The sequence below is a fragment of the Calonectris borealis genome, chromosome 6, assembly GCF_964195595.1.
Source record: "Calonectris borealis chromosome 6, bCalBor7.hap1.2, whole genome shotgun sequence".
In the NCBI taxonomy this organism is placed as follows: domain Eukaryota; kingdom Metazoa; phylum Chordata; class Aves; order Procellariiformes; family Procellariidae; genus Calonectris; species Calonectris borealis.
Window position 1 is genome coordinate 1434932 of NC_134317.1, and position 121896 is coordinate 1556827.

Here is a 121896-nt window from a genome sequence, read left to right on the forward strand (position 1 = left end):
CTGAGGTCCTCAGAAATTCAGCCATAAAACGCGGCACTGCGGTAGGTGCAGTTTGACATTAGCAGGTAACTCCTAGCAAAGCTTGCTTTCCCCCTGCATTGATTTATTTTTCGAGGTGAAGCGCGTAGCCATCCCGTCTGTGCCCCCGCCTCCCTGGGACCTTGCAATGCAACGCCCCGAGCATCGCAGGCAGAGGGAGAAGCACCTGGAAACGTGTCTGCGTAACGAGGTCCTCGTGCCTCCCTTCACCGAATGGAAGGGAACGGGCAGTGAGGAAGCGACAGGGTGTCACTGCAGCCTTTTTATTTCTTAAGATAAATAAGTTTTGGGGGAAAATAAAAAAACAAACAACCATGGCTCTGCCTGTCGCATTGGAAACGGCATGCTGGGGCTGCCTGCACTGGGAGGCGAGGGCGTGGGGGGGCTGGTGCCCCCTGCCCCCCCGAGCCGAGCCGCGGGGCTGTGCCCCGTCCCCACCGAGGTGATGTCCCAGCACGGTGAGTCAAACTGGTGGGCAAAGCCAACCGTGCTCAGACTGTAGGAAACGCATAGCGACAGATCCCAAAGCTGTGTTACACTTCCATGTAGAGAGTAAACACAATTTCATCTTTATTCACATTTTTTCCTCTTTTTATTCCTCTTTCCACAGACAATATGCAGAAGTATTTTAATAAAAATCTCAGTGGGGAGATGTGAGGGTTTGGTGGCTGCATTCAGACCTTGGGGTATTCTGCACTTTCTGTGGCTGCTCCTAGGCTCCAGACCAGTAGGAAAGAGAGTGATATTTCCAATACCCTTGGAAACTGTACTGGTTTGGCACAGGCTGAACGCGGGGGTCCCTTGCAGCCCCCAGGAGCTCTGTGCTGGAGGGGGCAGGACAGTAAGTCAAATGAGCAATAGAGTATTTCTTTGTTCTTTCTTTTCCCAATAGGTAAATTGATGGTGTGTCTATATTTTAAGTGTTATTCTGACACCCTTTCCCCTTATCCAGGGTCTAAAAGACTGTAGGAGTGATAATTGCTGTCATTTTTCTCTAATTTGTTAGACTATGGAGTGATTTCTACAGGGAAAAGTAAGTAGACTATGCTTCTTCAGTTGAGAAAATGACAGAAAAGGCACCTGAAATGAATGAGCAGGATATACAAAATGGTCAGTGTCACCAAGAAGGCAATAATATGAGAAATAGGAGACATAAAATTCATATAAAGCCCAAGGGAAGATGCAGAGGAAGAATAAGTTCTTTCATCCTCTATAATGGAGTTGCAAAACTCATTGCCCCAGCAGATTTGTCTGAAAGCCAAATTTTATAAATGATTTAAAATAAATAAGTAAAAAGCGGACAAACTGAGGTTGCTCAGCCTCAGTATTCAAACTCCTGGTGAAGCTCTTGGGGCAGCGGTAGGAAAGCGGGAGGGTGAATATTTGGGGAGGGCCAATGGAAAGTAAACCTTTGGTTGGCTTTATGTACAGAGGAGAACAAAAGCTGTGGCATTTGACTTGATTCTAGTTTTTCATTTACTTTCTCAAAGGCCAAACTTGGGTTGGAAATATGCTCCAGGGTTGGAACGGCTTTCAGCAAAAGCACATAACTAACCTGTAAATAGAGCGTGGATGAGCTCCCTGGGACGACACGGTGTGGTTGGTGCCACTTGAAGTGATGCTGGAGACCTAGAGGAGCCCTTGGGGAGCCCTCTGCAATGGTGGGGGACGGCTCGGAAGGGAAGAAAGGGGCAAGTGTTGAGATGTCCTTGCAGGACAGATGCAGGGAGCTCACTTCATGGTTTATACGTGTCCCAGGTATTCCTTTCCTCGTGGGACCTTCCTCTTGGGAAGGCCCTGCTGATGTTACATGGTGGTCATAATTAAAAAGAAAAAAGGTAATCACATTTTTGGGAAAAACGTGCATGTCAGTTGAGGCTGTAATTGAGAGCAGTATTGACTACTACTTTAACTCTTACTTTCACTGGTGCTAATAGACTAATATAATTTTTCTTCTTTATTTCCCGGGCTTACGATTATTCATTAAACAAATTTTAACTGTTGACAAAAAAAGATCAGAATGTTTCATTGCTACATACGTGGCCCAGCAGAAAATGCAAAACGTGAACATTGAAGGAGTCCGAGGAGATATACTGAGCTATGTGTGAAAGACCTCTGGCATACAGAACTATACATGGATCTCTTACATTTTACTTTACTAGCAAGCCTGAGTAACTTCAATACATGGCCTGTATCTCGAATAAGAGGTATTACTGCTGATAACTCCCATATTTTTGGAGCTGTTCTTTCTTTCTCCTGTCCCAGTGCTGTGTGTTTTCATGCACGTGGCCTCTTCCCGCCTGTCGGCCCGAAGGTGGGTGGGGGGGTGGTGGTCCCCAGACCCTCTGGCTGCCCCAAGGGCTGCCCACTGCGATGACCTGGGAGCTGCTGCATGGCTGCAGAAGGCTGAGGAGCGCTTTGCTTTTGCTAAATATTTTGACTATGCAAACTCGGCCATTTATTTTCATACCAGTGTCCCAGTTGTGCCTTGTTTTAATCCATAGCACTCAGGTCTGGTGCAATGATGGGCCAGAGGGAGCAGAAATCCCTGCCATAGAAATGTCATTGCAGGCAGGCTCCTTAGCTGGCATTTGGGCTAGGTAGTATGATGAATAGCTTTCCAAACGATAATCTGGAATCTGATGAAGTGCACAAATACAGGAATTACATCACATGCAAAATATGCCCCTTTATAAATGAGCACAATTCACTGCAGTACTTCACATTAATGGAACATTAAACACTGTCCTTTTTAAGCAAGGTTGTTTCTATGGCAACTGGACACGATTGCTGGGACCTGGTGTGTCTCTGCTCCGTGCACCGATGGTGGGAATTCTGTTCTGTTCGTTTTCCCATTTAGATAGGCAGCCAGTTGTGGTGTGTGCAAGGGATGGTGATAACCCTGGAGCTCCAGACCTTTTCTCTTTCGTGCAGTCTTACACAGGTGCTCACGTTCTGCCCATTTGCTCCTGAGAGAATGGTGCAATTTTTGGAGGGGACCGAGATGTAAAAACTTGCAGTCCCATCATGGGCCGATGGTTAGTCGTGTGTTTGAGGTGTCCATTGCACCTTGCCGTGATCGACCCGTTCCTCCAGTGCCGGAAAGCCCCAGTCCCTCCAGCTGCAGACCTCAGCCCCTCTGGCCATCACTGCCCATGTTAGCCTTCAAAATGCCCTAAGCTCATTTAAACAAAGCAAGGCCAAAATGTTTGCAGTATCCTAGTGTGTTCCCCGCTGTTTGCCGTGTGGTTTTGCTTTTGTTTTCAAGACTGATCCAAAATAGCTTGAAAATGTCTGTAGACTGCTGGTGACAGCGCTGGACTTGGAGCTGCTGGTCATCATTCAAAAGGGAAAAATAGAAATGCTTATTAAATGGCATAAAAGGTCCTGATGATTGGACTGAACTAATTAGTGAGTGCGGTATCCATGATAGGCAGTAAGTGCAAAACTGTATCATTTTATTGTCTATTACAGAAAGAGTAATTAATGAGGTGTTGGGGTGTAACACTGCCACAATGGCACCAACTGCTGTTCCAAGTGCATTGTGCCTCTTCATCACTTTTTTCACAATAATGATATAAAATACATATACCACAACTCTTCCTTCTAAAAACCTTGCAACAGAAAAAAATCCTTCCCTACTTTCTGTAGCTTTTGAAATATACTTTAATCAGGATTGCTGAAGTACTGCATATAAAATACAGCACATCCGTAACAAGAAATTATAGATTTGAGAAATCACTGCTCCCCTTTCTCAAAGGGCTGAAGAATATGCACGGTGTGTAACTATAACCGGTTTTCCCTGTGGTGGATACTTTATGGTCTTGAAATGGATTGTGAATTACCTGCAACTATCTAATGAGCCTCAGCCCGTGATCTGAAAAAAACAGGGCAAATAAATCTTTCCCAAATAGCGTGATTTAAGTGCCTCCTGGAGCAGGGAGCTTTCACACCACTGGCAGAGTTCAAAGTGTGTTTGTATATACCTCAGCTTCTGTGCCAGCTTTTAGCTCAAACTATTCGTGCTAACTGCAGTGTGGCTTGGGTGCCAAGGGTGGAGCTTGTCTTTGGGTGGTTTTTTTCTCTTAAATGCCAGATGTAAAGGTTTTTTGGGTGGTTTGGGTACTTTGATTCTTTTGGGTAAATGCGTTTCCGTTAGCAGTGACAGTCAGCGCTACTCTCCAGTTAAATTAAAGCTACTCCACCCCTTGGCTGCAGTACTGGTGAAGCCGGTCCCCGATCGCCTCGCGGGACGAGGAGCAGCGGGAGGGTGTACGTGGGACGCGGCACCCTGCTCCGCCCGGAGAAGCGGGAGTCCAGTGGCAAAGCCATTATTAGGTTATGCAATCTCTTTACATTTAGTCACTAATTAGACTCATCTGTAAGCCCCAAATCTCAGTGGATTACCATTATCCAGCATATTTAATGTTGCCCGTTGTCCTGATGCTTTGTCCTTCTTTCTTCTCTTTTTACAAACCTCTTACTGAATCAAGACAGACCTGTCTCTATAGAAACAGATTCGGGGGTTTTCTGCAGTAATTTCTTAAGTGTTTCATTTATTAAATGTTCTGAAATTTAAAGGTGGGGGAAGATATAATGAGGAATAGGGAATGATAGGTTATGAAGATCTCAAATCAATGAATTAAGGGAATGTTTTACCCTAATGGAGGGGGGAAGGGGAAGAAAAATTATGGTGGGTTTTATATATTTCATCAACATTTTAATATACATGAAAGAATGGAAATATTTAAACGACTTTTCAACCAACAGTGGCCACCTCAAATAACCGAAATTTAGTGGAAAATAAATAAAAATTTAGAGGAGTTCCAGTCACTGACAGATTTATCTCCCTGCTGTCAGTGATTTCCCCTCTCTGAAGACAATAGTTCAATGTTTCTGTGGTTAAATCCTCTCCTCTGTTTATTATACCTCGTATTCTTTGGAGTACTACCAGTTGCAGATTTCCTGCTCAATTGCCAGTCTATTCCCATATAGACTTCACTTCGTGCGGGGGGAGCGCATACCAAACACTTGTTTTCCTTGGGAAACTGAGTTAAACCAACCTGGCTGTTGGGTCAGCCCTGGAGCATCCCCCCTCTCTGCAAAGGGAGGCTGGAGGGGAAGACCCACGAGGGCTGGGGACCAGAGGGGCTGTCCCTGCCGGTCTCACCGTCCCCAGCGCGCAGCAGCCGTGATTCCACACAGCGGTTGTATCGCCTTGGAAAATACTTGACTAGTACCTCATTTATTCTTCCTCTGTGAGCAGATGCCATATAAATATACATTTCTTTGGTGTAAGTTCCTAGGAAATTATTCAAAAGGGTGAGTTGAATACATCTTGGTTTAGATTTATCTGGTTTTTTAAGGCATACTTTTAGCAAGTAATAGAAATTCTAATAAATGCTTGTACAGTCTACACTTTCAAAATACCCTGGAAAAATAAATGAATGCACTATTCTAGCTATGACATTAGCAGGTGCTGCGTGGGCAGTTGTTTTACAGAAACAGTAGCGATCTCTTTAATGGCACGATGAAAAGTGAAATAAAAAACATGATGTTTTTACTGCTGCAAATGGCTAATTTTAAAAAGTCTTTATATGCTACATTGTCTTCTGCAGAAAGCAAGGTCTTCTTGTCAGAAGAGTTTACGTTATTGACAATAATGTCTAAAATAAACCAGGTGGTAAATATTTAAAGCATTCATACCAAGTTCACTCTAGAAAGTAATTTCACCCTGAAGTTATGCTGTGTGGTCTGTTTTGTTTGGAGCAATGCAAGTGCCTTGTTCTCGCTGGGTTCTTCAGTTAGAAACAGGTCCCATCCAAAATACCTCATGGGAGCAGAAAGACTTCATCTCTCCTGGGGTGAGAGATAGAAACTGTCATTTGCTTTGAGTTTTGGCTCTACCAGACTGTGAGGAGCCGGTGCCGCCTTCCACCCTCGAGTGACCGCGCCAGCCTGTGTGCCTGCCCACCGCCTTGTCCTGATGTCTCCCTTTCCCAAAACGCTTCTGGGGAGGTGAAATGAAAAAAAAAAGGATCCTTGTATTTATTGATGAGTGTAAACTGGGAAAATAAATATTCCAGTTAGAAATGGGAAAAAAACCCACCCATCATATTGCTTCTGAGTGGTTTTTTTAGAAATTTCTAGAAAAGTCTAGAAACAATTCAGAAAATAGCAAACCAAGGAACTCCAAAGCCTTCCCGACCTTGTAGGGCTCTGAACGGCCCGTACGCAGCAGTCTGAAAGTACTTGGTCTGAGCCATTTCTCAAATTACCGTTATTATTCCAGGGATGGGAGCTGATGACGTGCCCATCGGAGCCTGCTCTGCGGGGGCTGAAGGGCCCCCCTGGCACCGACCCCCCTCGATCTGCCTGCCCGCAGGCTGCGCCATCCAGCCAGCACCTCTGCCCGGCTTTGGCCGCCTCGCTCGTTCCCTCCTGAAAGCCGTAAATTCTCTCTGAGTAAGTGAGCTCATAGAGAATATACTTTTTTGACATGAAATTTCTTCTCTTGTATGCATCTATCAGAATAATTTACCAAGGGAAAACTACCTTTGCTATCAAACTTGCATCTGTATTTTAGTCCTGAAATTATCTAGCTCGTAGCCATTGCATCGCCTTGTTCTTGTCTACAGAACTGAAGAGCCTTTCTCCCTCCCCTGAGCATTCTGCCTTCCCTTGGATGAAATCTGGGAGGCTTTCACAACAAAGCCGTTTTTCCTAAGCTTAGAAATCATTCTGGTAGCTTCCTTCTGGCACCCCTTTAGATACATCGTGTTTTGCTATAAGCCACAAAACCCGCAAACTATTTCATTTCAAAAATCTCATCTTATTCTCTATTAATGAGCGCTATAATCCTGTTTTTCTTTGTAACCTCTTTGAGACTTGCTTAGACTTTGTGGTGCAAACCTGCTGAGGCATAGCCAGTAATTGCTTCTGTCTGGTGTTGAACATTCCAGGGTTTTTTAACTTTATATACTTTGGGTTTATATTTTAATGTAAAAGTAGTTGCTAATGGTTAATACTCCCAGTTTCTCTTCCTGATTCGCTGGCAAGCTCCAGTGGATTAGTGCTCACCACTAGCACCACACCGATTTCTGCAGTGCCATGGTTGAGCTGGTCTAATTTCCACGACAGCTTTAGCTCAGCAGCTCAGTAACAAGCCCTCGGTATAAAAGCCTCTTCCTTCTCAAATGGCTGAACATTCATGTAACAGGAGGAGGTTTTATTCATAGACAATGGTGCCATCAGTGTGCTAGCTCGTCACTGCACGTGGTGGGATTGCATCAAATAACAGCCCTTCCCGAGAACACGCCTGGTGTCCAGAGGCTCTCACGTCCCGTTTGTCACCCCCAGGCTGGGAAGCCTCCGCCTCTGAAATAGATGTTGAAAGTTGCCCAGATGTCCTCTCCTTCTCTGTCTGGTATTTGTGGAAATCTCCAGGGTTGGCTCCTACGCTGATTAGCTAATGGTTAGACAGAAATCAATGTTTAAGTGAACACAGTGCTAACCATGGTGGTTATTATGGAACCCCGATGCTCTCAGCAGCCTTTGCATGCACAGTCAGTGCAGTTAAGGCATCGCTTCAGAAGGACTAATGCATCTGGCAGCACTGCAGTAACATGTTTACATTCTTGATTTCACTCTTTGCTATCTGAAATTTAATTCCTAATTTATTTATATTTTACTACATGGTACTGAATGGGGGTTTTCCATTAAAAAAACCCCAGACATTTCCATAATAAACTGGTTTTTTATTGGCCAATTGTTTTCTTGGCTGTCACAGGAAACATTAACACCTCTTTAGATTTTTTTTGTTCTCTGGAGGATACCTTGTTCCTCACGCTTTCGTAATGGGCTTTGTGCACTTTGTTACATGTGCTGGGATTTTGTTCGCAGACCCTATAAAATTTCTCCAGGGGTGATGGTGATGATAATGTAATTCAAAGATAACATAATGTAGGTTGTTAAACTGTCTTCAGTTTGTTATAAAATGAAGAGACTGAGTTTTTCAAAATCATTTCTGAAATACCGGTCTTTGGACTACAGTCCTGCTTTGGACTTCCACCACGTGGCATCTCCTTCAAATTTTGGCAGTTCCAGCCTGAAATGACTCTGGGTGAGTGCTTCTGGCTTTGTAAGCTGAGACAGTAGGACTTGGGTATTTTGCTTCCTCTTAAATACTTCAGTGCATTGCCGTCTTCAGGGAATTAAAGATTCGCTTTTTCTGACATACCAGTCTGTTTTGGGGGAGATGCTGCTCTTCAGTTCCCACCTCCTTTATATGCTCAGATTTTTTAAAAAACGCTTGGAGTTACCCCCATAAAGACTATACAAACGGGAGGCCTCTTCCTTGTATTTATAATGCATTTAAACACAGGTTAGTATATGCAAAATGGCATGAACTCTACCTTAGAGCAGATTCCTAAATAGCCTTAACCTCAAGCTGGGCTCTTAATTGCAAGCGTGTAATTCTGGTGGCCCAGAGGTCGCACACCAGCTGTCAGCCGGGGCTGTCTGACTGCAAGGGTAATCAAGGGAAACACTGGGAGAGTTGCAGGCAGTTAGTTTTATACTCTAATTACTGTCCTCTCTGCTGGTTTTCCCCATAATCCTTACGACGGCTGTGGTTTCCTTTGACTGTGCATCCTGCAGATTTCTCTGTATCCTCTGCATCCTCTGTTTCAAGCAGAACTTCAACAGAAACTTCCCAGACTGCCGAAGCCGGAGCTACGCTAGTCTCTCCTCTTCTGGCATGATAGCCTAACAATAAAAATGCGGTCAACTCATTGTAGTCAAAGCAAGATTTTCTTCTTTTTAAAAATAAAGCTTTTTCTAAAACAAAACAAAAAAATATATATATATAAAACAAGGATGTTCATGGGATTTCTTTTGCATCCGTCTCAATGGCGGAGAGACTCTCCTGTGCAAGTAATTTGCGCCTGTTTCTCTCATCTAGAATTTAATGGCAACTTCAGACATGAATGAAGCTCTCTCTACATCTCTCATGGAGGTCAGAGCTTTCCTTTCTAAATTAAATTTTCAAATATGTATTTTAAAAGGAAGCACTCAATTTTTGTTTGACACTTGCAGGCTCTGTTTGAATTTGCAGACGAACACTGCCTTCCCTGAAGGAAACAAATTTTGTTTGTATGCTTCTAGTAGAGCTTGAAATGACAAGTAAATAGGTTTTGGCCTCATATACATTAGCACCTTTTAATATTCCAGACATTACCATATAATAGCTTCATAAAATTCTTTCAATTAGACAGAATTGGTGCAACTGGAGCAGGCAGAGTAGATGCAAATGACCAATAAACCAGAAGATTTAAGATCGTCCTTCGAAGTGATGGTTCTCGTGGAGTCGAGTTCTTCAATGACCCATTACTGGTAGAAGGAAAAAGACGAGTGGTTAATGTCAGCTTTACTCCTCATAGCTCCTTAGAGAAAAGGAAATAGGTAAAGGAAAAAGATAAAGTTAAACAAGTCTTCTAATAGGCTGGTTTAGTAATTATTATTTCTACCAAAACGTATAGACCCTCCCCAAAAATTTGGATTCTGTTGTATACAGCAAATAAAAATAGGGGATAATATATATTAATGTGCCCTGTAAATGAGGGGAAATAAAATTCACAACAGAGGCCTCTGCAGCTGGTAGTGAGAACTCCAAATGTACATCACAGTTTGAGTATTTATCGCAGATGTGAGCCAGGGCACCGGCCATGACAGATATCCCACCAAGCTCACCTGGGTTCCCCAAGGAGGCTGCAACGGGCCACAGGCAGGAAACTCCAGCTCATAAAGTATCTATGACAAAATCTTAAGTCTTGACCTTTCTGGGTAACAGACCTACTTTTAGCAATGAAAATCCTATAAATTTGTTTTTACTGAGGAATTGTGCTCAAGTTCCCTTGTGACACTCGGCCGCGCCGGGGTCAGCGACGAGCCCGGTGCCTGTTCTGCCCTGAGAACTAAAGTAATTCAGATGTCCTGGGGAAAGGGTGGAGAGAAACCCCTTCGCTAGGAAAAGTATATGTATTGTTAACAAATATGTTCTATTCCAGCCAACAGGATCAATTCCCAGTTATACCTCCACACTCCAAATATGACTCACAGAAAACCCACAATTAACTCCTTCCCCTGCTCAAACCGTGCGTTCCTACCCCGGGTCAAAAGCTGTTAAATAGAGAAGGAAACCTCTCATGGAAACCCTGACGGAAGCGCACGGGAAAGCGGTGAAGGCGAGCGAGCGCCTGCCAGGTTTGTAAGGGCTCCCTCGAGGTCAAGCCTATGTTTCTGGTGGGTAGGAAACAAACCCTTGAGAAGCTTCGTTAAACTAAAATTTTGGAGAATAAGCTCTTTGGCTCTCTGTCTGCCGTAGTTCTGTTCTGCTCTGCTGTGATCCAGGTCTGGCTGCTCAAAGCGGGGGCGGAGGGAGGGAAGGGGCTCAGGAGGTAGTGCGGAAATCGGGGATGCTGGGCACCTGAGAGCACAGGCGCGAGGTCGCCCAGGAGCCTTCCTCAACGCCTCCCATCATGATTAAACCAACAGTTATTGAGGTACCCCTGGGACGACTGCACAACCATCATCGGGCAAGTCCACGCGGGGCTGCTCCTGTCCCATCACCCAAATCGTCGGCTGCGGCTGAGCTTGCTCTGATGGCTTGCTGGCAGTACCGGCAATATTTTGCTTTCCCTGAGAAATTCCATGGCTGTGTTTGCAGCCTTATTGAAAACTAATGAGCACATCGACGGGGAGCTGCTGTTCTGTCAGTTGGATGTACCGTTCTCTTGCAAAGCCCAGAGCTGGTCTGGCAAGCTGGAGTGACAAAACGTAAAATACCAATTTAGGCTTATTTCAGGCGTGTTTCTGCCATACCTTTATTTGCCAAAACAGTTTGGATGGGTTTGCAGGGGGCTGGTGCTGGAGGTCTGTCAAGGACTATGTGCAGCTGCAACCATCCGGCTCGGCGCTGCCGCCTTGTAAGCACGGACATAGATCATGGAGCGGAGGAACAGCAGCTCCAGAGACGGGAGACAGAAAGCTACGGGGGGTGCTTTCGCAGGCACAAAATGTCATTAAAGCAATGCTGCAGTGACGCTTCCAAAAGTTTACCCCAGGGTGAGGTTCCCCCCAGCAGCACCAGCGGTGCAGCCCGGGGCTCCATCTCCCGCTGGTACCCGCCCAGGGAACATTTTTAGGGTTTATTGAGGAGGTTTCTTTCCCCTAATTCACAAATACCAGCTTTCTAGACTCCTCTGAAGCTTACACTCAAATTTCAGTATGAAACTTGCTCCAAGGAATATCATCTTGTACCTGTACGGGTTTGCACGTGGGAACCTTACATTAATTTTTCCTCCCTTACAATAAGAGCACAATGAACAACTGCTTTTAAGCTATGAGAAGAATAAAAGGAACTTAAAGACCCAAGTATTTTAATCTCCAACCCTAAGTGGTTATATTTCAGAAGACCTATCAGTGTTGCATGGTTGTATTTTGATATAGCGGAGTGGAATTTTATACTTTTAAAGGCACCACCACTGGTTAACTCACTATGTTTTTTCTTCAGTTACAATTTTTAAAGGGCACCTTATTTTCACTGAAGTAACTCATACTTTAAGCATAATGAAAGTTTTTATGTGACACTAATGGTGAAATACTTTCATTGCTCACAAATGCACTCGTTATATTGAAAGTGTATTAAAACATGTACCAAAAGGGCAAAAGAGGAATGTCCCAGAGAGGTCTCCTCCTGCCCGAGAGCACCTAATCCCCTTGCATTTGGTATTAGGGTAAAACCAATGCCCGTGCAAAGTTAAAATTTGCGTCCGCATGTGAATTTCCACTTCCCCGGGTTGGCAACTGTGTGTGGCTTTGGGATTTATGGCTCGGCTCTGTCTGGATATCCACAGCCACGCCTGAACCTCTCCAGGGGAAGATGCAGAGGGGTCAAACTGCAAAGGGAGCTCTTCAGGAGTTTTCAGAGAGTGAAAGGCGGTAAAGGCAGCCAGGTCATTTCTTATGCTGAATGGATTTGCAAAAGCAGACGTCTGAACTGCATTATGTAATGGTAATGGAAAGAAAAAGTCTTTTCAGCAGAAATATGGCTTCTTCCTTCCTGTGCTCAGCGTTGGGTGCAATTAGTGCCTATTCTGATCAATACTGGATATGCCTTGGTATATTCAGACATTTAGGTTAAATTGCTTCTATTACAGCTGGACCACATATTCCACTTAATTAGGAAACGGAACCTTTACCAGGAAATACTTTGTCCCGATGTGTTCATACATACAGCTATATACATGTTTCCCTGTAACACAGGACTGCAAGCCAGCCCGGCTGCTGGGGAACAGACTTTATGTCCTTCTGAGCCCCGCAGAGTAAATAAAAAGCAAAACCAGATTTTCACTATTTAGTTGATGTACAAAATGAAGTCACAATCTCGTTATAGCCGGTGGCCAGCGTGTTCCCTGGCAACAAGCCTTAACCTTTTCCCTAATGATATTTCTTGCAGTTGGTTTTGAGGCGCAGGGTGCGTGCGGGCGCATGATGGGCTGCTGGGGAAGGTGCCCTGTGCCGCAGCCGGCTCTGCTGCTTCCCGGCCATCGTATCGTGTTCCACAGCTTCAGACCCGTCTGCATGTGTTTAGCACAAGATATAATCCAATTAAGCGATACGAGGCATTTATCACTCAGCTCAATTAAGACGTGAATCTGCAAAGAATCCAATTAAAATCTGGGGATGAATCAAGCAGACCTTGTCTGTTGTCTGGTCTGGTATCTGCCTCCCCTTGCAGAAGCAGCGCCCATCAGCTCAGGCTGAGCTCGCTGCCCTGAGCACCGCGGTGTCCGGCTGTGCCACCACACCGGGCGGTCTCCGGGGCAATGCCACCTTCCCAGCAGGACCAAAGGGATGGTGCTTGGGGGGAAGGGGATGGACAATGGTGAAAAAGCGGTTCAGAGCTAAGAACAATCCCAGTTACTGCCCTCTGTGCTCTCAGCTCTTTTCCCAGCTGCATCTGTGCCCCTCGAGGACGTGTGCCCGCGTGGTTCTGCACGCCAGGCATATCCAGCCATAGTCTCCGTGTCAGACCGTCTATTCATGCTCCTCTGAACCATCCATCCTCACCATACAACCTCCTCGGGAGAAGCCTGAGCTAACCTCTCCGCTTCTTCCACCTCTTTCAATTCCTAATTGACTGGCATGAGTTGTTAGAGAGCATTTTTTTCTGTCTTCTGCTGCCCGAGCAGCATCTGCACTGGCACGGACGGTCCCACTCGGCTCCTCGGCCCCATTTGGGTCCTTTCAAGTCATGGCAAAATTTCTAAGGAGTTTATGGTAACAAACTTCGTAAAGAATTTTGGGAGGTCAGAGGGGGGAGGGTAATTGAGGAGAGGGGCTGCACAGGTTTTGCCTCCCGCCCCGCTGCCCATGCCCCACCGTGGTTCCCCTTCCCAGCTCGCCTGCTCCTGCCCGCTGCCATCTCCCTCTCCTGCGCTGCCTTGGGGGACAGGGAAAGAAACTTTCTAACTTCAGCATTTTGCTTGTATGCTTCCAGAATTCGAGTCCTCATTAAAACAGAGCTTATATACTTAGAGGGAAAGCAAGCATCAAAATTTCATTTAATATGGTAAGAATGATTATAAATGAATAACAGTAAGTCAGCTGTTTGGGGGGGATTTGGGGATGGTTTTTGACTTTTATTGTAAAGTTTAAAAAAAAAAAAAGTGTCACAACAAACACAAATGAAAGGTTTTCTATACAGAACAGCATTTTTACCTTTCCTTAAAACAGTCTGCGTGTTGGCCTTCTTCAATGCCCCCAGCAACAGGGGCAATGGACGCACTGCTCCAGCAGTTCTGGCCCCGCTGGTTGGGAACTGGCTGCGGTTGGGGTGGTTTCCCCGAGCCGCGCAGCACTGCTGCTCCGCCGCTGCGAGAGCTCTCGTGCTTGACACCCTCGTGTTTCTTGGTGGTATATTTCATAGTAGAATTAATTCCTTTAAATTTAAATTAAAAAAAAAATCAGCAGTGTCTATGTAGTCCTTAACTGTCCGCATGAAGAATACTTCTTTACAGGGAGAAGCTCGACGTGGAGTTGGTGCGGACTGAGCAAAGTCTGGCTGTGGGCTGGTGGGGGCTTGCACGTCCCCCCGCACTCAGGTGAGGTTTAGCTCTGGGGACAGCGAGAGTGTCTGCGGCAGGAGTCCGGGCTTGCGCTGAAGGACCAGGGGATAACTTTGCTGGCCTGAGCACAATCAGCAGGCAGGGCTCAGGGATTTCTGGAACATCCATTCTTTGGATCAAAAAGGAGCACTGGGACAGCGTTAACTCCCCGGGGTGGCTGAGGTCTGGCACACTGGAGGTCTGGGCAGCACCGGAGCCTGGGGCGAGTGCTGGCAGGGGCTGCGTTCAGCCCTGGCTCGGGGCTGCGGGGTCCCTGCTCGGCCCCCCAGCCCTCCTAGTGAGCCCCGCCAGCCGCTCCCATCCCCTACCTCTGGCTCGAGATTTTATTGTGAGTAAATGTAAATTCTGCCAGTGCAACGTTAGCCCTGAGCCATGCTTGTAAAACGGTTTTAGTCTCTTTCTTCTTTTCTTTCTTAAATCCCTATGAAATAACGATAGAAAAGTGTTCTGTAAAAACTGCTTCAGACTTTTCAAAAAGTCAAATCTGACTGGTGCAGTAAATGGACCGTAGTTTTATGTGGCCTCTAGTTTGTTTTCTTCTCCTGGCAGTAACCAGAAAGCGGTGACTCTTAGTGCTCTGGTTTGCTAATGACTTGCTGAGAGGACAGCCACCGCGGGCTGGTCAGTCCATCTCCCTGTATCCCACCCTGTCCTAATGCAGTCTGCTAAAGCAGCTTTAAAAGAAGCCTTTTGTGCAAGAGAGAGAGACTGAACCCAAAAGGAGAAATCTCCTATGGAAATTTTATACTTCAGGACTGGCTTCGTTATTTTTGACCTTTATATCAGTAAATCTGGGAGGAGGAAAACAAAAAATAAAATCCTATGTGTTTTGGATTCTTGATTATGCTACTTCAGGAGGAAGGACTCTGTAGGAGCCGGCTGTTGGAAATGGCACAATCAAAAAAAAAGAACGTATGAGCGAGAAAGCTATTGTTACTGTAACTTAGAGTCAGAGGCAGGAGATAAGGGCTGCGGTGTGCTCTGGGGAAATTTGAAGGCATGTGTTGAATGGAAATCACAAGATTCATTGAAAATTAGAGTTCTTTGCTGTTGCTTATTTGGAGAATATGAATAATGCAATCTTCGGAGCGCTTTTTATAAATGACAAAATATGGTTTTTTGGCTGAAGGAAAGGGAGAGCCCATGTATGTACCCGTGCACAAGCACCTGCAAACAGGCACGAACAGCTTGCAGAGCAAACGTGAGGCGGTGGTCCCTGCTTGCGGCGGAGCGGCCTGCCCGAGCACCCTTCTGGTGCCATGAGCCTGCTCGGATCAGCAGCACGGGGTGTCTTATGGCTTTCTTACAGGGAAAAAAAGCATTTTCTATATACATGCAACTACTTGAATTGCAAATACGTTTCCACTCCCGCCTTCCTGCAGGTCCCCGTAGGGTGATAACCTTCCCTCACCTGCTCACCGCTCCTTTTCCCGGGTGGTGGCTCATGTTAGCTCATGCCATGGGGTTTCTTTGCCCCTTGGAAGTCCCAAAGGTATTTTTTTGGGACAGTATTTTGGAGTAAGCAGCCCTGGGACCTGATCTCCCGCTCTGGCGCTGAGTCCCAAGTGGCGTTTGGGGTGCAGCCAGCACCCCCTTTATTCATCATCCTATCTTTAGTCTCGAAGTGACACAACCCACCCCTGGTGCGATCACACAACCGTCCTTTTTTTCCCTTCTCTCCTTCAGTTCGTCAGCTGAATCCTTTCCCCATTTATTTTGCCTCCTCACTCATGCAGCTCGTCATCCTGAACACGGCACTGCAATAGCAATAGTCCACGCTCCCGGGATCTGCTATGAGATCACATGGAGACCAGTCTCTCACTTTAATCTTAAACACTTTGATCTGGGTTAGATACGCTGCTACAATTTAATGAGTTTCAGTACATGCCGTGTCCCTTTTTGTTTCAGTAAATAATGTATTTCAGAGTGTATGTAACCAGAATTCTTACCCGCAGATGTATGACCCAGTCAGTGGCCTTCACTCACACAAGTTTCTTTAAGCTAACGCGAATTTTTGTCCATTTGAGGACTTCAGATTTCATCTACAAAACATCAGGCTCCAACTTTTGTTCATTTTCCAAATAATGACATTCTTTGGCAAGAACAGGAGCCATCTGTGCCGTGTGAGGATCGCAGTGCGATAAGCTAACAAAGCAATGTGTGGCTTTAAAAATGTTATTAATTTTTCTTGTTACCTGGTGGCATCGCCTGTGCTGTGCGCGACGAGGAAACCGGCAGTAACTCCCTTGCAGCCCTGTCCCTCCCAGTGCCAGATAAGCCTGGCTTGCTCGCGACACTCTCCAAGGAAGTAGATGATATATGTTTTTATCTGTAAAGGCAGTTTAGGATGCTGAGGGTCAGGGCAACAATACTATTCGGGAGAAAAAGGAAAGAAAAGAAAGAAAACCCAACCCCAGAGCTGATCAGCTCCGGGCAGCGCAGGGGAGGGCTCCCGCGGTGATGTGGGAATATAATTTTTAAAGGAAAGATCGTCTGTGTTCCTGCGTTTTTACATGACTAGGTGCTTGCAGATGCTGGATGGTATGGCTGCCTTCAACACAACGTTTATACGTTGAGCAAATGCAATAAAGGTTTATTTAAAATACCGCAATGCCGCTTCTGTCCAAACAGATCAATTTAATGGTTATTTAGTAGAAATAGATTCAATCTGGCACAACGGAAACAGCAGCAGGAGAATCTAAATATAGCGGCAGCGGCAGCAGGCCCTGGTGTATCATTTTTTTCCAACTGCCATATTGGTTTTTAATAGGGCAAAAGATGCTGTCAGTGCCTGAGGAAGCTGGATGGCTCCCGCAGCCTCCCCAGCAGCGCAGCGGCCGTGCTGGGCTTGGCGTGCTCAGAGAGCTGAAGGTGAACAGGCCTGGTGAGAAAATGCTAAATAATGGCTGCGTTAGAGAGACGATATGTCCCGGAGGAACTGATCAACCTAAATGTATATAGGGGGTGTAGGAAGCAACCTCGATGTATATAGGGGATAAAGGAAACCTGCATAAAATGAAATGATCAATTAGTTGAATAAAAGATAGAAAGATTTTCTTAAATGGTAGATTTCTTTTTTTTTTCAGTATTTATGGTTTACTTCCTATAAACACATTAAGAACTTAAGGATAGTTTAGGTAAGCAAAGCAAATTACCCAATTAAGCAGGAGAGGGCTATGTGAGGAGCACGTGCCTGTGTCTGGTGGATGCAGGTACCTGATGTCAGTGGAGCTGCACATGCCTGGACTTTCCCAGCCCCTCTGCCCTCTCACAGGCGCGTGGCAGCCACCCCAGTTCCACTCACACCTCCCCGGTGATGGGTGGCTGTCGTGGTTTAACCCAGCAGGCAGCCAAACACCACGCAACTGCTCGCTCATCCCACCCCCCACCCCCCACCCCAGGTGGAACAGGGAGAGAATTGGAAGGATAAGAGAAAAAACTCATGGGCTGAGATAAAGACAGTTTAATAGAACAGAAAGGGAAGGGAAAATAATAATAATAATAATAATGATGATGATGATGATGATGATGATGATAGAATGTACAAAATGAGTGATGCACAATGCAATTGCTCACCACCCGCAGACCGATAACCAAGTAGCAATTGCTACTTCCTGGACCACGCCTACTATTCCTATACTGAGCATGACGTCACATGGTATGGAATACCCCGTTGGCCAGCTGGGCCAGCTATGCTCCCTCCCAGCCTCTTCCAGAGCATGGAAGCTGCATGTCCTTGACTAGCAGGGTACTTAGCAACAACTGAAAACATCAGTGTGTTATCAGCATTCTTCTCATACTAAATCCAAAACACAGCACTAGGAAGAAATTTAACTCTATCCCAGCCAAAACAGGACAGCTTTTCATGTAGGACACATCTGCAGCCATGGAACAGATGTGTTCCTGCTTTTCTCGTTTGCAAGGGATATTCTGCCAGCTCAGAACCAGGCAGCAGGATGGTGCCGGAGGGGACTGTGCCATCCCCTGTGTTGGGTCCTCAGTTTCTGCACTCAAAGTGCTTTCTGTAAAATGCTTAAACTGTCTCTAATGCTCCAACCTGCTGCACGATGCAGCCAGGAGCAAACCGCCCGCTGCGCCGCCTCCGGGCTCCCTGGCTCGAGGGACAAGCAGTGCCAGCACTTTTCTCAGCAGTTCTGGCAATCGTGTTGATCAGATTTGTTCCCGTCTGAGAGCAAACTCCTCCTTGCTCCTGCCTCTGCCCCGGGCCTGCTGGGAGCCCGAGTCGGTAAGGGAAAGACAGCCTCAAGAACAAAAAAAGCACAATTTCTTTCCCTCTGAGCACCCCCAGCCTGCACACGGACGGACCCGTCCTGCGCCAGAAGCACGTGGTCTGCAGGTCCAGCAGAGCCCCTAAAAGGCGGCAGATCCAGACCATTAAGCTAAATTAATTTTGTATTATCATTACTAAGTTACCTGTTGGAAGAAGAATTCTCCCTTCCTTGCGAAGGACAGATTTTATTTCTGCCAAAACATTTGCAGCTCAATGAACAGAATGAATCTATAGTTTGGCAGTTAATGTGTCCGCAAGCTCTCATGAAAGAAAAAAAACTTATTAAACTTAATCGTGTTTTAGGTTTTCATTATTTCTGCTCTAATAAACGCAGGAAACCATACTGCAGGAATGCAAAGGCTGGGCGTGCTTTCGAGGGGAGGGCTGCGAGGGCTCCGCCACCCCCGAATGAGGGGTAATCCCTGCCCGCTGGGACGGCTTCCCCTCAGTAACCTCTGGGTGCTGAATTACTGTGCAGCTCGGTACAACCCCTTCACCCCTTCTGCTATGTGCATATACACACATGCACACAAACACATACATACGGGTTTTTATATATATAAAAAAATATGCTTGACATCATTATGTTAGTAAACAGGATATATTTTATATATATTCTATATAATGTTAATAATATATTAAAAATATATATATATATATATAACTGCTGATGCTGTTTACTAGCATTGCTCCTTTCCCAAGTAGCTGTTGCTCTTCAGGACCTTGCTAATTAGTTTCACAGTCAGAGCTGAAATTAATGACACAGACTCAGATATTTTAAATTCTCTCTCTTTCTCCGTTGTTTTTTCCCCCCCAGGGATCTGATGTGTTGCTCTAAGGTGAGGTGTTTGGGACCGTGCCGGGGCTCTGCCGGGGTGGCGGGCAGTCCCGAGAGCAGCAGGGTGCGCAGGGGCACTGCTGCAGCAGGGAGTCCTTGGTGCCGGGGGGATGCGCTGGCCCGGTGCGGATGGAGAGGAGCCCGTCCTGACAAGAGTGGAAAAACTACCGCGCTTTCTTTTTTAAGGTCATTTGCAACCAATGAATGATTTTAAAAGCGATCCTCTCCATCGCATCTCTCCTGGATGGATTCGGTGCTGGGTGCCGGTCCCCCGGCAGCGCTCAGCATCGGGTCCTGCCTGAGGTACCCGAGGAGCCGCTGTGCCTGGTCCCACCCGTGGCCGTGATGCACGGCTCCCGTGCCAGCCCAGGAGCCCACACTCTGTCTTTCGCATTTTAAAGGATGATTTTTTTCCTTCTCTACTCCCTGTAGCATAAAATCTTACTGTGCCAATAGATCCATTTAGAGTCACTTCTCAAACGGACCTCTTTGGAGGGTAGGCTGAGCCTTGTTATCTTAGCGACAGCCGTGATTTATAGGTCTCGGGCGCCTACACAGAGTCACAGGGTGGGAATGATCAGGGTCTCGAGCTCTGCAGATCTTTTCTCTCCTCCAGTGCTGATGTGCTTTCGCACCTGGGCTCTAGCTGAGTAAATTGTTAGCCAACATCTTGCTCCAGATTGTTTCTCTTTTCTTGCAGCTCGTGTCCCTTTGAAAAAGATGAAACAACAACAGCAACAAAAGGCCGCTGTTGTGTCATGCCTGAAATCATTACTTAAATGCCAGAAAGGATCCTTAAAGAATTTGGCTCATACATGTGAATTATTGGTGGAAATTACGTTGTAATTAAACAAAGCTACCAGGATGCCGAGGAAAACCAAAGATAATGGGAACATGTGAACGTATTTAATTATAGTGAAAAGTTACAATTACATTTAAAAATGACTTTTGCTACTTGAATGTTTTTGGGAGAGCTTTGGTTTCTTTAAATGCAGAACACCAGGCTGGGTGCTTGAATTGCGTGGTTAGTCTGCTCTTACCATTGACGGCTTTCCAAGCATCTTGCGCAACATCAGCCCTAGGCATTGTGGATATCTGCTCCATATATTAACAACGATGGTCTCAAATTCTTACTAGTACAGGTGTGAGGTGGGCTGTGCTGTATCACCAAAACAGAGGGTGTTTTGAGGAAGTAGGGTAATTTGCTGGCTGTTGGTATCTGGTGTTACTCAGCCAGGAATATCTTTAAGAGTAGTGGGTGAATCTGGCTCGGAAAAAGATAATAGAAATATGTTCTGGAGTTTATTATGACAAAATAATCAAGATTAATATTTCCATATAATTCTTTAGAGTAATCTGTTGGCAGCATGATACTAAGGTGTAGGACTATTGGGCACGAGGAAGAGCGGTAGCGTGAGCGCACAAGCAGCGGTCGCGGGCAGACGCTTTCAGGGCACCGACCCAGCGGGGCGGCTCAGGCTCTCTGCTGAGCCGGGAAGCGGGACGTGCTGCCAGCGGCTGACCTGCACCTCGCCTTAGCCGCCTTTCTCTGGGAGAGTTACCAACAGCGTGCGAAATGCTGTGGGAGGACTTAGTTGCAGGATAACCGTAACGGAGCCACAAGTAAATACTTTCTCCCTTTCCTGCTGTATTTGAGCTGGCAGCTGTGCCACTGGGAGCGGTTTCCATCTCAATATTGGGCCAGGAGACCTGTGGATCCGCTACTTGTCGTGTGGCTGCGATCTAGTGAGGAAAACCCTACCGGGTGTGCGTCACGGCCGGGCTGTGCTCCCTGGACGGCTGTTGCTGCATTGCTGGAGATGTTTCTAGAGGAAACCTTTCCGATGTTCTCATGTAAAGAAAGGTTTGGAGTCATTCATGTACAGATAAAAATGAAAAAAAAAAAAAAAAAAGCAGTGATTAGTCCTTGAATCACTGTTGAACGATGCTGGCTTCCCAGGCTGTGGATCAGGGTGTCCAAGGGGAGGTGGGGCTGGGGGTGCGTGTGCCCGGGGCTGGAGCGAGAGCATCCTTTGGAGGGGAGGGGACACTCTGTCAGTCGGTATCCTCGTGGGCGTTGCTCCTCCCGTGGACCTCCGGCGGGGAAAATGCGGTCTTAGGTTCAAGAAACCATACTCAGGCACTGAATGTCATAAAGTGGTCATAAAATAGCTACGCATAATGCCACATTGAATCTACGGAATTATGTACATGTGGTATATGTAGATACAAATACCATCATATATGTATGTATACATAGGCACATGCACACAGTTATTAAAAGCCATACATTGGCTTTTAATAAATTTTTACATTGATCTTCTTCCCTTATAGGGAAATCAGAACAAGTATGAGATTTTATAGGTAACTTTAGATAATAAAAAGATACTGTCTGGGTAATCTACTGCTCAAAGAGGAATATATTACTTAGCATTAAAATGAGGAGGGACGTGGATTTTGGGAGGAGTGGTGCTGGCAGAGTCTGGGACGCGGTCCAAGTGCTCATCCCCTGCCCGCAGCTACTGCAAAACAGGGTTTTCACAAGACTGAGTATTTCTATTTTCCTGCAAAAAATATGCAGCTTCGTTTAGCTCTGTGCTGCAGAGCTCGCTCCCATGGGTGGCTGTCCTGCCGGAGCGCTGCTGGCCAGGCACGGCCCCGGAGCTGCCGTGGTGGCACCCATGGGTGTAAAGGCTGTTAGGAGCCATCAGATACCGCCTTCTGGTTTGTGTCTTGCAGCCCTGCTCAGTGTGATTGTACATGAGAAAAGGTGGCCGCAGCTTTCCTGCTATTAACCCTTGGAGTTAAGAGTTTTATAATCAGTTGCCTTTACGTTTCATTGCAAATCCGGTGGGTGAGCAGGAACCTGGCAAGTCGCGGAGGCAGCTGCTGGCGTGGGGATCCCAGTAGGACAGACGACAAACACAGATTGGTCCTGCTGGCCGCAGGCTGGTTTCTAGCCTGGCATTGCGTTTGGAGTCATATTAAATGAATATATGTCTGTCGTGCTTTGCCTCAACGTAACTCCTACGCACCGCTCCTCCTTCAGCATCGCGTTACGGCCCATCCGTGGTCGGGCTTGGGTACCAAATCTAACAGCGTATTTACCAGCTGTTTTAATTTCTACACTTGTGCCAAACATTTCCTCATTGAATCACTTTCCTGCTGACAAAAGGCACAGGGAATAAGTGTTAGTCCCATGCTTTTTGGAGGTAATTTACTGAGGGATGTTAGGCAGCTGCCAATGGCTGACAGAGATATAAAATTGTTCACGTGCAGTGATAGCAAAGAATTGCAGGAATTGTAATGGGTTTGCGACACTCCTGCAATTTTCCTGAAACATTTTCAGACACTGCTCTGAAATTACTGTGCAGTTGAAAAAAAAGATTAGCAAACATCTTTTTTTGTTCAGTCATGCATTAACAGCTAAAATATACCTTTCAGATGAAGGGTAAGAAATCAGCCTTGCAGGACTTGAAATGCCCTCGCGGAGTGACCTTTGCTGGTATGTTCCAGCAGCAACTGGGAAAAGTTAATTTTGTTTCTCCAGGTAGTCACCCTATGGGAAAAGTGGGCAAACCTGGGGAATGCGAAGCTTAAAAACACCCTGAGGGGGTGCAGAGTATGCTCGTCCCTCCCCTGCCACCCCCCCTCTTTCCCGCAAGTGCCTCTCTGGTCATCCTGGGGTGCTGAATGCTGGGGTGCTCCCAACGCCCTCCTGCACGCAGTGGGGTGCATCACGTACCGGGGGAAGGTACCAGTGCCTGCACGAGCCTGCGAGTGTGTCTGTGCATGGACCTGTCATCCTGAGTGTCCCTGTGGATATGCCCAAACTGCCCTACGCATCCTCAACAGAAGCCATGCTCAGCAGTATTATTTAAGAAATAATCAAGGAATACCACAAGATTTCTCTAAGTTGGAAAATAGAAAGAGATTTTTTTATTATGGTTTGCAAAGACCTCTGTTCTGCACACTGTTCCTGTATCACAGAGATTCTGCTTCGTCCTCCGTTGTTGCCTGTTTCGCTAGGAATTTTGTATATGCGAGGAAAGTCAATTCAGCCACTAGATGCTGCTTTATTGAAAATGTATTTTGGTGAATATTTCTAACTAAAAAGAAAAGAAATAGGTTGAATTAAGATTTTTTTTTTTTTTTTTTTTAGAAAGAGCCTTTACAATACAAGTACTAAGCCTGAGATCTTTGCAGATCCCAACACTAAAAATGGTTTGTTCTCCCAGGATTTTTAATCAGGTAAAACATATACTGAAATGGTGAAATATGGTTCTGAGGAAAAGCTTTTTGTGCAGAGAAATGTTTGATAACTGCCCTTCACATCGCGTGCCTGAAGCTTGTGAGCCGTCCTCTGAGCTCCTCTCTAGACAGGCAGCAGAACTGTCTTCCCATGGGAGCCACCATGTTCACAATTAAATCCTTCAGAAATAAAGACTTGAAAACCGCTCCAAAAAGCACAACATTTGAAGCGATGCACGTTCTCCATATTCTCTGTGTACAGACACATTTCAGACAGTTATACAGCTTTGCCATTACCCTGACAGGGTATAAAATCGCTCTGCACTTAGTGCCAGCTCTAGCCAAGCGCTGCAGCACGCGTCAGGGACCGTGTTCTGCGGTGCAACGTGTCCCCCAGAGTCCCCCGCAAAGCCGGGGATGCTGCAGCTCGTGTTTGCCTGCCTCCCTGCAGTTCAGACATCTTCCACAACCATCTTAATTTTTTTTTTGTATTGTTTTCTCATGATATTTATGATATTTGCATATCAGATTTACCCAGAAAAATTATCATCCATGTCAGCTCAAGGGTTATGTTTATATATTTGTAACGTAGCTTTGTTGCATATTACATGGGAATTTTATCTACTGGTTCGCTGCAGGTATACTAGGGTTCTTTTTTTTCTTCTTCTGAGACCAGGAATACTAATGGAAGTCAGCAAGTAGCTAATTGCAGCCGGCAATCCGGTACCACCGTCAGCCCTGTGTGCGCTGGCCGGTGGCTGGTCCCGCCGGTGTCCGGGCACGGGCAAAGCCTCGGGAGCTGCCTCGTGGCTCCGTCACAGTTTCCCACGGACAGATGGGATCAACACAGTTTGGAACAGCGCATCTTCGAGACACGGACGGTTTTCCGCCTTCTGCCCTGGCCGGTGCAGCGTGGCGATCGCTCGGTGCCCCGGCCAGCGCCGTGCCTCTCCTCTGTTCTTTTAGTTTATTCTCTCTGCCGGATGTGACAAACTGGTCATGTTGCACAAACTCAAATGAGAACTTCTAGAAGTGAAATGTATTCAGGAACACCACCATACTTTTTGTTTGTTTCGTATTTAGTTTGACTTCGAATTTTCAGAAAATTCTTTTTTAAAATACATACTGGTAAGTAACTAAAAAATTAAGAAAGGCAGGCACCAGCTAGGGGAAGAAGCCAGAACTGAGCATGTCCTGGCCAACACTTACGGGAGTGGCTGGGAATGCAGAGTGCTGACGTGCTGGGAGCATCTTCAGGCCTCTTAAAGCTGGAGGCAGGGGAAGAAAAAAATCACCAGTGGGCAAAAGCCCACGTGGGCAGCGATGGCTTCTCTCCCACCTAAACGAGGCATGAAGTTTTCTGCTATTTATAACCCAAATTAATGCCAGGCAGTGGGGATTTTTGTTTCTGCCTCTTCCCTCTCCCTCCGCCCATCACCTCCTGCAGTCCACATCCCTCCCCGTGATGGAGTTAATTATGGGGGGCTGGAGGGACGAAGCATTGCCAGGGGACTGCTGAGAAATCAGCCTGTCCACCTCGTCCCTGCGACACTTTGCTCTCCCAGCTAATTAAAAAAAGATGGTTTTGTTTTGGCGGTGGCACATGGGTGATAGTGGCACATAGACCTTCATAACTCATCTATTTCTTCTTTTTTTTTCTGAGCAACTGTACTGTGATCTTTCAGAAAAGCAAAGATTTTCCCCTAAAAGTCAATGATCAAAGAGATTTCATTTTCCTCTCTCTGGTAAGTTATTTAAAGCAATCAGTATCTTCCCTTGGATGATCTACGTCTGCCTCGGTGGGGCTTTCCCTCCTCTGGGACCGGACCGGGCTTGAATCCCTGGTGCTGTTTGAAGGTCTCACATCCCCAGCCGGACTGCAGAGCACCTTCTCGCCCACCTCCCATTTCTCCTTTCCTTAAATTATCTTGATTTTCCCCCGGTTGCTCTGCTGCTTGGCTGCTCAGCTCCGTGCGAACCCCCCGGCCCCGCAGCCGGGCTCGGGGAAGGGGTCCGCGGCAGGGCGAGCACTTTGTGTTTTCCATAGCTTGGGAGCCGTTCCCATTACATTGGCCCCCAAATAGCGTCCAGACGTGCAGAAATCTGAGGGCGACGGGGAAGGACACGGAAATGGGGTAGTGCTTGCAAAAAAAAAAAAAGGAGCAATTTAGTATTAGGTTATTTAGTTATTTAGTACTGTGATATTCAGAGTCACAAAGACATTGTTTTAATCCTGCTCCCAGACCACAATTTTAAGAGGAAGTCGGAAGCTGAAGACAGTTTAGAACAGGCTGAATTTGGCTTAGAAGTGTGTGGGTTTTACGAGAAAATTGCATCCAAAATGACTAACGCTTGTATTTCCATTTCTATATCTTGCCCCGTGATATACGGAATTCACTAACACTATTTTAGCAGGGACTAATGAAAAGATCCTTAAGTGTAAGGTTATTGCCCTTAGAAGTTACAGGGATCCAGCTGCCTTCAGCGCTGTGGTGATAGTTCAAGTCATGAACAAATCCCTTTACGTAGGCTTATTATTAATTAATATTATTAATTAATATTATTTTGCAGAGGAGTTTGTTTCCAAGAAATAAAAATGTGATTAAAAATACTATGTTGGGAGGGTGTAGCGAGGTGGTTTAATGCAGAATTCATTTCTTCAGGTGGCCCGTTCTTGACCCAAAGCCGTGGGCTCGCTGAACGTGTCTGCCTGCCCAAGGGCTGGACTCGGCAAAGGGGGCTCAGCCTCCCCCGGGGTCCGGCGAGCCCTCGGTGCAGCTCGGCACCACCTCTGCGGCGTTACCCAATGCCACTGGGACCTGGTGGGTGACTCTAAGCCCTCTCGAGTTTTGTTTTCTGATGTGGGGTCAGCTATGCGATTCAGACGGTGGCGAGAAGTGAGTGCTCGAGGTATGGATCGCACTGAGAAAAGGAGCCCTGCGAGCCCCCTCTTGCGGGGACGTCCTTTTTGGTCTTGGCCTTGTGCTTGTGACATGGGACGGGCCTCCGATGTCACTCCGGTGAATAAAACGAGATGGCTGGGAGTTGTGGGGGGGGGGTTAGGTAGAGCTGTGATGTGAACACAGAGCCCCCATAACTGTGCTGTTGGACAGTGACAGCAGAGCAATAACGCTCTGGGTGTGCTTGCAATGTGCAGGTAGAAAGGTATTAATGACTCATTAATTAAGTCTGGAAAGATTATTCCATTTAGTCCAAGTTTCTCTCAAATGGCACAAGTTCTGGTTGTTATTGCAATGTAGAAAATAAAAGCTTTCTTCTACTTAAGCTTATTTGAAAGGTACAAATAATTGCAATCAAGGCTAAGAGGCTGCCTAGAAAACAGCCAATCCTTGATGATAAGTACCTGGTGCAACGAAACCTCCTTCGGGCAGGGGAGATAAGGTGCACATTCACAGTCTTCGGATGCTTGGACTGAAAGCTGCTCCTTCTTGACACTGTGTTCGGTTATTCCTGTGAGTTCATCGCATAAAGTCAAAGCCTGAGACATTTTAATTTGAAATCTTTTCGCTATTAACTCCTGAAATGAGTAGGATTTCTGTGGCTAACCACCTGTGAAATTTGGACTCATGGTGCCTGCATCTCCCGGGGAGATGGTCCCCTGGGGCTGTACCATGCTATAGGAAAGCCACAGGAGCGTGCACTGACGGAGAGCGAGTTATTCCAGCTACTCTCCAGGCGAGAAGGACGCGTTCCTTCGTGTCCCCGGAGCAGAGGCTTGGACACGCCGTGCTCAGCCCAGCCGCAGCCAGCTCAGCCGCCGGCGCTGCGCGGGGGGCCCTGGCTCAGCGGGGCTCTGCCTGCGAGTGCTGGGTACGAGCTGCTGCTCGGAGAACTGGGCGAAATCCATGCGTGTGGCAGCCTGCAGGCTCTGCCACCCGACGGGATGTGCCACGGCCACGCCGGCAGCGGGAGCTGGGCTGGGAACGGTGCGGCTGCAGCACGGAGGGGTTTAACCACCGGTACCCTCCCGGCAATGAGACCAACACAACACCCAATGGCATAGGTATTTCAGAATGAAAATGGAAAAGCGATGAAGGGAGATGGGGCACGTAACACGATGTCCTGGTTTCGGCTGGGATAGAGTTAAATTTCTTCCTAGTACTGTGTTTTGGATTTAGTATGAGAAGAATGTTGATAACACACTGATGTTTTTAGTTGTTGCTAAGTACCCTGCTAGTCAAGGACATGCAGCTTCCATGCTCTGCCAAGCCCATGAGAGGTTGGGAGGGAGCATAGTCGGGACAGCTGGCCCAGCTGGCCAACGGGGTATTCCATACCATGTGACGTCATGCTCAGTATAGGAATGGCAGGCGTGTTCCAGGAAGTAGCGATCGCTACTTGGTTATCGGTCAGCGTGGGTAGGGAGCAATTGCATTGTGCATCACACATTTTGTATATTCTATTATTATTATTATTATTATTATTATTATTATTATTATTATTATTATTATTATTATTATTTTGCCTTTTCTGTTCTATTAAACTGTCTTTATCTCAACCCACAAGTTTTTCTCACTCTTACATTTCTGATTCTCTCCCGTCCCACTGTGGGGGGGGGGAGTGAGCGAGCGGCTGCGTGGGGTTTGGCTGCCTGCTGGGTTAAACCATACACAAATAGTAACTAGAAATCCCATTTTAGTTTATTGCCTTTCTCAGCCTGCATTGATAGCGACGTACCTGCAGCAGATACGTAGCTCTTGATGCAATTTAAGAAGATAAAACTGGAGATGCTGCTTCTTCATAAAATCTCACAGGAATTATTGTGATGCCTAAAAAAACATTTTGTTTGTTGTCCTTGATGACATAATAGCATTTGCCTGTTATAAATAGACTCATTTCTAAGCTGGTGGCAAAAAGAGAACTTCAGAGATTATGGTCTGGATCTCACCCCGGTGAGCTTCAGACAGAATTCTTTTTTCCTCTTGTTTTTTATTGTTCAGTGTCTGAATATTCCTATGGCTGAAGTGAACTGAATAGCACCCAAAGCACATGAATGCATGTAGCACGTCCCCCGCTGCTGAAGCTTGATTCAACAGAAAGCTGGATCAATCTAGCACCAAAACCTTGGCTTCTGCAGTCGACTGAAGTCTATTGATCAATTTTATTACAGTTTTTCACCTCTTCCATTATTAACCCCGAGTCCTCAAAGCCAGGCCAGCAGACTGTCCTGGGCTGCACCGGGTCGGGGGGTCCTGTCCACGCTCTGATGTCACCGCGTGCGCATCTGTAGGACGGAGCAGAAGCTGGTGAGGGCAGTGGCACGACGCTCAAATCCAGTCCAGTCCCAATGAAACCAGGGATGACGCTCTTCCAATTAACGTTTTAAATTTAGAATAATGAATAAAGCTTTAGAAACTGTTTTTTCAGTGCTCCTACCTCCATCCTTATTTTACACAGCAAAGTGTAACAGTCAGAATGATTATTCTGAACCCGGGAAGATAATTAATGATTTTTTTCCCTTTACGCCATAGGAAAGAAAAATTCCTGTACCGTGCGTAGGACTGCTCTTTGGCTGAGTCAGTGTGAATGCAGTCTCAGAGAGGCGATGTATAATTCATTCCTATGCTAGCTTCTTACTCTAAAGGACAGGAACGGCATTCAAAAGGGAGCAATCACAGCGGCTGCTGCCTTGTGGGGCATTAACCCAGCCCCTCCAGCCCTCCTCAGCCCTGCGCCTTGAGCGGGGCTTCGACAGCCGCCGTGTGCCAGCCGCCTCCCGGCATCCCTCTGCGAGGCTGGGGGCTACTCTTTTCTAAAGGGCTCCTTTTGTTGGTTCTCTAGGGTCAGTTGGAATGCAAAATCTACCAGAAGCGGGTTTTTTCTTAAATATAATGGCAGCTGTATGGAATATATGTTTTTTAAAGTAGGCGTGTTAATGGGGTTTTGCTCTCTTTCTATGCATATAAACATAATTTATATTGATATGCGCAATATAATGTTGCCCACTTAGTATGTGCAGCTAAAATATAAACACACGTGAATATATTTCAAAGCTTCTGTGGTTCTTCCTAAGGAAGTGTAACCCACCTTTAAGATGTAGGGCTTTGTGGTCTTTAAATTTGTATAGTTGCTTTTTGTCTTTTTTAATTAATAGATGAGAAAGTAAGGTGATTAATAATGCCAAAGTAAAATGGTCTTAGATGAACACAAGGTATTTTAAGTGCTCTATTTTTAAATCCTTAAAAAATGCATCTCACAAAACAATTAACATTGTTTTCATGTATGCATTACAATGACGCAAGCTTTCCCTAATTGTGTAGTGCACGTTTCTTGATAGGATTCACAGCCAGGGTTTGTAAGAGTATGGTTCCCTAAAACGTTCAGTTTACCAACAAACAAGAACATCCTTGCTCCTAGGGCGAGTTTGCACGATGGTAAATTAGATTAATCTCCGTCCAACCAATCTTTGGATTTTTTTTTTCTTTTGATTCAGCCAAGTTTTGTTCTGGTCCGATATGCAATAAGGTGCAATGATATGCATTGGGCCTGGCATTAACTGTCTGCACGCCCAGGCTGACCGTGAGCTGGCTGTTAGAGGACAACACGCGTGGTGGGACAGTCAGAGCAACTGGTGGGTTCCCACCGGGTGCTGTCCCGGCCCTGGGCCATTCGGGGTGCGGCGGGACGGGGGTCCTTGGCCTCTGTGGTCTGCCAGGAGCAGGCTTGGTCCTGCTGGACGTTCTCTGGGAGGGTGGGGACTGGAGAGCTGCAGAAAGTGGTGCTGATGCATCCCTGCACCGGTCCCCTCACCACTTCAGGGGAAAAGCAGAGGTCTTGGGGCAGCACGGCAGCTTTACCTGTTGTGTTTAAGAGTAGGCGAGAAGTTCTAGGCCACAAAGAGAGCCTCAAAACCAGCTCCCTTACACTAGCTAAGAGCAAAGATTTCAATTTAGTCAGTTCCGCTTTACGCAACTAATGATAAAACTAAACTACAAAATAACTAGCACATTATTCCCCCATGGAAAGCCAAACTCCTCTTGGCTTAAGTGTTTGCCCAATGCCGTCAGGATATTTTCCTTTTGCTCCACTTCCCCACGGTGTTTTCCCCAGCAGCGCATCGATTGCCGGGTCCCTCCCAAGAGCTGCTCACGGGGCTGAAGTCTAAAAAGAGAAAATCCCAGGGGTAGTTCATTGTCTAGTGGTAAAAGAACTGGGGTGTGACCTTTTTTTCATTAAATACCCCAAGGGCTCAGCAGCGTTGCTTCTGGGGGCTGGGGGAGTGAGGGATGGGGGAGGGTGGTGTCCCCCGAGGGGCTCCCAGGGCTTCCTCCCCAGCCCAGCAAGCTCAGTTTACTCTATTTTAATTTTACATCCAAAAGGTTTGCTAAAGCAGCCATTACTTAAAAATGATACATTTAGCCAAAAAGAATGCTTTTAAGTAAAACATTTATCAGCAATATTTTCAAACGCTTATCAGATCCGTTCTGAACATATCAGTGGACTGAGAAAATGTCAAGATTTTGCTAAAAGAAGAATATTGGTTAAAAGATGGTTCGTGGTTCCGGTAATAGTTTTGACAGACACGTCAGTAGAAACACAAAATGAATACTGAAAAAAATGAGTCAAGTTCCAAACATACAACACAGCAACACGGCTGAAGTATTCCAGTCATTTAAAAAATAAAATTTAAAAAATCAATGGAGGACTCTGTCGGCTGCTGAGCCGCTGGACCAGAGCCCACATGGCCCTCCCAGGGGACGGGGCTCTCTGGCCGCCGCCGTCTCTTCAGCCTGCGCCGCGGTTGGGCACTGTCCCCCGCGGCCACCGGCCCTGGCCCCTCGCTGCCAGCCGCGCGTCGGCACCGCCGTGGAAGCCTGGGCTGGCCGCCAAATTGGATGAGCCGCAGCGGGGGTTATTGTGATTTCTGTTTCTTTCAGTCCTCCGCAGTAAGTCTAGGGAGGACTGCATACACTTTTATAAAGCCCACGTTTTATACCATTTCCTCTTTTGGTAACTCTCAAAAGATACAGCACATAGTATATAGTGTATACGCTGTATACACCATATATGGTGTACCTTGTATGGTCCAAACTGTTTCAGTAAATAAATTTGAGGTGGCTTTCATGTTGCCATCCCCTAAAACATTTTTAAAAAGGCTGACCTGCCGTTTTCAAGGAGTGGAAAAACAAAAGAATACAGAAAAGCCGGCAAACCTCCTCACCCCGAGCCTCCCACCAAACCAATGCTTGGTGCTGTCTGCACAGCCAAAAGCCAAGCCGGCGCTCTGCCAGCCTGGCAGGCTCAGCAGCCGTAGGGAGGATTTCTAATGACGACGATGCAGGAGAACAAAATCTCCGGCGAGACGGTGAGGTGCGGGTCAGAGCGGTCGCGCTGCAGCCACGCTGCTCTTGCGGCAGCAGGATCGCTACCGGCACCCCGGGGACCTGGGAGTGCGATCCCCAGAGGAACCTGGCCACGCTTCGGAGATGCTTGGGTGTGCCGAGGAGACAAATACAGTTCGATGATTTTTTACAGCTGTAGCAAATCCTTAATAAAATGTGTGTCGTTATAAAAATCTCTCGATTGACAGGGAAATGGGGGTGATCAGCTTGCTCAGAGCGCACCCCAGCCGCTGTTTCAGAAGAATGGTTACAGAAAATTAATCCCTAATCCTAGTCTCTCCTGGAAACCCTGGGAAGTTCTTCCTTCCCGGATACCTGGGGGATTGGGGCAGATAATCTCCTTTTTGTTCCTGCTCTATGCTGAATAATTAATTTCAAAACGCAAAATGGAAAACACCAGGGGGGAAAAAAGGGGAGCTGTTACCATGGCACCGCAGGGGGGGCTGGCTCCATCCCTTCCCACGCACGCCGCGGCAGCGACTCGAGGCCAGGAGGCAGCTCCGGGGTGCAGGTGGCAAAGGACGGGCCCTGCCCGCCCGTTGCGGGGGGTCCCGAGCCCCGCCTGCCCGCCGAGCGCTGCGGGATGCTGGGCTGGGGGCTGCGCACCCTGCGGCTGGGCCATGTCCCCAAACCCGGCGGGGTACCCGGGAGCGGCTGGGTGGGTGCTGGGGGGATGCAGCTCTGGCCGGTGCCTTGCAGCAAGCATGAGCAGCAACACAGTCGGCAGCCCCCTCCCGGTCACACAGCTCAAAAAAAGTCTGAAATTAAGCCTTAAAAGCCGCTGCGAGGTCTGACATTTGAATTTCTCTTCTCTCCCTTCAGCTTTGCACCAGTCGAAGGCTCGTGCCTAATTGCTGCGCTTCATGCTGCAGCGTGTGATATGTCAAGGGCAGGGTGCCAGTGCTGCGCGAGGATAAATTCGCATCCATAAATAAGGGATGTGTGCTAAAATTCCGTACTATTAATACAGTACATTATACCAGTCTCTTAAATGCTGTAGTGCGTAGGTCGTACATACGTAGCTAACAAATCGTACTCCTACTTTTCCATAAGCACATGTACTGTGCTTATTGCTCCTCCACTTTGCCTTTTAAAAAATCCATCTGGTATATTAGCATTTCTTCTAATTCATGTCAACTCTAATCACAACCACCTACATAAAAACACAGTTCCACACAAAATACTGGGAAAAGCTCTTTTACAAATAGCGACAACATTTCAGATTGGCCTGGCTGCGCATAACAATGCACCCGGCAGAAGTTTTTATTGAGAGCAGAAAAAACTGGAAAGTACACGTAATGTTTCATCAAATCTGAAACACTCGCTACTGCTTTCCCCTGCATACAGGTGAGGATGAAAATAAGAACACTGGAAAAGGGTTTTAGGAAGTCTAATAAGGGTTCGTTAGTGCTTATTACATAGTGATCACTTTTACCAGACATGTCCTATGTTCCTGCCCTGAATACTTAATTTATACATGATAAAGTTAACTTAAAAGACCTTAGCGAAACATTTATGAGAAATATCTACATAGGAGAGGAAAATGTGCACCTATAGATTTGAAGCCTGGGAAGGATCCTGGCAGCCAGCTGCCTCCTGCTGAGCCCTGCCAAAAATGCTGCCAGCATCCCTGCACTGAGCCTAGACCTGCTGCTCTTAAGAAGCCTTAATTTAAATATCTTTGGTCAAATTCTTGTGCCAATGGCTAATTGTTTCCTCTAAACACCACTGGGAATGGTTTGCGCTTTTCCAGACAGCTGATATTATACCTAGCAATGCTTGTTGCCTCCTGCCCCCCTGAAATCTGCCCCTGGGCACTGGGGAAGCCCAGCTGCCCTCCCTTGGCCCCGCAGCCGCCCCGCAGAGCAGCGATTCCCAGAGCTGCGGCAGGACCTGGGACGACCGCTCCCCTACGGGGTTTCTCACCTTTGCTTTACCCGGGAAGGCAACTCCCGTGCTGCCTGGCCCGCAGAGCCCTGCAGAGCTGCCTGCCGGCTCCACCGCACCCTCTGGCCGGGCAAATACAGAGCTGAAGGATTTCTGCTTTACTGCATGTCCTGTATGTATGTTTTTGGCTGGGACAGGGTTAAATTGCTTCCCAGTGCTGTGTTTTGGATTTAGTATGAGAAGAATGTTGATAACACACCGATATTTTAGTTGTTGCTACGTTCCCTGCTAGTCAAGGACATGCAGCTTCCATGCTCTGGAAGAGGCTGGGAGGGAGCATAGCCAGGACAGCTGGCCCAGCTGGCCAATAGGGTATTCCATACCATATGACGTCATGCTCAGTATATAAATAGGAGGCATGGTCCAGGAAGTAGTGATCACTGCTTGGTTATCAGTTGGCAGGTGGTGAGCAATTGTATTGTGCATCATTCATTTTGTATAGTCTACCGTTGCTTTATTATTATTATTATTATTATTATTATTATTATTATTATTATTATTATTATTATTATTATTATTATTATATTTTCCCTTCCTTTTCTGTCCTATTAAACTGTCTTTATCTCAATCCACGAATTTTACTTTTTTTTTTTGATTCTCTCCCCCATCCCATGGCGGGGGAGGGGAGTGAGCGAGCGGCTGGGTGGTGTTTGGCTGCCTGCTGGGTTAAACCACGACACTGTACCAGCATCTTCAGTAAGCCACAGGAGTGAGCTCTGTACGGCTGTTGCAAGGAGGGTTACAAACAGGGAAGCAGCGGTGTTAACACCCCTCCTCTGCTCCGGCCGCAGTGCTGTTCCCAGCAGCATCCCGTGCACCGCCGCGGGTGCGCCTTCACCCCAGCGCTCGGCAGGTCAGGGTTACTTGTGCTGTTCCACCCAAACAGGAAGACACAAGCAAGACAGAAATAGGCCATAAAAAAAGGTGAGGCTGATCAAGGACTGATCAAAACAAATAAGGTTGTTACTTGGTCAGAAAAAACATTTTTTCCATCTGCAAGTCTAAGTTATATAGGCATGTGCACATATATGCATGCGTGTCTATATTCTACTGCCATAAATGATGATGTTGTTATACACATATATGAATAGATATAGGACATTTCTCATTACAGCAGCTTGTTGCTTATTTACAATTGTTATTAACGTCAAAACTTTCCAAAGCAAAGTGCTGCACTGAAACAGTTAAACATTAAATTTTACCTTTTAAAGACTGGCTAGATGTTACACATCCCAAGGAACCCATACCTCGCATCTGCTGTACATGGGATCTTTGGCGAGTGTAACTTCGATGAGAAAAACCCTATCTGAAGTGGAGATACTCCTCCAGCACGCTGGCTTTGTCTGCTGCTTTGTTTTGGCTTTTGGCTTTAGTTGCTAGAGTTCACCTCTGTCCCTAACTCCAGGTAAGCACGGACACTTCTCACCGGAATAGTGAACTCTCCTGCTCCATAAAAGCCTAGTCTTCCAGCCTCTCTGTGACTTCAGTACTTCGGGAATGGAGTAATCATGCGATTCACTTTTCTATTATTTATTTCTTATTTCTACAAGTGAGGCGAGCGGTAAGCTAGCATTTGGAAGTGTAGCACATTTAAATATTTCAATTCTACCTCACTCCAAAGGGCAATCCTCCCGAGCGCTACGCTGAGGTTTCTCCTATGAGGAGAGAGGTATCTAAATATGCATTTGAAATATTAAAGATTTAGCAGAGGCATGATGATACCCACTGTGGCTGCCAGTTGTGATGTGAATCATAAGAGGATAGGAGGATAATCGTTCAGTTTTTACTCCAGGATTTTAGATAACGCTAAGAACAACTTCAGTTCCCAGTGGTGTTTACAGGTGTATAATGATTTGATAGTATTGCCATTTTAAAAGTGCTGGCCTTTGCATATTGATGCGGGAGCCAGATTTGGAAACAGCAGATTTCAGACGAAAGGGGAATATTTTAGAAAATGCATGCCTTTTTTTATTAACTCCCCCCCCAAATAATCTTATAGCTTTTAAAACTCTTGTCTGCATCCGCCTCCTTTTTTATTACTATGTAGGGCATTTATGGATTTTCCAGTTTCTGATTTGCCCGTGACAATAGGATATTTCTGGCTCTACAAGACCAAAATTGAAAACCATCTTTTTTCTTTTTTGTTTTTTTTTCTTTCCCCCTTACAGTAATTCCTATGTCCTTGGCATCAGAATGGTGGTTATTATTAACTGCGCTGGTACAGCCTATAACTTTCACACGCAGTTTTGCCACAGTGATTTTTCACAGGGTAAAGCCTGAGATCTTGTCCATAAGTCTCAGCTGATGATCTACGGGGAATTAGATGCCATATTTTTACTGTTGATAACGGAGACCTTGCAGAAAACAGGCAGCTGAAGGCAGCCAGGACCACAACACATTTATGCCGATCTATCACCATAGAAACAGATAATCCACAAATGGTCCATTTCTACAAAGCCAGTTTACAAGATGGAGCCGTAAGCAGGCTGCCTTATTAAACAGCACCGCGCGCTCTGCACTGAATGCACCCAAGGGGAAAAAATCCGGAAAAAGGTGTTTACATATATAACTCACCCCGACACCTATGCACGGGTGATGCAGGGTGTACACACAGACAGGCCAGCTCTCTGACAGACCAAGTGGATTTTACTTGCACTTAATCGTCCACTGTGACAAAGAAAATCCCTGTGATGATCCCGTATATGAATTTCTATGTACGAGACCCAAGAAACTCACGGAGGAGAGCGGCCGCCGCAGCCCAGGCTGGTTCAGATCCCGGTCCAGATGCTCGTCTCCTCCTCGGAGCTTGGGGCTGTCACTGAAAGCTTTACTCACATTTTACCCAGATGTTGCAAAACCGTAGCGCCTGATACACGGCATCCTTCAGGAGGGCAGTCCATCGGATAGGGAAGAAGGGACCTTTGCAGCCTGCACTGTCTTGTTTAAGCTGTAGTACAGCCACTTGCAACCTTATTAAAAAGACGAAAAAAAGAAAAAGGCAAGTCTAGAGCAGGAGGGTGATAAATTAAGTTACAAAATCTTTTCCTCTGCTTTAGAGGAATATTTTGCGGAGCATAAATAAGATGAAAGAAAGGATGCTCTGCAGGAGCATCAGGGGTTCGCACGGCTGCGGCCAGGCTGCAGGACCCCCTTACCTCCACAGCCCCGTCAGGGTGGCGTGGGCTAATGGCATTTCAGAATGAATTACTGCTTGTAAGGTGCTTGTTCCACGCCAAACCAGCTGTGGAAACCTCACAGCTTGAATGGAAAGCCCCTGGCATGTTAGTCACGGAGTGTTAGACTGGACAGGGTGGGCAGCCTGCCCCGAGGCAGAGCCTGGGGAAACGCTGGCTATCTCCCTCTCCAGCCTGAAGAACAGTGATTTTTCCAATTATTTTTAATATGCTAGCTCCTAAAAATTTGGAAAGGAAATTCAGCTCTCATTAAAAATATCCTATCTATATTACTTCTATTTCTTGACTCTTTAGAAGCAGTCTATATGCTCCAAACTACTTAAAAGGCACTAAAGCAGAGAGCTAGAAATGTAATTCAAGTTTTCATCTCTTAAATCCCTTCCATTTTAATATGAAAATTAGGTATTTATAGCAGCAGCAGCAACCTGACTCCTACGGCAGTTGGCCTAACTGGACTAACTGAACTTTTTGCCATAGCAATAATTACGTTAATAGTTGCCTATTTATATAAAAGCAAGGAGCTTCACCAGAGACGCCTCTGCCGGCATGTCCTGCCAGAGCGGGGACCCGACCGCTGCTTGCCTCCTTCCCTCCTGTGGACCTCATGCGAGTATTTTTTCTTTCATTCTAAAAAAGGTCTTAATAAAATAGAATCTATGTTGTGCTCTGCACCTCCAATACAGTGACAAATAGGACAGCAAACCGAACCCACCATTAGGACATGCTGACCCGGTGCACCCGCGTGTCCGCATGCCCAACTCCCCGCCCGTCAAGGGAGGCAACAAGGAAAATGTAAAAATACCTTTTTTTCACTTCTTAAGAAATATGAGAACTGTTAATTCCCAGAGCAAGGAGTTTTATGCAAAAAAAAAAATCCCAAAAAGCCAAAGGGATATCAACGAGCTGATTGCACAGTATTTAAAACAGGCATTTCTAAACCAGACAGGTATTTTCAGCTGAAGCTGCAGCCGGCAGGCAGCCAGCGCCGGCTCCACGGCAGCAGGCTGGGAGGCAGCAGCCGCTCCCTTCGCCCCGGGGTTGTTCCCTGCCATTTACCCAGGACTCTCCTTCCTTCTTTTTTTTTTTTAAGAGAAATTTCAAATGTATCTATTTGACTACAAGCTCATCTACAGACTCATTTAAATAGTTTTGGTTTTAACCACTCAATCCCAAATATCGTAGAGCCTCGAGTCGCTGGCATTGCCGAAGCGCCTCTGCAGAAGGAAGCGAGTGGCTCATAATCTTATCCCCACGCAGGGGTTTTAAGCCCAAGGCAGAATGATGTGCACGCTCGGAGAGCGCCCGCGCACTTCCAACTCATTCGCTGCTGGAAAGAAAAAGCAGCGAGAGTAAAGAGGACAGGGACTGACAGCTAAATTAGCATTTTTTTTTTGCACATCCAGTTGTTTATAGGTTGAGATTTCGATGTCTAGATTTAAGAAGACAATAAATTGTCTTCACAACACCTAGACCTACAAGCACTTAAAACCATTCTTCCACTATTGTCTTTCTGCTCCATTAACTTTGGTACTGAAGCATCAGAGCAGTATCTGACATTTCTTACAGTGTGCCATTTCCTTAGCATAGATTTCCTGAGGGCTAAGCAAACTAAGTATGTATGCACAAGGAAAAATATAATATAAAATACATAAATTATGCAATAGTATTAAGGTATCTGTATGGAGGCCTCGTGGTCTAGTTGAATATTGCGTGTGTGCAGAATTGTGAATGACTGCTTATAAAATATTTGCACCGTGCAGGACCTGCAGTGGAGCTGATACATGACACTCTAATTTTGTAACAGATGCTTTAGGAATATTATATAAAAATTAAGAATAGGTCTTGTCAAAGAAACTGTTGTTTCTTGCTTTTTTAATATTAAATTCTAAATTATGCATTAGGAAGGGGCCATTGTGGTTTTTTAAGTGTTTATCAATCACAGCTAGCACGTATTTTAAATTGTATTTTGTGTCCCCTATGACGTGATATTCCTTCTATGAACCCAGCAGAGCAAAGCTGAGTGCTGCCCGCTCTGCCAGGCGAGATCCCATTCCTCTGCGGGACGGGTGAAGAGGAGAAGCGACCTTTCCTTGGGGAATGCGGCTGGCATTTGTAGCCCTGCGGCATCACTAAATATTGGCGATTAAGGCAATGCCACTGTTGCTATTAGGACACTTCTGCTGAACCAGAAGCAGGAGATAAAGGTGGCAGTGCTTGCTGGGGGGTAAGTATCTGTGATGCTTATACCTGTGATATTGCAACCCTGGATATACTGAACAGCTTCTTCAGAAATGAGAAAAACTGCATGCGTACTAGTCACAGTATGAAACGGGTATTTTTGTGCACTGCGGTTTTGCATGTGCCTGTGCTTGTGCGTACGTTCAGTGTACGCGTGATCTGAGTATACATATGCTCATGGGGCATTCCCAAAGAGTTTCGGCAGCCCTCATTAGAGCCCCCAGTTCCCCTGAGCTCACGGGAAAGCCCCGAGCGCTCTCGTGCCAAGCCTGAGCGAGCAGCTCACGGGGCAGAGCCCCCCGCGCAGGGAAGGCGGGCTCGCCAGCTGAGCGGTGAGCGCTGGGGCGCCGGACCCCCGGGATCCAGCCAGCCACAGCCGGGCACGCTTAGGCGTTCGGATTATGGCCAACAGGTGGATTCCCAAAGCTTAGCCCGGTGCTAACCCTGCAGCTATCGTGCGTCGTTTCTTCACTTTTCAGGTCGAAAGTACCGTCCTACTTTTAGCTCCTCACATAAGGCAGTTCGTGTGTTGTCCAGCTGCAGCCCAGTATTAAAAAAAAAAATTACTGTCTTGAGCTTTAGCGAGAGTGAGCTGGTCTGCTGCTTTTTGAGATTCAGAAGGGGGAACACCACGTAAATTCAAAGCTGCAGGGAGCCAGCGCAACGCCTCTACCTTGCCTTGCAGCGTTCAACCGCTGCTCCCTGCGCGCAGCCTGCCTGGCTCCCCCCTTGCATACCATCAGAAGTCAGCTGAAGAGAAATCAATTATCTTCACTTAGAGCTTTTCATTCACTTATGCCACAGGGAATGGCTGAAGCAGAATAAATGACTATACTCCTGTAAACTTCAATGGGAAATTATATTTATGTGCTCTTTGGATGCACATTTGTATTTTAGGATTTGACAATCTCATTACTGAGATTGCAAGATTGAACAAATTTGGTAGAAAGATGGAAGAGACAGATGTGTTTATGAGATTTTTTGTTTCTGAACTCGTCTCTTGCGATGCTTTTGGCACCTGGGACCGCTGCTGCGACGCTTTGTGTCGCGTTGCTGCCATTTTTACCCTCTGCGTCCCGCGGAGGCGGCAGAAGCATTGCATTGCATTGCCTTCACTTGCAGTCACCCCCGTTAGAGACTCTGCCAGCAGGCTAGGGGATTTCTGCAGCCAGTTCAGAGCACGCATGCAGCAAACATTGCACTTACACAGAGCTCTATTAAAGCAATGTTGTTCAGGCATCTAAAGGCATGGTTAAACTGTAATGATAGTCGGAAAAAACATTCCTACATTGACTCTTTAGCATTCCACATTTACTTTCAAATTGCCTTAATGTACAAGTGTTTTTTCTTATTACCAAGGAGAATTTTGTGACTAAAGGAACAAGGTATTATCAACTGATGTATTTGAGGAAATACGTTGAGAGTTTTCCCCAATTTGCATGAAATGAAAAATAGAAATTTGTAATGTACTAATTAAAAGAAGAACAAAATACTTTGTTTTATCATCTCAAAGGGGAGCTTTGCTAATTTATTTTAAAAATTAAATTAATTTCGCTATAAAGTGTGCGTTTATCAGTCTTGCCAATTAGTATAAAATATTTTGTAGAGTTCCTTCTTGGAGCGGGACGTAAGGTCATGTTTATATTCATCCTGAGCATCATCCCAGCATAGAACTTAATTTTGTCCCCATGTTGGGACATGCATTAATATGGCTTTTCTTTCCGTTACTGATGAAGGCCCCAAGAACGCTTAAGGAAACGATGCCTGGAGCCTTCCCAGGGAAAGTCTGGAGGATGCCAAGAGAAAAGTGTCCCCAGGTTATTCCGACAGCGAGCGATGCTGCCGTGCCTGCGCTCTCCCTCTTTCGCACGCTCGTCCATCTGTCACGAGCTTTCCATCGCACGCAGTTGGTGTGGAATGAGTCCAAAGACCTGATTCCCAAGGCAGTGCCCAAAAAGCTTATCTAAACACACAAACATTTTACACAGAAATAAATTTAAAAGTTTGGAGAGTGGAAATGGGGAATAAATCAGAATTAGCAACCAGCTATCTTGACTGCTGTTACCTATGTACTATGGATACACAGACACACAGATTATACCTAGATATATATATATTATGTGCACAGTGTGTATTTTCTTACCTGTATATGGCCTTACATCCCGTACCTGGGGACACAGACGAGGAAGCTCTGCTGAGCTCACGGCGTTTGCAGCCACCAGCACATCTCATCCTCACGTCATGCTCATGCTGTTCCTCCGACCTCCACCAGATGGGAAGGGCCATCACTGGGGCCAACGGAGCCGGGCACCGAAACGCAAGCTGCTGCGTGGGGCTGCGCTGGCTATGGCGAGTGCCGGTGGACCTCCCTGCGTGGGCTGGCAAGCAGTTTCAAAGACAAATTGCATAAGGGGTTGTCACGCGAGATATTCTTCTCGCTTTTTGCTAGCATCCCCCGTCCGATGGGAGAAAAGTGATGGTAGGCTTGGTGGTTTCACTGGGTTGTCCAATTGCCATCACCATAAGCTGGGCTTAATGGTGAGAAAACGCTCACGGCATTGGGCTTATCTCCATCCACCAGTTGGTGACGCCCACTGTCCATGAGCGTTATGAATAGACCTTCTTGTCATGGGGGAGGACTCCACGTGGTGACAACACCTGGGTCAAGAGAGCCTCTCCCCCCAGGCAGATGCACGTGTGGGTCGCTGATGTGGGTCTCGGGTGGATTGCAGAGTCAGAGGAGTCTCAGCCAGTGTCAGTTAATGTCTAGAGTCAAAACACACATAGCTGTGAAACGGGAGAGTCCTATTTGCCTGCCTTGCCCATAAGGAAGGGCAGCTGGGGCGGGAGTGACCAGATGCCTGACCGTCCCCGGCCCACACCCGAGCGATGGAGTTAAAGCCCATCGCTCTCCCCCACCGCGGTGGGTCGGGTGGGCTGTAGCGGGCGCGATGCTCATCGCCTGCCGGCTCTCGGACCGCGTCCCCAGCGGCAGGGCTCGCGGGTGCAGGGACGGCAGGAGCCGCTGGGACAGAGCACCCCTTCTCTCGCCGCAGCTTTGGGGCCAACTGCCCACAAACCTGCTCGCCCCCCCCGAAGCAGCTCACCTGGGCTCCAGAGGTGAGGAGAAGCAGCTCGACGCTGCGCCCAGGCATCGCCCAGCGAGCTGCGGCGGGGTCACCCGCAGCCCAGCAGCAGCGAGGCACTTCCAGCCTCCGACGGATGATGCACAGATGTTTGTCTTGGGAATAATAATTCAAGTGCATTTTTGCAGCATTCAGAGAGCGCTTGGAAGCGGTGTAAACAGATTAACAAAACCAGTATTGCACTCATGCTAAATAGTACTTATAACCGTGCAAAAATTAGGCTGCCATAAAAGCTGAGTTTGCTCTCTCGCTGTCCCTCTCTTTCCCCTCTCTGTCTCTTCCTTGCTCTCTCTTCCCCTGTTTTCTTCTCCCCCTTTTTGTGAAGTGGAAGTGTGAGAAGCGTAACTGAATCACCTCGAACCCCTGGAATCGGTAACTCCATTATCACACATGAATACTGAACTGCCCTTCCCGCTCCCCCGCGCTGCCGCCCGGTCACGGGGCGGCTGCTGCCAGTGGCAGCACGTTCAGGAGCCGCCTGTCCCCGACATCCAATATTTTTAAAAAATATATGGATGCAGCTGCCTTCGGTGGTGACCTGATCCGTAAATCCTGCCCGCACTGGGGTTCATAGCTCGAACCGCCAGCGGGGCCGGGGCTGCTGCCGGCTGCCTGGGCGCGGAGCTCCCCCTCGTCCCGGGCGATGCCCCCCGCCTCCCTCCTCGCCACGGGCAGAATAAAGCCCTCCCACCTCATGCAACGGTGTTCGAATTCTTCTCCTCGTTTGCCCCAACGCAGGACGAGAATATATTTCCTTTGGAGCTCTTATACCAGGGGTGCTTCTCTTTCTTTCTCGCCCGTCCTCCCTGGCAGATATGTTTCCTATGTAGGTATTTAAAACCTACCCGCAATTTCATTTTCGTGTCTCCAAGTAAGCACCGCAAATTCACTTTGTTTCAACCACGGCTGAGGAAATCAATTCAAATGTATTCTGCGCCTGCTGCCGTGGGATGATGGATACAGCCCCGTGCTGTTGTGCCTCTTTGTTCTGCCACGGGCGGCAATTCCATCGCCCCGAGCGCAGCTCCGACACCTCGGTTTGCAGCGCTCCTGACACAGGCAGCAGCGGGACGGCTCCTCCATTCCCCAGGGATGCGCTTCGCAAGCCGGGATATCCGCTAGCCGATACAGGTCCTCCTGGGTGACTCCAGTTATGCTGCAACAGGGGGTGTGGAAATAACGACGAGAATAAAACTCTGAATGGAAACCAGGTGCGTGAGCACGCAAAGAAATCTCCAACTTTTACTATCTCATCACTTCTAACAGTACGGAAAAAATGTATCTATATTACCATATAGGGGCAAGCGCACGGTGGACCAGCAGTATAAGGTTGGGACTCAGAGCAAGGCAAGCAGTTAACTAGGGAAAACAAAATATGGTTATGTTCTAGTAACCTTCGTTCAGCAGCCTCTTGAGGGGAAGGAGTTAAAAAGTCAGCCATCGTCACACAGCTTGTCATCATTACCGTTATTTTCTTGGCACAGAAGATATTTTGCCCACCCAGCATGGTGATACCCAGCCACTAACGGGGCAATTTGTAGTAAAAACCAAAGAGGAAGGTCTGCTCTAACGGGGGGAGATCTGACGGCCTCTGATTTCTGGAGCTTTAATTCCTGGGGCTGGACGGGGGAGATGGCAACGATAAAAATTCCTACTTCTCTGTGCAGAGAGCAAGCGAGCTCCCCAGCCTCTGTGCTACAGAGGAAATGGCAGTTCCTAAATTAAGGTAAAGTTCAAAAATTCAGCAGGACACTGGCATATCGGGGCTGCCTGAATTATAGAGCCCACCGGTTTTCAGCACGTACCTTGGGCTCGGCTCTTCGCTGTCCGTCGGGAGGGAGCCTGCGGACCCCTGACCCGGCCTTTCTGGGGCTGGCTCAGCCAGACCGCCTCCAAAGACCCTGAAAGTGCAGCTCAACTAAACTGGGGTTTTATTTTTGCTGCTTTCAAGAGCAAGCGAGAGATTGGCCTTTTGCAGACACTAAATGTGAAATCAGAAGCCCTTAAACAACTTGAATACATAGTCATTTATTAAAGTAATAAAAGGTGGACTGGATAAAAGACAAACACGTTTAAACCGAACAATTTTTGAAAGTTTAATATAGCTTTAAATAAAACTGAGCTTGCAGTATTAATGAATACAAGAGTTTGTTATTTTGTATAATTCAAATAAACTTGTACATTTATACAGGTATAGACTGCATGCCAGAAAATGCATTTAGTTTATTCTAATTTGAATATGTACAATTTACAATATAATTCAAGCATAAATTCAGCAGTAGAGAACACAGACCTGCTGTGCAATCAAACAGTTACTTTTTCTTAGCATAAGCGTTAGGGCTGGGCTAAAATGTTAATTAAGAAAAAAAAAGTGGCCACGCCAATAAAAATGAAATATTAACCAGAAATAACTTCCTAAAATGAATAACTAAAGAAAGTTATCATCCATGTTTGTACTTTCACTCTTGTTACTGAAAGACGCATATATTGTCACCTTAACGTACGTAATGCATTGCAATACAAGCCACAAGCCTCAGAAATCTTGCGTCCAGCAAGGACAGGTGCATATTTTGATTTAAAAAATCAAACTTTTCCGTTAATCATAACTTAATATTTTCTATGGCACTAATTTAACTTTCCCAGTGTTTCACATACTTTCAGATTTTCTTTTTATACAGGCTACTGAGTGAGCTGCAGCCACTCAGATTGCCAGTGTATTTTACAGCTACGGCACTTCTCCCTGCCACCTATTTTAAGTTCCATTTGTAGAACACATGCACGCTGCTCCTACTTAATTCAACCTCGTACACGGATTCAACCCAAAGTTTCCCAACGCAAACCGCCACCCGGCTCTCCCGCAGGCAGGATTTGCAGGCGCTGCGCAGCCGCCCTGCCAGGGCACGGGCAGCCAGGCACCCTCCCGCCGCTGTCGGGAGGGAGGATGCTGGTGGCCCCGGGGCCCGGCTGGTGAAACACCATTGCTCCCACTCTGCGGACACGTCACCTTCACTTTTCCATAAAGAAAAGTCAACCGGACCACGAGCCGTCCCCCACGCCGAGCGCTTCAGGGGGTGGGAGACCAAAGATGGGCAGCCCCCAGGTGGGACCCCCATGTCCCAGGGAGGGGGACCCCACCTTGCAGAGCCACAAAACCGGGGCCACCAGCACCACAGCAGTGTCCGCGAACGGCAGCGGGTTGGTTGGGTCACAGCATCCCGGGAAGGAGGCAGTGGTCCTCACCCACCCGAATAAACCAAGGGAGTTTGAGGGGAGGTCAAGCTGCTGCAACCCTGCTTTCCAAACCAGACCGATCTGCTCAGGCCTGCTGGCAGGACCCATCACGGGGCTGTGCCGCTGGCCGAGTGTCTACATGCCGATTAATGCTCCTGGCTCTCTGGCTTGGCTTGGTGGTGTTTCTACTGTTGGCCCCTGGCAACCGTACACGGCTATTTTTGCTGTCAGTCAAGGACTGGTAGAAGAGTTACGTGTGGTACAAAAACCAGCAGTATTTTACAAGACAACCTGAGGACGTGTTAGCAAACGGGGGAAAAGAAGTCCAGATTTTACCTTGCCGCATCAGCAACCTGCTCAGCGCGCGTGCGAGCACAGGATCAGCGAGCAACGCACCCTTCCCTTCAACAACAACGTGCAGAGAATTGAAGTATAGCCAAAGGTGTCCAAAGCATGCAGTGCCACTCAAAAATCATGATAAACGATGAAAAGAAACTTTGGAAGTCGGTATAAAGTCCTTGGGTGTACAGCTGACGGGTCATACACTGCAACTTCCAGAGAAAGCACTGAGCCGCGGCGGTGTCTCGGCCAACCCTCCAGCATGCTGCGTTTCTGAGTTCTCATTGCAGGCCAACATTTAGAACAAAACCAATTTTTTTCCCCAAAGATTATCAGATCTGTTGTTATTAATTACATAGCAAGCGTCACCATTCGTGCAGGATGGTCCAGAAGCACCCGTCCATAGTGTGCACCTCCTGACCCACGCGTGTCCGTGTCCGGGACCACCCGGCTGTGGGCTCAAGGGTTTTACACACGGACGACGTCACGCGGAGCCCTTTTCCCAGCCGCTGCTGGCGGTGGCTTTTGTACCTGGCTCTCTGACGCCCACACCATCGCTCCCTCTCGCCCAGACCTCCTCCTCCAAGAAGGAGCCCCCGAGAAGCCATCGCGACCTGGCCCCCAAACACAGACCACGGGTGTCCCTGGGCACCGCGACAGCCAACCTCCAGCATTTTGGGGAGGGTCCGGGGCGGCGCGGGGTGCTCCAGCACCGCAAGCCACGATGACGGGGGCACCCGCACAACACCCAGCCCCCCTGGCTCAAGCCCACCGGAGCGAAACGAGATGGAAAAGGAAACCCAAACGCAAGCACAGAAGGATACCAAACCAAGCATTTATACAAAGTATTACTCATTTTGAAACCCACAGGGTCAACTTCAGTTAAGAACACGTTTAAACGTTGTTTGCACCCCAGAGAAAGCAGTAAGGAGCGATGCCACCGGCAGCTCCGCACCGCTCCGGCTGCGAGACGGCGGCTCAGGCACCCGTCGCCTGCACCGCTGCTGGCCCAGCTGGGCCATCAAAGCAAGAGGGAGCGAAACCCGGGCACCGCGGAATTCGGGGGAATTGTGACTCTGCCTCTGGGGTGCAGTTCCTCCAGAATAAATGCCTGCTTGGCTTCGTGGAGACATTCAGCTATTTTCGCGTTTAGCTATTCTATCAACATGAGAAATCAAGCATGTCCTGCTTATTTAAAATGGTTTTCTTGTACATATATTATAAATCACAAAGATTTAAAAAAATTTTTACTAATCGTATCTAAAGTGTGAATTTTATTCATTTATTTATTGTTTTGCCTAGGCTTATTAATACAAGTTTCTTCTCTAAACAATGCCTTACGAAATACATTTCAATTTTTTTCCAGTAGCCTAGATGCAGGAAAAGAAACCCCAAGAAAATGTTAAAGCAAAATAGAAACCAGCAGTTAATTTAAGGCTAGCAGATTTGGTGTTATGAATTAACTAATACACCTTCTTTTAAGGAAAAAGACATGCACCATAACTACTTTGTTGAACGAAACATCACGATCCACATCAGAAAAAAAAAAAAAACATTTTCAAATCAAAGTATAACTTACCCTGAAGGTTACCCACTCGCATGTTTTACCTACTACTTACTCTTAAGAAATACAGGGGGAAGGAACGCCCCTTTCCATATTTTTCAGAATATACAGTATAAATATAGTAGGAGTCATGCCATAAAACTATATGCAAAAATTGCACACTATTATTGCATGCGTGTTGTGATACTACATGCCAACGAACATCAGCTCGCCGATCGTCCCGTCGTTCGTACTTACAGGGCAGCCGCCGCTACCGCGGGGACGCTCCCGCCTCCCGGCGCGCCGGGGACCACGGAGTTTAGCAGACGTACGGCTGGTGGAGGGCCCGCTCTCCCGCCCGCGCTGCCCTTGCCAGTAGCAGTTCAAGCTCTAAACGATAGCTACAAGTCCCGTCGGGTTATGTAAACCGATCCGAATTCATTTTTCGCAGTTTGGGTGGAAGGTTCCCTTCCATCCTGCCGCCGCCCGACAGCTTCTGCAGCTTGGGCGGCAGGTCGGCCACCGACTGGCTGATGGGATCCGACATCATCTTTGTGGTTTTAGACACCAGTTTCTCCTCCGAATTCCCGGGGACCGAGCTGATCCGCTGGAGTTTCATGGGTAAATCCCCCATGCTGTAGGCCTTCTCCGAGGTGGTGGAACTCATCCTGAGGAGTTTTTTGGGGAAGTCTTCCCTCCCGGTTATTTTCTGCAGTTTTGAAGGTAGTTTGGTGCCAACTTCGTCGAGACCATCCAGGCACTCCACCGAGTTATTCCTCTCCTTGCTGTTGCTCACAGCGGGCGCTATCAAGGGAGAGGACATGAGCAGCATCTCCTCCTGCTCCTTCACGCTGTACGGTGGGGTGGGGACCTCAAACGTCGCGTGGAACTGGGAGTAATCGACTTTAAAGAACCCCTCTTCCAAGGAGATAACAGGGAAGAAACGATGACCCCAGAGCACCTCGTCCTCGGTATAGGATGTCCTGGCCTGGCACGTCATCCCTGCAACGAGCAAGGGAGAGAAACTTTCACCAGTTATGGACAATTGTGGATGCACGTAAATCTTAGGGGTTTTTGAACGTTTCAGTGAAACATATTTTATGTTTTTAAACATATAAAAGAAAAGGCATTGGCATGCTTACCATTTACACACAGTAGCTATTAAATTGTCATCCTCAAGGTGAAAGGAGCCAACCATAAAGGCAGGAGTGTAACTGAGTAAGTCACATCTACTGTTAGGTGAAGTCACCTTTTGAAGGTGCTGCTGACAAAGGGAAACAACAACAGGGCTAACTGATAACCCCGGGATTAAATTAGCAAGAGCTGCTAACTGTAAAGTTGGACTTGTCAGGATCTTAAAGGATTACTAAGTTACTCCATATTTTCATTACATTGACCAATGCATACAAAACCAGACCCTACGCTTTATGCATCGTATGCACAAACCAAGCCCGCGTCAGTGCATTCCAACCCACCAGCGAGCAGTAGGTATGTCCTAAAAAATATATTTATTCCTCTTAAAGGGCTTCACGAGCAATCTGCTCACAGATCCGTCGCTGCCAGGCTGAGATCCAAGCTTCAAAAAATTAGCAGGGAAGAAGAAATACGACTAAGAGGCACAACACTGCCCTTCCTCTTCCTCCACCGCCTCCCACCGTGCAGAAGAGTCCTCCTGAGCCCCCAGACTTGGCCATCCCGGTGACCCATCTGACCTCGGAAATCAGAGGGAAATGATGACCGTGGACCGCTGGAGGCTTCTAAAAGAAATCCTGCTGCTTCTTTTTTTTATTTTTTTAAATGGTAGCAATCTGTAAATAGAATTACCCTGACATTTTATCCTAGTATAGCAAACTGGAAATATGACATCTGGTTTTCAGGAAGCCAAATCTACCTCTGCAAACGCATCCTCTGCTTAGCTGGCAAGAATGCCTTTAAGTCAGGAGAAAATTAAAGGAAACTTTGGAATGCACAAGAAAAACGATAGCGGGGCTGTAGCGAGGGGGAGCGGGGGATGGATACGCCCCTGGTGACATACAGCCAGAAAAATAAAATTTTATTACACTTTATGTTACTGGTAATGGAATCAAAGGTTTAGTTTTGCATAGCGATTTCTACTGCTACTAAGACTGCGTTTATCACAAGATGTAAAACTCAGTTTTCTGTCTTACCTCTTTGGAGAAAGGTAAGAACCCAGGGGTGGTTCTGCACGGAACGCCGCTCCCCCGCCCGCGCAGGCGGCTCCCCTGAGCCCACACCCCTGGGGGAGCTCACCCCGGGGCCAAGCAACCCTACCCCCTTCCCGCAGCTCGGGCAGGGCAGCATTTTATCTTTTATGATGCATTTTCACCCGGTCACCATGTGTTTCAATTCTGTTTACTAAGTGTAGTGGAAGCAATCATGCACCTAATGGGTTTAGAAAAAACCTGCAATTTTTAGAAAAATGGTAATTAGAGTGAGTACTTCTTCCATCTGTGTCCCTTACTCTGCAGCTGTTCATTAGCCGCACCTTCGCCGCGAAAGCCCAGACCTTTCCCCCTCTGCTTCTTCAGACCTGACTTCCGCAGGAGACCTCATTAGCGAACGAACGCCTCTAATAATGCATGCAAATGCAGGAGCCGCGCTTGGAATTGGGAATACGGTGCCTGTGAAGCAGATGGCTGGTTAACTCCGGTGACCTACGTTTTGATAACAAATTGCTTAAAACGCAAAGCTCTCTGTATAGAAAAGTTGCTAATTGTCGACCTCGCTGCGCCGCAGGCTTTGCTGAGGGGGTTGGAGCCGCACTGCCGGCATGATCCCGTGGGAATGCCGCCGGGGCGGCCACCCCGGCCACAGCAACGCTGCTCTGCAGAGAGCTGATTGCTGCAGGGAAATGACTTGCACGGCTTTTTCTTTGCATTGGCAACACTGAAAAAACAGAATTATTATCAAAATGCCACGGGGGGTGTAGCAAGGGATGTGGGGGGGACGCGTGGATCAGCAACACTGCCAGGGCTTGGGGAAGGGGACCAGCGCACAGGACCGGCCGCCACCTGCATCCGCATCCCCATCCGCATCCCCAGGCGATCCCATGGCCGATGCTGCGCGCCCAGGGCAATGCGGGGCTCAGGACCCGCCGGGTTAGGCTCTCCCATCCCCGCCAGCCGCCGTGCTGTTTCTATCCCCCAGTCTCTCACCCTGCCGTCCACCAAACCTGCTGCTGCCGGTAGGCCTTCAAAGGAGGAATTTTATACCTGCTTACTATCGAAAAATGTATTAGCTGAATCTCAGGAAGATCAGCTTCACGTTTTGTTGCATTGATGTAACCCTTTGTGAGCTCACCTGAGAGATAAACGTTTGCAGGTATATGATTTTTCTTATTCACCAACAAACCCGAGGGTGCAAATTATTTAATAGCCTCTCAGGATGAGACTAATACGCTCGTCATTATAGGGAATACCCGTCACGCTAAGCAGATGATGCTAAAAGGTGCTAATGTGCTCTGAGAAGCCCTTGGACAAGAAATCAATTCCCAGGTTTTCTTCCAGCTCCGCTGCGTTTCCTGGCTCTTCCTTCCCTTTCCGTTTTCTCAGCAAAGCCTCAGCCCCCCGGCCATGAGCTTTGCAATGCCTTTCTGCTATTACACGCTTCCAGCAGCCAGCTCGCGACAGCCCCGGCTGTAACCATCTCCTTTGCATTATTACAGCAGTAACGACGGAGTTGCAGAAGGCACTTGACGACCGGAGCCATTATCCACGTCCTCGCCCAGAACGAGCAGCAGCTCTTCGCCAGTGTCCCAACGCACGGTCTCCTTTGGGAGAATTACAGCTGGCAACGGCACCTGGGGGAGGCACGGCGCTCGGGGCTGCCAGCCAGAACAGTAACAGCGGGTACACCCCGCACCGGCAGCACCTCGTCTCGCTCAGGGCATCCAAAAGCCGTTAGGTTGCTCCCCACAGCAAGGGTAAAACTAACCGCGTTTTACTAACATACGTCGCGCGCAGCATCAGCCTGGGGGGAAACACATCGCCCACGGCTCGGCTCTCCCCTGGCTTGCACCAGGAGCTGCGTCTTCCACAGGGTGCCCGGACGGGAAAGCACCAAACCGAAAACCAGCGGGTATTTCCTCGTTTTCCCATAGAAAAAGCACCTGGGTGCAACCCACCATCGACAGCTCTTCTTGATAACTACCTCAGGATTATTTTCCACTCATTTATGCTCAGATAAATATAGGCCTTTTATTTTAATGCAGACATAGTTTCTCTCTGACCTTTGAACACTAAGGTGCATAAAGCAGCAGGAGGCGCAGGCAGGCGCGGGGTCGGGCTGCGGGGGGACACCGACCCGGGGGGTGCAGGCTGCGGTGGGCACGGGCTCGCACCCCACAGCCTCCAACAGACCAGGCCATTAACGTCGGGCTAGGAAGTCTTCCTCTCCTTCTGTCGATATGAAAGGCTTTTCGGGGTTTTGTGCTTTTTTTTTGCCTAAGAAGTTATTCATCAGCAGGGTACGCGGCCAGCAGATCCTCCGATGCCTTCATCATGTTAACGGGCCTGTTAAAATTTTACCAAGTTGTCTATAATATTAATATTCATTTGCAGTATAAATTTTAAACTCTCGTTTGGAAGCAAACACGCTGTATGCAGTGCATATAATTAAAAAGCCATCCATTTGTCAAAATAGAAGGTTTCGATGCATTTTGTTCCTCACTCCTACCACAGGCTTCCACCACACAGCGCTCTCCAGAGCTGCTAACGGCCGCTGGCAAAGCTCTGCCTGCATACAAATTGCAACAACGCACCTGAGAAAGAGGGACACGTATGCACATATTCCAGCACGAAACCCAAACCAAACGTCCGGTAAAACCCCTCGCTATTATTTCAGAAACAGAGGCTGCAAAACCACTGTTCGCTATGTCCAAGGGAAGAGATTTTCACCCAGGGGCACTGCTGCTACGGGGGCCAGCAATGCTGTTTTGTCTGAAAACCCCGTCCTTTCACAAACCTCCCTCCTGCGTATTTGGGACCACCCCTACCCAGATCATCTCTCGCTGTTTCCAGGAATCATATTCCTTCTGCAGAAAGCAGGAGCTGACTCTGTTTTCAAAGTATTATGAATAATGAGCGTAAAGGAAGGGAAGGGCAAAGTTTTGGGACTCATCTCCTCACAGGCAGAGGCTGAAATGGTGTTAGAGAGAGCTTTAGTATCAGACATTATTAGAAATTTTGCTACTGATTAAATTCAGTCATTTACACCCACCCATAGTGATCTGGCATCCCTCTGTGGAGTCTGGCACATAACACCACAGTCCGTAACACAGGAAAATCCCAGCCATGCATATTTGGGAAAATTTTCCATTAACTTCCTTAAATAATAACAGCAGAGCAGCCCTGGAGGATGAGCATGGGTTAAACCGACGTATTTTTCTCCTCAAGTTTGACATGAAAGTATCTTTTATTTTTTTTTTAAATAATCATGCCTTCTCCTTTCAGCATTCACTCTATCTGAAGCAAGTGCTATCACTGGAGAAAAATGCATCTATCTGTCCTATCATAAGTTATTAATTACAAGTTGTTATTTCTAATGAGGTAGAACTCTTGGTTTTAGAGCCCTAGCCGGGCTGAAAAAGCGGATGCAATTATCCCACCCTCAGCCAAGCAGCAGACTATTTAAGCTTTTATTTTTCTCCGTCTCCGGCTACGGCAGGTTTAGACTGAATATTCCCTTTCCAGGAAACACCAGCAAGAAACAGGGTTGTGCAACGCTCCCAGCGTGCTCGCTCAATAAACACGTAACACAGAGGAGGTTTGGTGCCGTTGGGATGATGCTGGGGTCAGAATTCCCTGGCATCTGAAATCCTAATAATTCCGTTAACGATCCTGATAGCTTCTAGCTATGCTACAGGGTAAGGCCAGTTCCTCAGGAAGGCGAAGGCATCCCAAAGGACAACGGTTGTTGCCACCAAACCCACCAAAAATCCAGCACCATCTTGCATCGCCCAACGTCCCGTCCCGTGTGTGTTGGCCGTGATGTCCCCACCGCTGCAGGTATGGGACACAGCGGGACGTGGACAACCTGTCCTTTGTCACCAGCACACTTGCCTTCGGTCCCCACGCTGGCTCGGTAAGCCTGAGCTCAATTGCAGTCATCACTGTGGTTAGTGCTGGCTTTAGACAGATTAGACGTGTCCTAAAGTTCCCAGGTACAGGGTCCCTCCTGAAGCGGCCAGAGAGCGGTGACAATACAAAGCACCCCACCGCGGTGACTCGCCGTCAGCACAGCCGAGAGCTGCCTCCCCGGATTAATAAGGGGGCAGATGGAGGACAAAAAAAATCTGTAAATAAGTGCTTTGACTAATTCTATCCGATAATAACCCTCAAATTATTTCTAAATTTCTAAAGTACCCAGATGGAGCTGGCTGTATTCAGGCAGTTTCTAGAACTCGCAATATACTGCCTTGAAAAAAATCACAGGCGTGCTGTTATTTATATGGCCCTCTTACATTTTATTACAGAAGTTGGCTGATAGTTGACAAACCATAGATCACTAATAAGCTTTTAACAGCCCCCCCGTGAAAGTCTCCAGAAGCAATTTAGGCACACAAAGGTTATATGGCTCTTTTCTCTCTCCAAGGTAATGCCAGAAGTTTCCCTTTAAATCTTTTTCTGTTTCTGGGCTGCAATTTGCTGGCCAAGGGCTGGGCGCAGGGACACCAGAAGGTGTCCTTCTTAACGTGGAAACATGGAAAAGTTAATCTTAACCAGTTGGGGAAAGAGATAATTATTTTGGCATTACGACGACTCAACAGCGCATCATCCCAACGGCACCAAAAAGGGGCGTCTTGGCATCCCACCCGCCAGGACGGGAGCAAAGAGAAGTCCTCCAGCAAAAGCTACTGGCAAAAATGCACAAATACAAGAAATGTACACTAATATTTTGTCAGATTTTTTTTCTTTTTTTCTTCTTAAGAGCTAGAGCCCTGCATGTTAAAATGCCTGAACCTAAGCCGGCCCCAAGAGGCCGCGGGTGGCTCTTCCCTTCACGCGCTTTACTTTGCATTTTGGGACGGGGGTTTAGCTCCCTTAAACCTGCAGTTTATCTGTAAAGCCACAAAAATATGTGTTAAAATTAATCAGCCAGCAATATTAAATCAATTACTAAGAATTAAGCTAATTTACAACTGCAATCAAAGGCCCACGAAGGCAGGAGTCAAACTTGATGTGAGACTTGATATAAAAATATACCACACTCACTTGATATAAAAACATACCGCAGGACTAAGGGAAGATTTACAGCTGTAGAAAAAAAGGAGCGGCATGATTTCCACAGCAATCTCTTCCTCTTCCAGGACTGTAGAGAAAATAGGGGAAAGAGAAGCTGGTTTTATCACATTTAGCTAAGTAAGAGCGTGATGCCCAGATGTTAACACCTGGCCCCTGCGCCACCCTGTATCTGAAACGCCAATGGATGTCTGAGTTCTGCGATAAGCCAGAAAAGGGGAGCCTGAAATGGGAGGTCAGAACCAAAACTCGGAGGGAAGGATGCTCTCAAGCTTTTCCTCTCAACGCTCACTGCCACTAATGTAAGTTAAAATGACAAGCTGCACCACGCACGGCTGAGAAATGCACAGCCTGACGGAAGGGTTTCTAAGCAGACAGAAAGCGTGGTGTCTAAACTCTAACACCTCCCATCTATTTGGAAAGAACAGCTATTTTTAGCATTAACATTTTCCCATCATAATTTCAGGGGGTGTTTTTTTATTAAACTGACGATAGTTTGAAGGGCAATAAAACTTTCTGTCGATTTGGGGCTGCCAGCCTCTGCCGCTGCCTGCTGCCAGCGTCTGCTTTAATGCACCGGTACTTCTGCAGCCTGATCTTCTTTAGTAGAAGGGAGATGGGCAGCCACCTTGCCATTTATGCAGTTAATGCTTCTGATTACTTCTAAAGCAACGTTTCAAGAAAAAAAAACCTTTTGTTAACGAGAAATTAAAATATGGCATTTCCTGAAATGCAAGAGACGAAGAGAGTCTTAAAGACACACAACACAACCTGCCCACCCTGCCCTGCCAGGACCAGGCACGGACATCGCCCGTCACCTTCACAGCCAGGGAGGGTGCCACGGAGCTAGAGGAGAGAGGTAGAGCGGGACGAGGGCACTGGTAAGAAGAAGAAAATAGTTCAGATTGTGGTAATTGTGGATAATTTGAGTTCGTTCTTTCTGCAATGAGCGACCAGATACGCTGCCCATTCTTGAAGCTTATCTCCGGTTTCTTAGATCACGACACAAACAGGTCCTGGGATGAGACACAGAGCCAAGCAGTGGCCCTACGGATCAGCTCCACAAGAGCCACGTCCCTTTTTCATAGCAGAACGAAAAAGTGGGAAAAACCACGGAGAGCCTGCCATTGCCCACGAGCCTGCGGGACCAGCGGAGAAGACACCGGAGTGGAGGTCCACGCGCGTCCTCGGGCACCCACTCAATACCCGCACAGCGGGGACAGACTGCGGGTGACGGGTAGCTCAGGGTGTCTGCCATACAGCGGGCAGGGTAAGGTGGCCACCTCCTCAAGCGAGAGCATCATTTCTCTTGAACTTTCAATCTGCAGCAGGCCCTTCTAGAACATTTAATGCTTAATCACCGTTTATTACTGAGACCTAGAAATTGCCCCCACAAAAGGAGGTCAGAGATTAAACAAATCAAGCGTGTATGCAAAAGGGAACCAAGGGAGCAGAGCAAACCAAGGAGCGCAATGCACGCATTTATGCACGAGTCAGGCATCAGTCTTATGCTAAACATTTTAATTCCTCATCGCACTGAATAGCAAACCCAGGCTTCTGCTCTGCTACTCAGTTTAGACGCGTTGTTTATGCTCTGGCACTATAAATACCTCCTGGTTTATTCAGACTGTGCTGTTCTCCCAGGAGCTATCTTGACACTTTAAAAAATAGCGGTGACAGCCAAGGTATTTTTCTTATCAGCCGGTCCTCTTCTCAAGGCAATTTTTAATCACTCATACACACATAGTTTTCTGACATCTTGCAGACAGCTCATCTTGATGCTTACCAGGACCACAGCTACCCATCATTAGCACAAATTATAGCAGGTTTCAAAAATGTCATAAAACCTGCGCGCAAAAACAAGGCACCACTGCACATGCAAACACTGTTCCCGTGTAAAGGAATGCAACAGGCTACTGCCAGGCGAGCTAACCTCCCCTCTTTTGTATCAGCCACTTACCAAAAAAAAGGGGAAAAAACCAAAAGCACGGCAGCCTTCAGCACTGCCCTTCTGGGCTCAGCCCGCAGACGTCTGCAGCAGTATTTTCCATTCTTTTCAAAAAACAGAGCCAGAGGCGCAGTTACCTGAACAGAACCATCTAACGCACATTTAATGCAGTGACAGAAATTTATACTATCTGAGAATCTGGCCTGGTATTTTTATTATCTCTTTTTTTTTCACCCAAACCCCCCATATTATTCTGAAAGACTCTGATCCATTCCCTTCTACCTACATGCAGGAGTGCGTCAGGGCTGATTGCAGCCCCTTCAGCTCCTTTCTTTGAGCAGGTTTTTTTTTGCGGAGCCATCTGCCACATTCCCGTTTTTGCATCATTTCCCTCCTACCGGGATGTTATTGAATAAGCAGCAGCAGCACCAAAATGGAAGTATTTAATTCCCTGCTCCATGCAGCTCTCTGCTAGGATGCGTCGAGAGCGCTGCCGGCGTCGGGCGCGGGCAGGAGGAAGGGGATAGAGGGAGGAAAGGGGGACGGTAACGGGGAGAGGCAGCGCACCCGTTTTCACTGGATGGGGATATTTACAGGATGCTCACACACAGAGCTGGCAACACGTATAAAGTGGTGCTCTGACATAAAATAGAGGTGCCCATCCATGCCCTGACAAAGTGCAGCGGATGCTCTCCAGAGCTCCCCTCCAGCCTCCAGTATTCCGTAATTTTTACTGATAACACAGTCCTATGATAACTTTCCTCATGCTAGTAGCTGATAATATTTTCCAAACCTCGGACAGAGAAGGTTTGCCAGCGGTGGCAAAGCGCACAGGAGCCCTCCCGCTCCGGGGAGCCCTCCCGCTCCGGGGAGCCGCGCGGCCGGCGGCAGTGCCGGGAAGGTGGGGATGCCCTCGGCCACCTCCTCAGCCCCAGCCCGGCCCCGCACGCTGCACAAATGGCTGAAATTTGGCAGGGCTGTGGACACGTGGCAAGAGGACATCTTCAGTAATCCAGTAACTCTTTCCAGCGCTGGGCTCCCCAAATTATTGTAAAGTAGAAGTGTTTCGTTCAACATCAGTCTATGCATAACTCCTATCACAGGAGAAATCATTTCTAAAAATAAAAACGAGCACTTACCCTAAAAGGCACATTTCAACATTTCGCGATGCTGGAACTTGCCCACCGTGATGACCGTTCTCCTCGGCGGTAAGGAAAGGCGGCCCCCCGGGACCTGCCCCGGCCCCCGGCTCCCGCGGCGGCGCTGTGCCGGCTCCCACGCGGCAAAGCCCCCTTGTCGCCAGGCTCAGGGCTGATCCGCCTGGCGCGGCACCAGCCTGCGCGGGGCCTAATTAAAGGGGTTTGCTGCAGAGGCGAAGGGCTGCGAAACCTCAACCCGCTCCTCCGCGCGGGCATCCAGACCCACCGCGGCCGGAGAAGCCTCGCGGCAAGCACTGGCCACTGCGGCAGTGGCCACGGCCACGCCGGAGGACAGGGATGAAATCACCACTCTTTGATTATTTCATGCCTGCTCCATCAACAGCAAGCTTTAATTTTAAAAGCAAGAAGTTCTCAGTTATCCTTAATTAATGTCCAAACAACTTTCTTCCCCTGTTTAGTATCAGAATTATTTCCCTTTACCTCCAAGCTGCCTGAATCACCTCCTCTCCTTCACTGCTTAAAGAAAAGCCAGGGGTAGCTGCCTCTGTGCTGATTTCTCTTCAAATTGCAACTACAGTTCTTCAGTAAGAATTAAAAAGCTGGGTTCTGGAATTAGTGGAGGTTTGGCTCCAAAGTGCAGCCAAAAATGCAGTGTTTTTATCTGTAGCACAATGTAACTGTCCATTGGGGACGCTGGGGAAGAGACACAGGAGGAAAGGATTGTTTTGTTAAATCAGAAGAAAATTGTTTGGGGTCAGAGGATGTCTCTGGAACAGCTAGAATGAAACGTGAGAGAAGTCTGCCAATTAGTCAGTTAGAAAAGGAAAAAAAAAAAGACATTTAAAATAAATTATCCTCTTCAAATGAGAACATTTTAATTATGAGGCAAGAAACACAAACCCAAACCCCAACTCTTCCCTTTGAATACACGATTTCTTCAGCAGCCCTATGCTTCTCCATACACCCACCCAGCCATATGCCGCCGAGCACCAAAATAGAGCACTTTAATCTTCAGGGCTTTGGCAGGCCTAAAAAAAACACGAAGATATATTTCATGTTAGAGACTGCCTTCCTGGGATGGAAAAACAATTTCTCTTCATATTGAGAAGCACCATTTGCTGGTGCTATACCATACGGCCACACAGTCGGTGCAGTTTCGGGCTCCGAGTTACACGAGCATCTCCTCGCCGCTGCCCGCGGAGGGAGCACGCAGCGGCGCGGCGCAGAGCGACCTGCTGCAGCACCGGCTCCTCCTTCCCAGCTTCCCTGCCTGCATCCACGGTGCGGGAGAAGGCTCTCAGGGGATGCCTGGGAGACTTATTTAAATATACCATAAACCTGGCAGCCAATTTCTGAGCTGAAAATAACATGCCATTTGGTATGAACTGTATCAATAGAAGGATGAAATGCAACACGGAGCTGTGTTTGGAAATAAACTTTCCTTATTTAGTGTTGTTGGTCTAACATACGTATTAATTTGTCGAATATCTTCGCCACACCAAACATTTTGAGGCAATCGATTCATCCCCAGAACTGCTGCAAGCAAACCTGCTCCCGTACCGGTGTGACTCCTGCTCCTGACCCGCGGCCCCGGCCGGCCCCCGGCCGCTGCAAACAGAACTCCAACGTGAGACGCCCCACGCAGACCGCGAGCCTCCCGCGGAAGAGGGACAACGACGACCTCATCTGCCGGCCTCTCTTGGTGTACCGGTATTTAAAAATCACGGCGATCGCCGACTGCCCTGGTACTCCGGTGTACCCCAAAGGTATCCCAGGGCTGGATCCAGGGGTGACGGCTGCTGGAAACCAGGGGACAGCCCCCAAAGAGAGGGGGGAGGGGGACAAATGACCTCCTGCTTTGGGACAGGGGCTGCCTCCAGCAAACCCACAGCAAACGCCTGGAGAAGGGGACTGCCTAAGGCTGGCAACCCTAACAACCCTAAACCACTACCCTCTGTTTTGAGGGAATATTCCGTTCCTTTCTGCTACGCAGATAACTTCTGACATTGTGTTTAAACCAGCCTCTCGAGCCACGGCTCTTCCACCCGCATCTACCCTCGGCAAAGTACCTGTCCTGCTCTTGAAACGCGCAGAGCTCCCAGCATCTCCCAGCCTGGTACAGCTTCTGTCATGTATCTAGAATTAACGCACAGTTCTTAACGCAAGATCCCTTGAACTAAACATAGCATTTGCCGCACAGACCTCAGTTTTAGCTGACAAGCATTTCTTGCAAACACGTCAGGCACGCAGAATTGCCTAGGGAAGGCAATTTTGTCAGTGCTGGGGGAAATGACTGTCAGGCTGGACTTCGGGCTGTAAAAGTCTCTTCAGGAAACCAGACACACCTTGCTGCACCATGTATCTATACCTATATACCATATATGTATTTAGAAAACAAGTTATGCTCTTCGGCATAGTGCTGAGCGTCCCTCGGCAGGGGAGCGGCCTCACAGGTTGCTACAGGGAGCCAAGCACCAGCAGCAGTTATCTGTACTGTTCTGCAATGTCAAGAATTACACTTAAATTACAGCAAAGCCGCGAGAGCAATAGTATTGGTAGAGCTTTTCAGAAAGCATCCGCAAGAAGAGCATCTGTGCAAAGGCTGGGAGAAATGGGATGCTTCGCTGGGAGAAACCAACGCCCAGCCAGGTGCCCACCCAAAATACGCAGTTTTAAATAGTGCTCTTAGTCCCGGCAGCTCCCACAGAAGATAAACACAGCTGCCTGAAAACGAGTGGAAAACCAGGCAGTATATCCTTGCAAAGACACGGTTCTTCATGAGGCTTCGATTCCTGGCAGCAATTTCAGGTTTTCATGACAATTGTATATAGGTCCAGAAATGCTTCCGAGGTTTCAGAATAATCACAAACTTTAGAAAGGAGAACACCTTAAAAATCAGGATTTTCTCACCTTTATGCAGTAATTTGTTGATGGTGTTGCAGGCAGTTTCTGGAATATGTAGAGCGTATCTATCTAACCCAACGTCTATTTACATTTGGGAGGCAGTGGACATGCATTCCAGGTTTCTCTCCCTCCCTGGCGTGTTGTACACACTTCACCACAGGCTCGGTACAAGCTTAATCAAATTTGCTGTGCTCCCTTTGATCAGGACAATTCACTTTTTGGTTTAAGTCACATGTTACATCTCTCAGCCGTTAGCGAGGAGGCAAAACCATGTTCTCGCTTGTACTTTCACTGCAAAAACCTCTACCTACGTGTGAGTCCCAAAACCCAGTGCACACCACCGCTTGCCTTTGTTATCAGCTGTGCAGACTCTGCTCAGTCTGACCAGTTGGGAATGCTGCTAAAATAGAAAGTTGAAATGGCAATATTTTTTAAGGATGTTTCTTAGCATTAATTAACAGGAATGCAATTGCTTAAATTTTCCTAAGAGCCATGACTGAGCCTCAGGCAGCCGGCGGGACATAACTGGGTTTTGTTCTTCCCATCTGAGCAGTCCCTGGCCACAAAGAGCAGTGAAATAAGTTGCCCATCACCGTGGTGTTCAGCCTTTGAAGACGGGGCTCGCTCAGCAGTACACCACCACGCGGGTCCCTGGCCAAGGACAGCCTCTAAGCGCTGGCCTGACGACTGATCGTTATCTTTAAGGCAGAGAAGATGGACGACAAAAGATGCTTTTCTTGGAGAAACCATGGGACTAGTTCACTTCCCCCCTACTCCTTAGAAGAAAGCGTGCGGAGCTTTGTAGCTACTATCACATAGGTGCTGGCTACAGGAAGCCATGCAACATGCTTTCCTAATAAAAACAATTTTAAAATGGACTGAGCACAGAAAGATTCACGCTCTCTTGTCTCTGATGCCTGTGGCACAGCTTCGGCAGCCTCAGGCGAAAGCCCGGGAGAAGAACTCGGGTGGGCAAGGGTGGGCTGAGCCCTCCAGCTGGTGGCTGGTGCCACCATTCGCCCTTCACCCACGCAGAGGTGCTCTGCACCTTCAGCCCTGGGCTCCTCCGTACAAAGAAGGGACCCCACTACCCCTTCTGCCTCAGGATGCAGTGGTGGGAGTGGTAATCCAACGAGCGAGCAGGAGCATGGTCCTGGCCCGGGTTCCTGCAGGAGCCAGCGGAGAGCATCCCGTTTCCACGTGCGACTGGTCCCAGGGGATGAGCGTTATTTCTTGTCGGAGGGATTCTATCCGGGTGGTTTGGAGGCAGGCTCAGTCTGGAGCTCCCGACAGATGAGCAGCTTTAAGACAAAAAAGAAGCTAACGGGACAGCTCACCTTCAGTATCCTGCCCAGAGGTGCCCTGGTCTGTCCTCCTCTGTCCCCTCCTGTACCGGCCGTCCCACCCTCTGCGTGGAGGTGCCTGGAGGACCCACCCATAACCCCTTCTCGTGGGACCATGGAGGTGCCCAGGCCGTGTGCCCCCCTCTGGAAAGGTGAGTTTTCCCTTGGCGGACAGCTGTCAACTTCTCTGTCCTCCTGGAGAAGCCATGGTGGAAGTTGGCTGATGTTGGGGTGAAGGACCTGAAGAGATACAGGGACCACCTGGCAACTGCTTTCTTCTCTTTGAATTAATGTACTGGGTCAACTTCTCAATAGTACACGTAAAGAAGATGTAAAGAAGCCTTACCACTTGTAACCAAAAAACATGGGGTCTTTCCTCAAGTTTGAGATGTGAAAATCAGCTCGCCCAAATCTAAGTTCTCCCCTTCCTATGTGGTGAGCAGAGCATCTTCCCGTTACCTCCCCAACCTACCGAGCTCTTACTCTGCTAAACTTAGGCTTCCCTCCAGACAAACTTCTAAACAAGCGTCTTCATGCATTCAGTAATTTTGTGTTGGATTTTTGCCCCTTGGTAATATATTTGACTGATCTCTACAGATTATACGGGTGCATTCATATCACCGGGTGCACAACATTCCAGAGCTGTTCCTTCATTTGCAGCGTCATCAACCCTCTCCCGTATTAAAATAAAAATAAAAATCCCAAAATAAAAGAGGACCAACATTTCCCGGTGCAAAGGCAGGAAAGGCAGATAAGGCTCAGAATTATTGAATGCTGTTTGCTTCATATGGCCCCATCTTCCATTACAGTTTATATACAAAGCATCAAGAAGATAATATAGCAGAAAATAATTTCCTGCGGCGTGCACAGGAGTGAGACTATTACAGCAGTCAGTGAAGGTTAATTAGTGACTATATATATTGCGATGTGATGTCATGCAGCGTACTTGTTATTTCCATGTGCACCCCAGGAGAGTAAATAAGCCACATCTCAAAGCTGTACTGTACAAATAACCATATGAGGAGTTTCTAATTTTATATACAAACCCTTTTCCGTACATTCGAATTGCACTGATATTAACTCTCAGTTTAAAATCCAGTAAGTCTGGGCTCTTTTTGACATTTTGGGGAAAATCATGACTTTTCCTTCTGAAAATTTCAAAATTTTTGACATTTCCCTGTGAATTTTGTATGGTATTCTTTTTCACTTCCAATCCTAAATGTCAGCATACTGCTATTGTTCTGGGAAAAGACCCGCTGGGCTGCGGAGGTGTCTCCGCACCTTCCTACGGGATGAGGCCGAAGGAGTTAACATGAAGTGTTGAGATGTTTAGATGGCAATCACCACGATAGGCCTGTTCAAATTCAAGAACAGCCTTCACCAGTTTCCATCACTTGTTCAGTTTTAGGCTGAACGTGAAAAATAAAAATCCAAGAAAGTATTGAGAAAGCCTTTGATGAGCACATAAAATCTAGCAAGCATTTCAGAGCTGAACAGTTTTCCCAATTCAAAGATTTGCTAATTACTTCCCAAAATACTCTGGTGGAACTGGTTGAACCCAAGGGGCTGGGCACCTGCCACGCCGCCAAGGGAAGCCGGCGCGTTGGCTTTGCCCACGGCTGCCGGAGAGACCTGTGCGGGCAAGGGCGAGATGGAGGAGGAGGGCCAGAGACGGAGGTGGATGGGCAAGAGAGATGGAGGAGGAGGGCCAGAGACGGAGGTGGATGGGCAAGAGAGATGGAGGAGGAGGGCCAGAGATGGAGGTGGATGGGCAAGAGAGATGGAGGAGGAGGAGAGGCTGCCGGAAAGCACTCAGCTGGCCAACAAGTACTCTGAAAAAACACCACCACCATGGAGCACCTTATGGAAAAACACTCTTCCTTCACCCCCCTCCCCAATCTCTCCCTTTCATGGTACTATTGCATTCAGAAATTCAACGCAGCAGGCACAAACAGGCTGTCAGGACTGTGTGAATTACCATTCTTTGCTATAGAAGAGTCATTTAAAGATGTTGCAGATTTTTCTTGAGTTGACGGTTGGACTCGATGGTCTTAGAGATCTTTTCCAACCTTAATGATTCTATGATTCTTTTGAGAAATACAGCTTTTCAGCCCACCAATGGACACAACTCTTTGTGCCAAATTATAAATGTGCTACTTCCATGTTCAAGTAGGGCCCCGCACCTTCGTGCCAGCACTTGCGTTAACATGTAGGATGTATAATATCAAATACGAAAGAAGGAAACTGAGAAAGTTGCATTCCCCTCTGGGTTTCCCCTCCGCTGCCTCAGCACAGCCCCGAGGCTTCGCCGCCGGCTCTTTGCCAGCCACGCAGGAACACCTCCCCTCTGCACACCCACAGCGTGCCGGCTGTTACGGCACCGATGCTGCTGCTTTTCACGCTCCCATGCATCCAGGGACCCACCTCTACCGCAGAGGACAAGGTCCCACCTCACGGGACACCACGCTCGGTGCCCGTCCCCGGCCAGGCAGCGCGGCTTGCAGCCGAACCCCAGGCACTCACCCCGAGCCAGGTATTCCTCATGGGGATTAAGCAGCACGGTGCGGCAGAGAGCACAGAGAAGCGACAACTTTGTTAGGTGGGGAACACATTAAATAGAGAAAAAAATAAAATAAAAGAGTTTACAAGCTCCTGTATGCACAGCCTTGCATTTTCTGAGGAAGGCATGGTCACTTGCAGTTTTTCTCCACAAACTCCACATCCCAGCTTCTCATATATGAAAAGTACTCAATAAAAATGCCATTGTTCAAAGTTTCCATAGTTTTAAGTAGTAAGGTTAACATACTCAACTTTGTAATAATGATTTTACAGTTGGACTCGATCTTAAAGGTCTTTTCCAACCTAAATGATTCTATGATTCTATAATTGGATGCTTGCATGGGGACAACTTGAATTAATATTTGAATCGCAAATTTCAATTTGCAATTCAATTTGAACCGCAAATTCAAATTTGCGATCTGCAGTTGTTAGTGGACAGTTGGCACTGAGGGCAGAGGGGCCAGGACTGCCTGCAGCTGCGGGCACTCACCCCCCCGGCCGCTCTGTCCCGCAGGTGCCTCTGGGCACGCAAAGCTGGGGTTGCACATCACGGCAGGACAACAGCTTACTGGTCACTATTCGGATCCTTGCAAAGCAAAAATAGTAACAAAAGCAAGGCCAATTTCATCGCCCGAAAGCCAGGCAATGCCACGACAGGCAGTAGGCAAAAGCACTGCCAACACGGCTCCCGCCTGCAGCTTGGGGGGGGGAACCCTGCTCTGCAAGTGCAAAGTCAGAGAAAACAAAGAGCCCAGCCCAAACTGCAGACTGGTCTAGCAGAAAAGCTGAAGCAGAGGTTTAGCTGCTGCTCGGCTGGGGAAGAAGGCGTTTTTTAATAGCTGGGCTGGAGCGTGGCTGTCAGCACCCCCCGGGGTGGAGCGTTTTCTGCTGACGCAGGGACCCGCACCGCGGCGGGCAGGGCACAGGGGCTGCTGCCGCAGGGCAGCCCCCGGGGAAAAAAAACTTCCTTTTTCCACTCAAAGTCAGCAAAGGTGACTCCTTCTCTTGGAAGGGATTCAAGGATGCCCTTTCCCGGCTGCCAGCGCCCGTTGCTAGGATCTGCAGCTCTTCTTCTCTCTCTCCCCCTGAAGGACTTTCATCTGCAATGTCAGGCTTCCTATGTACATTTAAAAAAAACAGTTAAATTTGCACAAGTGCAAAGCAAAGTTGCTAACTTCAATCACTTTCTAAGACAAGTCCAGCTACATCTCAAAAATCCTGGCTTCTGGCAGGAGCCGTGCACTGACGTGACCAGATACTCTTGAAAGTGTATTTCTTCTCCTTTCCATTTGCAAAAAAATTAAGTCCTTTTTTTTTTGGTCTTTTTTTTTGTCTATTACTCACTTCTCTGAGCACTGAGATATGAAAAACCATTTTGTGCATTTTCAAGCTATTATCCTTCTCCCTCTGAAAGGTGCAATGCTCCTGAGACCAAATAGACAGAGGGGTTGCTGGGTTGCTGCTGCTTTTCTGTCGCAGCCCGTCATATAAAATGTGATGTATACGTGCACTTCATGGGCAGTATACAGCACCAAACACAAGCGTGAGCATCATTTCACGTAGCACTGGAAAAGCCCAAAGGTCTGCTTCATCCCAACTGTGCTGGGTTCACCACCTCAGTCTCCTACCCCTCCCTTCATAATCACCAGCAAACTATCGCACGTTCATTTTTTTTTATAACTGTCTGGATCGCAGCCACTGCTGCTCATTTTACACATTTTTTTCTGAAGCCCACATGCCTATTTTTTCCATTTACCTAGTTTGAGTCTAGCAGGGGGAGGCGGTCCACGCAGCGCAGCAGGCACCCAGGCAGGAGCGATGGCCACCCCAGCCCCGCTGCGCGGCGCCCAGCGTGCGTCAGCTCCGCGCCCTCCCCAGACCCCAGGGAAGTGGCCTTTTTAGAGGCACACCTGGAATCCCCAAAATCCGGCTGTTCCAAACCACGCCCGGGCCAGTCCCACCTCCGTCTTCACAAGGAGCAATCGCGCAGCCGGAACAGCATATTCACTACCTGAAAGTCATTAATTATTTTGTTTGTGTTTACTGATGTTCTCAGGTTGATCTGTTCAACGCTAATGAGCCATTTACTCTCAATTAGAAGCCTCTCTCAGAACACAGCTCTAATTCCAGCGAGTTTTGCTGATGAATTAATTACAACGTGAGCTCAGGCTGCTGCAGGAGCCTCTCCTCCCCTCGGAGCGAGGTCCCCTGAGCCACGGCACCCAGAGAATATTATTTACCTTACCGCTGCTGCTACCGACGCATTCAGATGGGTCATATATACCCACAAACACACTTAGAGTGGAAAGACGGGATGGTTTCACGGGTACCATGGATCAAGCAACAGCTGGAGGCATGTTTGTCGGGCAGGTTTTAAACTCTTAAGCTCTTCCAGGTAAAAGAAAAAAATTAAAAATCCATGTTTTGTTATGTATGAGGCACTTAGTATAAAGTATTATATGAATTTTCCACAGCTTTAAAAACACGCCCAGGTCTGGCTGCTGAGCAGTACTGAGAGAAACAGCCACAAGCAGAGAAATCTTGCACTGCAATGCCTGCTTGAAAAGAAATATTAAATATAAATCTGTGCTATTTCATCATGCAACATTAAGTCAGCAATGTTCCACTGTGGGAAATTTCATCCCCATTACTGCGTACCGCGTGAATTTAAAGCATCTGCGGCATAATGAGGAAGACGAAAGGAGCTCCAGTGAAACACTGTGAATATGCTTAGCACTACGGTTTGCATCCCGTTAGATGATTGCAGCTAATATATGTGAAGTGTCACGCTACAAAATAAGAAGGCAAAAAAGAATGAATAATTAATAGGGCTCTGAAGGGTATTTTTGAAGATATATGGATAGTTATATTTAGAGAGAGGCTCTAGGGTCTGCTTTCTGTCCGGTACTTGGACTCTGGACCCTCGGCTGCTGCAGACGCAGCGAGCGCCCCGGACCCCCTGCAAACCGCAGTGCTGCCGTGCATTGCCCCGCCACTGCTGTTAACACCCGAGGTTTTACAAGTGTAAGCACAACTTTGCACACAACCACCTTTTCATAAGATCGCGCCAAAGATATTCTCCAGGCACTGAGGCATGCATGAGCCAGAAGCGATGCCCCTTTCCTCCATGCCGAAGCACTGCTCCTCGGCACAAAGCGCGCAAAGCGAGGTACCTGGTCTGACGGCTGTAAGACGAGAGCCGGCTTGCGGGCACCCCGGTGCAAGAGGGGAACACCCAGGTAGCCCCAGAGGACACGGATAACCCCGACACTTCCCCGTGGAGTTTCTGTACTGTAGATATCAGCATCTCCAAGAGCTGAAATTGCCATTCTGAGATGCAGAATACTTGGGAGCAAATTCGGTGTTACATGGAAGGTGACAAACTGGAGACAAGGAACTAAGAAGAAAAAAACCCTAATTATAGCGCTGCAGAAGCTGGCTGAGAAGCAAAAACTGTGAGATACACTTGGCTTGGTCATGTCATGACAGCATGCAAAGTAGGTGTACATGGAAAATATTGGAAAGGATTTAATAATTTAAACAAGACAGAAGGTTCAGCTACTTCCAGATTAAGGGAAAGGCAGATGGAATCTGTTTCAGAAAACTGCCAGCCCAGCCAAGGGGGCACCCAGCAGCACGACACCCACTCCCACCCCCCGGGTGCCCCACGGACGCGGCGTAGCATCACCTTATCACACCCTGCTGAGCTACAGCTGCAGCACCTCTGTGAGTAGTGACGCGAGGGCAGGAAAACCAAAACCTCCAAGTATGCCCACACCGGCTTTTCTGGTTTACTGCTATCGTAGCTTAGAGTGCTTAAGCCGTCTCCAGAAACTCTTAACAGACTATTGAGAAGACACGTCCCTGCCTCAATCCCAGTCTGGCTCTTTGCCAGTTACATAAAATAAGGGAGGCAACCAATTCTGCTCAGCTTTCTGCGAGGGTTTTTTCATGACTGGAACTCATATAAATATAAATAGTTCTTTAAGGGCAGAAAAGCATAAAAATTTCAAAGAGCAACTTGTTGGTGAACATGGATTACTCAAGAATAATTCCTATGCAATGCATGACACAATTTATTGGAACAGGAAAAGATACAGCAATAATGCATGCCATGGGATGCAAGCTTCTAGCTGTAGTTAGATATTAAAAGCTCATTTTATGTATTTACCCCTCTGGGCAGCAGCTATTTAAATGGGAGATCCTGGGGGCAATGACTGCAACTTGCACACCCCTGCAAAGTAAAAGCCACCGGAGACTCCCCTTCCTATCCCTGCTCCCTGTCTTTGGGGACATCCTAATAAATCTCACACCCCCACACTTGTCAGCTTCCAAAATATTAAAAAAAAGGGTCTTCACCTGTGCCGAGTGGTCCAGCACACAGGGAGGCAGCAGCGCAACCCCTGTCACCCGCTGCCCGCACCGACCGGCCGGACCCCCGCGCCCTGCAGAACCAGCCCATCCTCTGACCCACCAGCTGAAAACATCGGCAACCATGAAAATCCTCCTGGAATATTTCGCCTTTAAATTTTAAGACATAGATAATCATTCTTAGTGAGCGTTACTGTCTCAGGTGCCAAGAGGCTGTTTCTATATTGCCCTGGGAAGGGGTTCGTACGAAGCAACAGCGGGGTTCCAGCTTTTCTTGAGCCAAGTCTCTCTGCGTCGTTCTCCCGAAAAGACAGGAGGTGAAGAAAAAAGTTGTGTTTTCACAGGTGAACTGGAGGAAAGGCAGGCTATCATGAGAGAACAGAAAATTCATATCCAAATGACAACATCAATGGTACCACTTTGAAACACAATTTCCCATTAGGAGTAACGGTAATAACATGATTCGAACGATAAATCTTAGTGCCAGAGCAAGCCACTTTAGAAACACAGACATCTGCTCTTCAAGCACCAAAACTGGGCTCATTTATGTTAAGAAAAATATTTTTGCAATTTAGTTTGTTATGTATTATTCCCTTCCACTCCTTTTGGTTTTAAATATTCTTCTAACTCTTTTCTCTCTTTTTCATATGTCATTTCCTTCCTTCACCAGCAAAATACTTGCTGGCACGTTCAAGCTCCAATCTGGCAGCAAAACTCCGAGAGAGGAGTTCAGAGGATGACACCAGCTACCAGCTAACTAACGGTTAATTAACTACTCCATGGCCCCAGGCACCCTCAAACCAACCACTCCTTTGGATATTCTTTGCCTAAAGACACAGCAGTAACTGGGGAGAATTCAGTGGGACATCCGCCGCTCTGCTGCTGGTCAGTCACATCTCAAAAACTGCAGTATTTGAAATTAAAGCCTCTTCTGTCATATCCTTAGCCACAGGAATAACAAAACACAGAACAAAAACTTTTCACAAACCTTTTCTAATGTATCTTTTTAGTTTTTAGTAATTACTGAAATTTCTATCAGGTTTTGTGTGGCTCTGTATTTCTTTGATAGCTCACAAATAGTCATTTGCATGACGAGGGGGTGCAGAGCCAGAGCCTCTCGGGCTCGCCACAGCGGCACATGCACTCCACAGCTGGATTACCTCTGTAATTACCAATTTTGGCCTCTTTACTGCCTCTTTTCTAGGGTAATGATTCCTAAATTAGAGATCTTGCACTTCCAGTGCTGTTACAGCATTTATCACCGCAGCTGTGAACTTGGTGGAAACATAGCTTTTAATGTGGGAACTGAAATTACAGCTCCGGGAGCGAAGGGAAGGGGGATGACCAGCAGAAAGAGCCCAGATGGTCGACGGGCTGGGAACATCGGTCTGCAGCTCTCCACACGGAAAGGAAACCGAATTCAGCACCGAAAGCAGCACATTATTGATTCACAGCTCCGTCCAGGCGTCATCTTTATTACCCTTGCACCTTCCCATACTCTGAGGTCATAATTCTAACTTTAACGTTGTTCCAACTCTTAGTTGCTCCGGTCCCAAAAGCACTCCAGAAGCCAAAATCAGCCAGAAACTCACACCCACCCTACGTTAAAAACACTGCAGAATGGAGGGAAAGCATCGTGGGTTTGCTGGAGAGGCCACTTTGCAATGCAAAACCCTGAAATGGCTAACAGCGATCGACAGAAGAAAGATTGAAAGACCTTAACACAACACAGCCTAGCCGTACTCGGTGCCGTACACATGTCCTTAATTACAAACAGTTAGTCATGCCGTGTCCTCGGTTATTTATGCAGGAGATGGGAGTGCTCAGCTTTGTCCTGGATTATCCTGCTGCGGACACAGATCAATATCTTAACGAGGAGCAGAGGAAATCTTGTTAGAAAAATTGTTGCTCCAAGAGGCCACCTCATTTTTACTACATTTATTTCTGCACTACTGTGTTCTCTTTCTAAGAGACCTGCTCAAATTAAACACGCGGCGATTCCAACGGGACTGGGGTGCCCGACTCCGGAGCAGCCGTGGGACCCCGCAGCGTCTCAAAGTCATCACTCCCACAAATATTCCATAAAATCCATTCTCCGCCTGCGGAAAGGATGCAGACACTACCTCCCACGGCAGTGATGACAAGTGCAGCTATCCCCTCCTCACAGGTTTACCCAAAAAGCGAGCCCCCCCCCCCCGCCAGCGCCGCCGCACCGCAGCTCCGGGCAGGGCGAGCAGCCGGGCAGGGCAGCGCTCGCCCTTCCCAGACATTCGGACCATTTTTCAGGTATCTTCACAGCCCCGACTGCTATCCACACGTATGTATTTCGCCTCCAACCCAGCGCGCCTTCTGCAGTTCCCAGCACCGCCTCGTCGCCCAAATCAGCAGTTTCAGAGAGCGCCTGTGCTGGGGGCACCCACTGGGGCGAATGACTTAAGGAGGTGACTACTTCTTAAAATTTTTGCCTTTTTAATAGGTAAGTAGGCTTTTTCCATCGTTTGCTTAGCTCAACCGTAGGTCATTAGGTTTTTTAATTTTTTTAAGCCAGCAGAAGCCCTGCTTGCTCTGCAGGGGCAGAGCCGACTGCAGAGGGTGTGCATTAAAAGAAGAGTTGCTAATCAGCATCCTCTGTTAGCCCTCAGTACATGTAGGTGTGCTTCTCTTCCCTCAGCGAGCACGACCCGACCTCGCTGTGCCCCGCGGGCGGGCGCGCAGGGACCCCGAGGGTGCTGCCGCGGGGGGGGGCAGCAGCGGCCTGCGGACCCGCACCCCTGCCGATGTCCCCTGTGCTTACCCGGGGCTGCAGAACTCTTAGTACACACGTCACACCTCCCGATTAATGTCCTGTCACCAACACATGCATTCTTGTAATTGCCAGTGATATTTAATGCATATCATGTTCAGTTCTTTTTTTTTTTGTCTTAACTACGCCAAGGAGCTGACTTTCTGTCAATATGCAAATTTCGCAAGCACATTTGGTGCTGGCAGAACAAAAAACCCAAAAGAAACAAGCAATTCCGCCACCAGACAGTAAAACGGTCTATGAAGTCTATTTATCCGGAGATTTATTGATTGTGGGATTAGAGCTGGTTCAGCGTGTTATCTATGTGAGACTGTGGCAGACACGACGCAGTCCTGGGCTGGAAATCATCTGCTGTTTATTCAGCTTCTGGATTTGCTTTACGCATGTGCCCTACCCATTGTTTTAAAATTCCTTCTGCTGTTAGAGGCTTCTTTCATTTCTTTCCTAGAAGTATTCTTTGTGCTCAGGTTTTGTCACAAAGGATAAAGATTCAAGGAACCATTGTATGAGGAAGATGCTAAGACCTTGGCAATGAATTTTGTGTGCTTACATGACTGACACACAAAATACCAATAACGTGTCTGGTTCCCTGTGTCCAAGCACAGATACCGACAGTTTACGCATTAAGTCCTGGCACTCCTTGCAAAGAAAAGCTCAGCAGCATCAATCCCAAGGCTTTGCAGTACAGAGCCGGCCGAGGGGTTCTGGACAATGACATTTGTGAGGGCTGATAAAAAGAAATAAATGCAAACAGTACAGACTCTAAAGGATTGGTTGGGGAAAACCCAAAATGCTGACTTTTTCTCTGTTTTGCAATATTTTAGTGCCAAATCACCGTGCTGGAGACGTGTCCGTTCCAGCGGACAGCCGGGGTGCATCACTGGAAAAGTATGCGGGAGCTGCCAATTAAATAAGCCGTAGATGCAAGGAAGTATTTCAGCCATGATGATCAGATCCAAAGCAAATTCCCAAATTCCCTGATAAAGCACAAATGTTGACCTTTGCTAATAAACTACAAGAGCAATTTAATATCTTTGTGATAAACTGTCCCTGAGCGGCGCGGGGGCTGCCGCTGCCGGATAGCACTGCCAGTGAACGCTGCTCCTGTGATACCACCATGGACCAAAAACCTATCTCCTCGCAGGAAATGTGCATTTTTCTCTCCCAGGGAATAGAAAACGGGGCTGAGCTCCCTATCTTCATTATGAAGTAAATCACCATCACACCTCTGGCGACCTGTCACATCGCTGGATGCTGCGGATGCCAAGGGGGCTCAGGTCCAGCTGGTCGTGGAGGTGGCTGGGAAGAGGACGGGCGTGTTTGAGTGTGCAGAAGAAAGCTCTCTATGCTCAGATGACCTCTCACTTAGCTTCCACACCGTAGGCAGATAGGAAATAGTAAAGGCTAGACATAACTCTTCCAATGGCTGCATTTAGCTGGAAAAATCAGACCAGGCACCTAACAGCACATCAGTTACCCGATTACTGTATTTATCGATGTTTTTGAACGCAGCAGCAGTTACGGTACGATGATCAAAGACCCCTCTGAAGCCCCTACAATCATGCATCACCTTGGCAATGGCTTGGCACATTGCATATTTACCTCTCAAAAATCGATATATTGCATAAAGCGCCTTAATAAATAACTGGCCAGCAGCAAAGTGTGCTGTCACCCGAGCGGGGCACACAAAGGTGCCACGTTATATTCTCTTTACATAACTAATCCAAAACAGTAATTTCTATCAAAAAGCATCTACACTGCGGACACTGAATACCAAACAACGAGCAAGGCTCTTCCTAACTTTCACTAAGAAATTAGCTGTTACATATCAGACAATTTTTTTTAAGAAAATGGAAACTTTCTGGAACTTCTGAGGCGAATTTCATGAGCTCCTAAACATCTTTCCATGGAAATACATCGGAAATTGTGCTTCATGATATGAAACACCTCTCAGTACTTAGGGATCCTCAGGCAATTAAGAAATTCTTTAGCAAGTCATATGTGACAGGAGATTGAAATCAGGTCAGATTAAGGAAAAAAATTCTTTTGGCAATGTTAATTCTACCTCTTTTGCTGCACTTCTGTTCCCTGCCTACCAAGAGAGCTGTCTGTACCGGCCAGGAACGTGCAGCTGTGTACCATGAATATATAATCCACAAAATGCAAAAACTTTTTTGTCTACCAACTTGCAAAAATATATTTTCCTCCAAGGAAAGACCAAGCATAAAAATTTCCAATCTTAGAAGTTAATTGACTGGAAAGTTATAAACAACTGGAAGCAGAGAAGTGCAGCTAAGGTACACTTCTGACCCTGTCAGGGAGGAAGGCCGTCGGTGAGTGCGCAGATCTCCCAACAAGAATAAAAGCTCCTAACCTTGATTCAGAAAATGAGAATTTACTGAAATAAGGGGAAAAAACGTACTTACATCAGGCTTGACCATCCTCTGAAAGTCAGGGCTGGCAGCCCGGCGTGCCGCACTCCCCTCCCCGCAGCGGTGCCTTCCCCGGGCGCTGTCGGGTCCATGGCGGGTGGGTGGGAAGGTCCGACACCGGTGGGGACACCGGCACCCCCGGCCCTCCCAGCACGCCCGCCGGAGGCAGCCGGGCAGCCGGACCCAACGCCCTGCTCTTGGCCACCACATCCCATCGCCCTTCACACCAACTTACCCAGCCTCAGTTAAACAGCAAGGGTTTACACGCCGTTACCCAAGGCAGAAGGGTTGAGTTTGCTGTGCAGTGAGTTTCACAATTTATTCATCTACTGCACAAGTAATATGTGGAAGACCTACCGAGAGTTAATAAGTAAGAGAAAAAAAGACAATGAACCTATAATAAATAATGCAATTGGAAGAGGACGCTGTTCCCAGGGTCCCCACATCTTCTACCAACGCTGGGATGACATACACAGATAAAAGAATTCTTTACACCTCCATGAATCCAGCCTACCCTGAACTCTTTTACTCACTGTGATACGCCAGAAGCAGGTCAGATCAAAAGTGCCCAGTTCTGCAGCCAGATAACCGTACAGGCACGTCTTCTCAGTACCTCCCTTATTTCTAGCGTAGTTGGGAATTTTGTACAAGCGGAACAGAAAAGGATGGAGAATTGTGGACGCGATATCAGATACCTGGTTTTCACTCTCCTTTCTCTTCAACTTTTTTTTTAATAAACTTTTTCTGCAGCCGTCGTTTGCCGTTTATCAGTAACTCATGAACGTTTGAACCCCGTCACATTTGCTACTGGGTTTATTTTTGACTTCAGGATTAATTCAGTATAACAAGCCAAGATAATAACCTTTATTGGATGCCTCCAATACCAGACCAGTGTTAAATAACTCAGTCACACCGTCTCTCTGTAAGGTTGGCTCCTGCGTGCGAGAGCCCGCGGGCAGGCTGGGGCTGGGCAGGGTCTCCGTGCCGGCCCCGGGAGCATCGTGCCCGCAGGGATGCAGGGATGCAGCCCGCGGTCCAGGAGGCAGCACGCCCCACCCTGGGGGGCACACAGCCCGTCCTCCTCACCGCTTGCTTCTCTCCAAACCCCACAAAGCCAGCAGGAACGGGCAGGGAAGGGAGGCCGGAGGAACAGCCCCCGAAGGGAGGGTGGCACAGCCGGCTGTGAGCTGCCTCCCAGCTGCCCCCCGTAAGGACGCTGCCTGCAGAACGCTCCCCTCACCCCCAAACCCAGCCCTGCGCTGGAAGAGCCTCCGGGCTGCTTTCAGCCCAAGCACCCTCATAAAATTCAGGAGCTCCTAAATACATTTCGGATGACTCTCTCCCCAGCGCCCTCCTGAAACATCACAGCATTTTACCCCCAACAGGCTTTTCTCCCTTTCTCCTGCCAAACAATTTTGTTGTAATTTAGTTACTTAAAAGTAGCACTTGGTGAAGATTCTATTTTGTTAACAGCTAAAACAGCTGCCCTCTTTAGCCTAAATCTCACCTTGGCTTGACAAAAAAAGCCAGACACATAACAAGGCTTTAAACAGAAACTACAACTCTTGTATTTCGCCCATAAAACTGTGCGAGCCCTGCGGCTGGTACAAAGCCGCACATTATCCCTCCGTCTGTGGATGAGGGAACGAACCTTTGCTGAGGTTCTTCCTTCGCAGATGAAGCCCTAGGTTTTGTAACCCAGTTCCGCGTTGCTGGGAGGTGTGGGAGGCTGGAGTTATTTGCTCGGGGAGGGTTGCTTGGCTTGATTTGCTCTGGGATGTAACCGATGCTCAGCTGTAGGGTCAGCCCTGCCGTGGCACAGAAAGCCCCTCGCTCGTGCGCCCCGCACGCTCCCCGGAGAGTCCCTCGGGTTTAAAAACTTCCAAAAGGCAAAAGAAACAAAGAAGTTAATCACAAGGAAGAAGTCAGGATTACGTGCCAATGAAGTCTTTTTCAAAAACGTACATCATGCGCTGCTGCTCAGCGATAACAATAATTGCACCGGGAAAGCCGTTTAAGCCGTTTGGAACTGCGATACTGGGGTTAAACCAGTTTTCCACCTCAGGGAAGGGCTGTGGCCATTACAGAGCTCCCCATGCTGCTTCCCACGCTAGCAAGCCTTCACAGAGAGGTTTTGGGGAAGAAGCTGTAAACTACGGTCACTCAAAGCAACCCCGCTTAGTGCACCGCATCCCTCCGCGTCCGGACGCTCGCCTTGTCGGCAGGACCGGGGCTCCGCTACTTCTCTTAATGCGTCTGTAAGATTCCATCTAAACATGCCTTTTGCTTGATGTTTTGGCTTGACAAGCGATCTCTACACCGACGACAAAGGCAGCATGCAGGGTTCTGATGGGGAGAGCTTTGCCATAAATAGCATTTGCAGCTGTAAGCAGAAAAAGCCCCTCGCGCACCACCACCCGGGCGGGCTCTCCCCTGCTGCCTTCCTGAGCAGCACGCGTGCCAGCCGCACCGCAGCCCACCTGAACAGCCCAGTAATCACGTTACTTCAGAGCAAGCAAACCCCGGATAAGCTCTTTAGAAAAAAATAGGTGTCCTTCAGCAATCTGAACGCAGAAATGATATTAGAAGGGGCCTCTTCTCGGGCTTGCAGAACGCTGATGGGAGAGGTTTCAGGGATATTTAAAACATTTTTTTCTTGGATTGCAATTCATGATCCCCGAGGTGAGCAAGTGCATGAGGAAGCACCCGGGAGGGAGCTGCTGTGAGCTGAAATATTTAGCAAAAACCTCCCATTGTGTAGTGCTCTAAATAAAGAATAGTGAGCATAAAGGTATCCAGGACAAGTAACAGGTATCCATGGAGAAGACAGCTGGGCATTTCTTCCAGGTTTTAAGCAGACAGAACATCTGCCGGAGGCAGGTACCCTGCTGAATATTATTTTAAAAAAAATAAATCATACTTAAGCGGTATCAATTGGCTGCTGACAAAAATACTGACAATATCATAATAATTTGTTGAGGATAACCATCCAGGGAAAGTCTGCATTGCCGGTTGATCTGGTACGTTAACTAAGGAGAGGAAATAAGTTGCTACATAAAAATAATGGCTAAGACTTCAATACAACACACAAAATGTTCTCTTTAAAGCAGAGCAGCCCCAGCCCCCCCACTGCTCCACAGCACCCTGGGGACCCAAGACCCCCTCTCACCCTGGGAGACATTGGCCGCTGCCACGAAGGTGTTTCCTCAGCAGAGCTTGGACACCTCCGAGAAGGTCTGCTCCTGATTACAGAAGTGTGATGTTGTGCAGAAAAAAACATTTCTGCCCCCCCCCCAGCTATGCAAAAATCAAGACCACCACATATTAAACTGTATCAGGAAAGGCCATGCGGGTATTTATAAATGTAAAGAACGTAACGCGTACTAAGCTTTCAGGATGACCAAGGGGCTCTACTTTCAGTCAAGCATAACCCTCCGCGCAGGTAGGACTGCAAATACGTTTGCCACAGAACACGGCAGCTTGCGTCGCCTACTCCGATTCACCGCTTCTTCCAGCTCTGAAGGTGAAAACACATGTAACGGTACTTCGAGCTCTGACCCAAACCCTGAGCATCCCCGAGGCCGAGACAACCCACAGCCGCCACGAGCCTCTCACAGGCACTGGCCTTGGGGATTTCCCTTGCAAAACATCCAGTGAGCCGCAAGCCCCCAAACCGAAGAGATTTCCTTTTTTTCCCCACCAAGGCTTGGCGAGAACCGGAGAAAAACGCACATCGCTTGCTGCGATGAGGACGCTGACAGGTCTTGTCCCGCTGCCAAAGCCGGTGGATTTAAAAAAGGAAAGCGGATACGGCATCTTTTGCGTACTCAGACTGAGATGCCAAAGCCAAGAGGACAGGGAATATTCAGGCTCATTTCCACAAGACGTTGCTTTAGGAAAGAAATCTTTGTGCGGGTCCTGTGCAGAACCACGGGCAGACGCGAGGACCAGCACCCAGCACCCAGCACCCTCTGCCCGGTGCGAGGCGTTACACAGGGACAAGAAGCCCCATCACCTCCCACCACAGCCACACCAAACCATCGGAAACACACAGGGACTGGAGATGGATTGTGATGCTCATACAGGTCAGGCAGAGCTAATTATGGCGTTATCGCTAATGGCCGTAACTGATCCTGCCTCCCAGAAGAGCCGGGATAGCGGCTCCGAAACCAGGCTTGGGCTTTTGGAGAGCTGTTCTCCAAACAGAAACCACCCCGGGAAATCTTAGGTCTGGAGTCTTTTTTCACAGCAAGCAAGCAAACAAACAAACCATGGAGTACTAGACCATAACTCCAGGTAAGTGCAACTGTTACACATCGAACGACATGTACGTGATGCGGGACACAAAACATTAAAATGGGTTTAATAATGAAGTTCAGTACGCACAGTACTTTTAACGAGCATCTAAAACTATGAGTAAACAGTTCGCAGCTATATTGAAACATTCAGCAGGGTGCAGAAAGTGACCTCACTCCTCGTCTCGAACACCCACTTTGTTTATTACGTTCTCCCAATCCCACTGGGTGGCATTCTCCTCTCCTTTTTAATAAACTCACTCTCGTAAATATGAACCCACTATAAATGGTGATACGCCTCCACTTGACCACGCACCCTAAGCCTTGATGTGCGTTCGGTGCCACCCCGGGTCACCGCTCTGCCACCGAGCAGCAGCGACGAACCGCCCCGAGTGCCCGCAGCAGCGACCGCCCAGCCCGGACAGCCCCGGCTCTGCCGCGGGGGGAGGAACAACGGCACACCTACCGTGCAGCTGGGCCAAGCCCAGCAGACCAGAATAGACGGCTTTTTGACAGGCTCTTACCGGCTTGCAGTCAAAAAAACCCAGAATAAGCACTGGGAAACAATGCAAAATGTCCACACAAGTCCGATGTGCCAACTGGGCAGACGAATTGCAAACGGTTTCACGCAAGTTGCCTAAAGGTGCGTTATTAAAACAGAAAACTGCTATTTCAGTGAACAATGATTTAGTCATTTTGCGAAAAAACTTCATTCCCAAGTTTAATTTTTTTTATTGTTTCTATTTCACATAAAGGCAGAAAAATGGCTATTCTACAATTTGACTGACATGTATTTGTCTTTTAACTACTGCATTTGCGTTAAGTTCATTTTTTGAGTTCAGCCTAAATTTGCCACTGCTCCCCAGCCTTCTGCAGATTTTACAGGATTAAAAACCTCAGCAAATTCTGATACAGATTGTGCCCGCCACCCCAGGAACATTCAACATGATTTTAAAAAGGCAAAATGCCCACGGACAACCCCCGCCGCTGCGCCGAGCAGCCCCCAGCCGCCTTTCTGCTCGAGGAGGCTCGGCACTGCAAGAAACCCGTGGACCTGCGCCGAGGAACCAACCCTGCTGCACGCCCCTCAGTGGGTGCACATTGGGAAAATGTGCTCGAACGCTGCTCTCCAGCAGCACGAGGAAATCCATGCCAGCGTCTCTCTGCAACTGTATTTCCATGCCATAAGCATATTTCCAGAATAGGGACGGTTTGCTGTTTTTCCTCTCCTGTGGGACACATTAGTTTACATGTAAACAAAGAGTGTACGGGCGCTCATGTCTACAGGGCGCAGAAAACAAATTTATTAACAGCGGATTCTTAAAACAAGGACATTTGTGTGGCCAGGTAAAACATTTCCTTTGCTTGACTCGCTGTGTGAGCTGGTATCTCAGACAACAGAGAACTGGGGGGAAGTTAGCACAATACTGCTCGTTCAATATTAAGTTAAAAAGACAGTATTTGGTGTTCGAAAACTGTGCTTAGCAGAAGGTGGATGCTCTGGGATACCAAACCAGCAGGTGCATAAATACCAAACACAAACCTTCCCTTTGCCACAAGTTGCGCCAGGGGAGGTTTAGATTGGATATCGGGAAAAATTTCTTCACTGAAAGGGTTGTCAAGCATTGGCACAGGCTGCCCAGGGAAGTGGTTGAGTCCCCATCCCTGGAGGTATTTAAAAGACGTGCAGATGTGGTGCTTAGGGACATGGTGTAGTGGTGGACTTGGCAGTGCTAGGTTAATGGTTGGACTCGATGATCTTAAAGGCCTTTTCCAACCTAAACAATTCTATGATTCTATGAAACGCAACAGAGCTCTCTTCTTGGAGAACGTACTTAATGGTGAAGAACAGCATTGTGCATTAAACCAGAAAACATATGCACCGCGTTCAGTACAACTCCCCATCGGGCAGATGTTGCTCACGCCGAACCTTCCCCCAGAGGTTTGGCTTTTGTGGGTCCTGGGGACGAGAGGAAAACCTTCCTCCTTGTCCAGCCGGCCTTTGGAAATTTTACAAATAACCCAGTAAGATTGCTAAATATAAAAAATAATTGCAATCTCAACCTAAAAGACAGAATTTTTGTGACAAAGTACTTGTTTTCTGAGACGGCACAGTAAATCACTCCTTATTTCCCAGCAGTGATCACGAAACACTCACTGGCTCATTATTTTTCTTTCCCAGCTAAGTATCTCAAAGACATATTTTTAATCCTGCGAGCCCCATGACCTGTGCCCATGACTTCCAACATTGAAATAGCTTCCAAATTGAATTCCAACATCAATACAGGATGTGTAGGATGCAGATTTTATTTCTCGCTTGCAGGTCCTGTCTTCCTTCCCAAAGAGAAGCACATTCTTTTTCTAACAGGGCAGCTCTAGGGACTCATTTCAGCTATGATGATAGAGACGAACGGGCAATGGGCCATCAGTTTGGTCTGTGGTCTCACCCCGGGGATGCCCAGCCTCCTCGCCGGGACTGTCCCAGCAAAGGCATCGCATTTTCAGGATGACCCAAACCTCCCGGGCAGCTCCCCGGCAGCTACAAACCCAGGGAAAGGCCAGGCTATGCAAACTGAGTTCTCAAGAGCAATGAAGACAAGCAAGTCCATGATTAATAAAACGCAGCCCAACAAGAAACAGAGTCAGCAGACAATTCTTTATCTTAACTAAGTTTAATGGGCTTAATGTCATCGTTTCTGCCTTCTCAAATGGTTCTGCCTTTCCTTCCTCCCTTCCTCCCTCATCCCAGAGGACTCTGCCCTCCATCCTTCCCACCGGGAAGGCCACAGTCCTGCAGGGAGAGACCCACATCCCCTCTTTGCTGCGCTTCGTTTAAGAGCCCAACTTGGGAGGCGCTTAGGCTGAGTTTAAAAAGGGTGAAATGCAGCTACTTATTTCATTTTTTTCCCCAGAACGAAACAAACTTTCGCTACTGGCCAGGTATTTTCCCACCAAATAACCTCTCTCTACCTAAAGCAGAAATTAAGGTACATATACAGAATATATCATTGAATGCTTTACGCAAGTTACATCATCGACATGTTTGGAGATGTGTCTTCATTAACAATCTGCTACGCAATCGCCTTCTGTTGGTACCACAAATCTTTTTCCTACTTAGTCCTGAAAGCTGAATCCTTACTGGTACTCAAATAAGTTACTTTAAAGCATTTGCCAATGTCTTGAGACTTTATCTGATGCCTTCCCACCAGTACCAAGACATTCCACCTATGGTGAAAATATGGGTAGCTGGGTGGTCCTTCAGAAGAAGGTGGTAACTCCAGGTACCTCAAGGGCATGGCTTGATTCTGACCGTCGGTGCCGTTACGAGAAATGCCAGGTTTGTTTGGGTGCAGACAGCACCCAGATAAACGGCACTCCCCGTCCCAGAAAACAGAAACATCACCCACCCATGCCGCGGTGCGTGTGCGGACAGGACTGACAGCTGTGCAATATCTGAAACGGTCAGGGGTGAGGAAAAAAAAAATCTCATTTTTCCTCTTTCCTGACACTTTTGTGAGTTTAGTATAGTTTCAATATCAAGGTTTCACTATGAGAAAAAACTTAAAACAGAACGAGTCTTAAGGGACTTGGCTGCAGCGATGGAAATTAAGAAAGAAAATGCATTTCTGTACCTAATGAGAGAAATAAATCTTCACAAGAGCCTTCTACCGTGGTGGTTAACCAGGAGATCTTTAACAGTACGGGTTTGCTCTGCACTCCAGATTTCAACTCGCATCCTTGACGTAAATAAAAAAATTCTTGGTGAGAGGCCGTACAGGTCTGCTCCTCCACCTCCACGTGCTCGTTGCTCCCGTGGCACACGCATGCACACACACACACGTGCGCACGCACACGCGCTCACTCATGCCAGCAGCTAACAGGCTGCCATTGGGACATGGCATCCCTGGGCACCCTGCCGACACCAAATACACTAAATACACTACACACCACGGACAACAGCTTTGTACGTCAGCCAGAGGTGCCCACCTCATTTACCCCTCTGAATTTTCAGGACTGAATTTACTATACTTAAATGCTTATACATGTATTACTTATATATACTTATATACTGTATTTATTATACTACATTATCACTCTATGATCTGGCCCAGCATCAGCCAACAAAAATGACCTGATAAGCATAAAAAAGCAGCAAGAGACTCTCTTTCGGAGTTGAAACTCATCCTAGTGCCTTGGGAGGGGTTGTGAAATATTGTCACTTCAGTAATTTCAATATAGAATAAAATACCTATAAAATTTCTAACAAGTTTAAAAAGTCTACATAAGTGATTGTGCAAAAGTTAAAGAGAATGGACAGTCTTTGTTAATAACCAAAGCAACAGAGAATGACCACTTATTTTCTTCTTGGGAACACATGCAAATCTTTGACAGTTCAGATGCATCCTGGAAACTCATAAAGAGTATTTTTGAAGTTTTTCATTAATATTAAAATGAAATTGCCACTATCACTCTTCCCAGTAACAATTCATAGTGAACCTCGCAAGAAATCACATTCACGTTTGAAGCGTGGGAAGTCCAGGCTCCCTCCTTCACCCTTTCCACCGTCATGTCCTTCTAATATGCTCAGAAAAAAATTGCTACCTGGCTGATAAAAGCACTCGTTGGCTGAGAAAATCCCACGGAAACTCCATGCAACGTAGATACACAACCCCCCCTCAAGTGCAGAATTTAGGAAAATCCTACAAATAACACAGTGGTGCCGCTGTAAGCCGAGGGGCTGGGGGGCGGATACACGGCACGGCCTCGCTGGTCCGTGCCCTCCTGAATTAGGACAGGTTACTTGAGATTTGCGTGTATATACTATGACAAACAGAAGGATGTAAATTGTGAGCTGCAGCAGCTACGCTTGCAAAGACCACAGGAAATCACGAGCCCTGATCCCTCAGGAGCAAAGGCATTTGAACAGAAAAGGTAAGAAGTGGTTCATCTGATTGCTGTCACTTTACAGCCCGCTCCTGAGGCAGCCCCTTGCTCCTAAGGGGATTTCTAACAGCTAACTGTACGGTAGGATAACAACAGTTTTGTGCTTATTTATGTGAACGGGGTAGGATTGGATTACTAGGTCTAGCTAGGGAGTGCTCGGTAATGAGCACTTTGTGTCTTCATAGCTGAATTCTCAGGCGAAAGAATAAAAACCTTGGTTTTGTAATAAGTAAGATTTAATAGCAAGAAAAACCATCTGACGACTGAAGGATGCTGATGCTCAGCAGTGACTCTCCAGAATTTCCAAGTAATGAAAGGGTACAAGGGATTTTTTAATTTTGAAAATACGAAAAATTCTCATTATGTGAAAGAAAGGAACACAGCAAAGTACAAACTGCTCTGACCCCTTGTTTTGCATCAATGCAATACTAATTAATCCTGGTTTACAAACTGAGGTCAAGCCAGAAGGGCTTCACAGAGCCGGCTACCAGGTGCAAGACTTTCCCAGGAACTATCGGTATTTCCAGCTTTGCTTTTCGCCCCTTGATATCACAACATCTTTTTGCTGATTTGCCACCTGCCTGAGAATCGGACGGTGCCCGACGCACCCTTCGTTTGCACGGAGCAGCACAGCAGCCCGTGGACCCAGAGCCCGTGCTGCGGGAGGAGGGAAAGGCGGGGGACGGGTAATTATATCCCATCAGGCTAACTTCAAATCACGGAAAAACACCGCACAAAGTAATCAAACAATTTTCATCAGCTAGAAGATAGTAAGGTTGCAAGCAAGGGCAAAAATGGATTTGTCAGAGCAGATCGGGTCAAATGGACTTAACTTCTTTCTAAGGCAGAGGAACGGGGCTGTTGAGCAGCAGAGAACTGGACTGCCTGCAAGAATACAATTTTTAAAATTTATTTTACAATAATATTAACAAACTAGAGGAAAAAAATGAGAAAGACGCAATATATGAGGAAATGGCTAAAAAGTGCAGCTCTCGGAAGTAGGAATATATTTGCTGCACCAATAGAAAACGGAAGATTTTTCCATTTATTTCCCATTAAATTCCATTTAAGGCAACAGCTTTGCTGGAAGCCCCAGCCTGGTCTCCAGGGTGGTCCCTGCTGCAGCACCACCACTCAGAAACGAACGCCTCCATCCTTTATCCTGACCACGCCTGGGATTTCGGGGGGTGTCCGGGACCACAGGGGCCGAGCCCCCCAAGCCCCTCGGGCAGTCCCGTTCGGGAGTTAACACCACGGACCCCCGGCACTGGGATTTCCGCTGCTGCTCCCGAGGCTGCTCAGACGTGCTTGTTCTGCACAAATGCAGCAACAGGAACAGGCAGCTTGGCCCAACTGGATTTAAATCAGATCAATATTAGCAAGCGTCACTTTTGAGGGCTTCGTTTCGGGCAGGGTTAAACAAGAAAGTCATTTGATGCAAATGGCAGAAGCTCCTGAGCCAGCCGTCTCCTCCTCAGGTACCGCCAGCCGCACCGGCCCGGGGGGAGCTGATCTTCTCGGGGCACAACTGCTTGGCACTGAACGGAGAGTTGGGGACAACCCCAAGCAGAGCTACCATGGAAGGGGCTATCATAGAACATACGGTCACAGCAAAACCAGTCACTCAGATTGCATCCGCAATTAAAATGCTTCCTGAATTAAGACAAAATTAGCCATCCTCAGATGAGTATTCTCATTCTTTGTCCAAACTATTTTGCAGGAACCTTCTTAATTAGGATATGCCGCACCCCACTTCTAGATCTGGGCAAATAAAATGTCCCTCAGATTCATGGTGGCTCAAACCCAGATCCTGGCACAACCCATACATGCACATGAGTTGAGCAGGTCTTGAAGTTGATCTTCTAGCAGATCCACCACAGCATCCTTATGACTCCAATACCAGGGCTATTGTAGTCAAAGCTTATTTCTGTCCAGAAATATGAAAAAAATCACTTATACAACTCAGTAGGAGAGGCAGTGATGGTAAGAGGACAAGAATAAAATGAAGACCTCCAATTTACGCTTATTAACTGAAAAAACAACAGGCGAGGTACAGCACAATTTGTGCACTGTAGAGTTTTCTTATTTGTTTATGAATTTCTCAGAGAGGAGCAATTCAGGTCTATATTTAGCAAGCAGCAGCTCCACGTCCCTTCCTGCTGGTGGGTTTGCAGGAGCGAAGTATTCCCTGCCCAGCACTGCGGCACGAGGAAGCAACACCCCTCGCAGCCACGTCGCATTCGCTCCGTGAGAAATTCAAGCACTTGGCCTTCCACACATTTCCCACCAGCGCCCGCACAGCAGCTCCGACCGGTCCGGGCTCAGCGTGTGCTACCGCCGTCCCCCAGCCCCGCCGGGGCGATCCGGCCCCCCGGCACCCCCATAACCAAAGCCCGATGGCTCCAGCTGCAGAAGGGACGCAGCTCGCACGCTCGCGGGCAAGCGGGTATCCGTATTTTTCTTCTTAGATACGTTCGATTTCCTGGAGGCATGGTGCAGATTTATATCAGAGATCAAGTTGTAGTGCTCCTGAGTTTTCTGGATGATTGCACATGTCACTCCCCCAGAGATTACTAGCTGGCGCTTAGCCCTCCAATACTTATGCACGGTAAAAATTGAACTGGATGTGTAGACTGATGGTACAAGGTCCGCCTGTGCCAGCACACACAGCACAAGAAGGCTTGTTCAAGGAGAATGTATTCTGTTTGATTAAGCGTGAACAAGTATTTTTTGCAAAGACATGACTTCTGATGAATCACCAGTTATTCAGATTATTCATGGTGAAAGGAAGGCTCCTGCAGAGCTCCAGATTAAAACCACTATCGTTTTTCTCTCCTATATCTCCAAAGAGATCTAAGGGAAAAAAGGAGAAAGAGCCACGAAGGCTTTATGCAGTGAAATTCAGTACTTTGGGGAATTGCTGCCTTACGCAACGGCTGCAAGTTATGTAAGGGATGCAGCTACCAAAACTGTTCTCTCCCAGTTGTGCCTCCTTAGAACTAGCACACAAACCCATACACTTTTGCTACATTTCCCCAGAACCTTAAATCTTTTCATCAGCATTAAAAAATGCTTTTTCCCCTTTTTTGGTCCAGCTGAGCCCTTTGGCTGTGCTGCACCTGAGCAGCAGCTGCAGGAGGGGCAGAGGGAAGCTGGGCGATGGAAGTCCCAATTTCAGCATATCCTCGCTTTGACAGGGACAAATGTGTTTGCCTGCATGATCAACAAATATTGGTTTTTCCACTAACAGATTTTATGTAATGGTAGCACTGGAAAAAGATTTGCTGAACTGCTAACACCACAACACTTTAAACAGCTATTTTATCGTGTTTAGGTTATGCTTAGAAAAAAAAAAGAAAAAAAGCCACTTTCATTATGCAGAACTGCTGAATTGTTCTTCTCCTGTCACCTTCCCATCTAACACACCTTACTGATGTCTCAGGACTAAAACAGTGGTGGAGTCTCCCTCCTTGGAGATGTTCAAAAGCCATCTGGACATGGTTCTGGGCAACCGGGTCTAGGTGGCCCTGCTTGAGCAGTGGGGTTCGACCAGATGACCTCCAGAGGTCCCTTCCAACCTCAACCATTTGTGATTCTGTGATATTTTGCAGAGAAGTGGTTCAGAGAGATGATTTTTATGCGACTTTACCATTGAGTTATCCCTGGTGAAAGCTGGCTCGGGATCCCCAAGACCCCGGTCCCCTCCCACCGATGCAGAAGGTGAGGACTTCCCTCATCCCTTGCCAAAGGCCATGACGAATAGGTCCACGACACACGTGCAGGCCCATACTCCACCAAACCCAAGCTACCGACAGCTTCAAGCCATCCTCGCGCAGACAGGCAAACCCAGAGCAAGCAAGGAGCCATCGATGTGGAGCAATGCCAGCATGCACGGTGCTGTGCAAAAGTCTGCTCTGGACCTTGGGCTCCTTGCTCTACCTCTCTATCTGAATTTCTGTCCTGTCAGTACAATGAGGTTGATGATATCTCATGAACACCAAGATCTGGTCACAAAAATGACTGTAAGACAGTGGAGAAGGAGAGCGAGAGGATGAACAAGGTGTAATTCATGAAGTCTACCAACTATCAAGGGGTGCAATGTTTTGATTCTGGTTAGCTCCTCCGCTAACCCCCGAGTATTTTCCCTCTCTTCTATCCTCTGCCCGCAACACTTTGCCCACATCTGCACAAACCCTCCAAAATCCAAATGGTAAGACAAAACCAGAATAAATATATTTCATGCTCTACCTTTAAAGCTGTTTAATTTGTATTGGGGTTTCTTTGAAGCTACGCGACCTTGAGAATAAAGCATAGGAAAAACATTTTTAAATAGCCCTAGAAATTATCTAAATTACATTAGCTTTCAGATCTGTATTACAGTTCTTTGTTCACTCAAGTTGTTTCAGTTTTGAAATCATTCCCATGTATCTGTTTCTGAGAGAAACCTTCCCATGGAGACCCACAGTTTCATAATTCAAGCTATTCATGTTTTTAAAAGTAAAACCAGTGGAATATGCCTTTGATTCCATCTCTATTTATTTAATTAAAAAGCCTTGCAGGCTGTTTGATTTCTTTAATCAGAAAATGATGTTAAAAGATTTCCAAAATAACATTTAATGAGTTTTGAAAATGGATGTATATACCATTCCTGCCAGGTTTCTGTGCGTTTCAGGTTCTTATTAACTGTTCATTTTTTTCACAATTTCAGCAGCTTATCGGTAAGTCGCAGGCTAGTACAGCAATTGTAAAAGGCTACGTACTCCTAAATGCACGCGGAGGCAAAGCCCCAGAAGGGAATCCAGCGCAAGAGTCAAAACTTGTTCTCCCCGTGAACACCACCGGGAAGGTTTGCTGACAACGGAGCTTAAAATTCTCCATCACAATAATGTGAAATTAGGACAAGAGGTTTTGAAAATAAACGCTTTGAGTGTTCTTCAAAATTATATGTTATCATAATAATGGAGGGGTTGAATATATATCAAAAATAATCCTAAATGATTAGCAATTACCCTTATGAATCATAACCATCTTCGGCTTCTGAAAAGCCATTTGAACTTCTCAGCTGTGAAACCCCCCCGTTGCTGACTGGCACTCCAACAAATGCAGATAAACCAAACCCCAGAGCCGGCGCCGAGCATCCTCCGGCGTTCCCAGGGAGAGCTCCCGGGGTCTGGTGTTGGGATGACCTGGAGCACTCCCCAGCCTGCGGGTCGTGCAGGAGGTACAGGGGACAGCCAGGAGCCACCCACGGTTACCTCAAGCACCCGTGGCCGTGACCCCTCCCGGGACCTCCTACAAAAAAATCTGTCTGCCGAGATATTTTGCTTCCGTTTCCTCAAAGAAAGGGCGGGCTGGAAAGGGACACCTCCCCTCGGGGAAGGGACGGCGAGCCAGGCTCTGCTGAGCTCAGCCCGGCGGCTCCCCGTTTTCCAGGAAGACCCCGGCTTCCTTCCCTCTAGAGATGCGCTGGGGCCGCTTCCCACGTCCCACGTGTTATTATCTAAACACCCTAAAAGCTGTAATTAAGGAGGGTGAGGAAAGCATAAAGAAATGTTTATATTTCCAGAAATTAAAATTTCAGTGATGAGGCAGTAAATTAACTTAATCAAGTTGGGAGGCATCTATGAGAAATCATTTTTATATGATTTAATGAGAGAAGGCATGGGAAATGGTGATTTTAATCAGCCAAGTGGGATTTATAAGCAAGAAGATCCTGCTTAAACAACTCATTAGACTTCTCCAAAAAATCTTTACTGTCCCTGCAGACAGTCAAAACAAGATTTATTGTATATATTTACTAATTCTCTAAATCCCTTGGTAATATTGCACGTCAAAAGTCAACTGATTAAAGCAGAAAACAAAGTCAAAGAAAAAAAAAAGTCTTCCTAAGCACCTGCTAAAGAAAACCAAGAGGTTCTACGTCCCTATCAAAAGACAGAGCTGACTTGAATCAAATGCTATTAGGACTCCTAAATCCCTATTTATTATAAATACAAGGTTATATTAGAGAGAGAAATATTCAATACCTACTAATACTTTTTATAGTTTGTAAGACACCTGCACCCTGGCCCGCACAGACGGTGATACCGGCGGACTGGAACGGGAATAACATGGGAAATGGCAAAGTGAGGTGACTTATCCTCAAATTGTGCCGTCCTGCCGTAACCTAACTGACACGGTATGGCTCCCAAACACCACGTCCTACGGCACCGTACGATCACACGTGAGTGCAGAAGTGCAACAACATTGCTAAATATATTTTGAAATCATGGTTTATAGAATAGTTAAAGGTTGAAGCATTTCAAAACACGTCAAGAGCCCTGGGTCCACCCCACTGATCCTTCCAGTGACTTTAATTCTCTCTTATTTTTTCTTTGTTGAACCAGAAGTCTGCATTTATTTTTTACAGGTATTTCTGCCTCCTTCAGTTCCAGACTAAGGGCCGCTTCTGTCATGTCACTACAACTGGAAGAAGTGCTAAGAGTATACCATGAAATAAATATTTTTGTTATTTATTATGATTTGCTTGCCGTCTAATTCTTGACGTTGGGGCCAGTCGGTCTCGATAGGACACCAGAGACGCGTGTGAGTAACTTGGTTCTTTACAAAGGACGTTGTAGATCTGAGCGCAATTTCACAGCACTTTTCAGGCAGACACAGAAAATAATTTACTCGAAAAACAAACCAGGAGTGTAGGCTGAAAGCACTAGCTCCCCCTTTAAACTCTGCAAGCTGAAGAACTTTGATGAATATCAAAGCCTTTTCCATGAAATATGCTACAAACTTCCATTAGCAAAGCGTCGGGGTAGGACGCTGCTACAGCCCAGGCAGGGGCTGCTCCGCTGCGGGACGCTGTAAGGACTGGGCAGCGGGAGCAAACGGTGCGATGCCTCTGCCCTGCGTTTCTGGGGCGGGTGAGAAAACAATTTCTCTCCATGGTGTTGATGCTCTTCAAGTCAATTTGGGGGGGGAAAAAAAAAAGAAAAAAAAAAGGAAAAAAAAAGAAAAAAAGAAAAAAAAAAAAAAAGAAAAAAGAAAAAAGAAAAAAGAAAAAAAAGACAAAAAAAGACAGCAGCTTTAGAAAATTGGTTGTATTATAAGGTTGCTTACTGACTACGTGCAGAAGCCATGTTATTTTATCAGACTTCTGAACTGGTTGCGGAGTCAGGAGACGTGGCGCAGAAGCCAAGCAGCACATCTAGCGCTGGGGGGAAGTTTCTCCTAAGACTGCTGCTCTGCTCGGTGCACATCTCCCCACTTGGGAACGAAGACATCCAAGTGAAATTAACTGTTTTCAGAGGGAAACGTTAGAGCTGGAGTCCAATTTTAAACTCAAAAACCAGTTTGCAGGCAGGGTTTCCCGGGAGAACGCTGCCTTGCTCTGCAGCAGCACAGGGACACAGCCGCCACGACAGTCCGCAGGGAAGGGGCGCGCATCGCTACCCGACTTCAGCGGGACGCGTGGACCTCTTGCCTTTGGAGAGAAGCCAAATGCCAGGACTGCATCATTGCACAAATTCATCTGTTTTCATTGCATTCTAGTATTGAAACACAGAGTTTCAAAATCCAATTCAATTTCAATTCAATTTAATGATACAAAATGATGATGATTTTTTTCATGCAGTAATTGATAGGAGCTACAAAGGCAGCTTTCTACGCTGAAAGGTAGAAAGTTCTTCACTCTGCAGTAAACATCTATTTTACCCCTGGGGTGCAAGAGAAACCCATCATAAGAACAGGTTTGTAGAAGAGACTTGCTCTCCGGAGGCTGCTGTCCTATCTACACAGGTTTCACTCGTAATTAAATTAAATACCGCTCCCAGTAGGATGAACAGAACCTTGTGATTGTACTTCAAAACTCAGAATACGAGGCACCACAGCCGAGGTCCATCAGAAGGGACTCACACCAGTGGAAGGGCTGAGAGGCAGGCAGGAGCATCGCCTGAAGCATCAGCTGGGCTGACGCTGGCAGCAGAAGCCATCCCCTACGTCCCTCAGCCTTCCTCTCCGCTCAGCCTCGGCTCTGGGCTCTGGTCCTTCTGGGCTCGACTGGACCAGACGCACAAAGAAACCCTAAACCCCTCTCCCCTTCGGTTCAGCTCAGTCCCCGCTTCAAACACTCGCAGCTGTAACTTCGGCTCGTTTGCAAATCAACCACAGTTTATTTAATCTTCCTCCAACCTCCTTCCCGCAGGCTACATATTCATCATCCGCAGGACGCTCCTAACTGCGCGCAGATCAATCGGGCTCGCTCGGCCCCTGTGAGACCCACCGGTACCACCGCTCTCTCTCCAGCCACGCGCAATTGAACTTAATTGGAAAAGCCTTTTTAAATGTATGACCTACTCACTGACTTTCCAAGATAAAAAAAAAAAAACAAGCATTGTTTTTGTGCCTAACCAAAAATAGCACCCTGGTTTCCAAACAACTGCAAGTTATTTCTGTTCTTTCCACGCCAGCAGACGTGTAAGACACGTATTGCACTTCTGACATCATTTACACGCCACAGCACGGGCAGGTAACCGCTTACACCAAGGAGGAAGAAAGCACAGACCGAGTCTCCTCCCGGCTTTATCCACAAAACACCCAACAGAGCAAGCTGCAAATTATTTTATAACATTTCTAATAATCCCCTTCAAGTTATTGCTTCTGTTCTGGGGTGGCTGTGGGCGGTTAGATGCAAACCGTAAGTTAAGACAGCTTAGATTTCTGCAACACATTATTTCCACAAAGAGAAGAAACCTATTTTGCATAACATGTACTATCAATGACGAGGTTGATGTCTCCTGACCTTCCGTCAGCCCAGCGCCAGCCGTCAGCACCAGACTCAGCTTCTCAGAAAACTGCCTCTGAACTAAATCCCTTTTACCTTGGCAGAGGTATTCAGGTACATATCCCATATGAAACCTTTCCCATTTGTCTTGATACGTAATGTACATTCGTAAACACAAATTGCACGCGCTTGTGTACACAGATTACTGTATGTTCCCAGAGCAAGACCTCTCTTGCCAAATGTGTTTTGGCTTTAAGGGGAATGATGGGGGAGCTGGAAACTGTAATAAAGAATCTGCTGGGAGAGCACCAGGACAGAGATGGGTCCTGACTTTCTGCAAGTTTTAAACCTGCTAAGTGGTTTAAAAAGGGCATCCTTTAGAGGAGATTGCCCCTTCCCTCGCGTCTCTTCTTGTTTTCCTTACCCCAACCAGGCTCAGCAAAAGCTGCCTACTGGCAACCATCGGTGAGAGGTGCTGCAGCTTAAAATAAACTCCCAGAGCTTGTGCCAATGGCGGTGCCATGAAGGCTTGTTGCCTCCTCACCACCTGCGGCACCTCCACCTTCATATTTACGCATTCTTGCCATCACCGATACTGGTTCTCCTCCAGTCCAGCTGCCCTCCGGCTCTATACTCTTCTCTTTTCTCATTTACTCACATTTTTAAAGATTTTTTCAAACTTTAAAACCCTTTCATCCCTCCGTGTTTTACCAAGATAGAGCACATTTTGCTCTATTTTACCCAATATTCATCTCATCCTATAAAACTAGGTCACAAAATTTACAAGCTTATATGAGTTAGGCTTTACAGACCCAGAAAATACCTCCTTTTTTTTGTTGTTCTTTGTATAATTTCTAAGTCTGAAAATATTTACAAAAATAAACTCAAAAGTATACAAACACACCGCTTTGTTTTAAAATTCTAATGAGTTATTTACAAAATGCTTTTTCTTCAATCATTTCTGTTTTAAAACAGTTCTGCTAGGAAAAACAACAACTGGAGTCCTCTGGTCTGCGCGTCAGCCCTAAAGTCCTTACGCCTGCCAGCTATGCTAATAGCAGGGAGTTTTTCTTGAAATACCAGGGAGTGTTTTTTGAAATAGCAGGGAGTGTTTCTTGACCAACACGGACGATTCACCTCTGCTGCCCGCAGCCTCCCGGGTACCAGGCTGAGTTACCGGAATACTGCAGCCCGAGGCTCTTGGAGGTTGCCTCCTGCGCTAGAAAAGCAGCCCAGCACAGAAACGCTGGGACAGCAGCATATGGACTGAAAATGATCAAAGATATTCTGAACATCCCCCCTAAGCGCTCCCCCGTGTGTCCTGGTTTCGGCTGGGATGGAGTTAATTTTCTTCCTAGTAGCTGGTACAGTGCTGTGTTTTGGATTTAGTATAAGAATAATGTGATCACACACTGATGTTTCTGTTGTTGCTGAGCAGTGCTTACACTGGTCGAGGACTTTTCAGCTTCCCACGCTCTGCCAGGTGCACAAGAGGCTGGGAGGGAGCGCAGTCAGGACAGCTGACCCAACTGGCCAATGGGTATTCCATATTGGAATATATGGAATTTATATATTAGTATATAAATAGGGGGCGTGGTCCAGGAAGTAGCAATTGCTGCTTGGGCATCAGTTGACAGGCGGTGAACAATTGCATTGTGCATCACTCATTTTATATATTCTACCATTATTATTATTATTATTATTATTATTATTATCCCTTCCTTTTCTGTTCTATTAAACTGTCTTTATCTCAATCTACGAATTTTACTTTTTTCCCCAATTCTTCCCCCATCCCACTGAGGGGAGGAGTGAGCGAGCGGCTGGATGGTGTTTGGCTGCCTGCCGGGCTAAACCACGACACCGCGGCAGGCAGCAGCCGGGGAAGCGAAGCAATGCACTCGCTGGCTGCGGGAGCATCTGCCCCAGCCCCAGCCGGAGACGCAGCATCGCTGCCGGGTGATGCCACAGGAAGCACAGCACAACCCACCCCGCCGCCGCATCCTCTGCCCCACGCTGCCTCGCCGGGAGCACTGAAGCGCATCACCTTGGTAACAGACATATTGCCAAAAATCCCTCAAACGTTTTTTGTAGGAAAATACAACTTTGGCTGTCTCAAAGCATTTGCAAAATTTGACCGTGTGGTTGGATTAAAGGGCAACCTGAAGCACCCAATGTTTCGAACGCGGATGGTAAGACCTGCGGGGCGACATCTGCTTCGCGGAGCATTTGCTTTCTCTACTCACCCGTCGTTTCCACGATGCCCTCCAGGATGACGACAATCTCAAACTGCTCCGTTTGCATGCTGCGCTGGGAGAGGTCGTAGAAGGGGCTCTTGGCATCTATCACGTGGCAGATGGTGAGTGGGGACACGAGGAAAAGCTGGTCGGCGCCCGTGCTGAAGCCCACGTCCAGCTCCAGCTGATCGAGCGGGAGGAATTCGCCCTCCGGGGTCTGGCGGGACTGGACAGGCAGCGAGGGGAGAGACAGAGAGAGAGACATCACTGCTGAGGCAGCCATCGCCGAGGCACCCCGACAGCATCCCGCATCCCTGCCAGCGCTCTGCACCACCCGTCACACGAGGCAAACCCCGGTCCAGCCACATGGCCCTGAAACGGGTGGAAGCCCAGCGCTGGCCCTGCAGAGCCGGGATGAATTATTTCTGACACACATCTTACTGCAAGTGCAGCTCACCAACACAGGAGCCCTGGAAGGACACCGGCCACCGACACGAATGATGGCTCTGCCACGGACCCGCAGCATCGCCCACCAGGAGAAGACGAAGCCGGCGCACCTTGAGGCTCCGGCAAGCCGAAGCCACTCAAAACCTCACAAAATCTGTGCTGTGACACAGTGACCCCAGGCAAGGGTTCACAACCACCTCCAGGGTCCCTCCACAAACAGAAACTCCTTGCAAAAAGCGGCAGCAGTTAGATTTACCCAAATTCACTCAATTTATGCAAATTTACCCAATTTACCCAAAAGAGAGAGTTCCCCAGCGCTGGCTAACAACAACCGACATCAGCCCCAATCCGCTGAGCACACAGCTCTCCAGGGAAGTTTTTAGATCGCTGCCCTTTTGACAAAAGAAGCCTGGAGAGGGGGATGCTGTTACTGCTTTAGTTAGAGCTGCCCGCTAAGACACTAAAACCCACAATTTAACAGCTACATAACAAGTCCATAAAATCACGCCTAGAGCTGAAACCTCAAATTCAGCGCACCGGCTCGTGCACCTCGCTGCAAGCGGCGCTGGGCACCCCTACTCCTAAGGAGCACTGTCAGCAGCACAGCCCTGCCCAAACGCTCCCTCTCCGGCTTTTATTTCTTCTCCCCGTGTTACAAATAGGCAAGAACAGAACATTCTAGCCCTTCCTGGTCGTGATTTTTATTATAGAATTTTCCATTATTTGCTACTCAGATTTTAAAAAGAAGTGTTCCAAGCTGCTGTATTCATCATACACAGCCAAAACCCAACGCTAAATCACTACTTGAGATGCATTTCCATCGTTCCCGACATTGTGAGCTGATGTGAAACTTCCCATATTGAGCAATACCACTGACTTGAAATGGGATTTTTTTTTAATGGGAGCACGATTACACTTGCAGGAAGAAGCATAATCTTTCCTCTAACTTTTTCTGTTTCCATTCTCCTCGTTATTCAGCTCTGCCGCACTACGTACGTAACTGGGGGGTAGATGCCCCATTGGCAGGGACCAGCGCAGCCGTCACCTCCGGACCACCGGCGCTCCTACAAGTGACACCAGCGGCTCCTGGCAAAACCCGGTCCCCTGCCCCCGGTAAAATGTCCGGCACTGGCAGCTGCTGGGGGGTGGGAGGTCGCCGGGTGCCCACGGGGCAGCCCCCAGCGAGGGTGCAGGGGGTGCAGCTGCGGGCAAGCCCCCGGACACGGGGGTGGGAAACGGTTGGGAGCCTAAAAGCTCCCTAAACGGCAGCAGACAGAGCAAAACTGGATTATGCGACTCGCTTAGGATTTGGTTTCTATTTTTAAAATTTTCCCTGAATGGTGGCTGGATTTGAAGGGGATCTAATCCCAAACAAACGATCGTGTGTTTCACTGCCCTGAAGTTCCGACTAAGAAATGCGCTCAAATTTTTGTGTGTGAAAATTCAGATTTATCACACCTGCCTGCGCTACCCCATCCTAGCACACGCCATGCAGTTTTAGATAAAGACATCAGAGCCAAGAAACATCTAGAGCACATCTGCATAAATATCCTGCCTGCAGGGTTTTGTTTGTTCTTTCTTTAGAGAGAAGTCACTTTTCAATGAAAAGACAAAAACACAAGCAAAGCACCAAATAACACCCGTAAGCAGGGCAAGGAGCAGCTTCCATCAGACATCCCACACCCCTACAGTATTGTTACAGCCACAGGGGAGGCGAAGGCTGGCCCATTTCTGGGCGACGCTGTCACTCTGGGGACACCGAGACCCCCCCTAGCTTGGCTTTGGCTTTGGGACAGAGGAAAACGGTGGCCCTGGGTCAGACGCAATGAAATGCAATTAGGAATTGCACGCGCCGGGCTTCGTTATGAAGGCTAACGTTTGGGGATGTCCTCTAAAGGGCTGGTTGTAAAAGCTCTGGCTCTTCTTCAGCTACCATCGCTACTGTCCAAAATGTTTTGGCTTTACGTGGCACTTCTCCATGGCTGCTCTCCAAGGAATACCCAGCGGTACCTCAGCCTGAACCAACCAGCCAAAACCCCCTACCAATGCAAGGAGAGGATGACAAAGCAGGGTGAACTATTATTTTGCAAAAAATTCCTATATAATGGACATCTTAGCCGATGGAATAGTGATGAAAAAGGAGAGTTAAAGACTATGCGGTACTTGAGGGACACGGCAAAGCCCAGGGAAAGAGGCGTGAACTTCAGATGGGGGGAAGAAAATGATGGGGAAGAAAGGTTAAAAACGGGGGGGCTGCTGCCTGGCTGCCACGAGCTGCAGCCGCTGCTGCGGCGCCGGGGGGACCCTGCTCCCGCTCCCGCTCCCGCTCCCACGGCATCGGCACGCTACCACCGCTTGCACTGGAGCTCGCGGGATTCCCGGGTCTGTCACAAAAACCTCCTATTTTACAGCTGCAGTAAAATCAGGTGTTACGTTATTCAGCTGTGAAGTCATAGACATGAAGCATGATTGCTTCTGCTCTGAGGGAACTGAGATAAGGATTGAGAGCTAAAATGTTACAGACAAACCAAACATTATTTTACAACTACCCCTGAGTTACAGGCAGTATTCAACCCAAAGCAGGGTGAGAGAACTCGTACTATTGACTGTTTTGCTATTCGAGCCAATGCATTTGTCAAAAGAAACAACCTTGAGTGACTCTTTTGACTCAATGTAGGGAGGAAAGTACAGGGCTTCTAAGTTTCATCCAAGTTCTCCACAATCTTGGAGATTCATTTAAAAAAAAGAAAAGAATATTACAATGAATGAGTCTTTGCACTAACTTGCCACTTTTTTATATTTCTTTTTTTCTCCACTATGGTCTAAGCTTACTGGGGAAAAAAATTTAAAAAATGAAAAACAGTGTATCGGGATTTCCAACTTTACAAAGATTTTGCAAGCAAAATAACCTTTTACCAAAAAAAGCAGCGTTTCAGCAGAATATCTGTGAGCAGCCCTACAGTTAACTCTGCCCTCCTGGTTTTGCAATAAACCTGCAATAAAGGTTACATGCAAACCAAGGCAGAAACACTGAAGCAGCAATTCCCCCCTGCCACATCCTCGTGCTTCTGCCAGCCGGAAGGACTGTCCGTGCATGGCAGCACCCCCTGGAAGAGAGATCGCTCTCCCTGCTGCAATCCTTTTTTTCCCCTCTTTTTTTTGGCCGGGAGGCCTGGCCAAGCACTGCTCCCCCGCAGCAGCGAAAGGATGCAGCGTGCAGAGACATTTGGCAGGGGATGCGCAGAGCCAGCTATCCCTGTATCCACAGAAAAGCCACATTTCGGCCCTTTATTACTCTTCTCCCTCTCCCTCCACATTTACAGCTGCCCGTGTACAAGCTCCTGCGGGTGGGCAGCTTTGGGCCGGGGAAAGCCCCTCAGCCTGGCGGCAAGGGGACTGCGGGATGCCCGCAGCGTGCCACCACGGCCACGATGCAGCCGCCGGCACCGACAGCGCCCACGCCGGTGGCATGCCTCGCGAATGGCCTTGGCCTTCTCCTACCAGGAACGATGCCCCAGGATGCAAGCGCAGCTTGCTTTGTTTGAGCTGCTGCTACGGCAGGGTTCCCTGGGCTCCTCTCGGTTTCTTGCTATTTTCAAAACAGCTGCAAAACCTTCACCCCTCTGACTCCAGCACTGCCTTCACAAAACCAGAAGAAACGATGGCTTTGAAGCTGTTCTTTCACATGTTTAAAGTTCAGGACATTTTCTGGAGCCACACTATGTTTTAAGGTCCAACTTTTAAAACTCCCCCCGCAGCACCTCTGGATACAAAAAAAAGGGATGTTTTCAAAATTTGTCATGGAAATGACTCATTTTGATTCTTTAAAGCTATTAAAGAGCTACGTTAAATGTGACAGTCTGACCTCTCCCTAGTCGGGATGGCCTCGTCGCACAAGGCAGTTGGAGGGGTCACCGTGGTGCCCTCTAAAGACTGGATGATTACTTACCAGGCTAATTGCACGTCACTCAATTTACCCCTCTAAACTTCCGACATGAGGAAACAGTCAGGGATAGCTCAGATCGGGGAAAAGCGTAACTGAGATTCCAGCTGATTACTCAAACAGAAAAGAACAGGAATAGCTGCCTCCAGGTCAGCTGCAGCGAGGGCATCTTCACCGGTGTCGGTCCCCAGCTACTGCACTCATCTGGGCACGGCAGGAAGGAGACAGATGAAATTATGGAGATTCTTTAAATTCCTCTTCCCCCCCGGCTTGCTGAGTGCGAGCACTACCCCTCCTTCTGGCCACAGACTCCCCCGTGGTTTAGGATGCAGTGGGGGTCCGGCAGCCCTCACCGCACGCAGCCATGATCCTGCCTGCAAAACCCCCATCGGAAACACGTATTTGGGCCAAAACACGACAACCTCAGAAGGCTCCGAGCAAAACGCACTTGTGCTTCGCCGGATCCGGGCACAGCAGACGGGGGATGAGCACCCCTCCACGGGGGGCAGCCAGAGGAGCTGGCTGAAGAAAGCACGGCAGCCCTCCAAGTGGGGTCCCCCCCTGGCAAGGGGACCCTGCCTGCCCCTATAGAGCACCCACCCCATAGGCAGAGTACCCACATCCCCTGGCAGCCGCAGAAACATGCAGGGTGCTCTGCATGCATCAAACGTCACCCGAGCCATCCCCTTCCACGCTTATTTCATCTCCCCTATGTATTTGCGGCCATTGTAGCAAGTCTTAAGTAAACACTCAGTTTTCCCTAGACATACAGGACCATCAGCACGATTTTTAAATGTCTAACCCTGGCATTCTGCTTTCCACGAAGTTCATGTACCACATAAATAAAGTTCTGCCTGACTGGACTCATCGTTGCCCGAAAGCACAGAAATATTCCAGAAAGGCAAACAGTTTTCTTTTAAAACGCACACCAAGGAATTCAAGCTACAAAGTATTTACTTGTCAGAGAAATCTAGCATTTTATAGAAATATATAAATACGCATGTAAACCCAGCGCTGAATAGAAATATTATCCTACAAGGCTGCCGGTAAATCAGATGGCTGAGAGTAAATCTGATGCCTGACGGCTGAGCCCAAGGAGCATCGCAGGGACACAGAGGCAGCCCCGGGCAGGAGCAAGGGAGGGCGAAGCTCTCCTACCAAAAGGGTGCTCGGAGAGGCCGGCAGCGCCGGCGCAGCACAGAGGTGGGAACACGGAGGGAGATTGTGGGACATGCCCGGGGGACCAGCAGCGGCAGCATGGCAGGACAGCACTTACTTTGAGCAGCTTGCAGCGGATCTGCGCGGAGACCATGTGGCTGTTGCGGAGGTTGCCCACCCTGAACATGAGGGTGAGCTTGCCGTCCCGCATGGAGATGGCGGCGTGCTCGCTGAACATCAGGGTCTCAGCCCTCTTCTTGGGCTGAGACATCTTGATGAACATGCAGCCGATGAGGAAGGCATCCACGATGGAGCCCAGGATGGACTGGAAGAGGAAGAGGATGATGCCCTCGGGGCATTTGTCCGTGATGTAGCGGTACCCATACCCGATGGTGGCCTCAGTCTCTATAAAGAAGAGGAAGGCAGAGGGGAAGTTGTAGACGTTGGCCACGCAGGGGGTGTAGCTGTCGTCGTGCGCCTTGTTCAGGTCGCCCCGCATGTAGGCGATCACCCACCACATGGAGGCCATGAAAAGCCAGGCCACGGTGTAGGTGAGGATGAAGATGAAGAGGTTCCAGCGCCACTTGAGGTCAACCAGCGTGGTGAAGAGGTCCGAGAGGTACCGGCTGGTCTCGCCGCCCAGGTTCCCGTGCTGCACGTTGCACCGCCCGTTCTTGTCCACGAAGCGCTGCCGCTTCCCCCGCGGTGCCGCCCGGGGCGGCGGCAGCCCCCCGCCGCTGGCCGAGGTGCTCACCACCTGGTACTCGTCCCCCAGCTTCCGCCGCAGCGCCGACATGCTCCGCTCCGCGCTGCTCCGCGCTGCTCCGCGCAGCGGCAACAGCACCGCCGCCCGCCCCGCCGAGCCGAGCCCGGCCCGGCACCGCCCGGCACGGCACGGCACGGCCCCGCGCCCCGGCCCCGCGCCCCGGCACCGCCCGGCCCCGCCGCTCTGCGGCCGCGGAGACTCCGCTCTGCGCGGCCGCCACCCACGCGGAGCCGGCGGCAGGGGCGGCGCGGCCCCGGCAGGGCAACACCCGCCCCCCGCTCCGCCCCCCGCGCACCGCCCGGCTCCGCCCCGCGCACCGCCCTGCGCAACGCCCCCCGTTCCGCCCCCCGCGCAACGCCCCCGCGCACCGCCCCGCGCAACGCCCCCTGTTCCGCCCCACCGCGCACCGCCCCCTGCGCACCGCCCCGCGCAACGCCCTCCGCGCACCGCTCCGCGCACCGCACCGCGCACCGCACCGCACCACGCCCCCCTCCACCCCGCGCACCGCCCGCCGCGCACCGCCTTCCGCGCCCCGTCCACCGCGCCGCCCCGCCCGGCGCCCTCCTCATCCTCAGCGCACACCTCATTTTCCTCACCCTCATCATCCTCCCCTCCGCCGTCCGCAGCCCGGCTCCCTCCGTACCTCCTCCCCTGCCGCGGTGGTCTGGACCCCCGGGAGAGGGGCGGCCGGGGGGGTGAGGGAAGGTGGGGCACCCCGACTGCTTCGTGCTTCATTTTATTTTTATTCTTTTGCACCCTTCAGCCCCTTCACTTCACCCAGCGACTGGAAGAAAATTGTCAAGAGGAACAAAAAGGACAAGGAAGACCTATCGTCAGCAAAGACAATTAACGGGATTCAAAATATATGTTAGCAAGCGCAAAAATTCTGCCAGCTGAACTCCAAAATAATACACAGAAGGTCGGAACTTTTTCTTGGCATGTTTGTGGAAAAGCTCGGCGATGCAGTCACACCGCTGGGCCAGGGCACATTGTCCACGTATAGGTATTTCTGGGTCGGGTGGTCAAGGTAACTAGCATAGGGGATTTTTAAAATTGATGGATTTGAGTCTCTCTCGATTGCTAATAGCCATTTTTAATAACTCTGAAAATACTGGGTAAGTTTCAAAAGAGATTTCAGATAAAGAGCAGAAGAAAACCAAGCTCCCCTATTTGAAAACAGTAAACAAGATAGTTGCAGACTTTGCAACGGGCGATGATCACAGGCAAAATAAGCGAATAGCTGATCAGTAGCTATTTGTAGGGCATCAAAGGAGGTTCATCAGCTCAGGTTTATGCAAAATACACCTTGTCAAAATAACCTGCTCCGCTTTTTGGTTCTAGGAGCAGACCGATGAAACACAGCCGGCTGTGAGCGTGGGTGGGATGAAGGCATGCTGTCCGTACTCACCGCTCGGGAGCCCAGGGCTGGGAAAGGCTCGGGCAGAAGTACATGAAAATTATGTTGTGATCAGAAAGTCTCACGTGATGGACATTTGCAGACAAAAGCAAAGCAGAAGCGGGACCAGGAATGTATCATTACCTCTGTACTTGGCAATTACACTAGTGCAAATGGGGTATTGTGTCCAGTCCTCGTTTCCATCGTTCAAAAAAGATGCGAACGAGCGGGGTTCTGGAGAGCAGCCACGATCTGGTTCAGAGACAAAGCAACTGAGGTCAGCACAGACCCGGGACAAACGGCAGGGCCAGAAGCAGGTCACGGCAATCCCGCTGGCCGTGACATCGGCTGGGCTCTGAGCCCTGGCCAGCGATGTGCGGGGACTTACCTTCGTTCAGCAACATGTATCTTGTGCGTTTGAAAAGATGTTTTTTTTTGAAAAAAAAAAAAGAACATGTATCTTGTGTTTGCTCTACACGCTGAGGAAGCTTAGAATAATGCAGTGTAAACGTTTGATTTCAAGGGGGGGTTGTAAGAAATACTGAAGGAGAACTTACATGGTATAAGCAATAACTAAATTTTGGTGTGGTTTAGCTTGCCGAGTTCCCTGAGCTGCCAGCTAGCCGGGACACACAGACTTAGCAGCTCCCTGTGAATGAGCAGTCACAAAAAAAGGTTTAAAAAATCGGCTAATGAGGCTAAGTGGGAAAACGCCCATAACTCCACGGTGTGGGGTGACCCTGCCAGGCGAAGGCACAGTGCCAGCGCCCGGGCACCGATCAAGTGCTCGGTCCCTACTGCACGTTTTCAGTGCCTTATTATAAACCTTATTTCAGTAGCCCAAACAGATGGGTTTTACCAGGAGAGGATGTCCATCATCCTCATTACTGTCAGACTGTTTGTAGTACACTAATTATTCTGGCTCTTTCTCACATTTCTTTTCTGCAACAACTTTAATAAAGTTTTATAATAGCTTATGCAAACCTAACAATGTTTTTCCACATGATATTTTTCTTTAGCAATCCGTGCTGCTGTTGTGTTTCCCTGATAACCTTTCCATTTTCCTGCCGAGAAGCTGTTTGTGTTTTCTCCTTTCGGTCTGTCCTGGTGATTCTCCGAATCACAAGGTCCTTGCTCCTCACCCGCTCCTCCTCCTGCTGCTCCGGGGGCCGGTGCCCATCAGCGCACACCGTCTGCTCCCTGACACTGCGCCAAGGGGCTGCACAGAGCAAATTTGCATTATCAGCTGTTAGTCGTGTTGTAAAGCACATTCCTAATTTTCTGACCGTTACTGCTTCATCTTCTTCGGCATTAATTTCCTAGCCTTTTCACAGGGAAACCTGGACCTGTTGGAGCGGGTCCAGAGGAGGCCACAACAATGACCAGAGGGCTGGAGCACCTCTGCCATGAGGACAGGCTGAGAGAGCTGGGAATGTTCACCCTGGAGAAGAGAAGGCTCCAGGGAGACCTTTTGCAGCCTTTCAGTACTTAAGGGGCTTATCAGAAAGATGGGACAGGCTTTTTAGCAGGGCCTGTAGCGACAGGACAGGAGGGAATAATTTTAGACTAAAAGAGGGGAGATTCAGACTAGATGTAAGGGAGAAATTGTTTACGCTGAGGGTGGTGAAACCCTGGCACAGGTTGCCCAGAGAGGTGGTCGATGCCCCATCCCCGGGAACATTCCAGGTCAGGTTGGATGGGGCTTTGAGCAATCTGATCTGGTTGAAGATGTCCCTGCCCACGGCAGGGGGGTTGGACTAGATGACCTTTAAAGGTCCCTTCCAACCCAAATCATTCTGTGATTCTATGATTCACTGCCACTGCATTGATGTTTCAGATTATATTTTTGTTGCAAAATGAATTTAGTTTTGCCAAAATGGGTCTTACTTTGCTATTTTCTATTCACATGTTTAATCTCTCGGGTCCCCTACCTTACTTTTCTTCCTGCAATGTATGATGCCTGTTGATTTTCCCCGCCAGTTAATACAATTGCTGGGTAAAGTTCATCCCAAGCTACAGCTAGCAGAATCCTCCGGTGGTCCCGCTGGCCCCTCCAGCTTCCCCTCTCCTGTACTCGGGTATTTCTTTTTTCTTCCTACAGCCCTCCCTGCTTTCCCAGGCTGGCCTCTCTCGCCTCTTCTCTCCCGTCTGTAGGCTAGAAGTAGGCAAAGATTTTATGTTATTAATCACAATGTTATGGTTACAGAACTACAATAGTCTAAGGGGAGCTATTTCCTTCTAATTACTGAAATTAAAATCAAAATTTTTACTGCTTTTGGGGAGACAAGCAGATTGACAATGTGCTTGTTCTGTCATCCATGGTGAGGTAAGGAAATAATGTGAGTGGAAAAGAAAATGATAGACGTTAAAAAAAATGTCCTCCATCATACGAATGATCTTGGTGACAAGAACACTCTGCTCTCAAGAACGCCCTGGAAAGAGTTATTTTCTCCCAGCCAGGAGCCCAAAACTGATGGAAGTCCCTGCTAATCTCATTACGCTGTAGCTGCGGGACAAAGTGAAAACACCCAGGAACTAACTGTGTCTTAACCTCTAATTCCTTCTGATGTCCGTGATGCTATTTGCTTCATGCCTGCTTCTTGATTCAGTCCAGACCTCAGCAGCTACAGAGTTAGGTAGCAAAAGCCCCGAACACGCTTTTCCCCAAACAAACCACAAGCTGATTGATTCTTTTCTCAGCAATTAGGTGTGCCATTGATACGGTCCTGCCGCCAGGATGGGAGGAGGCAACGATGCCTGGCAGTGCAACGCAACGCTTATTTGGATGCAAAGGCACCCGGGAAACCCATGTGGGGATTTCCAATTCAAATTCAAATTGAGATTCTGAATGCTCTTGGGCTGCAGAACAGAAAATTCCACCATGAATCATCAAATTAGTTCATAAGCAAATGCACACCAAAATCAGAAACACAGCTAACGAACTGCGCTGTGGCTGAATTTCTGCGTCCCGAGCGGCTACCCGGCTACCCTCAGGGTGACCACGGGCGGACTGGGCTGACTTCCATGTCCTATGGCACTAATTATGTCAGAGTTAGCGTTAGTTCTGTCAGAGGTCAGCGCTAGTAGTCTTGGTTCTGTGAATCACTACGACCCAGCCAGTGCCCTCTGCCTCCCGGCGCACTCTGCCAGTGTAAACAGGCTTTAGCTCTGCCCCTCACCTGAAAATCAAATTCATGGTACAAAAGCCTGCTAGCCACAGTGGGATGCCCCCTGCAACAGAGGCAGGACGTGGTCCCAGACACTCTGCTGCAGGGGCGGCATTTTGTATCAGTGCACTGAAGCAATGAATTTATTTTTATTTTTGCAGGAAGTACTGGGCAAATCCAAAGAAAAACCCATGTGGTGAACGAGGATGCCAAATACAAGCCCAAGTGTTATGAAATATTATGGTGGCCTGCCTGAGAAGATCCTTCCGGACTGTGATGTTCAGTCTAACCATATGGTCATGACCATACCATCCCGGTCACGCTCATCTGTTTGAACGTTTGGTATATCTGAAGGCTGGGAAGGAAAACTGGAGGTGAAGCTCTGACCCTTTTGAAGGCCACTGACTGCAGCCGGGAAGGTTCACCCGAAGCAGGAAAATGCAGAAGGAGATGTGTATTGCCGGTTCTTAAAGAGCTCTGGGAAGGGGCAGAATATTCCCCTGCCACTGGCATCTCCAGCTGCCCCCCAGGGCCACGTTTCTGAACCTTCTCCTCAGGACAGACGCTGCACTTCACATCTCTCGTCTTCCCCATGAGGCAGAAATAAACCACGCTCTAACAGCAGCATGGCAGTAGTTGAAAGCGTTTTGCTTACAACGCCGTGTGACAGCCGAAGTGCGGCAATGAACTTGTTTGCAGCGGAGCTCACAAAGCAGGAGCGGCAGTCGTGTGTCGCAGAGCGAGTGGAATGCACCTCACTCAAAGAGAGAAGCAGCAACAGGTTTTATTGAGGTGGAATAATAATTTGACGGGGTTCAATGAATTCGGTGGAATTTAACAAAGTTTACCAAGGTTCAATAAGTTTGATGGCAAGGATCACCGTATTAATTACTGCATGGAAGAAACGTACAATTGAAAATTCACAGAGAGACTGGGGATGAAAGAGGGTAAGGAGGACCCCCCCGTTGGGTCACGAGGTTCAGGGTGGACCCCCTTGCTTTCTGAACTCCCCTTCAGAGAGAGTCTAGGTGCAGCTAGGTCCAAACCTAGTCTCAGACTTGGTCAACGGTTTACGTCTAAAGGATTATACGTGCAATATTCATGTAATGTTTCATTAGCATCAATTCATCATGCAATCAAAGTTACCAAGACAAAATCAAAGTTACCATACTACAAAGTTATGCGCGATATTGGTCCTTTACCAAAGATCTGCCGTTGGTAAAACGTCTCTCTGCCTCGAGGAGCGACTTGAGAGGTGTCCCAGCTCGAGGGGAGATCACCGCCATGCAGCCACGCTGCCTCGCAGGGAGAGCTCAAAGCAGGCTCAGCTAGGCTGCCATATTTATGGGGTAAAGTGGTTGGCTCGTAGTCAAATTCCATGCGATGGGAAAGGTGTGCATGAGACTCCTTGTACCCACAACATTCTTTGTTCCTTGATGAATGAGTCTTGGAAAAGCCGCCCGCTATTCATGCGTTAATCGCATGATGGGTGTTCCATCATATACATCGATGCTCACTGTGTCACTCTGCTCCTTTGTGGGTTCTCAGAGAACAGGCTGGAACTAGAGGAGTTCACGGCCCAGCTACGGCTCAGGACTTTACCTCTTCTGGCGCCTTCACCAAACCACCGCCAGACTGGTCAGGGGTTGAGCACACCCGTCACATCATGGCATGGCGAGTTCAATCAACATCTCCTTATCTTCTAAAATATAAGTCACAACTAACATTAATTCACATATTTGCTACATGGTTCATTTTGGAGAGGCAGGAGGTTATTCCCAGGGGCCCGGCAGGACCGCGCTGCCCTGACGGCATGCAGAGCCCCCGCCGCCCCCATCCACCCACGCTGCGTCCAGGCGCTTGTAATTCTGCCGACTTCGGAGGAACTGCTTCTGATTTATGTCCAACTAATCTGTAGCAACATCAGGCTTCAAAACTTGGAGCTGTCAAATGCAAATGGACACAAACATTATTTTTTTTCCCTTTCTATTCTGAAGCTAACCTCAGTTTTATGATTACTGGTAAAACCTGGCAAATTCAGAATGCCTTGTATTCACTTTCCAAATTTAGAATATTTTTATGCTGTTTCTGCTGGGCTGAGAAGCCAAATGAAACCTTTTTTTGAAAAACGCAGGTTGTCTGACACGATGGCTGCTGCCGCCCTTGCATCCCACTCAGGTCTGGTTTACTCCTTGAATTTTCCTTTCGGAAGGCAGAAGCTAGCGGCTGGCAGATGGACAAGGCAGGGAGCCCCGCGGCAGCAGCGGGCGTGCGGAGCCCAGGCAGCCTTCGCCGCGGCCACTGCAGAAGACCGGAGGTGTCCACAGCTCTCACCAGCGCTCACAGCACGACCCCAGTGTGGCCCACATACACGTGTCGTAATCCCATATTCTCTCCTATCTCACTTTTAATATGAAAAAAACCTCAAAAACTTGTCTTGACCAATATGGTAAAAATACTGGTCAAAAGATGGTCTTGACCAAAAGAGTACTTTTTCCAATGTGGAGTTTTTTTCCCCATCCATGCTGCTTTCATGCTTTTTTTTTTTTTGCAGGTTTTAAAGGAGCTGCTGGCCGTGCCAAGGCTCCCCTCGCCGAGGGTGGATTTCCTCCATTAAGAGAGCAGCGTTATTTGGCTGGAGGAGGCATTAGGTTGCCCTGATCGTCAGAACTATTGATTTGATTGCAGCGCGTGCATTTGCGTTGGCACTTAGGAACCTCTGCTTTAATGATCCATGCCCATTTGTGGCTTTGTTCTTGTGAGGTAACACATAGACCAACATCCAAAGGGGAAAAAAAATTAAAATGAAGTGTTTCTTCACATGCTGCGTATGCCAACCCTTTCTGCCCTGTGGGACTCCTCACAAGGTATCGGGAAAGCTAAAAATATACCTGGGTTCAATAAGCAACAGGGGAAATGCAGTGAAGATCTATCCCGGAGGAGTGGGCACACAGACACCGTCTCCAATCGTTGCCCCAAGGCGCAAGGGCTGGATGCTCTATGAGCCTTTGGGAGAATTGTCACCAAATCCCGTTCCTCCTGCTCCTCCCTGCGTACGAGTGTTTACCCCAGGAGAGCACAGGGCGCCCGGCGGTGGGAACTGCCGTGTCCTGCCCTGATGAAGTCTCGCAGAGAGGCGCGCTTTTTTCACGTTTTTAACTCAAAATAGTTTGGAGTAGAAGTGGTGCCAGAACAACACTCACTGAGGAATAAGATGGAATTGGTCTGTGAAGACGCTGCACTGGATGTACAGAAAGCATCCCAGATCCACGGCACTGTGCTTAACCTCCCTCGTAAACCAAAATTACGATGTCACCAATTGAATTTTTGACAGCCATTGTGGTTTATGAAATATTTTCTTTCCTGTAAAAAGTGCAGTGTCTTTTGTGTAAGTTCTTGAAAAGCTGCAGCCGCTGCCTCTGCCAAGATTTAGAGGCTCAGGGCTGGACTGGAGAGATTAATAACCGAGTGTCTGCAGCAGCTTCTCTTGGTTCCAGGTCAAGTCATGGATGAAGAAGGTATAAGCAGGGTTATTAAATGTACAGACAATACCAAACATAGAGGCAGTGCAAGAAGAGTGAGGACAAAACTAGAATTTGAAATGTTTCGACAAACTGAAATAATAATCTAAAATTTAAAAAAAAATTCTTCAATAAGAAGAAATTCAAAGTACTGGACCTGGGGAGGAATAATCACCTTCCAACTGACACAGTGAAATAAAAGAGTGACTACAACATCCCATAAAAGACAGACACCAAGGCATATACTTATAACTAACTCAAGTTTAGAGCAATAGTTCACCAAAATGCACAGGTAAAGCTGGCAAGTTATAGAAAAATATGGCTGTGTTGATCAGAACATGAAATCAATCTTCATTTCAGATAAACAGTTAAAGCAGAAATGCAGCAAAAGTCTTTTTCTACGGAGAATAAATGGCTATTAGCTGAAGACAAGCACTCAAACAGTCTAAATTTCCCATCTGTGCTATTAGCAAACCAGCATTTTCCCCATTTTTCCTACAAAACAAGTGTAAATCATGACAATAACATGCTGTTGCTATCAGAAGTTGTTGCTGGGGCTGGAAAACATCTTCTCTCCCACGGTCTGAGCTGCCGGCTGCGGCTCAGCAAAGAGCAGCGACCTGCCCGCTCCATAACCTTCCCCTGGGGAAGGGCAGCTGCCAGGCTCCTGGAAATGCACCTGCGGGAGCAGTCCCACCAGCGGATAACTGGGAATCCCATTTCTTTTCGTGTTGCTCTCTTCCCTTCCCGTCATAAGGAAGGTCCCAAAGATGGGACTCCGCTGGATGGGGACCTGGGGCAGCCCCTGCCCTGCTGGCGGCTGCTCCCCCCATGCCCTGCCAGCCCCAGCACCCTCCTCTGCCGCGGGAGCAGCCGATTCATTCCTCAGTGATGGCTGGAAACATCCCTGCTTTCAGCTCGTTCTTCTCCCCATGGAGAAAACAAGTCCTGGCAGAGGCAGAAAAAATAGAGGAAGTAACTTAGTAAAGAAATACCTGGATTTTCCTTAGGGAAAAAAGCCCCAGAAGAAAGCAAAAATTACCACCAACCAACCAACCAACCAACCAATCAACCAACCAGCAAAGAAAAAACCCAAAAGCCAACAAAAACCCTCTGGAGATTGTTCTTTCCCTGTTCCAAAGATGTCATGATGAGTTAAAAAAACAAACAAAAAAAAGAAGTATTTTAGTATTTTGACCTGAATTGGTCAGGCAGTTGGACTAAGTGATGGTTGTAGGTCCCTTCAACTGAACTGTTCTATTCTATTCTATTCTGTTCTGTTCCATTTTTATGTTTTTTCATGTTTTTATTCATGTTCCATTTTTAGGTTTTTCCAGTTTCAGTGTGAAGACAAGCAACCTTGAGGAGACCCCAAGATGCAGGGAAGCACACAGACAATGAGAAGAGCCTGAAAGATGGTTATGGGACCCCTGGGTACAAGAATCATAGAATCATAGAATCATAGAACCATTAAGGTTGGAAAAGACCTCTAAGATCATCGAGTCCAACCATCAACCCAAGCCCCCATGCCCCTTAGGCACCACGTCCCTAAGCGCCTCATCTACACGTCTTTTAAATACCTCCAGGGATGGGGGCTCAACCACTTCCCTGGGCAGCCTGCTCCAAGGCCTGACCGCTCTTTCAGGAAAGAAATTTTTCCTAATGTCCGATCCAAAGAAATCGCTTAAGAAGGCGGTTAACTGCTCCTGGGGGAGGACGGGAGCCCCGAGCAGTGTGGCAGCGGTCACTGCGCTGCATATTTTTCTTCCAGTAAATTAGTCTTAATTAAAAAAACCAAAATGTCCTACTGTCTGCTTTGTATTGTACTCATCCCTGGAGTGAATGAAAGAAATCTGCTCTGTCACAGCATTTCAGCTTGTCTTGTCTCCTTCCACCACCAAATCTTGAAAAAAATACCCTAATTAAATCAACATACTGCAGTGAAGATGAGAATGGAAAAAAATAACATGTTCTAGTATTAGAACAAAAGCTCTTGCAGTGAATGAATGGAAGGGGAAAAGCTAAGACGAACTATGCAGCATTAATACAGATTGGCAACTGCAGCTATTGGTTTGTTTTTTTTTTTTTAAAAGTGTGGTCCGCTTTTGGACAATTTCTATCAGCAACACCAGCACCAGCCTTCCCTTGCACTGCTTCCTTCTCTTCAAACTCTGTAAGGTTAATCTGTATTCTGCTATTTACCAAACGCCCAGGAGACCTAGAAGGATATGCCCTGCTGCAAGGCTTTTGTTTCTAACGCCAGGTCGAGGTCCCTCTAGCCTGGCAGTTAAGCAGCAATCACAGTCTAATAAAGAGGGCTGTGCATTCCTCCAGAACATTAAATCAAGCGGTACAGCATACGGCATGGCTGGGTAATGGATGAGAGAACCCCAAAACAGCATCTGCTTTTCTCCCATGTAAAGGCACTGCTCCGAGCGCCGAGACCAGCAATGCCTCGGACCCCCCCGGGGCTTGGCCCAAGCGCAGCAGTGCCGCGCAGGGATTGCCGAGGGAGGCGGACGGCCGCCTGAATAGTAATTCGCTATTATACCCCAGCTGCTAAATGAGATCATACAACGAACAGCCGCTCGCAGGAGAAAGAAGGGGTATGTAACCGCAGTTTGCATGAGATTAAATATTATTGGAATATTTTAAAGCCATACTAAGAAGAGTGCATTACAAGAGCTTGTGTCCCGCTAAAGAAAGGAGGACCGCAAGTGACCTCCACAAATATCACCGGTGTCTGTTACGGCACGCGTAGTACCCTTCAGCGCTTTCAGCCTGACAGCCCGCTGGTGCCTGGGCGTCCTGAGCCCCTTGAGCCAAGAGACTCCTGTCGCCCAGTTTGTGTCGCCGTGTTGAACCCTGCTCCCAGTCTGCAGGCGTTTCCCACACCCCTCATTTCCAAATGTGACTTTTGTATTTGGCCAAATAAAAATGCATTTGGGTCGCACAGGCCCCAGTTTCCTGAAGTTGGACATGAGTAACCTCGTCCTTGTCATTAGCTTCTGTCCCACCGCTTTGGGTCATCTCTCCATTTTTCCAGACATGAAGTTACACGTATGCACCCATTCGTGACAACGAAATAAATGCGGAAAGCTGGATTTGTTTCATTCTCCAGCAGTGTTTAGGGTACGTACCCAAACCACACACACACACGTACATAACTGCGTATGAAATACATCCCTAAACAGAGTTTCTTCCCGCTCTCCAGTTTTGATTCCTGAACCGCATCCATCAGCGTGATTTGGGAGGGGATGCCGCCGAGGGCAGGGGCTTGCAGCGGATGCTGCAGCAGCTGTGCACAAGCCTGCATGGGACATACGGGTGTTTCCATGGATGTGCTGAGGCAGGGGGACGGGAATGTGGTTTTGAGGTTGGGATCAGCAAGTAAGGGAGTCCTTGTGAAAAAGATACACGTTCTGGTTTCCATTTACCCGCCGCCAGCCCTCCCCACCGAGGGCCCTAAGGACGTGCCTGCGTTCTACCCCCTGTTATTCCCACTCTGAGCCGCCTCGATTCCCGATACACCCGCTCTTTACATTAAAGGCTAACATTTGTGTCCTCCACAGCAATAAAACCTGTCCAATATATAACAGCATCAGGCTGTGATGACTGTTATTTTCGATCTATCTGTCATGCCTCCTGTTCCTGCTGCGGCTCCGACTCCTGCGCTCCCCTTAACCCTTCCACTCGCACTAAAGTTTGCAAGGCACAGCAGTGGCATTTGACAGAACAAAAAGATTCACAGAGTCTAAAAGAGAGAAAAAAGTGTGTGTGTTTCCAGCTCTTTGACTTCCTTTATAAGTGTTTTTTCAAAGTTACAGTGCCAGAGAGTCGACCCTAGGTCATTCGTAGGCTTTTATGAGCTTCCTATTTGAAGTCTTGAATCATTAATTCTTCCCCAAATAAACTCACACCTTGAGAAAATGTGCAGTTAGTTCTGTTTCTGCTGGAATGTAGGCAGCTAAAAATATACCCAATTATTTCTGCTTGAAATGTCAGCACAGACAAGTCTGGAAATTATTCCCTTCCCATCACGTCTTAAATAAACTAGCCTAGGTCTCCTTTCCGGAGAAAAGTTTTATTTGCTCCCAAAATCTGGGAGAGAAGTGGATGTGAATCTGGGCACGGGTCAGGCTTCTTCGAAAAGTTTGCAGGGAGGAGGGGAAAAAAAAAAAAGCCTGAGCTTTGTGGTGGAAGTTAGGCTCTGTCCTAAGTGGGATTGCTGGAACTCACGGGTGAAGGGAGCTCTCTGGGCTGCAGCACTCCGTGGTTTGCGAGGCTGGGAGCCAGAAAGCCAGGACGGGCTCCTTCCCACACCGGGGCAGGTCAGCGTCGGGGCACTCACACCCAGAGCAAAAATCACACACACGCACTAAATCCTCCAAAACATTAAAAAAAAAAAAAATTCTTCATAGGAGCTGCTCTCCCAGGAGAACGGCGCTCTCTCCTGGGACCAAACCTGCTGTGCAGGGGGAAGAGGAGGGGTCATCCTTTTTTGCAGGAAATCCTTTATTCTGCTTCTCTACATCTTTCCCAGCGTTAATGCATCCAGGCTGTAACCTGCTTGCTCTCCACCACCCCATCCCTGATCTCTTCTCTTCTGGTCTTAAGTCAGGATCAGGAACCGAATCCAAATATCCAGAAAAACGGGTCAGGCTAAACACAGTTGAAAACCTGATCTTAGAGCAGCTTGAGAAAGAGCACAGGCCGGCTGGTTAGCAGATACCTGCACTAATCTTAGCGACTTAATTTGAGACAGAGAAGCTGCCCATTTACATTTTATCTGATTTAAGGCATGGCTTCCCTCCAAATCATGCTCAGTTTAACATAATAGCAATGCTTCAACTTAAGCCTCCCATGTTTAATTTATATCTAATAGGCGTTTTTCAGCATTTCTCAGCCTGGCAGGCTCTCAGTGTAACACACCTTTGGGATGCAATTTCCAAAGCCTATAGAAAGCAGTGAATCTTACACATCATGCCTCAGTTTACCAGCTGAAAAGTAGTGGGGTTTATATGCTGGCGGTCAAGTCCACCGGCCGTGGAAGAAATTGTATGGAAACCCCTGTTTCCTTAAGCCATTGCTGAAGGGATTCATTATTAATCTTAGCGAGTGTTTCCTTACGACTGTGCAAAAGTCTCTCTCCTCCAGCGTAGATTCAAGCTACTCAAAATATTCCTGCAGACGTTTCTCTTAGAGCATCTCCCAGCTCCCTTTATCCGCACTCAATACCTTCTGTTTGCATTCCCAAGGAAACGATGTCACACGAATAACTAATATCACATTTTACAGAAGATTTAAGGATAAGTTTACAGTAAAACAGAGCCAAGTGGAAGCAGTAATTGCGGTGCAGCCGCAGCGAGTCTCTGCTGGCCCTGCCGCTGCCGAGCGTCGGGAGAGCTGCAGCACTGCGGGGCCGTCAGCGAAAGCATCACGCTCAGAAAACCACAGTAACTAACAGAAAGCTGAAAGCGTCCTTGCAATTGCCACCTAATTTAAGAAAAAACCCCAGAAGACAGCTCCTGCTGCCCACCCTCAAGACAAGACTGTCTCTGCTCTCCCAAACCGCTCGCCCAGGGGGCTGCAGGGCAGGGCGCCCGTCCGCAGGGTACCCGGGTGCCCGAGCTCCCGCCTTCCAGCTGCCTGGCACTGCTCGGGGTCGGTCGCTGCATTTACCGTCTCCGTGCTCAGTCCAGAGCCCTGTTATTTAACCTGCCAGCACGTCCTGTCGACGGTTTTCAGCTGCTTCATCATTCAGACAATTTTAACCGATATGATTAAAGATTGGTGATGCTAAGTGTCCACTGCAGGTGATCCATTTAAAAAGAAAAGGAAAAAAAAAAGCTGGAGCGGAATATTTTTTCAAAAAAAAAATTAGGAAAATATACAATTTGTACAATACATTCCTGGGAAGCTTATTGATTTATTTACTTGTTTAAATCCTTCATGCTGCTCATACTCAAGGTTTGGCACAGGAACGTGAGGACTGTGACTGCTTCCACTGTGACAGTGCATTCAAACTTGTCAAGCACGGGAAAAGAAAAAAAGAACCACAAAGAACCATTTGTGTCTGTTCCTTAGGTACTTACCGAGGGTTAAGCAGGGAGAGTTTGCAGGTGGTGCCTATCATAGCTTAGCGCAGCCGCCGGTGCCCAGCAGCCCCCCAGCATCCCCTCCGCTGAGGACACGGCCGCCGAATATTTCCTGGAAAACTCCTTCCAGCTCCTTGTCCCGCGATGGGACAAGGGCTACGCCGATAAAAGGCAGTAAAGCACGTGGGAAGTTGCTTGTTCAGAGTCCCGGCGGGATTCGGGGGGTGCTGAGGGCAGGGGTGCAGGTCCCCACACCTGCCCTCGCGGGGGGGCGGTGGGAACCACGTCCCCAGGGAGGTGGGATCTGGCGCATAACCCTAACACCATCATGAAATTAAGCACTTAATTAGAAAACACCAGAACTGAACTTGCTTACGCAGCCTGGCTTTGCTCCCCCTCCTCTCCCTACAGGAGTACAATGTCATTTTTAATTATAAGACCCCGTGACAGTTTTTTCCCCACTCCTGGTTTTTTGTGCAGCATTTTCTTCACTGCTTTTGTCCCTTCCTGTTCAATGTCTTGCCCCGGGCTTTATTTATTGCACATAACACAAACTTTATTCCAGACAGAAAACTATAAATTTCCCCTCATGTTCCTCTGTCACGCCTGTCATTATGTTATCAGAGTACTTTATAAAAGCTAATTGGTTTTTACCAAATCCCTGGGAGGCAAACAGATTTTATCTTCCCCTAATTTTACAGGCTGGAGCTTAAGACAGAGAAATTGAGGTCAAAAGTATTTTGGGAGCCCGGTTTAAAATATCTGGAGATGTGATCTTTTCCAGTTCTTTGCACTGTATTGCATTTGATGTGTTCAAACAAGGGCTTTATCGACTCCAGTCGCAGCACTTCAGCAAATGACACTGTAGTGCATCAACCCGAGCCAACAGAAACAGGCGAAAAAGTCAGTTTGACTAGAACATTTAAAAGCCTGCGAGAAAGAAACCAGACCTCTAAAGCATCGAAGTGGTGATACTGCTAAAAAACCCTCGGGGTGTCTGAAAACCCGCCCGAGGCAGGGGGGCAGAGCACGCCCGGGCAGCCCGAGCCCCCCCTGGGCTCACCCGAGAGGCGCAGCAGCACCTCCCGGGGCTCGGCCCGAACCCCCGAGATACTTCTCTGAAGAAAGAACACGAAGTGCATGGGGTTGTTTCTGGCATCAAAGAGAAGACCCATCTGCCGTGAGCTGTCGTATTACACTGGATCAAATTCGTCCCACGGACAAAACAGAAAGGACTTTCTAACGTTAAAATAATTAACAGTCTGTTAAAAGTCTTTGTCACAGATTTGAGATCAAAATTGTATTTCAATCCTCTTTCCGTTTAGCTCAGTGGAGATCTGCAATTGCAATGCTGTTTCCCCTTCAGAAGCCCGTCACAGAGCGCTTTGCCGGTGTCCCGCTACCCGACGCGCTGCCTTGGGCTGCTCCGTTTTGCTCAGGGGAAAAACGGTGGGATGCGGGCAATGCCCTTTTGAGAGCTCAGCAGGATACGCGCTGAGGCTGCACCCCGAGTCCCCCCGCCGCTGCAAGGGAGCGGGTCAGCAGCCCACTGAAGCCAGCGGAGCCGTTGCCTGTGCAGGCAGCCCGGGGGATGCCGTGGTTGCTCCTGGGGGTGCAGGAGGCACCGCTGGAGGGGAATACGGCCAGGGAACAGGAGACAAAGGATGGACCCCAAAGCACCTGGGGGAACCCTCGCATGCCATGTAAAAACACAGCGGGACTTCCAGCCCTCCTTGAGCAGAGCCGTTGGTGTCCGCTCAGGTCCTTCAGGACAGTGTGACTCATTACTGCTGCTATCTCTGGCGGAAGGAAGGGACCCAGCATTTTCATCTGCTTGAACTTTTTTTAAAAGAAACATGCCTTACCCTGGCAAGGAAGGGCCGGGAAGCCGCTCGGGACGGCAAAGGGGAATGCCGTGTACTGCAGGCTGCTCCTCGCCGCTCCCCGTTCCCGTTTTAGCACCAGACGCCGTGAATCATGCTGCTGCATGCATATTTTATGACCACCACCATCAACCCAGAAGCGCAGCCCCATAAAGCCAAGCGGTACTTGCAGAGCATCCCCACCTTCTCCGCGGATGGCCCGAGGAGGGCTGGGCTCAGCGGGGAGATAAACCAGCCTGCTGGCTTACCTCTGCTCTGACCTGGGGGACCTAAGCTGACCTTAAATCCATGTAATTGAGTCTCAGCATTTCTTTGACAAAAGGAGGAACTTTTACCTAGCTTGTTACAATGGCATAACCACGTGAAGATTCGTAAGCTCTCAGAAGCAGCTAAACCGAGCAGGATGTGGGCACTCAGCAGTTAGAGACTTTAGGACTCTCTCAAAATCACTTGCAAACAAAATGGGAGAGAAGAAAAAGCCTCTTTGCACAATCTCCACACAAGTGAGGGGAATATAATTTAAAATGTACCGATCTGTTGCAAGAATACTTTTGGAGTATTATATGCTGCGACAGCGCTTTTCATGAGAAGCACTCAGGAGAACACTACTGCAGTGAATAAGCTCACCTGCAAGACTGAGGGCGATTCGTTACTGAAACAGTCTTCCAACTAAAGCACCGGAGTTCTCCAAATCAAGAGCTGATTGCTTTTTAAAATGCATTTTACTCAAACACAGGAAAAATGGGCTGATGCCCTCCAGCCTACACTATATTAGCTAGCCTGACCTTTACTATAATGATCCCTTCTTGCCTAAAAATCTGCGAGTCTCTGCAGGAAGGCAGCACTACCGTTTGCTTCTAGCAGCTGGGTAAACGGGCAGAGACACCCCGGGTGCTGCTCAGACCGAACCCCGCAGCTGCAAAGGCAGACCCGGCGCCGGGGGTCTGTACCCAAAGCCTGGGTTCCACCCGGCGCCCGCCGCACTGATGCGAATCACTCAAATGCCAAGAGCAGTATTTCACGGGAATTTGGGAGTTGGTGCCAGACCCAATACGTAATTTATTTCTCTTCATTAATAGGCCTAAATAGAGAGTAAACAGCTGGAAGTCGAATGTTGGGAAATGAGAGCGCACGGTCAGCGCCGCTGCTGTGCTCGGTACTGCCGGTCTTCACAACCTGAGTTATGCAAACTTAGTGTGAATCTTCACACACTAACAGCTCCTTCCTTGGAAGGGAAAGGCTTTCTGGAGCATCAAATCATCATCTGCTGGATTGGGATGGCAAAGCCCCTGGGGCTGGGCAGCTCGTCCCGCGGGGAGGGATGCTCTGCTGTACCCCCTGCGTCCGGGGGCTGCTGCGCTGGAGCTGCAGGAGCACCATGACCGAGGGGCCTGCGCTGCTGAGCTGGCTTCCTCTGTAGGTAACACTGTTCTTTTGCTAAACTCTGCTGTTTTTTCAAACGTAAATCATTTAAAAGCCATTACTAGAGGTGTTTTCATGCAATATTCATAAGACCACTTATCTCTGAATTTGCTGAAAGCAAAGCAAGTCACCTGCAACGGTTACATTAGCAGATTCCCTCAGCTTTAGTTTGACCTTCGGAATAAATTCCAGTGAATAATGCCAGTGTGTATAAAAAATAAAATATGAATACAAAGCATAATTAATGCTCTGACTCCCATCGGGAAGAATTAAAGGACCCCAGGCCCATAAATGACTTTTCTATTGTAACCAGGGGTAAGGTGACACAAAAGACAAATTCTGTTCAATCTCACTTGACTCTTTCAACTTTTTTCTTTTGTTTACATTACACTGGGCTAATTTACTTTAATTATCATGCACATCCCCTTTCTTTTTTCAGGACATAAGAAAGCACAATGTAAGCAACAGAGGAAATACCACAAAGTGAGTACGATCGTGTTCACAGTCGTTTCTGACCATCCCAATCAGAGGCTTAACTGCTGTGGAAACCCCTTCAAACCAGGGAGGGGGTGAGCATGCAAACTGTGCGGCAGCCCTCAGCAGTATCGGTCCCAGTGTCAGTACTTCTCCAGGAGACCCTGAGAGAGGAAAGTAAATGAAAAACAGGTATTTTGTTGCATGGAAGTACACCATAAATCAAGCAAGCCCTCGGTGAATCGATGCCTGGGTTTGCTCCAGATCGCCCAGGGTTTGAGCAGGAGTGCAGGACTCCATCCTTCCTGGATGAACCTGGAATTTAATTCATTTCCTCTCTAGAGACATACAATCCCTCTATTCAATATTTGGGCTGTCTTTGCAAAGAAATGACACTCTTTCGTTAAAATAAGTGGCCACTAGCTATTATGGTGAGGCAGGAATTAGGAACGCATGAACAGATTTGATGTGACAACCAAATACTACATCCGAGGCTCTCTGGCATTTCTGTCCCCAGAGCAACGCTCGTGCGTTTGGAAGAAGGGGGTTCCCTGGTTTGCACAGCTTACCCGCCAGTGGTAGCCCGGAACCTTCTAACTGAAGTGTGCAACCAGCTCTTCGGCTCCACAAGTTCTCTCATACAAAATTTCTCCCTTTTCCTTTCAAAGTTATTGAGAAGTTGGGATTTGGGTTTGGTTTGGTTTGGGTTGGGTTTTTTTTTAACATGACTTGCTCAGATTTATTCATATTCACATTTATTCAAAACCCATGTTACCATGTTGAACTACTGACTCCAGACCGAAACACTCACCAGTTCAAGTGTTTTTGGTCTGCCTGATGGGAGATCCCTGGTGGCCAGGACAGCTTTGCATTCTTTAAAAACCAGGTGACTTTAGACGTGTGCATACCAAGATACCCCACTGCACCGCGGTGCCGTGGCCCTCCCAAACCAAGCAGAGCTCCGGGCAGCTCCTGACACACAACAGCAAAGGACATGTAAGACAGAAAGAGAGACTGGAGAGGAGACGTAAAAAAATAAAATAACAAAATAAAATGAAATAAAATGAAATAAAATTAAATAATAAAATAAAAAAATAAAACAAAATAAAATAAAATAAAATAAAATAAAATAAAATAAAATAAAATGTTAAAACTACAAACATGAAAAATCCCACATCACTTATCTTTGCTAATTAAATCCTCTAAGTGTGACTGATGCCAGCACTGTTGCAATCTATGGTTATTTAGGGAAATGCTTGTCCTTTTCTATTGACCTTTTCCAAGCCATTGCTGCAGTGTCAGATTCCCCCGAACCAGGTGTGCTGGTAACACTCCTTCCTCACGTCAAATGTAGTGTTACGGGGTTGTTCTGAACACAGTGGGCCAAAATCAACCCTGTAGTTTCTGCAGAATTATAATGACAGCCAGTATTTTTAAGTATCCTTCATTTATAAGTCCACTCGATGTTATACGGTGAGCAGTTTCATATTGGTCCGGGGGAAAGCCTAATTTTGCACAAGGCAGCATCCCATCACGATGGACAACAGATTTGCTGGCACTTGCAGGCAACAAAGGAGGTTCGGGCAATTTAAAGATGGCCAAGAAGGTGGTAAATAGGGTCTTATCTTACGTGAAGCCATACGAGCACAAAGGCAAGCTCTGATCCCCGCAGTTTTTCAGCCAAGTTAGTGGAAACTGCTTTCCCATCGAGCGTGAGCGGAGCCGAGCCAGGGGCTGGCCGGGGAAGGGGAACAGGAGGAGGTGGGCTGGCAAGGGCAGGCAGCGCGGGAGGGAACGGCGGCAGAGCGAGGAAGCCGCACTGTCTTAGGAAAAGAGGCTGTAAAGAAATTAGTAAGGACTCATGTTAAACTTTGAACGACATATACCTTCCGGTGTTGAAAGCTCACTTTCCAGACAGCAATCAATCTTCACTTCGTAACAGAAAGAAGCTTTTGGTATATCATCACGTCTTCACAAAAATCCCCTTACTCTCCTCTGGAGCTATAAAACCCTGTCCGTAGCAGGCAAAGGCATCACAAACACGGAGAATTGTCCTGGTGCTCCAACTCCTGCACCTTTATTTCCAAATTTCACCCTTTAAGCCTCACCCTCCCGCCGCACTTCCAGCATCTCTCGTGCCCGTCGTGCCGCACGACCGCCACAGCCCGGCAGCGCTGGCAGAAGCCACCGCCCGATCCACCCGGTCGGATGTGGCCGTCACCCCAGAGTGACAGCAGGGCTTGAATTCAGTCCTGCATTTTCAGCATATGCAAATTGTATATCCAGCTGTGGTAACAGATTAAAAGGGCAAGTTTGTCTCAGACGCTTCCAAGGTGAAACGCAGATCTCATTAAATCCAATGACAAAATGATAAATCTTCCAGTGACTTTCGTGAGAGCAGCACTGGGCCAACAGACCTCATTAAACACAAAACAAAACCCCAAACCTACTTTTTTTTAACTACAGCTTTACATCCAGAATTATGTGTAAATTGAAAGTAAATGTATTAATTTGATTTTCTTCTTGGCAACTGCGTAGGGAAAACAGTACTTCAGCTCGACAGGCACACGAGCAGTGACGGGAATACTGCTCTGCGTTCTGCAAATTAAGAGTTATGCAATGAAGTAAGTTATTAAGCAATTTTCTCTCACGCTAATGCTCAGCCCTGGGAGGCATATTTCCTTTTGCACGCCTGGATTCATCAGCCTTGCTTTCCTACACGGGGAAGTCGTAGCTCAAGCGGCAGCGACGGCAGTTAGTGACGGCAGCGGCCCCGGCAGCCTCGCCGCGGGCAGGGGACGGAGACGCTGCTGCGTCGCTGCGGGCTGAACCAGCCCGTGTGCATCTCCTGCAGCAGCACGCCGGGAGGGCTTTCCAGAGAATTTGGGAGTGTGCGTGGCTGCATCTGTGGAAATGCGTTGTATTCTGCTCCTGAAGATAGCCGGTCGCTATTTTTTATTGTAGCCCCTGAGCAATTTGAAAGAGAT

At 47.9% G+C, this 121896-nt stretch overlaps 1 protein-coding gene across 1 annotated transcript; it reads right to left on the reverse strand.

Moving 5' to 3' along the window:
- Positions 1-44576: 44576 nt before the first annotated feature.
- KCNJ3 (potassium inwardly rectifying channel subfamily J member 3) lies at positions 44577-100978 on the reverse strand. The gene is made up of 3 exons (XM_075152625.1): positions 100301-100978; positions 94644-94860; positions 44577-48611 (listed from the first exon to the last, which is right to left on the reverse strand). The coding sequence occupies exons 1-3, from the start codon at positions 100976-100978 to the stop codon at positions 48028-48030; spliced, it is 1479 nt and encodes a 492-aa protein (XP_075008726.1). The 3' UTR covers positions 44577-48027.
- Positions 100979-121896: the final 20918 nt, after the last annotated feature.

What these genes read in the sequence shown, in the direction of transcription:
- KCNJ3 (XM_075152625.1), bottom strand. Translation starts at nt 100,978, where the DNA reads ATGTCGGCGCTGCGGCGGAAGCTGGGGGACGAGTACCAGGTGGTGAGC. An exon ending in TCCGCTGCAAGCTGCTCAAA is followed by an intron (nt 94,861 to 100,300) that starts GTAAGTGCTGTC and finishes CTGCCTGTCCAG; the next exon opens with TCCCGCCAGACCCCGGAGGG. An exon ending in GGGCATCGTGGAAACGACGG is followed by an intron (nt 48,612 to 94,643) that starts GTGAGTAGAGAA and finishes TGCTCGTTGCAG; the next exon opens with GGATGACGTGCCAGGCCAGG.